Below are 144179 nucleotides of genomic sequence, written 5' to 3' on the forward strand. Positions count from 1 at the left end.
CCAGTGCAGCCAAAATAAATTTTAAAAAATACATAATAAAAATAAATATTTTTTTAAATAAAATTTTGAAAAATAAAAACATCATGTGGATCTTTGTTCTAACTGTTCCAAATTAGTGAGGTCTTATTACATATCAATTTAATCCATGTTACATTTAATAGCTAATGAGGCTGAAAATATTGATTATGGTTTAAATTTTTAATGTTCAACATTAAATATGATTTTAGAAATAAACTTCTATCCCAGGCACAATCATCTTATATCAATATATAAAAAGTTATCGAAATAAATTTCTATCCCATGCATAACAATCTTATATATAAATATCTAATCATCTTATATTATTAATATCTAATAATTTCAGTCTTAATGCTGCCAAACTTTTTCTTCCAAGTCAAAGAGGAATGGACAGAGTTTTACTTTGCAATTTTAATAGAATGAAAAATGTATTACAGAAAACAATTTTTCATTTGTTGTAGCAGTTTGACAGTCCATATGGGTGAGAACCCAAAAACATTCATACCACCAATGAACGTGCCAGCCCCACAAAATTAGCTAGTTTTCATGGATGCAAAAATACTTTTCAATATATGCCATTGTTCACAATTCAGTGGTATCTACGTTAAAAGTGTGGTCTCTAACTAGGTTTCATCAATGGCCCTAGTTAAGTTCACCTTGACTTCATAGGTGGTCTTGGTATGGCCCCCGCGGAAACCAGCTATGTAAATCTGGGGCCGGGGCACTCGGCTGCTGCTTTCCCTCATTGACTGTGTGCTAGCATCCTTTGAAGGGTACACCTGGGAACAATTTTCTCTTCTCATGTGACTAAGATCAGTCTGTACCGAGTGAGTAACTTTCCGACGCAAATTGGCCTAAGTAGAAAGAGAATACACAGGAATGAACATTTCTCTAAAGAACAAATAAAATACTCTCGGGTACCAGTTAGTATCGGCCTTTTTTTTTTTCCCCTCAATCCACAAAGAAATTAGTCCTGCAACATAGCATGTTTCTGCAAAACATTAAAGCATTGGAAAATTTAGAACATAATAGAAAAGAAATACCCTTTGCTGAGAAGTAGGAAAATAGATTAAATAATGAAAATGGACCCAAAGAGAGAACAAACAGATTCAAACTTACAGTGAGCTCAATTCTTTGTTGATATAATAATATAATAATTCATTCATTATTATACTTTGAGAGTCATACAACTTGGATTTTCCCACCATTCTTGGCTTATTTTTTTAAAAAACAAAAATTTAAGATTTCCATTGTCTTACCTAAATGGGCTTCACCCAAAACTTTTAATAGAAAAAGCTCTGATGTTTCCAGATAATACTTTACATTTTTCTACATTATGCTTACTCCTTTCATGGATCGCAACTAAACATGAGGTTAAACAGACTGCTCAGGCTGGGAAGCAAGGAGGAGTTTATAAAAAAGAGAATAAGAGTTTTATTGAAGTTGTGGTAAAGTCCAAGGAAAAAACTCAGAAGGGATTACAGCACGTGAGTTAAGAAGGAGAGACCTGGAATTAGAGGAAACATTTCAGCGTTTGAGACACTGCAGGTGATTGAGAACCAAAACTACTTCTCCCACACACAGCTTATCGTCTACATTAACAGGACTTTGCTATTCCTTTGTCTTCACTAGCATAATTTTACTATTCCAAGAGACTCTTGCCAAAGCAAATAACTTGACTGTTCATTACAGAACATCCTGAAAGATGCATGACTCTTCAGTGGTAAGCATTAACACACAGAAGAAGCCCTAAGACTCTGCATCCCTTGCCTGAAGATTCACCTTGCTATTCCCATCAATCCTGGACTGCTTTTTCATAATCTTTACAACCCAGTTCAGGCCCCCAACACATCCCCTGACTGAGCCCAGGCATCAAAAGACGTGCCTTCCACCAAACTTCAAAGTCTCAATAAATCCTGACTGTGCTGTTCCCCCTCTGAGACACCGCAAAGCTCTGCTGAAGGGGTGGTTTCCCTTACAGCTCTAAGCCATATACTCAGCTTTGTCTTATCGACAGGTCATGTTGGTAATACACGGGGAGCTGGCATTCAACATGCTGCAATTCTAGGGGATAATTCCATCTAAGGTGGGAAGAAGAATGAAGTCGAAGAGTGAGAAGAGAGGGTCCAGTCAGTATGAGGTTCAGCCCCACTGAACACCGCATTCTCTTAACATTTCCAGGCCAGACCTAATCTGCCACCTATACCTCTCATATCCTGTCCAACCATCACTCCACTCTTCTCCTTTGTCTATGTGTATCTCAAGACCAACTTAAAATGTCACCTAAGTCAATGGAGTAGAATTTTTATTTCACTTCTGTTATACCACATACCAAGAGATACCAAAATATATTTAGTGTATCAATGTCACTTGCTAGACTATTAGTTCCTGAAGAACAAGGTGGTAGGATATATATATGTTACCCAGTACATATTTGATGAGCTCAAATGAGTCTAGTATTGATAGATAACAGAAAAGAATGCAGGGAACGGGAGCTTCATGAACTACAGAAGAGTAACTGGTAAGAATGCTAATGGAACAATGATCCGGAACAGGGGTCCCCAACCCCCGGGCCGAGGACCAGTACCGGTCCGCAGCCTGTTAGGAACCGGGCCGCACAGCAGGAGGTGAGCGGCAGGCGAGCGAGAGAAACTTCATCTGCCGCTCCCCATATCCCCCATCGCCCCCATCGCTCCCATCACCGCCTGAGCCATCTCCCACCTCCCCTGCGGAAAAACTCTCTTCCACGAAACCGGTCCCTGGTGCCAAAAAAGTTGGGGACCGCTGATCTGGAAAATATTCCAGGAAGCTGAACCTTCCGCATCTTGAGAAATCAGGGGACTGAAAAGCTGCCACCAGAGAGGGCGGCAAGGGAAATGATGTGGTCAGTGAAAAGAGAGACTGAATATACAAACGGACCTAGGTTGGACCTTATATGATAACAGAACTCTAACCCACAACCTCTGCAGCAACCAGTCTTGGAAGCCAAACCACAACCTCGGTAGCTGTAGCAATCAGCTCAAAACAGCAGAACCGCCCTATTTTTTTTTTTCTCCTGCTGCCTCCCTTTCCATCTCTGGACCAACCAGAGAAAGCCAAGTATGCTCACTAAGCCAGTCACAAAAGATGCCCCCCCATCGCCCGCTGCTAGTTAGCCCGCCTCCAGTTTCCCCTGTCAACATTCTCCAATCAGAGGAATACCTGAAGCCTTCCCCTTTTTCACTATCAAACTTTCTCACTCCTCTCCCCAACTTTGAGTCTCTGCCAAACACAAGTGATGGTGACTGGCTCCCTTGATGTAGCAAGTTTCGAATAAATAGCCTCTGTTCTCATTTGAGCAGTCGTCCTTCATTTCCACACCTGATTTCCGTTACAGAGCTGCATAAAATATACTGAGAAAAGGCTACAGTTATAAAAAGACTTTGTTCCTTCACACTCTAAATATTTATTGTTTAAAATGACCAGATACTATCAAAAGGAAGAGTGGGGGGAATTCCACTGAGTCAGATAGGGATGAGAGCTTCAAAGAAGGCTTCAAGGGTAGGTACCTACTGTGATTAAGATGACTGCGAATCAGAAGGACAAGTGAGACGTCTGGAGAGAACAAGCTGACAGTAAGAGGGGACTGTATCTGTGCTATAACAGCAGTAGCATTCTGCTCCTCAAACAAAAGTCCAAAAAAGAGAAGGGTATGCTTTAAATGATCAGAGGAAGCTGCAGGGCTTTAAATACTAGCACCTCATAGGTTAGCACAATTAATTAAAACTATTATATACATCAGTAGAGAGACAGAGTAGAGATTGAGAAAAGGAGATAGAGAGAAAGATAGCAACTATCATTGTTCTAGTTACTGGCTGATATAATTTGAGAGCAGTTTCATGCTTCTGTATTTCTATATATGCTTAAAACTAGAAGATAGGGACTTCCCTGGTGGCGCAGTGGTTAAGAATCTGCGTGCTAATGCAGGGGACACAGGTTCGAGCCCTGGTCCGGGAGGATTCCCACATGCCTCGGAGCAACTAAGCCCGTGCGCCACAACTACTGAGTCCACGTGCCTAGAACCCGTGCTCCGCAACAGGAGAAGCCACCACAGTGAGAAGCCCTCGAACCATAACAAAGAGTAGCCCCCGCTCGCTGCAACTAGAGAAAAGCCCACGCGCAGCAACAAAGACCCAGCGCAGCCAAAAATAAATAAATAAATAAACTAATTTTTTTAAAAAACCTAGAAGATAATCTTGCAATGTAAAGCTGGAAAATTATAAATTATACTAATTATTTTTATTTTAGCAAAAAAAACTGTGTACAACTCACTATTTTATATAAATAATTTAGCTTACCAACTCTATGAGTAACAACATATTAAAATTCCCCAACCTATAAATAATTTTAGAAAATATTGTTACAAACCAATTTTATAGCTTTTCTTCTTAATTCCCATTCATTCCACTCATATGATCTCACAATTGTTGGTGGCAATAAATGTGTATCCGTCTGTGTGCTACTTTCACACTTTGCAATTGGTTTTATATAATGTTTGTCAACCTCTTTCATCTAAAGAAGTGGAGTTTTGTAATTAATATTTGTAAAAAATAAACACTATTTACAGATAACTAAAATATTTAGCTAAAACTGACAAAACATTAGGAAAACAAGAACATGAAACATACTTGTAAATACCAGCAAAATAAAAAAAGTTCATAATTAGCAAGCCAAATGTAATTATTTTCCCAGGCATTATGGATTTGTGCCTGATTTTTTGAACTTAATGTAGGAGGTGTAGTTTGGAAGGAGAAAACCTAACATCACTCATCCCAAGTCAAATGTCCCTCTCCAATTTTCACAGTGGGGACCGTAAGTGAATACCTTATTGGAAATGGATAGAAGTTTAGAATAGCTACTAAATATTAGGTATACATCACATTTGTTTAAAGTATCAGAACATCTTTAGAATATATCTTAAACTCAAGCTCTGCGTACATAGCAGATTATTATCTATTTTAGTGGAATATATTCATCTTTCTGCCAAAGCACCAAGAAGCTCACTATTAAAATATTAAGTATTCAGTGATTCCAGGCTAAACAAGTTATGATTATGCTGGAAATGAAGTTGCTGGAGCGGGTGGCAGAGGTTTAAGAAACTCAAGTCCTAGTAAAGAGGAGGGGGAAGAGATGAACTTCTTTCCCCAAATCAAGAAACAGATGATTACTGAATGCCTACCATTTAGCATAAGATATAATTTTTGCCTTCAAAATGATCTTATGATATACTTAGGTAGGTAAAAAGATGCTGAAAAGATAATTTACAATATTATGCAAGTAAATGGCAAGAAAAAATAATGAATACAGCATTGAAATATGAAGAAAGAATACTCACTTCCATAGGTATTAAAGGTCAGTGAAGGATTCAATACACAGGATTAAATACACAGAAAGGGAAGAACAAGACCAGATATGTAGAGGAAAACTGTTCTTTAATAGAAAAGTATCTACGTACAGCACACCTTCCTGGTGATCTGATTCTAGCCTTTCACTGTCTTTGTGCTTTCTTAAAAGGGCAGCTGGAGCATCACATCAACAGACTGGCAGCTGTTGTCAGAACAAGAGTGCCAACAGCTGCCCCCTTCTGACCACGTTGTCCTTGGCTGGTTGTCAGTCTTCCTGCCCAAGTGTTCAGACCATCCTCTGTTCCTCACTGTCACCAGCCCCATCGTCCTCTTACCAGTCACTGCTGGGATCCCTGCCAACCTGGTCAGTCGTACCCACACCCACCTGCTCCACTGTCAAAATGTTGATAAATATAACAAACACAAACCATTCATAAACCATGTATTGCAGGGTTTTAGTTTAGTGAGTTTAAAAGAGGTAAATTAAACAAGAGAGGATGACAGAAAGAGCAATTAAAATGTGAACAGTACAAATGAGAGACAAAGAGGAAGAAAACAAGGACACACAGCGGTAGAATGTGAGCCCCGTGCGGGCAGGGATTGCTACCTGCTTTGTTCACTGTGCCCAGAATCATGCCTGGTGCACAGCAAGCGGCTCAGTAAGTGTCTGCTGAATGAATTAAGGAATCGGCACACACACACACGGAAACACACCTTCAGATCCATTTTGTGGCCTTTCAGACTACTGCAATTTAAACCTGTTAAATTATTTTACAATTCTGAGCCTAAGTTACCACCTATGTTATCTGTGCTAAGCTCCTTCCATTTCAGATAAGGAAATACTGTAGTTCCAATGATTTATCTAAATGTAGTCTTGCTCTTTCAGATTTTTCCAGTCTAATTCATCAGTTTGACTCCTTATCCTGTTTTCATTTATTCTTTGTGGATTTCCGTAGTTTCCATCTTCGGATGTGAACCCCTTTCAGATAACCTGTAAAGGCCCTCATTCTGCCCCTGTCTCTTGCCTGGACTTGGGGGACCATTCTACAACAAAATGTAATTTTTTTAACTAACTACACTTTTAAATGTCATGAATTCTTAAAACGCCAACCCTGCTTACCTGAGAATATGGAATAAGGGTTTCAAACTGTTGATGAAGTTCCAGTAGCTGAATCAATTCTGCATTTTTTTTGGCTTTTTCTCTAATTTTATCAATGTAATTTTCAGGATTTTCTGCAAATGAATATGCAGCATCTCTGGTATTGAAAGTATAATACTTTTCTTTATATTTCAAAATTCCAATTGCTGGATTTCCTGAAAATTAAGAAAAGGAATTGAATTCGATATGAAATACTGAGACTTCCCTGGTGGCGCAGTGGATAAGACTCTGCGCTCCCAATGCAGGGGGCCTGGGTTTGGTCCCTGGTTGGGGAACTAGATCCCGCATGCATGCCACAACTAAGAGTTTGCATGCCACAACTAAGGAGCCCTGGAGCCGCAACTAAGGAGCCCGCCTGCCGCAAGTAAGACCTGGTGCAACCAAATAAATAAATAAATATATTTTTTTAAAAAGATATGAAATACTGATTCTTTGTTTATAATACATTCATAGAACCATTCCCTATACTCTATTTTTAACATATCACTTATGTCTTTATTAGCTAAAATGTTACAACTATCAATTTTAAGTTATACATTTCGTTAAATTATATTTTATGTAAAATTCAAATGAAATTTATTTTATACATTTTTTATTTTATTTTATTTTATTTTTTGGCCACACCATGCAGCATGCAGGATCTTAGTTCCCCGACCAGGGATCAAACCTGTGCCCCCTGCACTGGGAGCACGGAATCTTAACCACTGGACCACCAGGAAGTCCCATATTTTTAAATTTTAAATTATGATTTTATCTAAAAATATTTCACTATCCAGATATAAGTTGTTTAAAAATCTTTTATGAGAAGCCAGTTAATCATCTAGCAGGTTTTTCAAATCTCCTTAAACTAAACTAACTACTAGAAGCACTGTTTTTAAAATAATTCTGTAAGAACTACAAAAATGAAACATCTGTTCCAAAATGTACATTTGCATGTTAGAAAGTATCTCCCACTATGAAAAGATACTACGTAAAATATGGGTTATAAGTATCCACAGTTTGTGGGAATTATATAGGAAACATAACACTGTCTTATTTATTTATTCTTTCACTTATTCAACAAATATTTACTGACCCTGTTCTTGGCACTGAGGATACAGAGAAAAGAAATCAATCAATATACCATAGCCCAGAGAGTGATCAGTGCTACAGAAAACAAGCAAGCAAAGCAGGTTAAACACATAGTAAAAGGAAGAAGGGCGAGATTGATATTTTAAGTTGGGTGATCAGAGAAGGCTGAATAAGATGAGGGAGCAAGGTATGTAGCTGTGGGGGAATAGAGCTGTCCAAGCAGAGGGAATAGCAAGTGCAAAAGATTTGAGGTGAAAATGAGCTCGGAATGTTCGAGAATAGCAAGAAGGCCAGTGAGGCTAGAGCAGTGCACAAGGGAACGAGAGGTGGGCAGTAAAGTCAGTGATGTCATCTGAAAAGGACCCTGCCTGGTAAGCCCCAGGATTACCCGGGGACTCAAGCCCTGTGGTCTGCAGTCCCGAGGAAGGAGGGACTCCCAAGGGATTCCTCCGAGGCAGTGCAGGCGGCTGGTGCGCAGGAAATATTGTAGCACGTAGAAATAAAGTCTCCAGACTAGCTGATTCTGAGAGGATTCTAAACCCAAAGCCCCTCAAGCCCTTCTACTTTTTTTCTCTTTCTCCCCCTTTCTTAGAATCATAGTTGGTAGGAGCTGGAAGGGACCAAACAGACCTCCTAGTTGGTCCTTCTCCTTTTCCTGACGTGGAAGCTGAGGTCCACAAGAGACAAGAGATTTGCTGAAAGTTACTCTGTTTACTAATGGGACAACGGGGACTAGACCCAGGGTCTCCCGGGACTTCCCTGGTGGTCCAGCAGTTCAGACTCTGCGCTCCCAATGCAGGGCGCCCAGGTTCATCCCTGGCCAGGGAACTAGATCCTGCATGTGTGCTGCAACTAAGAGTTCGCATGCGCAACTAAGAAGCCCACATGCCACAACTAAAAAAAAAAAAAAAGATTCCACATGCCGCAACTAAGACCCAGCGCAGCCAAAAATAAACAATAAATAAATATTAAAAAAGAAAAAGAAACCAGGCTCTCCCAATCTTGGCCCATAGCTTTTCCAACCACATCATACTGCCTCTGTGTCACCCCACATCCATGTTTCTGTGTTTGTGTCTCTCATGACTCCCTTCCCTTCTTATTTGTGGAGGGAGGGAGAGAGAGATTTGGCGGGGGGGAGCGAAGGGAAGGAAAAAAGAGACAAGGGGAGAAAGAAATCATCTCCATTCTATTGCTTTTTACTTCTTCATGGTTTACTTCTTGATTGTTTTCTCCTCAATGTCAGTGATCCTCACAGGACCTCAGAATACTATTCTCTCAGTTCTCCCAAGGTAAACCTTTTATTACTTCCATAATGAAAAAATCTCTACCATAAAAAAAAATGAGTCAATGTGTATGTTCTCTAGCCTGTATATACACAATCCCAATAATTCTTTGTAATAATTCTATTGCCAATTCACATGGCACTTTTTGGATACTAACTTATTTCATCTCAATTTCTGATTTACTCTTTAGAGAAGTTCTAGTAATATATACATCATAGAGAAATTTTACTTGATAAAATACTGGCCACGTCCTTATACAGAAATCCTGATCTATGTTAATGGGATATAACCATAAAGTGACAAAGAATATTGTTTAATAAACGTATCAGTCAAACTAGTGTTGCGCTTTCAAGTAATCACTTTGGAAGATGATCTGTTTTAGGAATGCCACATGACACTTCTGAAATCCTTCATTGACATAAGAGTCATCCCCCTTTTATGATCGTGTAGCATCCATATTTCATTATATACCCATTCCATCACGTATCGCTTGTATTATAATTTCTTGCTTATGTCAGTCTATCAGGTTATGCTGCGAGCACTTCAAAGATAAATGCTGCATTTAGGTCATCTTTGTAGCTCCTTTCCTAGTTCACCACTAGAGTCCATAAAATTTTACAAAGTGAGTGAGTGAGTGACAATGAGGGCACAGCATTTAAAGAAAAAATTGGAGAAGGGAGAACAGTATTATTTCCAATGACGTACCTGGAAGAAGAAGACCATCTGTTGTAGCAAATGTGTAAGCACAAAATCCCCGATACTGAATCAACAATTTATCAAAATTGGTTGTTGTTTCTGGGAAAAGCCATTCTAGTTTTCTGAAATCCGCCAGATTTACTCTCTCTTCTAAAATGAAAGAGGAGCACAAGAAAAACCGTATTCAGTGGGAAGAGTAAGCCACCCAGGAAATGAGCAGAAGAGACTTGGCTGCTATCTGACTAAAACAGAGATAAATTAACTTCGTTCAAGACAGTGTAGCTGGGCTTCCCTGGTGGCGCAGTGGTTGAGAATCTGCCTGCCAATGCAGGGCACATGGGTTCAAGCCCTGGTTTGGGAAGATCCCACATGCCGTGGAGCAACTAGACCCGTGCGCCACAACTACTGAGCCTGCGCGTCTGGAGCCTGTGCTCCGCAACAAGAGAGGCCACGATAGTGAGAGGCCCGCGCACCGCGATGAAGAGTGGTCCCCACTTGCCACAACTAGAGAAAGCCCTCACACAGAAACAAAGACCCAACACAGCCATAAATAAATAAATAAATAAATAAAATTTAAAAAAAAAAAAAAAAAAAAAAAAAGACAGTGTAGCTCTTAATAATATGCGAGGTGGCAAAATACTTTGAATATGATGCTCATATACTAGGACTGTCAGTTCTTTAAACAACTGAGAATGTTCTGAGCAGAAAGAGGCAAGGAAACATCTCTTAGTAACTTAGTGATTTTGGTAACAGAGGATATACTTTTCTGTTATTCACACTTCTAAAAAGTCTTCCTAGTTTTGCCAATTTTCTTTACGCAAATAAAAACGCGAATTTATAAAACACTGATCCCCGAGGTTCTTACTTTTGCAGTGCTACCTACACTCCTGTTTCTGGCTCTGTATCCAAACAGCAGACGCTACTAGTGACCCCGTGGCTACAGCTGAAAGTAAGTGCGTACTTTGGAGGAAACAGACCTTCTTCACTCTGTTTTCCTGATATGCCTGAAAGCCTCAGACGGTGGTGAGATGTGGTGAGTGTAAATTAAATTCTTTCAAAAGAACACTGGGTCTCCCAATTCCCTGGAGCAGCAACTTGATAAACTGTGTTCTAGTGAATAAAAACGTCTGACTTGTACTGGGAAATGGCACGACTTGCCAATGTAGTTGAGTTCAATATCTACTGCTGAAGTGACTTTAATTGTTCAGTTTCATTGAGCATTTGCACACATATGCTGTTTTAACAGAATGAAAAGAGTAGGAGAAACTAACTGGAAGGATGTTTTTGAGTCTCCCTGATTTCATTTTCAGATTTTATGTATTCCAATAATTTAAGAATGCAAATTACCTCTACTTTTTGTTTTCCACATCTTTATTGGACTATAATTGCTTTACTATGTTGTGTTTGTTTCTGCTGTACAACAAATTGAATCAGCTATATGTATACATATATCCCCATATCCTCTCCCTCTTGAGGCTCCCTCGCACCCTCCCTATCCCACCCCTCTAGGTGGTCACAAAGCACCGAGCTGATCTCCCTGTGCTATGCGGCTGCTTCCCACTAGCTATCTATTTTACACTTGGTAGCGTATATATGTCAGTGCTACTCTCTCACTTCATCCCAGCTTCCCCCTCCCCCCCGCCCCCATGTCCTCAAGTCCGTTCTCTACGTCTGCGTCTTTATTCCTGCCCTGCCACTAGGTTTTTATTTTTCGCTTTTACAAAAACAGAATGTGAAAAGGAAATTTGGAGAGTCAATGATCTAATTTCACTTTCTGGAAAAACTTTCTTTTTAGGCAACAATTCAAATCCCAGACTCTATTTTGACATTTCTCATGAATTTTGAGTTGTCTTTAAGAAGACAGCAGGGACTAAACAACTAAAAGGAAGTTTATTGATAAAGACAGCCTTTCTATAAGAATCAATGCAGGGCTTCCCTGGTGGCACAGTGGTTGAGAATCTGCCTGCCAATGCAGGGGACACGGGTTCGAGCCCTGGTCTGGGAAGATCCCACATGCCGCGGAGCAACTAGACCCATGAGCCACAATTACTGAGCCTGTGTGTCTGGAGCCTGTGCTCCGCAACAAGAGAGGCCGCGATAGTGAGAGGCCCGCGCTCCACGATGAAGAGTGGCCCCCGCTTGTCGCAATTGGAGAAAGCCCTCGCACAGAAACGAAGACCCATCACAGCCATAAATAAATAAATAAATAAAATTAAAAAAAAAAAAAAAAAGAATCAATGCATCTCTTAAAGGGCCTAAAATAAGCTCAATTTTATAGGGATAACATTTATTGATTTATAAATTTCAACCTGAATCTGGGGTAGATATATGGCAAATAGCATTCCAAAGAAATGGAGCTTTATTTGCAACAAATATAACAAGGATTAATACCCTTTTCTACTACAAACCGATAATAAAATCACTAAGACTACAATAGAAACCTATAAGCACAGGAAATCACTGTTAACCAAAACACTAACAATAACACTAGGAATGGTTATTGCTGGATAGCAAACTCTTCAGTTTATATATTTTCTGTTTTCCATATTTTCTATAATGAACATTAGCAGTCTTACAATCAAGAAAGATATTCAAAACTTTATCAGAAAGATACGCCTGAAAATTTTAAAACAAAGAGTGACTTTATTCTAGAGGTAATTTTAGGAGGAAGAGGAAATAATGGATGATTTTTGTTACCAATGTGCTCTTTCATTCTACACACATCAGTTTTCACAGTCGCTCCATCAAGAAGAGCTTGCGTCACTTTCTCAGGAAAGAACAGTTCATGAGTCCCCAGAAATGGCTCAAGATGAGTAGTTAAATTACTGAGGATGCTAATCAGAACAGTTTCATCCTGAAAGCTAGTCCACAGATTGGAAAGGGCAATGAAGGTGGGCTGAGGAAGAGACAAAAATGTTCAAAATGTCACTGTTTAATAAAATTACAAATCACTCTACTCTTAAAAATAAGTACAAATTTTTGTTTGTAAAGAGATTAATTCTCCCGTAAGACAAGTAAAAGTCTCATGAAATTAGACAATAGAATCTCAGTAGAAATTGGACTCATAAATTATGAGTAAATAAACTTGTATATCAAAGCATTTTATTTTGGTATGATTGCCAGTAAGTTAGTTTCCTCAAAAAAGCCAAATACACATGATCACCTAAGAAACATTCATGGACGCTTCACCTCAAAAGGTCTAGAGGAAAATAGCTTCTTTTTTTAAAAAAAGCTAAATATGACTCATTATAATTAGATTTATCTGGCTCAATTACAATTCAAAAGAACTTGGAAAGTCTAGGGATACATCTTGGGCCATTTCTTGTGAGCTTATGAGTTAAAGATTTTGTGTCAGTGACATAAAGTATTTTTTAGTCCTATTAAAGGTCACTGACTTATACAACAAATAAAAAATTAATCAGGCCCTACTTATAAGTGAAACAACTTAGCCTTTTGCTTCCAGGTTTTTAAAGTCAAATGTTGGGAATGATTACAGAAAATGGTCAGAGACTCAAAATGCTCTATAAAATACTGCATGTACATCTTGTACTTCTTTGGGGCTCCCAGATTTGCCCAGAGGGTGGTATAGATAATCAGAAAGTCAGAATAAGTGCAGGCCTGGTAAACAAAGTGATTTTATCTGTCTTTTCAGAAAGGTCACAAGTTACATCACCTCTGTGCTGAAGGCAATTTCTTAACCAGCTACTGTAAAGACGTTTTCAACACTGTACTATGGATTATTTTTGCTGCCACAGACAATACTGATATTATGGTTATTATAATATATATCTGCACTTTGTTGAGTAGCAATGGCCTACCAAGTGAATCCTCTCATCCAACTTATAAGATCCTGGTTATATGATTATTACTACAAAATAACCAAACACAACAGGATCACCTCATATAAAGCTAATATTATATTTTTAGTAATTAAATAAAATTAAAATTACTTCTGATCCAACTTTATAGGACTTAAGAGTACATTCACCTTTAAACAAGGTCAAAGTGGATGACAAATGCTTACAAAGACTTGTGATGTTGGGACAGCCGTCTTTGATTTTACAGTAAATTTTAATTGTTCCAGTTGGGCTCCTAACTGCTTTATCATCATTTCCACTTCTTGAGCACAAGTAATTATATCCGACTGTGAAGACAACATAATTGGCATTAATATTTTTATAATTTTACTACAAACATTATGTATGTTTTAAGCCCTACCTGCTCCCCACATCTCCTGAAAGTAAGCTCAGTGAGAGCAAGGATTCTGCTCTCCATGGTATCCCCAACACCAAGAACAGAACTGGCATGTGGATGGTGCTCCAGGAACATTTGTTGAATGGATGAATCTTTTGAAATACAATGGCTATAATTTTTCTCAAATGTATACAGGTATTCTTTGATATTCAGTATAATTGCATTCCCGAGCAGTGGATCCTCTGACATAGTTTCCTAGAACTGTTCTTTTCCCATTCCTCAAAGGTAAAATTAATGAGGTATTCCTTTGAAAACGACTTTGATACCCAGATTTTTTTAAATTGCATTCAAGAATGCAGAAAATGTTAAAAATCACAGCATTGAAAGAAAAACAATATATTTCTCATACAACCATAGCAATCTGAAAATAAGGTGCTAAATGCTGACTCTGAAATAATTACTAACATTTATTCTTATTATGTGCTAAGCACCATATTAAATACTTATAAGTACAAAAAGAGGTAAGTACAAATAAGAAAACCAAGGTACAGAAAGGTAAGTAAATTGCCCAAGGATACACAACTAATGAGGGGTAGAATCATGGTTCTACACCAGATCGTCTGAGCCCAGGGCTCTTATCCTAAGATGTGACCAGAAATGGCAGTGGTATGGGGTTATTAGCACAGTGTTAAAGAGTAACAATTACGTGAAGAGAAAAAAACTGCATTTGAATTCTCAGATATCTGTAGCCTAACTATATGTTTTACTAGACTATTTTCAAATGACAAAAAATTATTACTTCATAAGACATATCAAATATCATCCCTGTATTTCAACTAATGAATTTTTTTATTCACAATGTAATGTGCATCCTGTTTCAATTTTACCCATACTACTCTTTAAGCATCTCCCCTCCTCTTGCCTCATTCCCCCACTATTTATTTATAATAAAATTTATAATAATAATTTACATATTGTTTATCCTATCTAATAAGTCGCTTCTCTAACCCTCAGAGTTTTTTCCCCTTGATTGCTAGTTTTCTTTTAGGAATCAAATAGGAAAATGCAGTCCTTAAAGTCTTTAGATTTGTACACAAACAACAAGAAACAGAAATAATTCACGTATGTTCTCCAAAGTAAAAGTTACATTCAATACATAACACTTCTTTAAAAACTATAAGTAAAGATACTCCAGACCTACTCCCCCAAGCTACGCTTGCAGGCTCCATTCACAGATTAGGCACACAGAACTTCTTGATTTTTCCTGATAGTGTCCTAGAACAATCACTCTGTTTACATTTTACCAAAAAGAACTTGTTCACAACCATGTAGAATTTTTAGTTGCAAAGTGAGTCCTCATAAATAAAGGGAAAGATATTCCCTGCTCAGGGATCAGAAAAATTAATATTGTTAACATGACCATACTACCCAAAGCAATCTACAGATTCAATGCAACCCGTATCAAAATTCCAGTGGCATTTTTCAAAGAAATATAACAAACAATCCTAAAATTTGTACAAAACCACAAAAGACCTCGAATAGCCAAAGCGTCTTGAGAAAGAAGAACAAAGCTGAAGGCATCATGCTTACTAATTTCAAATTATACTTCAAAATCACGGTAATCGAAACAATACGGTATTGGCATCAAAACAGACACACAGATCCATGAAACAGAATACAGAGCCCAGAAATAAACCCATACGTATATAGTCAATTAATTTACCACAAAGGAGCCAAGAATACACAATGGGGAAAGGATAGTCTCTTTAATAAATGGTGTTGAAAAAACTGGACAGCCACATGCAAAGAATGAAACTGCACCACTATTTTATGCCACACACAAAAATCAATGCAAAGTGGATTAAGGACTTGAACGTAAGACCTGAAACCATAAAACTCCTAGAAGAAAGCATAGACAGTAAGGTCTTGCCCTCAGTCTTGGTGACAGTTTTTTTTTTTTATTTGACAGCAGAAACAAAGGCTACAAAAGCAAAAATCAACAAATAGAACTATATCAAACTAGAAAGCTTCTGCACAGCAAAAGAAACCATAAACAAAATGAAAAGGCAACCAATGGAGTGGGAGAAAATATTCGCAAATCATGTATCTGATAAGGAATTAACATCCAAAATATATAAAGAACTAACACAACTCAACAGCAAAAACAAACAAACAAACAATTTAAAAACAGGCAGAGGATCTGAATGGACATTTTTCCAAAGAAGACATACAGAAGGCCAACAGGTACATAAAAAATTGCTCAACATCTCTAATCATCAGGAAAATGAAAATCAAAACCACAATGAGATATCACTCCGCATCTGATAGAATGGCTACTATCAAAATGACAAGAAATAACAGGCATTGGCAAAGATGTGGGGATAAAAAGGGAACACACGTGCACTGTTGGTGGGAATGTAACCTGGTGCAGCCGCTATGGAAAAAGTAGGGAGGTTCCTCAAAAAATTAAAAATAGAACCACCACATCACCCAACAATTCCATTTCTGGGAATTTGTCTGAAGGAAACAAAAACACTAACTCAAGAAGACATATGTGCCCCCATGTCCATTGCAGCATTATTTACAAGGAGTCCTGCCATTTGCAGCAACAAAAATGAAATTTGAGGGAATTTTACTAAGTGAAGTAAGTCAGACAAAGGCAAATATCATACGATCTCACTTATATGTGGAATCTTTTTTAAAATTTTCATTTATTCTTTTTTTAAAGATTTAGTTATTTATTTATTTTATTTATTTTTGGCTGCATCAGGTCTTAGTTGCGGCATGTGGGGTCTTCGCTGAGGCACACAGGATCTTTTGTTGTGGCGTGCAGGCTTCTCTCTTCTAATTGTGGCGTGCGGGTTTACTCTTCTCTAGTTGTGGCACGCAGGCTGGGCGGGTGGGCTCTGTAGTTGTGGTGTGCGGGCTCCAGGGTGCGTGGGCTCTGTCGTTTGTGGCACGTGGGCTCTCTAGTCGAGGCGTGCAGGCTCAGTAGTTGTGGCACGGGGGCTTCAGTTGCTCCGCGGCATGTGGGATCTTAGTTCCCTGACCAGGGATCGAACCTGTGTCCCCTGCATTGCAAGGCGGATTCTTTACCACTGGACCACCAGGGAAGTCCCTGGAATCTTTTTTTTTAATTGAAGTACAGTTGATTTACAATGTTGTGTTAGTTTCTGATGTATAGCAAAGTGATTCAGTCATACATATAAAAGTTTTTCAGGTTCTTTTCCATTATAGGTTATTACAAAGTATTGAATATAATTCCCCATGCTATACACAATAGGACCTCACTGCTATATGTGGAAACTTTAAAAAAAAAACAAAAAACTGAGCTCATAGATACAGAGGACAGATTGGTAGTTGCCATAGGTAGGGGAGGGGGAGGGGAGTGGGCAAAATGGGTGAAGGGGGTCAAAAGGTACAAACTTCCACTTATAAGATACATAAGTCGTGGGGATGTAATGTACAGCATGGTGACTATCACTAGTTAACAATACTGTATTGTACAATTGAAAGTTGGTAAGAGAGTAGATCTTAACAGTTCTCATCACAAGGGGAAAAAATGTAACGATATGTGGCGAAGAATTTAACTAGATTTATTGTGGTCATCATTTTGTAATATATACATATATGGAATCATTATATTATACATCTGAAACTAATATAATCTTACATGTCAATTGTATCTCAATAAAAAAGCTAGTTTCACTTAGCACTATCCTTAATGATGCAGTAAAATGTATTAATTTGACTGAATTTTGACCTTTAAGTGCACAGCTTTTTTCTTTTTTTTTTTTAATTTATTTTATTTTATTTATTTTTGGCTATGTTGGGTCTTCGTTGCTTTGCGCGGGCTTCCTCTAGTTGCAGCGAGCGGGGGCTACCTTCGTTGTGGTGTGCGGGCTTCCCATTGTGGTGGCTTCTCTTGTTGCAGAGCACGGGCTCTAGGCACGTGAGCTTCAGTAGTTGTGGCACACAGGCTCAGTAGTTGTGGCTCGCGGGCTCTAGAGCGCAGGCTCAGTAGTTGTGGTGCACAGGCTTAGTTGCTCCGTGGCATGTGGGATCTTCCCGGACCAGAGCTCAAACCCGTGTCCCCTGCATTGGCAGGCGGATTCTTAACCACTGCGCCCCAGGGAAGCCCAAGTGCACAGCTTTTTAATAATCAGTGTGATCAAACAGAAAGTATATATAAAACACTTCTATTGAATATTAAAACACATAGTTCTCTTACATGACTGGATTGCAAGCTGAACTAGCCTTTTTTCCCCTCCAGTAGAACAGCATTTTTACTTGAAAGAACAACTGGCAGACAAACTATGGTTTCTGAGCCTTAGCTATCAGAAGATATTTTCTTGAGAGTGAATGAAATGAGTCTGTCACTTCGGGAAAACGATAGTTTTTGTTACCAATGATAAAATTCACATTTTGGAAAACCTGTATCTGCTACCACGAATTTGACAGCATCCTAACACAAAGATATTTCTAATGAGATTGTTGGAGAAAAAAAATAAGAATAAAGTCGTTTCAACTTTCTTATCATAATGCAGTCCAAAAAATGCTTGGAGAAAGCATGTGAACCTAGCATTCTTCTTCCTCTCCCCCACTTTTTAATTTATAAGTTTTTCATACTTTCTTCCATGGACATTTTTCAACAAGTCTAAAACAAGCATAAATTCCACCTAACTGATATCTTACTTGCATTATCAGAAAAATCAAGAAGTCCTGTATAATCTATGCTACGAATGGGCCCTGCAGACATAGCTTGGGGGGAGGAAGTGTACAAAAGTCTTGACTTACATATTTTAAGAAATATTGTGTGTCATGCAACATTTACTTGCACGATAACAATAAGTGGCTTTCTCTCTATGGTGACTGCCTTGCTCTTCAAAAGCCCACAGAAGATGGAATTCTGTTCTCTCAGCTAAGACAGTCAACAAGACTGCAATCACCCCTTCCTTTTCTCTTCCAGAGTATTTGATTTGTTCACTGCAGCAGATAAAGTCCTGATCAAAAAACAATAACTATCTTTCCCAAGCTATAATTCGATTTTTCAAATGTCTACATAAACTGAATGTAGCATTGGCAAAAGAAAAATTTTGCATCAAAATCAATACTTCAAAAAAGCACATTAATATCTGTTCAAATAATGTGACTTTAAAAAAGAGTATTCATAGATTTCATACCCAGGAAAAGGTTTCAGCTAAACATAAACTGACGTATTTTATAACCTAGTGATCATACTGATTAAACTGAATCCATTCTGTAACAATTAACCTTAACTGTAACTAAGGTAGATTGATGAGGGAGGTTGGATAGCTAAAAACTATCATATCCATGTCAGCCATAAAAAAGAATGAAATTTTGCCATCTGCAACAGCATGGATGGACTTAGAAGGTATCATGCTTAGTGAAATAAGTCAGAGAAAGACAAATACTGTATGTTACCACTTATATGCGGAATCTACAAAATAAAACAAATTAGTGAATATTAAAAAAAGAAGCAGACTCACAGATATAGAGAACAAACTAGTGGTTACCATTGGAAAGAAGGGAGGGGGGAAGGGCATGATAGGGGTAGGGGATTAAGAGGTACAAACTACTATGTATAAAATAAATAAACTACAAGGATATATTGTACAGCACAGGGAACATAGACAATATTCTATAATAACTATAAATGAAGTATAATCTATAAAAATTTGAATGACTACATCATACACCTGAAACTAATACAACATTGTAAATCAAGTATATCTCAATAAAAATAAAAACAACAACAACAAAAAGAAACACTGATTAAGCAGCAAAAAAGTCAGAAAGCTAAGAAAACTCATCCTGACCCTGACTGAAAGGAGTATGAGACAGTCATAAAGAGTGTTAAGATCAGAACGTGAACTTTCTAATAACATGAGCAACAGAGGGCTTGGAAATGAGATACTGTCTAGAAAAGTAAGAGGTCTTCAGCTTGTGCCCTTACTGAGATGAAATTAGAGCTGTTCTGCTAATGCCCCGACGATGATGATGGTAATAAACACTGCCATCATCATCATCATCATCAACATCATCATCATCATCATCATCATCATCATCATCCGTTTACTGAGCTCTCACGTCTGCAAGCACTGTTCTACCTTATTTACCTAGTGGAGACTATCAATAACCCCTTTTTACAAATGTGGGAACCAAGGCACAGAGAAGTCAAGCAACTTCATCAAGGACACAGATTTCATAAGTGGTAAAGTCGGGATTAGAACCCATGCAGCCTGGCTGCAGGACCCACACTTATCACTTCTACACTCTATTAACCATCCCTCTAGCTCTGAGAGTAAAAACTCCAATGAGAATATAAGACTGTCAGTTAGTTGGCTGAATATGTTTCATGAGTGAAAGCTGTGAGAAGACACTATATAATGAACAATGTCCTCTACAACATCCTTACAGTATGTGTGACAGTTTCCCAAAGTTCTTTCTTATAATATCCCTTCTGGACATAAATGACAAAAGTAAATGTGAGACTCTGCTCCTGTGGACCTGTATGCACTCACGATAAACCGACCTTGAAATCCTCTTAGTATCTTACTAGTTACATAAGGCTGCTAGCCACAAGTCAGTGTTAGGGGAACATGTACCCTAAAGAATGATTTGGTTTCAAATAGTTGATTTAGAGTCCTCCCTTCTGAAGGCAATTAGATAGCAGGTCAGCTGTGAGGACCACTCCTAGTTTGTTGCAATGAAGTCATGTCTTCTGGATGTGATCTTTCTATTCTCTGTAGCGGAGGTAAGGAGAGAAAACAGATTGAGTGCAGCCGAAAGTGGCAGTGAGTCATTAAGATACAAGTGAAAATGAAGAGGGGGCAGAGTACAGCTTGTTCTATCCCTCAAGACATTAGTATTCACCTGTACAAAAGACAGTTCCACTGATCCTGCGGTCTTATGGTTTTTGGAAAATAGAGGCTGTGTGAAGGTAAATAGTGACCAGGGGGATGGATGTGCTAATTAACTCAGTGGGAGAATCCTTTCACAATATGTATGTATATCAGATCATCACACTGTACACTTTAAATATCCTACAACTTTGTCAATTATACCTCAATACAGCTAGGGGAAAAAAACAGAAACAAAACAGTAACTGGTGGAAACATAGCTTGCTGCCATGACATAGTTAACAAACTGTGTTTCCTGGAATCTTAGGGTGGCTTGGGGATGCTCCTTGGTGAAAAGGTCCTCCAATCCTTTCATCTGGATACTTGCTTTATATTTTTAGGATTCTGAGTAAGTTTCCATCTGAAAGGGCTCTGCTGCTTTAAAAAAAAGTTTAAAATCACTACTTCATATTTTCCAGCTCTCTGGGGATAGTGTGTGGCTTGTTCATTAGATCTAAAAACATCAGAAATAAAAATCTTTTCTACCAATTTTTACAATTAGAACAAATAATTACATAAAAGTTCTTTGAGTGCCAACAACCTGTCAAACTATATGTTAGACACTTGCTCTGAATGAAAGCAAACAATGCAGCATTGCTTATATATATATACAAATACCCGCTTAACTACGGCAATCATGCAACAATCATATTACCAAGGAACAAAGAGAATCAACTACCAAAAATCCATTCCTGCCAACACATCTTCATTAAAATCAACATCCAACTTTCCCACTTCTATTCTAGTTCTCGATCCTACAGATGCAATATATACTGAGCAGTTACTAAGGTCGCCTTCTTTATCAGCGACCTGGTTCTATCTTTTGTTTTCACCCCATAATATATAAAGAGGTCACAATAAACAACAAGGTCCTACTGTATAGCACAGGGAACTATATTCAATATCCTATGATAAACCATAATAGAAAAGAATACAAAAAAAGAATGTGTGTGTGTGTGTGTATATATATATCTCAATCACTTTGCTGTACAGCAGAAATTAACACAATATTGTAAATCAACTCTACTTTTAAAAAAATCTTTGTCTAACCAGTGGGTTTTTTAAAAATTAAACTTAATATTAAATTCAAAGCAAAGAATATATATATACAAAGAGGCTGCATTCTGTGGGAAAGACCAGCTCTTATGACATTAACTCACCAAAATGATCTGAAGGAAGATCTCATATTGTCGCACGTTATACAGTGCTTCTTTTAACATATAGGGCTGAAGTTCTTGACTCAAGAGTGGGTTCTTTGCTACTTTCTCGAGGATGGCTGTGTAGCGGTATGCCCGGTCCTGGACCACCTCAAGTTGGGAATCAACATGCTGAGTGGTGGCTGGGATTGCTTCCTGTAGAATAGCTGGCACTGGTTTGAGAGGTATAATAAGAGAGACATGAAGCAATCTAAAAAGATTCAGAAGAAAAAGCCTAGAAAGTGGTCATATTTAAACATTAGGTTGAGTTAGTTTTTTTCCTCAACCAAATTAACAATAAGGAGGCATATTCAAAAAAAAAAAGACATTGCCAGAATAATAACCAAAAGTTAAAGCAGATCAGCTTTTGCTACTAAAATATAGAAGATCCTAAAGAATAGACAGGCATTGGTGTTATGTGCTGTATTAACCACATGCCTCTAGAAAAGCCACTGTATCTCTCCTTCTGTGTATCTTCTTTACTACTAGTAAAAAAGAAAATAAAAGCGTACCACTTAAGAAACTCACTGGGATACTGAAAAATAACAGAATTGTCTAGCAAGACAGGAAACTTTATGAAGAATGGGAATTGAATTTTTAGAAGAGTTTTTAAATTGCAAAAAAAATTACCTTATTGTACTAGATCAGTGATCTGGTAAAAAGACACTAACACCTTCTCAGTGGGCCTACGTGTGTACCAAATGCATAAGGAAGTTACTTCTACTGGTAGGTCTTTGAGCAAATATTTCAATGAGTACTTTCAAACTTACAGATAATGAATGCATTAAGTATATAACAGCATAGCAGAGGCTCCTGAACTTACAGATTTGCAAATATCTCCTCTTGGACCATTTCTTTCCATTAACCACATCAACAGTGGTTTGCTTCTCAGGGTGATTTTTATTTTTTAAGTCACTGAATTTTATTCCCTTTTGGTTATTTGACTTGGAGTAAAGAACACAGAGCTCCACTGAACTGGGGAGGCTGGCCTCCAGAAGGCCCTCTCAGTCCTTTTACTGATTCATGCTCCCATACTAGCTTCATGGTACATAAAATTTAAGGTCTTGCCCCAATAAGATGAAAAATTACTATACATTATGAACAGTAGCTGTACCTAAGGTATGGTCAAAACTGCAAACCTTAAATCTAAGAATGCTGTGAATTATTTTCCTCTGTTCCCATTAAATTTTAAACTTACCTAACCTATAGAATTAACTTAATAATATACCTACAGTCATCAATGCCTTCTCCTCCCTTTCCACAGTCTCGGTTAAATAAACGAATTCCAGTAACAATCATGGTGAGTTCTTTCAGCTGGCGTTCTTTGTCCTTCTTAGAAAGAGTTAGAAATGTCCCAAGCTCAGCCTGAGGAAAAACACTCTGTAGGGCAGCTAAAACAGACCACAATAAGGACAACAAAATGGTAAGTAAAGATATCAGAACGTAAAAAACAAGTTCCTTTCAGCAGAAAGTTAAGGGGCTTGTCTTTATAGAGTTACTTAGATGATTCTTTAAATGTCTGATACCTGATTCCAGAATACATAGCAAAATTTAGCATTTATCAAGAAAGCTGAGCTGCTGAAAATAATGCCATTGCTTCACGTCTGTTTTCATAATTAAGCATCCATCAGTAATTTTTTGGCAATGGGCATTAAAACAAGCTTTCTAATTAGGGCTCTGAGTAGAAAAAAAATGATGCTTTAAAATAATTATGGAAGAAAGCCGTGGGAAGATTAGAGATATTGCCTATTCCTTATCTTAAAGTACGAAAGTGGGCAAGTATTTCCTGTTTCCTAAAACAGTGCCATTTCCCATCATCCATCCTAGATGACAGACTCAACTCCTCTCATCAGTATGAAATCTCCTCTCCCAGCAGTCCCCGTTCCCCAATCAGCCTGGTTAATCATACTGCCAATGTTTCTGTAGTGAGGAGTAATAGGCCCCTAGGTACATACAGCTCTAAGAAGATTAACAATATTCACTTCCCAAAAGTGCTACTTGAGTTTTAGTGTTGATACACTGTGTAAGAAAAATCTGGGTTAAGTTTTAACCTCTTATTTGTGCTAATTTTTTTTCAGATAAAAGAAAAAAACTTCAATCTTCAATACTTATAATTCAACATATTTTATGATACCATGTTCATGGATGGAATGGAAATGGTGTATATTTTTTACCTGTTGCCTCTCTGACAATCTTGATGTCTGTTGGGGACCCCAGCCCAGAGCGCAGTAACACGTAGCTGACGATCTTGCGGTAGAGGCTTTCCAGCTCTTCTCGAACACATGCTCGACTATCTGTAATTTCTCTGCTAACAGAGCTTAATCTAGACTCTACGACCCGGTGATGTTCTTCGAGAAATTCCTCTAAAATTGGCAAAGGACAATGTTCCGTATATTGATACTTAGAATTCTTCTCACTTAAGAAAATAGGACCAGTGACTTCCCTGGTGGCGCAGTGGTTAAGAATCTGCCTGCCAATGCAGGGGACACAGGTTCGAGCCCTGGTCCAGGAAGATCCCGCATACCACGGAGCAACTAAGCCCGTGCACCACAACTACTGAGCCTGCACTCTAGAGCCCACGAGTCACAACTATTGAGCCCACATGCCACAGCTACTGAAGCCCATGCTCCACAACAAGAGAAGCCACGGCAATGAGAAGCCCACGCACTGCAAGGAAGAGCAGCCCCCGCTCGCTGCAACTAGAGAAAGCCTGCATGCAGCAACGAAGACCCAACACAGACAAAAAAATAATAATAATAAATAAATAAATAAATAAGTAAATTTTTTAAAAAAAGAAAATAGGACCAGAGGAAAAAATGGCTTGCTATAGCAATTCTACTGCATGAAAACAAGTATTTTCATAAGATGTAGTAAGCAAAAGTAAACAATGGCCAGCAAGTAACCTCAAGACAAAAATCTAGTGGGAAAGACTTACTACCGCGATTTAAATGGCATGCTTTATCAAAACGCGTAAGCCTTTAAACAGACAATCCAAACGTAAGAGCAGGTAGGGCTAAAACCTCCTACTTAAGCAGAAAGTACACAAGACAATTTATAATATATATTATAAACACATACAGTATAAATATTGTACTATCTATATTCTCTAGGTAAGTAGGTGTAGTATACTGTATGTAAACACATCTAATATAAATATCCATATAGGTAGTATAAATATTCCTCTTCAATTATGTGTATTTCTGTTTTAGTTCTAGATAAATTTCCTTTGACTATCACTACTGTAATATGATGTTGTATCAAGAATGGTATCCCTGGATGTGAGGGCGATCTGGCTGCGACATCTGTCACCCCATTGATCGCCAGGGTTGATTCGGCTGATCTGGCTGGCTAGGCGGGTGTCCCCTTCCTCCCTCACCGCTCCATGTGCGTCCCTCCCGAAGCTGCGCGCTCGGTCGAAGAGGACGACCGTCCCCGATAGAGGAGGACCGTTCTTCGGTCAAGGGTATACGAGTAGCTGCGCTCCCCTGCTAGAACCTCCAAACAAGCTCTCAAGGTCCATTTGTAGGAGAACGTAGGGTAGTCAAGCTTCCAAGACTCCAGACACATCCAAATGAGGCGCTGCACGTGGCAGTCTGCCTTTCTTAAAAAAAAAAAAAAAAAAAAAAAGCATGGTATCCCTCTCCCTTCTTCCTGTAATGCAGTGAGGTTTAGGCTTAATCGTGGAAGAAGCCACAGTTCACCAGCACTGCAATTCTTGCAACTAAGTCAGTAAGACACCCTATAACAAGGGCAATAATTAACATATCAACCATGCCCAGTTCATAGCTATAATCTTACCACAAAAACAACTCAAGAAAAATTAAGAAATTAAGAAAATCTAAATTACGCCATCAATTCCACTATTATTTATTGTTCTAATATATTATTATTGATCAAAAAAGCAAGATGTATGATTTTACACATGTAGCACAACTGAAAGGTTAATACAGAGAGGGGAAAAAAAAGACAACAAAAATCACCAAATCGTTAATAATGATTGAATTACAGTGGGGCAGAGGCAGTGTAGTCTATAGAGAAATTTCATTTCCTTTTTTCTCTTGTTTCCAGTTTATTTTTGATGTATGTAAGAAACTATTTACATAAGGAAATATGTTCTAAGCTTAAATTTCCCATCAGTCACTTCATTTTTGGGTAAGTTACATAATTTAGGTAAGCATTATGCGATAATAATATAAACCAGGAAAAATAAAATCAGCAAATTAAAAAATTTTAACTTCAGTGAGCTGGTTGCTTTAAGTTATTATGTATTAGTGGTATAATAGTCAAAACACAATAGACTTGGAAACTTTTGACACTCACAAAGGCCATTGGTGTTCTTCTCATTGAGCATCTCCAACATTATTACATTCTTCAAAGTTGGAAAAAATTTCAAAAGATAAACAAAAAAGTTAAATTGTTCTTGGCCAACCAAATGAAGCCCTTGAGAAATGGAATATTGCCTGCCACATCAGTAAACAAAGGATGTCACAGTCATCGGCACTTGCAGCCCTCCAGTGTGAGCTGGTGAGCCCTGAGGGAACTCAGGAAGGAAAGAATACCTGCCATCTAGCAGCCATCAGACTGCAGCCACTCCCCACGGGGAGCCCTGAGGAAACTCAGGATGTAAAAACACAGGATACTGGCTCCAGATAGCTGAGGTCCATATTAGTGAGCCCAGACTCTTGCATCTTCTCATACAAAGAAAAGCCCTAATTTCCTTAATTTGGGATATCGGTTTCCTTTAATTAACAATACTCTTTTGACGTTCAGACTACCTGCCCTTCGTTGCAAAACTTCTGTATAAGCTGACTACCACCATCACCACCACCCCCCCCACCCCCCCACCACCCCCCCACCCCCGCTTTGCCTCCTCAGAGCAGTTCTCTCAGGGTTACTTGAGATGCTGTCTTCCGGGCTTGAAGTCCTAAAATTTCCCGCTGAATAAAACGTAACTCTCAAATTTTAGGTTGTGAACATTTTTTAAGTCAACACCCTTATTACCTGAAATACAATATGAATCTTCTTTAAAAGGGTATCAAAATCGGTAGATATATGTTACCTCGACTTGTATAATTCATATCAAAATAGACTTGCATCTTAATGGTGTCCAGGGAAGGATTTTTACTGTCCAATAGCCGAGTCACACAAAGCTAAAAAAGAAAATCACATACATGCTTCCAGTTATATTTTCTGAAACAATCAGAAGTATTTTCCAAAGTTATTCTCAAAATCAAAGAACAACATCAAAGCCATTATTTCTGATATTTATCTACCAATAACCATTTTTATTACTTTTTTTCTCATTGAGGACTTTATGCTTTATAGTTTACTTAACCAACATTTATTAGCAATAAGTTATTCCCCCTGAGTTAACCAATATTACCATACCCAAGTGACTAATAGTCTAGTTGGAGGCAAGGAACTTGACCTTTTGCTTAGTCTCTGCAGCCTGAATGTGGGTGAACGTGCCATGAAGCTTATGCTCCTGTCTACAGCTCTTCCTGAGTTCCTTATTACTGTTTTTTTTTGTTTTTGTTTTTTTTTATTTGTTTGTTTTATTTATTTTTGGCTGCGTTGGGTCTTCGTTGCTGCGCACGAGCTTTCTCTAGTTGCGGTGAGCGGGGGCTACTCTTCATTGCGGTGCGTGGGCTCCTCATTGCGGTGGCTTCTCTTGTTGTGGAGCACAGGCTCTAGGCGTGTAGGCTTCAGTAGTTGTGGCACGTGGGCTCAGTAGTTGTGGCTCACGGTCTCTAGAGAGCAGGCTCAGTAGTTGTGGCTCACGGGCCCAGTTGCTCCGCGGCATATGGGATCTTCCCGGACCAGGGCTAGAACCCGTGTCCACTGCATTGGCAAGAGGATTCTTAACCACTGAGCCACCAGGGAAGCCCCGTCATTACTGTTTATCTGAGCCTTAACACTCCTTTTTTGCTGATGATGGAGGTCATGTGCATTTTATAAAAAGCTGCCGCGGCTACGTCCCCTGCTCACAGACTTTCTCTGGCTCTACCTTCTGTTTCAAAATTTCTTCCTCTGGTCCATTTTCTCCTGTTTTTCCCCAAACATGATGGCTCATCCCCCTTCTCTGCTTTGCCCCTTTAGAATAGAGGATCAACCTGAATTTTTCTTTTCTTCTCTCTTCTGCACCCCCCAAGCCTAGTCTTCCCCCATCTCACCTGTTAGACTTTATTATGTCTGCACCTAGCGGACACATCAACAGCTTCACTCTCAACCCAACTCCCAGGCCACCAACCCTCCTTTCCTGGGAGGAGGAAGAGGGGAAAGCAGGAGTGGGGACGGAACACTATCTTTAGGGGACCCATGCACCTGGATCCCTCCAGGTGGAGAAGTGCCGTTCCAAGCACAGACTTTACAAATGCACAGACTAGCTCATCAACATGATTTTTAATTGAGAAAAAAGAAAACAATCTTTATCACTTGAATTATTATATAAATTGACAGTTAATGTACCTGTCATATTAAAAGTATATTGAGCACAGGGAACTATATTCAATATCCTGGCATAAACCATAATGGAAAAGAATATAAAAAAGAATGTATATAAGTGTATAACTGAGTCACTTTGCTGTACAGCAGAAATTAACACAACACTGTAAATCAACTATACTTCAATAAAAAAATAAATTTAAAGAAAAAGTATATTGAGCTTGATTCTTTCCAACTTAGTTGAGTTGGAGGGGAAAAAAAAAAAACTCTTCTTGAGCCATGTAAAGGAGAAAAACATTTTCTGCCCTTCCTTGATTCTCCTCCACGGCTGTCCAATCAAATTTCTGAATAACCATCAGTCATTTCCCCTATCGCTAAAAACAGGCTTTACACTACATTCTCAAATTCAGCACAGAAAGACCCAGCTCTCAGCTGCCTTAGAGAATCATGGAGTCTCTTCTGCACAGTTATCGTAACGACATATTCCCCAGCTCCAAGCTTCCAAAGCTCTTCCTGACCCTCTAGCATCTGCAGACAGACCTGCACTCCACTATGTGAATTGCTGGCTGTGAGAGAAGACGGAGATGATGAAAATTTTCTCTGCCATTTGTTTGAGCTCAGAAAATATCACGTACAAGTCTGGGAAAGCTTGTTTCAAGTCTTTTGTGTGAAGGAGGGAATTAAAATCATTAAGCCCAGGAAAAAAACAATAATGTTGAAATTTTAGGAAATACATTGAGGAATATCTAGAAAATAAATATTTAAGCATCTAAACCCAGTGAGTCAAACTTAAAACATATGAAAAAATTAACAATGTCTAAAGTTCCTGCCCTCTTTAGTTCTTAAAATTGCTTTTCAGGCACACCTACTTGATTCTAACGATGAATTCTTTGCTCTGGGTTCAATTTTTCCCTTAGAATTGAAAAACACAAATTACACTGAATCAATAATTATATGAATCTTAATTTAATTTCACAGTATATGACAAGTCATTTAATAATGTTCTCAATGTAACATTAGATTAATAACAAGATGTCTCTAAAATACTGTGGCAGACACTGCTACCTGCCAGCATCCATACCCCTCCTTCCTTACTAACAAAGCCCCAGTTTGGATTAAGGCAAAGACTTGGTCAGCTAAAAAAGGAAAGAAAAAACAAATCAATATCCCAGGCTCACTTGCAGTATCATTCTAGTCAATAAATGCAAACAGACCAGAGGGAGTCTGGGAAAGCCTATTATTTTCCAAAAAGAAAGTGACAGACCCAATTGCATACACATTTTTACCTTTGTCCTCTTACCTTATGCCTGCCTAGAGGTGGGAGAGCTATCTTGTGACCCTGGGGTGAAAACACATGCATGCTGGTAACCTAGGAAGTCAGGAAAAATAGCCTATGTACCTCTAGACTTCGTTTTATGTGAAAAAATAAACCTCTCATTTGTTTGCACCACTATTTGGTAGGGTTTTCTTTCAAGGAGCTGAAGGCAATATTGACCAACACAAATACTATATTTAGAATTGCAAGTAAGTAATTCAGAATTTGAGAACTGTTGGATAATCACCTTTACAAGTTTCTGCACATCACCTTTCACGAGAGTTCTATCCGTGTTAAAGCCATTACTTGGGTCCAGGACAACAGCTTTCACCTGAGAGTAGGAAAGAGTCCATTAAATTTATTTCATGTTACTACAAAATTAGTTTAACAATTTTCCATTTTTTAAATAACTGCCTCTTGACTACCCAACCATTGATTATTCAGCTGATTTTCTTATAACCCAATTCATCCACACCTTCATTAGAGGCTGAAAAAAGGGAGCAATAAACATCAAATCTGAACATGGTGTTAGAAAAAAGACATGGAGAAACAGGTTGAAAGCAATGGCTAGACTTTACATTGGGAAACTGAATATTTTTATCGTATTTTTTATTGTGTATTGTTAAAACAAAAGCAAGAGTAGAGAGACTGAGGCAGGAGACAGATGGGCTCCAGGCTAGGCATTTACCTCTAGCCTCCTGTTTACATTTCATAGGGCAGGAAAAAGTGGGCTTCAGGCCAGACACTTACAGCTAGTCTCCTGTTTGCATTTCCTGAGACAGGAGTTAGATGGGCTCCAGGTTAGACGTTTAAAATCAGTCTCCTATTTACTCTCCGAAATGGAAGCTACCACAGGGACAGGGTAAATAGCCAAGTTTTGTCTCTTGGGGATGCCTTAAGATAACAGTCATGGGGAGAACAAAGAGGGGCACAAACTTGTTTGAGTAAAGGATCAAGGGATCTCCGCTTCCCTCCTCCCCCACCTTGGGGCAAGGGAGACACTAGGCGTGCGCAGAAAGTCTCCTTGGGGGTCAAAAGCCAGGGGACAATGCCAGGCCACAATGAATCTTGCTTCTCCCAGATGCCTTTGCATCGAGATCCATCTTGGCTGAGAGGTGCATGCGCACCTAGGGAGAGGGTCCTGAAACAAATTAGCCAGGGGTGAAAAAACAAGACGATTGCCAGAAGGAAGGCAAAGACCTGGAAGAACTGACCTACATAAATGATTTAACTGCATGTTTACTGCACTCCTCCTCATTAGGGAGGACGCCCACACCCTTTCTCTCCAGATGTGCATCTTTGCCTAGCTTCTTTTTTTCTTTTTTAATAAATTTATTTATTTATTTGTTTATTTTTGGCTGCATTGGGTCTTTGTTGCTGCACACGGGCTTTCTCTAGTGTCAGAGAGTGGGGGCTACTCTTCGTTGTGGTGCGTAGGCTTCTCATTGCGGTGGCTTCTCCTTTTGCAGGGCACAGGCTCTAGGCACACGGGCTCCACTAGCTGCGGTACATGGGCTCAGTAGTTGTGGCTTGTGGGCTCTACAGCACAGGCTCAGTAGTTGTGGCGCACGGGCTTAGCTGCTCCACGGCAATGTGGGATCTTCCCGGACCAGGGATCAAACCCGTGTCCCCTGCATTGGCAGGCGGATTCTTAACCACTGCGCCACCAGGGAAGTCCCTGCCTAGCTTCTGTCTTAACTAAAGAAACTGTTTCTCTGTGTGCTCTCCCACTTCTTGTCTCTAAGAATAAACCTTCTACCTGTTTTTACAGTTTTTGCCTCCATGAGAAATGCATTTTTCACTGGGGACAAGAGCCAGGGAAAAATAGCTTCTAGCCTCTAGCCCTTGCTGGTCTGGTGGCTAGGATTCCTGGTTTTCATCCAGGCTACCCAGGTTCAACTCCTGGGCAGGGAATTAAGATCTCGTTTCACGCCATCGTTCACTGCTGCCTCTCCAAGATCAAGGCAATCAGTAATTTTTACAACAGTGAACAAAAATACAATCTTAAAAAAACTCCCACATAGGAAAACATTATTGATGTTTCTAAAACTTATCAAGATCTTCTAAATCAGTCTCCTAAATCGAGAACTAACATGCTTTATAGACTTAAAAAAAATATTTTTGGCTAACTTGTCCAATGGTCTCAGTATGTTTTCAACGGAATAACAGTTAGGAAAACACCACAGAATTTTAAGAGGAAAATGGGCACCGCTTAAACACATTTTTAAATAAAGCAGTAATTCACAAAAATATTCATTCTTACCATAAAAGCAACCAGAGTTTCAGAAACAATCTCTCCATGGGCCGCACATTCTTGTCCTATTTCTCGAATGATATTCTTTATAACACTTTCAGCCTGAGTGGGAGGCATTCTGGCTAAATAAAAAGATTTTTTTAAATTGCATTTATATACTATTTTTTCCTCTTTAGATTTCACCACTAACATATTTGTAAAGTCATATTATTTATTAACTTATTAGTATTTACGAGTAACTAGGCCCCTCCTGTTTTCACTACTTTGTATCATATTTATAAAAATGACAGTGAGAGCAATTGGAATGTTTCAAATGATTGAAACATTCCCTCTTTATTTATATGATGGTGGTCACCAAAAGTACATTTATAGCATGATATTTTTAAATTTAAAAAAAGGTTAAACACTATTGGGGGCAGGGAGTAGTAGAATTAATGAGAAACCCCACTCGCATTTGTGTAGGCGGCCGAGTACAGCTTGAAAGAGGAAATGCTTATTCCACCACATTCTCTAAATGACCTTTCATAATTATAATGACTCTTGGAAAACAATTCTTGCTTGGATCGTCTAAATTCTCTTTCTAGCACATCCAAGTTGGCATTTAGACTCTTGATGAAAAACATAAAAGCAAAAAGTATTACAGGAGTTACGCATCATGGAAATAAATGAACTCCTGGTTATTAATTCCATTTACTATAAACCAGGAAAAGGTGGCGGGTTTTAATGGCTATCAGGTTTTCTGATTCGTACCAGTAACTGAGCACAGGGGAAATAAGCATGTAGAGAATAACAAAGGCAATCCCAGGTAGATAAAGCTAACTTTCAGCATTATTAGGGTTCAGGTAAGGTTAACAACACTTGTCATCTTGTCCAATAGAACCGGAGTGCCCGGTTTCCATCGTGACCCGACCATTTTCTAGCTGAGACCTCGGGCATCTGCTTCACCTCTCTTTGAAGCGGTTTTCTCATCTGAAAAATATAGATTCGACTACTACCCTCTCCCCGGAGTTGTCGCGGGGACTGAATTCTATACATTTAGTGGTTAAAACAGTGCGTGGCAGAAGGTAAGCGCTTAAAACAGCAGCTCCTAACTAGCCCGTGCTCAAAGGTTAGCCTTGCGTGTGCGCGTGCGCGATCGCCCTCGGGCGGCGGACCCGGGCCGCTCACGACTCCCCTCAGTACCCGCCCCTGCCTGACTCTGGGAAGCCTAAACCCCCAAGTTCAGGCCGTCGGGGGCGTGCAAGCGGCCCCGAGCAGCGGCGAGCGGGCTCAGGCGCCGGCGCATTACGGGTTAGAAACCTGACCTGCGGACCTGGGCGCCTCCGGCCGGAGGTGACCGCTGTTTCCGTTCAGCGGCGGCGCCCCGAAAGGAGTCCTTACCGACAGTTCAGCCTCAACCAGGCTAGACGGGATGCTCCAGCGGCCCAGGCTCTGTCCACGGCCCCACGCTCGCTTCCTCGCGGGGTACACCCCGGGCTCAAGGGCGCGGAGCCTCGAATGGACTGACCTTGGCCGGAATGGAGAGCTGGAGCCGCGTTTACCCGATTCTTCCCCGAGGTCTTTGCGGGGACCTTCTGGGCAGCTGGGCTCTCTCGGAGGCAGCGGTGTAACCATGGAAACCGAACGCTAGGGCCCGAAGGGGGCGGGACCAGGATGTGGGTAGGGCCACGGTGGGGAGGCGTGGCTGGGTCCAAGCTTGAGAGTCTTTCCCGGGAGGATGGACGAGAATAACTGTATAAAACAAAGAGAAGCAAAATAGAGAGAGACCCAGGAACTTCCCTGGTGGTGCGGTGGTTAAGAATCCGCCTGCCAATGCAGGGAACACGAGTTCTATCCCCCGTCGGGGAAGATCCCGCATGCCGTGGAGCAACTAAGCCCGTGCACAACTACTGAGCCTGCGCTCTAGAGCCCGCGAACCACAACTGCTGAGCCCACGTGCCACAATTACTGAGCCCACGCGCAGCAATGAAAACCCAAAGCAGCCAAAAATAAAAAATAAAAATACAGAGAGACCCAAATCCCAGGCAGAAGAAGGCAGGTTCACTACACCTCAGTGGGTTAAGGGTGTCAAACACAAGATTTCTTAAGCAAGAGTATTAATTTGGTAGCATGGAAACCTATGCAGCCTTTTTTTTTTTTTAAAAAAGGGGATACAGGCCTTTTCTCACCTTCTGAGATGGCCCACACTCTGGCTGTGGAGTGTGTTTCTCTCTAAATAAATCCACTTCTTACCAATCACTCTGTCACTCACTGAATTCTTCCTGTGATGAGACATCAAGAACCTGATGCTTCATTAAGTCCCGAAACAAGTAAACTTAAAAAAAAGAAAAAATACGGGCTTCCCTGGTGGCGCAGTGGTTGAGAGTCTGCCTGCCAATGCAGGGGACATGGGTTCGAGCCCTGGTCTGGGAAGATCCCACATGCCGCGGAGCAACTAGGCCCGCGTGCCACAACTACTGAGCCTGCGCGTCTGGAGCCTGTGCTCCGCAACAAGAGAGGCTGCGATAATGAGAGACCTACGCACTGCGATGAAGAGTGGCCCCCGCTCGCCGCAACTGGAGAAAGCCCTCGCACAGAAACGAAGACCCAACACAGCCATAAATAAATAAATTTATTTTTTTAAAAAGGGGATACAGCGGGGGAGGCGAGCAGAGGCCAGTTCCTAGAGATGGGAAAACGGAAGGGTTGTATTCTTGAGAATTGCAGTGCATATAAAAGTATTGTTGCTGGAAATAATCAAACAATCCACAACAGGAACAGAAAAGAGTTTTAACTGAGGCCTACAGCCCTAGACACAGCCTCTCAGATAACTCTGAGGAATTGCTTCTGAAAAGCATGGTTTTCAACAGTTTTATATTTTGTCAGAACAAAGAATATCAAACAAGTCAGGGATGCATTCCTTCAAGGTTTCAAAAAAACAGATTAGCATGTACACAGCCAGTCAGTATGGCCTTGGCACCAGGAAGGAAGTCTTATCGTTGAAGGAGTACCAGCATTGGCTGCCAAGGAAAGAGCTCTAATTTTAACACGGACAGGGTCAATGCACTTTTCTTTAATGATTAAAGCAGATGTACAGTGTATGTTTGATAGGCCACAAACCGGCTGTTTTAGTTAGCATAAAATTCAAGTTAAATTACGTATAAGCCAGGATGACTTTCCCCATACCTCAATATGTGAACATTTCTTCCATTAGTATCTAGTTTTAAAAAAAACAAAAGAAGGATCACAGTTTAATTTCATGTCCTCTTGTTCAAAGGAAGTCAGTAATAGGATAGCCCAAGATGCCAGAAGAGAAACTGCACGTTCTAGAAGCACATACAACGCATCCGAGTCTGGAGATGGAATAATGAGGTTTTGTCCTTTAACAGTAATGTTCGTTAGGTCTACCTACTGACATGAAAGTACGAAACAGCATTAAAATGATACTAGAAGCAGAGCATCAAACAACAAAGTTTTATTTTTAAAAAGGCTACTGCCAGTAATTTTTCTCAAATTGCAAGCAAATATACCAAATAAACTTTACTTAAGGACATTCACAAATTATTAGAAAATGAATCAACACAAAAAATATGCAAGTCATAGTATAAAAGGATTATTTATCTTCCCCTTCTAGAAAATTTTTGTGGAATGTGGATGAAGCTTGTGCAAAAATAGATTTTTAGAGTAGCAAGATACATAAGAGCAAAACACTGGAAATACAAACACCTGAGACTTAAGGAATGTTGATAAAGTAAAACATTAGGCAGGCATTTAAAATGTGAGTAAAAACCTGGTGTTTGCCTTATATTTTTAAAAAGCCAAATGCAAAATATATATACAGTATGACCTCAACTATATTCATATACATATATACATAATATATAAAAAGTATATAAGTCAATTTACCAATATCCTTAGCAGTGTGTGGATCTGAGTAAGTTATTTATTTTATTTATTACTTTATTACTTACCTGAGTATGGGTTAGTTATTATTTTTATTCCTTTATACTTTTCTGGATTTCTAGATTTTCTATAATGAGTATATAGTCTTATGATCTATAAAACAAAATAGAGAAAAAAATGAGAGGACTAGCGATTCGTAGAGACTGAGCCCAATTTGGAAACTGTAAATACACAAGGTGACACAACAAAAAAGAAAGTGATATAGAAAAATTTTAACAGTGGTTATATCTAGGCAATGAGAGCATGGCTGTTTTCGTCTTTATACTGTAAGATATCTACCAAAATGTGTTTCATGAGCATATATTACTTATGTTAGAATATTAAGTATTTTTGGGGACTCCCCTGGAGGTCCAGTGGTTAAGACTCTACGCTTCCACTGCAGGGGGCACGGGTTCAACCCCTGGTTGGGGAACTAAGATCCTGCAGGCTGCGTGGCATGGCCAAAAAAAACAAACAAGAAACAAGAATATTAAATATTTTTTAAGATGGTAAGAATAATTCCATCATGTTAGGTATAATTTTAAACTAATGGGCAAATCCTGGCACAAATACTTCCTGAGTGTGTCTGATACTGCTAATTGCCTACCTAATATACAAGTTCTTCTCCCTTACCAACCCTGATTGTGTTGTAAATGACAATGTTCTATTCTGAAAGAAAAAAAAAAGATATCTCAACACCCCCCGCTTTCAGCTAGGGGTGACGTGTGACATGGTCCTGGCCAATAAGATGTAAGTGGAGTCAGTGGATGGAGAGGCAGAGAAAGCCCTTTCATTTTTATGTCTATCTCCTTCCCTTTTCTTTGTACTTGAAATGAGAAGGTACTGGCCGAAGTTCCAGCAGCCTTATTGTGAACATGAAGATGAGAACCACAGCTTAAGGGTGAGGAAACAAAACTCTTAAAAAGAGCCTGAGCTCCTGGTGATATCTCAGAGCAGCCATATCAGTCTTCTTGACTGGCTACCTCCAGACTTCCCATAACATCAGAGAAAATAAACCTCTATCTCATTATTTAGGTTTTCTGCTACATTCAGCCAAATTCAATCCCTAACTGCTACCTACAATAGGTGTGACTTTGGAAGTATTATTTAGTCTTTTGTGCTACATTGAATAATTGGCCCTAATTCTTCACTGCTCCTTGCACGCACACCCTCGTTATGGACTTATGTGGAGTATCCTTCCTTGCCCTTTGATTTTCAGTTTAGCTATATGACCTGCTTTGGCCAATGGGATGTATGGAAGTGACAGTGTATCAAGTTCAGAGTCAAGGCCTTAAGAGACCCCACGTGTCTTCTTTCCCTCTTGAGCTTGTGTCACTGTCATGAGAAGAACATACCCTGGCTAGCTCTTGGGTCCCAGGAGAAGAATGAGTGGCATATGGAGCAGAATTGCCTGAACCAGTCTTTCGGTGAGATGCAGAGCTGTCCAGATGGGCCCAACCTAGATCAGCCCAACTCCAGCCAACCTATAGATGTGTGATAACAAATAAGCATTGTTTTAAACCACTGAGTTTGGGGGTAGCTTATTATACAATATTACTGATAATAGTTCATCTATAAACCTCTCAATGGTCCAAATTTCTCATTTATGAAACAAAGATAATAATAGCATCTACCTCATAGATTTGTTAGAATAAAATGAGGGAATCCTTATGAAGCACTTAGCATAGTGTCTGGCATAGCTTAAGGGATCAATACATTTTAGATATGATTATTACCTTTAACACTATTGTAGACAAGATCAATATGAAAATGTATTTCACACTCCCATGACTTACTGGACTTCCAGTCTTTGTAGAACAAGTTTTTTCTAGTTTTAACATGGCAGCAATTTAAAAAGAAACATGGAGGAACTAGAGAGCCTCCAAAAAATGATAAGAAGAATCTTGTCAGAAAGAAATGGAAGGAGTTGGATATATTTACCTTAAGGAAAACATGGCCTGAGAACTAGTCTCAGTTTTGTTAGAAGAGAAAGAGGACTTCATGTTGTTTCAGAACACCAGATTACAAATCTACAGACAGTAGTGGATCTAACTTAACATAAAACAGAGTTGAGCAGTTGTGATGGAAGTCATAGGAGAGAAAGTGAGCTCCATTTTACTGAGTGTTTTTAACTCAAAGATAAATAGGATTACCTTCACGAAATGGCATAGACTTAATTCCTATGATTAAGTGACTTTAAGATGTCAGGGATCAGGGACTATCACACTTTTAAACAGGGGAATATATATATGTGAGTGAGTGTGTGTGTGTGTGTGTGTGTGTGTGTGTGTGTTTGTATTTCCCTAAAGTCTTAAGGGAAAATGAGTTGAGCATTTTAGCATGTTTACTAACTTTTGTTGAATGGTGGACAGTGTAAATGTTATCCTTGTTGAGTGTCTGAATTTTGTTGTCTCCCTTCAAGGAGTGTTGAGCTTTGGTGTTTTTTTAGGCAGTTAAGTTATTTGTGTATCATTTTGATTCCTTTGAAAACTGTGTTTCAGCTGTACTAGGATGAGGCTAGAGTAGTCTTCACTCCAGGGATAATTTTGCCCCACTACTAAGTAATGACTGCTCAGAGGTTTTCACTGAGGACTTCCCACTATGACTGGTCAGAGCTCAAATGTCTGCCCATCCTCTGATTTCTGGGAATCATTTAGCTTGCAACTCCCTGGTTATTCTTTGATGGGCTGTGTGGATTTTCAGTCGATGTATGCACAGCCAAACATTTAGCAAAGACTCAGATTTATGGAGCTGTGGGTTTTTTGTTGTTTTTTGTTGTTTTTTTAAAAAAACTCTGCCCTTCAAATTCCAGCTCCCTCAGCCTCTGGGAATGCTGGTCTCTGTCTCCTCAACTCAGCTAGATCTCTAGTCTCTGTTTGGGTTTATTTTCTGAGCATTCTGGAAATTGCCTCCATGCAGAAAGTTAGGGCAGGCATTCAACCTTATATGCTCCCTTTTTCTCAGGCATCATAGTCCTGTGCTGTCTTCCAATGTCTGAAAACAGTTGCTTTATATATTTTGTCCAGTTTTCTTGTTGTTTGTGGCAGGAAGTTCACTTCAGTCCTTGTTATTCCATCATGGTCAGAAATGGAACTGTGGATAATCTTGGAGAGAGGATAATAGGAAACAGTCATCTAGGAGAGTAGAAAACTATGCTTAATAGAAAATTTCAGTTCATTGCTGAGAAGAATGGATATTCATCTGAAGGTTACGATCATGAATATAAAGTGAAAGCAATCTGCCAAGTGACGTGACTTTCTTCAGACATTGCTGAGTAGCTCAGGGGCCGCCTGGGAAAAATAGATAGTTTTCCTAGTCCAGAATTGGAGTGTTGCCAGAATAGCTGTTATAATGATAGATCAGGATTTTTAAACCAGCCTTGATCAACAAAAGCAATTTAGCAGTTCTTTAGATATTGCAAAGACCTTACTAAGAAAGTTTCCATTTACTAACAGAGATATATAATGAACATTTGCAAGAGTTTACCAAGTTATTTCACAGATAATAACAAATGAGTGGTTCCTTACAACAGCGTCACAAGAGCGTGAACTATTATTGTTCATTGCATTCTACAAATTCAAGATTCAGAGAGCAAAAAAGACCAGCCTAAGATTACACAGCTACTAAGTCACAGGGCCATCTTAGTTCTATTGCTCAAATCAGTATTTAAAATTTGAAGGGAACTCTTTTAAGATTCTAAGAAAAGTTCTAGACTCTTTCCCCCAGAAAAATGCATAAGGTCCCTAATTTTACATGTAATTTCAGAGAATTCAGATTCTCTGAAACTCATGCAAGTGTCAGTAGATTAAGATTCTCGAATGCACCTGGACAGTGGTTATGTGGATGTTCACTTTATAATTATGTTTTCTGTATATGCTCTATTTCATAATAAAAAGTAAAGAAAAGGCACAATAATGTAGAACTCCTCTACTTTGGGTTATGCTTTTTGGCTACAGATCATTAAAATAGAGCTGCATCCTGGTTTCCAAAAAATCCTCAAAAGTTAAAAAAATCCAGATCTTGTGCTTTTCACCATACCTCATTCTTCTTCTCCATTATTATCCATATGCTATGCAATGGTTGGCTACTTTTAAAAGAAAAAAAAACACAGCCATTGTGTTAGTCTATATAATATACGTGGTATACCAATTTTGAAATGGAGCAAGTCATAGTCTTAGAATTAGCTGACAATTTCCTTTCCCAGTTTAACTTTCCTTCTCCACAAAAATGCTTGCTAATGGAAAGGGAAGCTGAATTTTCAGGGTAATGACGAAAAAGAAACTGTGGCACAAGCAAGACAATGCAAGTCGCTCCTTACTGCAGATTCCCTTAGAAAAAGCATGAACTATTTTCAGTCTACTTCCCACGTCCTTTCAGTCAAGAAGATCACAAGATAATTTTTAAAAAAATATTTATTTATTTATTCGGTTGCATTGGGTCTTAGTTGCAGCAGGCAGGCCCCTTAGTTGTGGCAGGTGGGCTCCTTAGTTGCGGCTCACTGGCTCCTTAGTTGTGGCATGCCTGTGGGCTCTAGTTACCAGACCAGGGATCGAACCTGGGCCCCCTGCACTGGGGGCACAGAGTCTTATCCACTGCGGCGCCAGGGAAGTCCCACAAGATCATTTCTTAATCATCTTCCTTAGAAAGATTCCTCTTTAGAGGTTAGTTACATGGGCACAGATATGAAGAGGCAGAAAAAAAGCAAATTTTGAGTTTCCTGACACAAAAATAGCAAGCTTCTTAAGTTCATTAGGCTGACCCTTAAAAATCTACTTTTCTTTATGATTGTCAATTACCTTTAAAGATAAGATGAATGATGAGCAAAAGCATAAATTATTTTTGTTTCCCACCTTTTTCTCCATCACATGAATCAGCCAGTGGGGAAACAACAAACCTTAAGATCAGATTTTCACAACCTAGATGGGGTTGGGGGGAACCTGAAACACTTACTGCAGATCCCCAAGCATGGGGTCCTGCTCTTTCATGTGCTGCAAGAGAATTGAAATTACAAGAACACAAAATGAAAAAATTAAATCAGTGAATTCTATTAGAATCAAAATCGAGCCTCTAAAAGAAAAGTGAAGGCAAAAGGTTCTTTCTTAAAGGTATTTACCCCCCAAACCAGGTAAATATCGTACACATAAAAAAAAAATTTTCGTACACATAGTCCTAATGAGGAAAGCAGGATCTAAAGCATAAAAACCTTTGCATTACAGCCTCTGTGGAAGTGATTCTCAACGCTGGAGAATGAGGGATAGCATATCAGAAATACTGTGGGAGCCCCCATGGTAAACTCTGGTATCTTATCTACTTACCTACTCTGTATATGCAGATAATGTTACTAGGTAGCTTTCACCCACCCACTCCCACACCCATCTCCCCAATCCTTACATTAAGAACCAAGTCTTCATTATTGTCTCTTGAATTACTTCAATTCTCTCCATTCCCACTTCTCCTGAATTTATTAAAGCAACTACTTTTTGGGGGGCTGGGCCTGGATTACTACAGCAGCCAACTAAATGAGCTCCCTGCCTCCAGTCTCGTATCCCTCCAAATCCTTGCCTACACTAAAACGATAATTCAAAAATGGAAATCTGATCAAGTCATTCCTCTGCCTAAAATCTTATGAAGGCTTCTCAGTGGCCTTGGGGTAAAGTCCAAACTCCTTGGCATGGCATACAAGGTGATCATGATCTGATCTCAGCTCAGCCATCCAACCTCAGCTCTCACAACTACCTCCACTCCCCCAAGACCACACTCTTTCTACTCTCTGGCCATGTTGCATTACTTGCTGGCCTCTAGATCTTTGCACAGAGGTTACTTCCTCTATCTGAATGTCCCTTTTCCCTCTTCACCTGGTTAATTCCTCCATGTTTTCAGAAGCCATGTCTCCTATGAAACTTTCTCTGACCTGTCAATATTGGGTTTAGAGTCCTAAATCTTCACCTCCATCTGATTCCAAAACATTTTCACCATCCCAAGAGGAATGTCCATAGCCCATCCCCACAGTACATACACCTGACAGAGCTCTCAGTACTCTTGGGGAGTCTATTTTCTTGTCTGTCTCCCCCACTAGACCACAAGCTCCTTGAAGGCAGGGAACATATTTTGTGGAATCCCCAGCTTCCCTAAGAACAGAGCCTGGGATGTAATAGTCACACCAGACGATCTGGGTTAGGGAGGTGAGTTTAGGAGTGGGTGAGTGAAAAAAAAGAGAAATTTTAGATGGCTTTAATGTCTTTACTGAGAAGTTAGCGTGATTTTGGAAGGAATTACAATTTTGGAGGGAAAAGAGGGGGCATTTAAATGAGAGGTCTTCAGAAGATCTTCCTCTGACATAACTTTTGACTCTCATGCTTTAGGATGTCTTACCTACCTCCAAGTACCCCTTTAAACATCCCTAGGAAGAGAGGATGCTTAGTCTTCTCTCCTTCCATCCATGCCTCAAACTAGAGTTGGCAGTTTCCAATGATGCCTGGGCTTCAGAAGGTGGGCGCTGACTGAGTTACAGATCCCTAGACTTACAGGAAGAGCAGGTGTTGGAGGTGGGCATGAGGCCTGGGGATTGGGCTCCAGACTGAATTTCATCTTTGTGCTTCCCTCTCCCTCTGAAGGGCACTACAGCATGGCTCCCAAGGACAAACTTTAATTTTGTACTGTCTAAACCCTTACTAAAGAAATAATATTTTCAGGCTCACAGACATAGAAAACAAACTTATGGTTACCAAAGGGGAAAGGGGGGGAGGGATAAATTAGGAGTTTGGGATTAACAGATACACACTACTATATATAAAATAGATAAACAATAAAGACCTACCGTACAGCATAGGGAACTATATTCAATATCTTGTAATAACCTATAATGGAAAAGAATCTGAAAAAGAATATATATACATTTGATTCACTTTGCTGTATAACTGAAACTAATACGACATTGTAAATCAACTATACTACAATTTTAAAAAAAGAAATAATTTTTTTTTCTCAATTATCAAGGAACTCACCTTGCTCTGTAGTCCACAAGTCCTTATTTTTTTGAGGAGGAATTTTTTTGACCCTCTTCCAGCTTTGCTGAAATTGTAAAAGAGCTGAATTCCACTTTTAGCAGCTATTTTCTTGTGGCCAGATAATGGCCCAAAATTCCATCAGATTATTTTAAGACAGTTGTCCCTCCAATGGGTAGGGTGGGACTGCCATTTCCTCCTGGCACACTGCAAGTATATTCCACAACATCTTATGGAAAAACCCAAAATAACTTTTTGGCCAACCCAGTAGAAAGCTAGTAATAGGTCACCTGAATTTCTCACCTGCACTCCAAGCTCATTATCTCTAACACTAATCTTCTCTCCAAGCCCATCCCGCTCTTGGCATTCTTTGTTGGGATGAGTTGTCACCGATTTAATAACAGGCCCAGTGACTGAAGCAGCCCGGAACCTGCTTCAGGTAATCTTCCTTCTCTCCCTCTGTCACCCTTCACACGCAGTCTTGTCAATAAGCCAGCCCCTTCTACCTTCTTAGCCTGTCTGATGCCCATTCCCTTCCCTAATTACTTCCCTAGTTACTATGTTTGGAGGTCTCTTAAATGTTTCATCTGCTTCTAGTCTGCCCCCCTCCCAAATGCAAGGCTGATCAAGTAATTCCCTATGTACAGCTCTTTGAAGATTTCCCACTACCTACAAGAGAAAATTCAGTCCCCCTAGAATGGGATGGAAGTTCCTCCTTGATCTGGCCTCATCTCTAGACCTGCACTGTCCAATCTGGTAGCCACCAACCACATGCATCTGTTTTTAAAGTAGTTAAAATTACATGAAATTTAAAATTTAATTCTTCAGTTGCGCTAGCAACATGTGGTTAGTGGCTACCATATTTGACAGTGAAGATATAGAACTTTTCCATCATTGCAGAAAGTTCTATTGGCACTCATGCCTGCTGTACCTCAACTCGAACTTCCAAATGACTCTCACCCTTGAGCATTCTGTGCTTTGGCTAAAGCAACTTCCTTTAATTAGAATACTTGCCCTACCCAACTGTGACTTTCAAGACACAGTTCAAATGTCACCCTATTCAGTGAAGTCATTCCTAACCAAATCTCCCACCTACACATTGTTGGTCACTTCCCTCTTTGGGCCTCCACTGCACTTTATGCAGACCTCTACCCTAGAGCCCCAACACTCCTTGTCACTTATTGGTGTTCATGTCTGTTTCCCTTGAATACAGTGTGAGCTTGAGGGGTGAGGCAGGGGCCTACCAATCTTACTCATCTTTGTGTTCCAGGCTCCTAGACCAATGCCTGACATATAATACACACTCAGTAACAATTATTGTGAATGAATACATATTACAAATAAATATTCTTAAGGTCAAGAGTCTATCAGTCTTCATAAACAGCTAATACTCCAATTTAAATCCTTCACTGACAGGTAAAAACCTTGAAGAAGAAATATATTGTCATTCAGGCCATCAAAATACATCAAAAGGATATCCTCTCCTAAATCACAGTCTCATGCTAGAGCTGCGTTCCATTTAAAATTAAGCCATGAGCAGTATGACAGTTTGAGTGGGTAACTGAAGTGGTTTGACAGGTGTACCAAGATGAGCCCGACTGCACAAGGAAGCAATTCTGGCTTCAACAATTATTAGATACACACCTACAATATTAAAAGCATGAAAGTTTGGCTGGCATTTAAATATTTATTAAGTGCCTAGTATAAAAACAGTTTATCGGGACAAAAAAACACACAACCCAATAGAAAAATGGGCAGAAGACCTAAAGAGACATTTCTCCAAAGAAGACATACAGATGGCCATTAGGCACATGAAAAGATGCTCAGCATCGCTGATTATTAGAGAAATGCAAAATCAAAAATACAATGAGGGGACTTCCCTGGTGGCACAGTGGTTAAGAATCTGCCTGCCAATGCAGGGGACACGGGTTCAAGCCCTGGTCCACTAAGATCCCACATGCCGCGGAGCAACTAAGCCTGTGCACCACAACTACTGAGCCTGTGCTCTAGAGCCCGCAAGCCACAACTATTGAGCCCGTGTGCCACGGCTACTGAGGCCCGTGTGCCTAGAGCCCATGCTCCGCAACAAGAGAAGCTACCGCAATGAGAAAGCCACACAACACAATGAAGAGTAGCCTCCACTCGCCGCAACTAGAGAAAGCCCACACGCAGCAATGAAGACCCAATGCAGCTGAAAATAAATAAATAAATGAATAAATTTATATTAAAAAAAAAGTCTACGAATAATAAACGCTGGAGAGGGTGTGGAGAAAAGGGAACCCTCCTACACTGTTCATGGGAATGTAAATTGGTGCAGCCACTATGGAGAACAGTATGGAGGCTCCTCAAAAAACTAAAAATAGAGTTGCCATATGATCCTGCAATCCCACTCCTGGGCATATATTCAGACAAAACTATAATTTGAAAAGAACCCATGTTCATAGCAGCACTATTTACAATAGCCAAGACATGGAAACAATCTAAATGTCTACTGACAGATGAATAGATAAAGAAGATGTGGTATACACACACACACCCACACACACACATATATATATATATATATATATATACACAATGGAATATTACTCAGCCATAAAAAAGAATGAAATAATGCCATTTGCAGTAACATGGATGGACCTAGAGATTATCATACTAAGCGAAGTAAGAAAAAGACAAATACCATATAATACCTCCTATATGTGGAATCTAAAATATGACACAAATGAACATATCTACGAAACAGAAACAGACTCACAGACATAGAAAACAGACTTGTGGTTGCGAAGGGGTAGGGTAGGGAAGGAGTGGGAGTTAGGGATTAGTAGATGCAAACTATTATACATAGGATGGATAAACAACAAGGTCCTACTGTATAACACAGGGAACTATATTCAACATCCTGTGACAAACCATAATGGAAAAGAATATGAAAAAGAATATATATATGTATAACCAAATCACTTCACTGTACAGCAGAAATTAACACAACATTGTAAATCAACTATACTTCAATAAAATTATTTTTAAAAATAGTTTATTGGGACACTTCCCATTATAAAAGTAACATATTATCTTTATGGAAATCTGGGGGTGATAAAACTCCATCACTTACAGTTTCATTAACAAAGGCTGATATTGTTAACATATTTGTATAATTATTTATTCTGTATTTATCCATGTATGTTTTACATTCTCATCATACCTTACATTATTTTTTTAACATCTTTATTGGAGTATAATTGCTTTACAATTATTGTTAGTTTCTGCTGCATAACAAAGTGAATCAGCTATACATATACATATATCCCCATATCTCCTCCCTCTTTCATATCCCTCCCACCCTCCCTGACCCACCCCTCTAGGTGGTCACAAAGCACCGAGCTGATCTCCCTGTGCTATGCAGCTGCTTCTCACTAGCTATCTATTTTACATTTGGTAGTGAATACATCTCCGTGCCACTCTCTCACTTCATCCCAGCCTACTCTTCCTCCTCCCCGTGTCCTCAAGTCCATTCTCTACATCTGCGTCTTTATTCTTGTCCTGCCCCTAGGCTCTTCAGAACCATTTTTAAAATCAAATCTTCTTAAATAAATGGGCCAATGTTTAGGTTGTCTATTCTATTCCATTGGTCTATTGGGTGATCCCTAAACCAATACCACACTGTTTTAATTGAAATATTTGTATGATAAGGCTATGTGTCTGATACGCATCATCCCCCTGCCTGATTCTTCCTCAGGAGTATCTTAGGTTATATAATGAGTTAACGATAGCCCCTGTTTACTGGCCCCTATGTTGTTTACTTCTTCACAATATGCTTGGACTATTAGCTCAAAGCCTGCCAGTGCCAAACTCAAATTCTTACACATCCAATTGCATTAAATAGAGCCCAAACAAGCATATTTTTTAGCCATTTAGAGCCTGCCTGCCTCTCACTAAACTGCAACTAATATCTGCTAGCCATAGATAAGACAAACATTGTAGCTGTAAAAGACCCCAAACCATTGCTGCCTGTCTTAGCTCAGACAGCTACAGCAAAATACAGGCTGGGTGGCTTAAACAAAAGGTGTTTATTTCTCATAGTTCTAGAGGCTGAGAAGTCCAAGATCAAGGTGCCAGCCTGGTCAGGTTCTGGCGAGAGCTCTCTTTCTGGTTTGCAGACATTCCTGGTGTCCACATATCAAGGGTGGAGAGGCAGCAAGCCCTTTGATGTCTCTTCTTATAAGGGCACTAATGCCATCATAGGAGCTCCACCCTCATGACCTTATCTGAACCTAATACCTCCCAAAGGCACTGCTTCCCAGTACTATCATATTAGGTGTTAGGGCTTCAACATAAGAATTTGAGGAGGACAAAACATTCAGTCCATAACACTGCCCTTCAGAACTCTCTGACCAGAGACATCTCTCATTGCTGAAGAACATCATCTAGATCTGTAAGTCCCTCTCCGATTCCCCTCAGCCCTTGACTTCCTTTGCCCTCATCCTCCTTCTATTCTTGGACTTTGCTCTTCCTTATGAATTTTAGGATCATCTTTTCATGTCCCAGAAAAAAACTTATTGGGATAGTTATTGGAATTGTTTTGAATCTATAGACCTATTTGGGCAGCATGTTTAAATCTTTTTATCCTTTAAATTTTCTATTACTGAACATAAAATGTCTCATACATTTTGGCCTTAACTCTCTTTCAATAAAGTTTTAAGTTTTTATTCATAGAAGACCTGAACATCTTTTGTTATATTCTGATTGTTTGTGGCCAGTATGCAAAATTACATTGGTTTTTGTGCGTTGATTTTTGCTAAACTCTCATTAATTCTACTAATAATTTATTTGTGGATTCTCGGCTTTTCTAAGTATGCGGTGATATCATATGCCAAGAATGACTTTCATTTCTTCCTTTCTTATACATTTACTTATTTTTTTAAAATTTATTTTATTTATTTATTTTTGGCTGCGTTGGGTCTTCGTTGTTGTGCGTGGGCTTTCTCTAGTTGTGGCGAGCAGGGGCTACTCTTCCTTGCGGCCCACGGGCTTCTCATTTTGGGTCTTCTCTTGTTGTGGAGCACGGTCTCTAGGCACGCGGGCTCAGTAGCTGTGGCTCGCGGGCTCTAGAGTGCAGGCTCAGTACTTGTGGCACACAGGCTTAGTTGCTCCGTGGCATGTGGGATCTTCCCAGACCAGGGCTCGAACCCGCATCCCCTGCATTGGCAGGCTGATTCTTAACCACTACGCCACCAGGGATGCCCCCTACATTTACTTATTTTTTAATTAATATACTTTTATTTTATTTTTAAAAAGGCTTTTTAAGAGCAGTTTTAGGTTGATAGCAAAATTGAAAGGAAGATACAGAGATTTCCCAATTAGACTTTCTTTTTTAGAGAGGCATTAGGTTTACAGAAAAATGGAGCAGAAAGTTTAGAGAGTTCTCATATACTCCTCACTCGATCCCCCAGTTTCCCCTACATCTTGCATTAGTGTGGTGTATTTGTTACAATAGATGAGCCCATACTGATACAATATTACTAACTAAAGTCCATGTTTGCATTAGGGTTCACTGTGTTGTGTATTCTACAGCTTTTGACAAATGGATAATAACATGTATCCACCATTACACTATCACACAGAATAGTTTCACTGCCCTAAAACTCCCATGTACTCCACCTACTCTGCCTCCCTCTCCCCTCTTCCAGCTCCTTCCTCTTATCCCCTCCCCCAGCCCCTGACAACCACTGATCTTTTTTTTCTGTCTCTCTAGGTTTACCTTTTCCAGAGTGTCATATAGTTGGAATCATATAGCATGTAGGCTTTTCTGACTGGCTTCTTTCACTTAACGATATGCATAGAAGTTTCCTCCATCTCTTTTCCTGGCTTGATAGCTTGATTTCTTTTTAGCATTGAATAATGATGAAAGAAATTTTCACATATTGAGGTACAGGGAAAGTCATCCTGGCTTATACATAATTTAACTTGAACTTTATGCTAACGAAAACAGCCTGTTTGAGGCCTATCAAACAGACACCGTACATCTGCTTTAAAGAGAAGGGCACCTTGACCAGAAGTAAAGAATGTCCCTGTTAAAAATAAAGTTAAATGTCTCCCTTCCTTGGATGCCAATGATGGTACTCCTTTGATGATAAGACTTCTTTCCCAGGTGCCAAGGCCATACTGACCAGTTGTGTACATGCTGATCTGTTCTTCTGAAAACTTGAAGGACTCCATCTCTGACTTGTTTGATGTTCTTTATTCTGACAAGATATAAAACTATGGTGAAAACCATGCTTCTCCAGAGCAGTTCCTCAGAGATATCTGAGAGGCTGTCTTCCGGGCTACAGTCCTCAGTTTGGCTCAAATAAAACTCTTTTCTATTCCTATTATAGATTGTTTATTGATTATTTCCATCAACAACAGTAATATTCCATTATCTGGATGTACCACAGTTTGCTTACCCATTCATCCATTGAAGGATATCTTGTTTGCTTCTGAGTTTTTGCAATTATGAATAAACCTGCTATAAACATTTGTGTGCAGATTTTGTGTAGATAGATAAAAGTTTTCAACTCTTGCCCTTTTCTCATTGAAACAAACTTCACAGTGATAGTTTTGGACAGGAGGGCCAAGGGCACTGCACAGTACTGGAACCAGAGGTGGCATGGGGACAAGTTCTTTAGGGGCATCCTCCTTCCCCAATAAATACATCTAAGTAGAAAGAGCAGCGAGCTATGCGAATGCAGCTTCTAGAGAAGTCCTCAGCTCCTTCCAATATGTTGCTGCTCTAGCCAGTCCAATACAGAACATTCTGAGTATGGCCAGTGTAATAAGTCAGAGAGTCCATAGGGCGTGCTGGGAAGGGAGAGTTAGGACTGGTCTACAACAGAGAAAGACAAATATCATATGACATCACTTATGTGTGGAATCTAAAAAAATGATACAAATGAACTTATTTACAAAACAGAAATAGACCCACAGACATAGAAAACAAATTTATGGTTACCAAAGGGGAAGGGAGGGAGGGATAAATTAGGAGTCTGGGATTAGCAGATACATACTACTATATATACAATAGGTTAAACAACAAGGACCTACTGTATAGCACAGGGAACTACTCTCAGTATCTTGTAAAAACCTATAATGGAAAAGAATCTGAAAAAGAACTGAATCACTTTGCTGTACACTTGAAACTAACACAACATTGTAAATTAACTATACTTCAATAAAAAAACTTTTTTAAACATTAAAAAAAATAAAAAAGACTGGTCTACAGAGGCAAAAGTGGAATTGACAGACTAAGTAACCTCTCTGGTTTCCTCATTTTAGAAAACCATAAGAGGAGGTGTATGAACCAGAGGAGCCCTAAGTAAACCCTCAGCCCTGTAATTCTGTTATTTTAAATCTACAGTGGCCTAGATTTGCTCCATTTGTGGACTTTCTCCAGCAGCACCCTGGAACAGAAAACTGTAGCAAAGCTCAAGCTGAGGTGGAGAAATGATAGGGGACAGTGGGTTGAGCTGACCAGGGTATATATAACTGAACTTATACCTGTGGGTGTCAGGAGGCCAACCTGGCAGAAAGACTGTTACTTCTGATATCTAGTGACAGGAAGCTGAGGTCCGTGGAGCCGAAATATCAAGAAGTGATGGGGGAGGGGAGGGATAAATTGGGAGATCGGGACTGACATATACACACTACTTTACATAAAATAGGTAACTAACAAGGACCTACTGTATAGCACAAGGAACTCTACTCAGTACTCGGTAATGACCTATATGGGAAAAGAATCTAAAAAAGAGTGGATATATGTATATGTGTAACTGACTCAGTCTGCTGTACAGCAGAAACGAACACAACATTGTAAATCAACTACACTCCAATAAAAGTTAATTTAAAAAAGAAAAGAAGTGATGAAAGGTGAGTGGTGGGTCATCGGTGCTGTTACAGAAATTGTAGTCTAATGTTGGAAGGGTGGGAAGTCCAAATTTGTGATGCTCCCAGCATATATAAGTGAGACGCTACTAAAGTCCTTCAATGATGGAATTGAGGGAATGTATACTGCCAAGTATCTGACTTTCATTCCCAGAAAGAACAATAATCAGATTGTGATCCTCAGAGGTAAGCATAGCTCCCAAGAAGGAAGAAATTCCCCCCTGCTGCATGAATGTCATCTTTCATACAAAAATCAATGCAAAAAAATCAATGCAAAGAACTGCTTCCAAATTCAGCCTCAATGATACACAATATGTGACAACTACTCAAATGACTTGAATGATCCCTATGTAGACCACAGGGCCACTTTTCTTACCTATATGCTAGGGAGCCACCTGCCGTCGAAATAGGATCCTACGGCTACAATTTCTTCCACTTTTTTCCAACTACGTAACTGCATATGCTTAGCTCGAATAATCTAGACTAAGAATTTTATAGAATTTAAGAAGCCGACATAACTTTTAGTGAGAAGTAACCCACAGTACGCTCCCTGTCTCTTTTGCAAGTCAGAAAATATCTGTTAAGCATTTATATCCATTTGTTACACATTGCAATTCTCAAAGAAGTTTCTGTTACACAGGAATTAAGGAAGCGGTCTGCAATAACAAATGTCCCTGCCAGTTTCCTCCTTAGTGTTTTTGGGAATACTATTCCTTCCCTGAAATTGTCTTTGCCTGTCCCAATGCTACCCAACCTGCAACCTCAGCTCAACTCTTACCTCCTCCATGAAGGTCCGTGAAGCTGTGTGGACCTCTGCTCTATCCCCGAGGCACCCCTCTTCTTGGTACTTCATCACACATGCACTGCTTCATGGTGATATAGACTAGGAAACTAACATTTACCATATGCCAGCACTTTGTTGTAAGCACTTTATCTTTATGAACTTATTTAGTTCTCATATTAACCCCTATGAGGTAGTCACTATCATAATCTGCATTTTGCAAAAGAGGAAACTGAGGCCTAGAGAGCTTAAAAAAAGACTTTGTCCAATATCATCAAGGTTATTAAGTAGTGGAGCCATAATTAAACCCATGCATCTGCCTTCCCAACTTGTTTATAAGCACTCAGAGGACAAGAACTAAGTTGCAAAATTCTTTTGAGTTCTTATAGTGTTTAGCCTGGCGCTAGAATCTTAGGAGCGCATGTTTATAGTTTTACTACAGTTTACTGATCTTCCAGGAAATCAGAAGACCCAAGGAAGAGGATTGTTTGGTCCCATTAATCAGCCTGATATAAAACAAGTCTGGCAAGAGACTATAGTAATAACAGAGAACTTATACTGAGGCTGTACTATGAGCCTGGCACTGCGCTAAGTATTTTTATATATTAACACATTGAATCCTTTTAATACGTCATTTCAGAGAGGTACTATTATACATATTTTATGGATGAGGAAACTGAAGCACAGAGAGATGAAGTAACTTACTTGAGGTCACACAGACTCCAGCCTAAGCCTAACCTATATGCTATCGTCTCACACTTACTGTAAAAGGATGTTTATCTGCAAAGGGATTTAGAAATTGTGGAGAACACACAGTGATGAAGATAGCCTTCCTTAGAGAACACGGACTCCTAACCTTGTAATCTCCCAGTAGGACTGCACAGGCCCTCGGGGATCCCACTGGTTACTGCTGCCAGCACTGAGCTGGCCTCAGTGGGGCACTGCTCCCCTTTTAACACCTCAGCTTTTACACGCTTGCTTTTAAAACTGCGGCAATCTTGAAGCAAGGCTGGAACATTTAAACCAGAATTTACCAAAGTCCAGGGTATTAACACAAATAAAGAAATCATAACAAAAAGTACCATAATCTGGTTACAAGGTGTGGCCCGCTCTCCAAGTTTTGAACAAAATGGAGACTTGACTTTCCTTCCTGCTGTCCATCCTTGTGTCTACCACTCAAAAGCACTCAGCTGGCATCTTTTCTCTTCAAAGTCAGGCCCTTAGAGGGCTGGGTCCAGGAGGATGTGGGACTTTCCCGTGGGGTGAGCCAGAATTCAGAATTCCTGTTTCCTTTATGAGGGCCTGCCTTTTCCACAGATGATGGACATGGGAGATGAAGGGGAGATGCCTTCCCTTCAGCCACTCCTCCAGGAATGAGACCTGTTCTTAAGCTTCCACGGGACAACATCCCAAATTGAATGTCTGTATAAGATATTTACTGACACGGTAGTAGATGGTCACACACTAACTCCTTTGGCCAGGGTATCAAGAGATTAAAGGAATCCTCACACCGGGATGCCTGAGAGATTAGAGAAGCCAGCAAAATGAACGGAGTCTGGAAGGAACACAGCCGGACGAGCCAGTGTGCATGTGCAAATGGGCCCCCGAGCACGGACTAGGGGGCAGGGATGCACATTTTGTTTCCAGATACTGTAATTTGGGGTGCTAATAACCACCAGGAAGACCGCGTGTGGAGACAAAACCGAGGACAGTACACTCGTGATCACTCCTGCTAATGCTGCCTCCAAACCTGCCAGGAGCCTGGCTACCTTGAGGAGAACCAGACCCATAACTGTAGATGCTCAAAAAGCTATTCGTTAATTTCACCAACTGCCTATGTAATGCTTTTATTTTTTATTTTTTTAATAAATTTATTTTACTGATTTATTTTGGGCTACATTGGGTCTTCGTTGCTGCACGCGGGCTTTCTCTAGTTGTGGTGAGCAGGGGCTACTCTTCATTGCAGTGAGCGGGTTTCTCATTGTGGTGGCTTCTCTTGTTGCAGAGCATGGGCTCTAGGCACGCAGGTTTCAGTAGTTGTGGCATGCGGGCTTCAGTAGTTGTGGCTCGCGGGCTCTAGGGCACAGGCTCAGTAGTTGCGGCACACGGGCTTAGTTGCTCCGCGGCATGTGGGATCTTCCTGGACCAGGGCTCGAACCCGTGTCCCCTGCATTGGCAGATGGATTCTTAACCACTGTGCCACCAGGGAAGCCCTTATTTTTTTTAAAACCAACTATTTCTGAATCTGGCAACAATGCTTTACCTAGAAGATTTTTCTCTGGAGCTCACCTCTGGAATAAATTTGGTTATTTGCCTCTACAATCCACCCCATCTAGGTCAGGATAGATAGATAGATAGAAAGATTAGATAGATAGATAGATTAGATAGATAGATAGATAGATAGATAGATAGATAGATAGATGCTCACCGTGGTCCAGCAATTCCTTCTAATATGGTGCACACCAAAAGTACAAGGCTCTGCAGAGTCAGTGGTTACTGACGAGAATAGATGGAACAGTTTCTTCTACTTGAAAAGCATTTCCTTCCTGATCATGTAGAAATAATGTTATCAGTCATGTCTATTTTTTAGATGCAACTGTTTTCTAAGAAGAGCTTCTGTAGACACAGATATCTATGAGATCTTCACATAAAGTAAAGGTCCGCAAATGACAGCTCGCAGGCCAACTCCGTCCCCCTACCTGTTTATGTATTGCTTGCAAGCTAAGAAGGATTTTTATACTTTCTTAAACCGTTGAAAAAACAAAGAACAATAACATTTTGTGATGTGAAATTCTGTGAAATTCAAGTGTCAGTGTCCGTAGTAAAGTTTGATTGGGACACAGCCATGCTCATCCTAAGCACTGTCTAAGGCTGCTTTCGCTCCACAACAACGGAGTTGAGTAGTTGCACCAGAGATGGTAGGACCTGCAAAGCCTAAATATTTCATATTTGATCCTTAACAGAAAAAGTTTAGCAGTTCCTGACGTAGTGTAACAGGCACTCTTACTTTGATGCATAAACTACATCTTCATTCTTTTTCAGATCATCTCAGTGGCCTTATTTTACAGATGAAGAAATGAGAGGCCCAGAAAGGTTATTAACAGAATGATGCAGAGCCTGAACTAAAACATTTGGCCAGATTGTTTAAGCTCTCTAAACCTTAGTTGCATCACTTATCAAAAAACAGCATTGACCTCATACAGCGGTGGTGGAGGTAGAAGGGAATAATGCATATATGGGGTTTAGCACAGCGTCTGCCATAAGTGCTTACTAAACACTAAACAGCTATTTTTATTAGCTCATAATATCATTATTACTATTAAAACTCAGATCTTCTGATTCAGCCGAGTACCTTTTTCACTACCATAAACTGTACTCCCCTCAAAAAAAAAAAAAAAAAAAAGAAAAACAAGAATAGGTTATATAATCACTGGTTTTAAAATGTTTCTGGTGTTTTATCGAGACTTGAGATAGTTTCCACTCACTCCCCAGACATCTGATCCACTCATATCCTCAAGTTTCTACCAAGGTGACATCATAGCAGCCACAGATGGTCTTTGGGGAGATGAATAGCCCTTACTGAGGAAGATCTACAACCATTTTACCTCTTCTGATCTGTAAAAGGAGGAGAATGCTTGTTCTACATAACTGAAAGCTCAAAGCAGATAAGAGACATGAAGGCGCTTTGAAAAGTGAAATGTCTTTGCAGTAAAATTATACACCTATGAAGTCTTTTGCAAAAGTAGACAATTCCTAAGATCATTATCCATTCATTGGCCATCATTGGCCATCAGGAGGCTTGTCATCTTGTGATCTATGACCTAAATATAATGCTTAGGTTCTCTTTATTCCTTGATTCGGAGAGGAGCAAGCAGTACCCAGCTCAGAACTTTGGAGAGGGTGTCAGTGATGGAAGAAGAGAGAGAAAATGGTCAGCAGAGGGAAGTGAACAGATCAGGGATCTCCTGAAGCTTCCTGCCATCTACGTACCTAAGCATTACTCACCCACTCACCATGTGTCTCTCTCCTAAGGACCCTCTTTACCTCCATCAATCTGCCTTCCTTCTTCCTCATCTTTCTTTCTCCTCCTGTCTTCCCTGTTTGTTTCTTCTATCTCTTTTCCCCCACTCCATCCTGCCTCTCCTTCTTTCTCACTTTGTCTGGAGAATGTTGTTTATCATTAGTTCTTATAGGATAAAACGCTTATATTCCATGTTCTTAATGTTATATTATTCTCCCACTCATGTAAATTGTTGTTCTTATTACTTGAGAAGAAAAAATTAAATAAATAGGACTTTACTGTTTGCAAATGTGTCATTTTGTTAATCCTTGGGTCTTCTCAAAACCCCATTAGAAAGCAGTGTTCCGAGTTACAAAAGTGAAAAATGATAGCAAAAGCTTTCACTCTTTTTTTTTCTGAATAGGAAAGTGTCTCTTGACAACAAAAGAGTTTCCTGCATTGTGAACTTGGAGGATCACTTGGTTGCTTTAGCTCTTTATTTTTACTGGGGACATCTTTCTCTGATCCATTTTGAAGATGTTAATAATCATGCTATCGCCTAGCAAATAAATTCCAGTTCTCTAGCATGGTGTTCGAGAGCCTCCGTGGTTAACCCTGACCTCTCTCCAGCCTTATTTCTCACAACCCACACTTTATGGACCATATTAGATGATTTCCCTGACTCTGCCTTTCCTCCTAAACTCCTCTCTGTTTGGATTACCCAACTTCTCACCAAATCTGCCAACTGAGACTGGGCTGGTCCTTCAAGGCCCAGATCAAAACCAGCCATTTCGTTTCTCTGAACTCCTGCACCCCTTTGTTAATGCCTCCATTGGGGCACTCCCCAGATTTGGAATTGTGTTGTTCTTATCATTGTTTATGAACCCATCCTCTCCCACTACTGTCCGATATATCTCTGTAGTCCCTATGAACTTACACAACAGGTTTTCCATGAGTGCTTAATGAATGACCAAACCTACCACCTCCAGCCTAGATTTCCTATCTAAGATCTGAAAAAATTTTGATTAAAAATTTTTTTCCTTTATATTTCCATTCCATTTAGGAGTCAAATCCTTATTTAATACCAGATTGTATCTTAGCATTTCTGACATGATGTTTGATATGCCACTGCCAGGTGTTTCTCTACCTAAAATCCTAGCTCTGAGAAAAATAAAAATACCTGCCATAGGCACTTATTCAAGTGCCTGTAATCACAGAAGGACTGGGCAAACATGACTATGACTCTGATGCTGACCTTTAGGATGGCTTTAGGTTTGGTAAAACTATTACATGACCTCAAAGCTGGCTTTACTTTTAGATTCCAGTAATCCAGAAAACACTCTGAATTATTTATTTCTCGGTAATGGGTCTTAAAATGTGATGTTAACATCCTGGAAAAAATTACATTTGAATCTGTTTATAATTGAAAGAGAATATGGTTGATGATATTTCTTGGAAGTGCCCCTCTCTACAAAGAAAGTAAGAATAGGTTATACAATCATTTATTTTTAAATGTTATCGGTGCTTTATTAAGACTCAAGACACCTGATCCACTAATGTCCTCAGGTTTCTGAGAAGGTGACATCATAATGACCACAGATGGTCCTTTGGGAGACAGATATCATTTACTCAGGAAGAAAAGGCAGTATATTTTTAGCTCAGATGTCTTAGCAACATAAGAAATTAATTTTGTTAAAATCAAAAGTCATTCTCTCAAAAATCTACTGCTTTTTTTTTCTCTTTTCAAATTCAGCTATTTCCTTTCAAACCCAGCCTTTTTCATGTTTCCTTTTGAAGACTGTTATACCGTATCCTTATGACCTTTTATAAACAATCCTTTTTTTCTCTTACAGGCTCTTTATATTTAAATAGAAATAAATGTACATGATGGCAGAAATACTACATTGAGCTTATAGAAAATAGAGAGACGTGAAGCAAGGTAGGTGGCCTTGGTTCTAGGATTACGGAGGATGTGATGTGTCCATGGTGGAGGACAAGGACATTGTCACCTTTCCTGTCTTCTCAATCACCTTCTCCCTCTGCAGAAAACCTGAGTGCCCCTGACAGCGCCCCTAGTGGTACTAAGTAGGAATGCAAGCATTCTTAAATCAGCGTCCTTAATTGCCGCCCTTTGAGATGAACTGGGGGTTAAGTAGTATTCAATAATATTCCTCAAGCTGAGTTCCTGGTCTCTCAGAAGGAATGACTCATAGGTTAAATCTTCAGAAATAGGCTTATGAGTAAAAGCTGGCTGATTTGTTATTCTCTAAAAACCATGCCCAAAGTCTTCTCCTCTTCAACACCCGTACCCCTCCCTGACCCTCCTCAGTGCCTGCCCCACTCCTAGCACAAGAAAACAGCTAAATGCACATTTAAGGTTTATCATAGTCTGAGGGGCATTTTTGGTGAAAACCATATATTTGAAGTAATTTAGATACTCATCTTAGGCAGTTTGCCAACGATTTAAAACACTAAACTATTCCTCCTAGGTGCTCCATACAATCACTTACTGTTTTTATTAATGAAGTAGACTGAGGTTTGCAAGGCTGGGCTGGTCAGTTTCTCAGAGGCACTCTGCCTGTAATTGTTGTAGTTTTACACCAGGTAGTGGGGCCAGATACAGAACACAGGTTCATGGGTTTCTTATTCTTAATGTACAGATTCTAGAACTTTCTCAGTTCCTAATGAACTTAGTGTCTCAATAATTCTTCATGGCATTCCCTAGGCCAAAAGAAGTGCCTAACTATCTGGACCTAGGCTAAATCAAGTACCTAATAGGTCTAAACAACTAATAGTAGTAGTTTGTGTGGTATCTGACAAATGTCACTGTGTTTTCCTTGAAATTTAAAAATATCCTGCTTCACCCCCGTGAGTTTGCTACGGCACCTGGGGCAAGTTGGCATACAGTTTGGGAATACAGTCTTAATGTTCTAGGGCATTTAGCAATTAACCCAGTTCCAGTTCATGTATGGTTTCCTTATGAAAAATAACCAAATTTAACCAAAAATTGCCATGATTTCACTTCTCTCTAGATAATAAGACAGTGACATGTATCAACATGGATAGATCTCAAAAACATAATGTTAGGTGAAAATAGGCAAGTTGCAGAATAATGTATACAAAATAGTAGTATCTATTTAAAGTTTACATCTTATTTATGAACACAAATGTGTAGTAAAATGAGGACCGGAAGGACGCACACTCATTTAAGAGAGTGGTTATTTCTAAGGAAGAAGGCGAATGGGATTGAAAGAAGAACAAAGAAGACCCAGATTTTATTTGTAATATTTTATATGTGCTATTAAATATATAAGGCAAACATGACTGTGGCATGAATGTGGCATATAAAGCAAACTATGGATTGAATGTGCTCCCTCAAATTCACATGTTGAAATCCTAATCCCCAAGGTGATGGTGTTAGGAGGTGGGGCCTTTGACAGGTAATTAGGTCAAAAGGATGGAGCCCTCATGAATAAAATTAGTGCCTTTATAATAGAGAGACATAAGAGTTTGCTTCCTCTCTCTGCTCTCCGCCATGTGAGGATACAATGAGAAGATAGCCGTCTACAAGCTAGGAAGTAGGCTTTCATCAGACACCAGATCTGCTGGTACCTTGATCTTGGACTTCCCAGCCTCCAGAACTATGAGAAATAAATGTTTGTTGTTTAAGCCACCCAGACTATGAAAATTTGTTATAGCACCTTGAGCTGATTAAAACAATGACCAAATGTTGATATTTGTTAATTCTGGATAGTGGACCATATAGGTGTTTCTTATATGATTCTCTGTACTTTTCTGTATCAAAACAAAACAAACCAAACACACACACAAATCAGAAAGTACTGAGCAAGAATTAAAAGAGGTAGATCAAGTATTATTTTTCTAGAAAATCTATGATCAACTCGTATCTTTAGCTATTTAATTTAGTTTTGGATCATAAAATAATTCTGAATCCTTTCTGAGGGTCAGAATAACCATGTGATACCTACTTACTCTATTGTATTCAAAAAAACCCCCAGCAGCTGTGCTTTATAAATCAGCTGTTTGCTAATCCTAATAAATTGTAGCTTTTGCTACTAATTAGTTCCAACAGACAGGCAGATTTACATTCAAATTTAACACATTATTGTGTTTAAAAAGAGACCATATCTTGTTAATTTTTTTAAAATTTCAGTATCTTAGGACTTCCCTGGTGGTGCAGTGGTTAAGAATACGCCTGCCAATGCAGGAGACACGGGTTTGAGCCCTGGTCTGGGAAGATCCCACATGCCACAGAGCAACTAAGCCCGTGCGCCACAACTACTGAGCCCAAGTGCCACAACTACTGAAGCCCGAGCGCCTAGAGCCCATGCTCCACAACAAGAGAAGCCACCACAATGAGAAGCTTGTGCACCGCAAGGAAGAGTAGCCCCTGCTAGCCGCAACTAGAGAAAGCCCACGTGCAGCAACGAAGACCCAACACAGCCAAAAATAAATAAATAAAATTTAAAAATAAAAAAAATTTCAGTATCATATATAATAGATGTTCAATAAATGTCTTTGGAATCAGTAAAACTAACTATCCTTTTCTCAGCATTTAAAAAAATTTTTTTTAACAACGAGAAAAAAACGTTTAGGCAACATTATGTAGGAGTTTTATAATATGACTTGTAATTTTTATTATTTTTAAACATTATATTAATTGTTACTATAATATATTCATATAGTTCAAAATTAAAAGGTTTAAACTGATGTACAATGAAAGCTATGGCTCCATTCAACACTTGATCCCCAGCCACTCAATTCTCTCCTAAACAGGCAACCAGAATGACCAGATTTTTGTATATGTCTAGAAAAGAGGTATTTTATACATACACAAGCAAACACATAATAACATATCCGTACTCATGGCTCTATGTACCATCTAGAGATGATATCGATTAAATCATTTGGATGTTTAATAGATGTTTCAGATTCAACATGTTCAAACTGAATTCCTGCTCTTTTCCCCCCAGAAAGCTTCCCCTGCAGCGTTCCCATCCAGTCCATCACGACCCCAGCCTTCGGGCTGCTCAGTCGTCCCTGATCCCTCTCTTTCTTTCACACGCCACATCCAGTCTGTCAGGAAAGCCTACTCACTACTTTGAAAATGTTTCCAGAATCTGATCTCTTCCCACCAGCTCCTCTGCTGTCTCCCAGGCGGCAGCCAACGGCCCCTCTCAGCAGGATCACTGCCCTCCACGGCTCTCAATGCTTTTGCTGCTTCCATCCGGCTCTCCCATGGCCTAGTCTCCACAGAGCGCAAGAGGAATCCTTTTACACTGTAAGCCCTAAAATGCCACACTGTACCTCCAAACCCTGCATGGTTCCCTGTTCATGCAGAATAAAAGTCAGCCTCCTTACAAGGCCCTGCCTGGACCAGCCTCCCATCATCTTCCGAACCTTCTCCTACTCTACTTTCCAGCTCGCTCTGCCCAGCCTCTCTGCGGCTCCCAGTGCACAGCAGACACAGTCCTGCCTTAGGGCCTTTTCCTCACTCTTCTCACAGGTCCTCTCCTCAAACCCCCTCACCTCCTTCAAGTCTCTTCAAATTTTGCCTTCTAAGGCCCAACTTGACCACGCTGTTTGTAACAATGCACGTTATCTTCTTCCCCTCCCCCAGCCCCCCGATCTCCCACGCTCTGCTCTATTTTTACCCATAGAACTTACCAGTTTCGGATATACTATATTAGGTTCACATTTGTTGTTTACTGATGGTCCCCTTTAACAGAATGTAAGCTCCACTACGGTTGAGATCTTTGACTGTTTTGCTATGGACACATCCCAAGTGTGGAGTGTGATGCCTGACACAGAGCAGATGCTCAAAGATATCTGTTGAATAGGTAAATGTATACATAGATTTATACTATGCATATCATTAGAACCTTGACTTTTCACTTAATGACATATTCATTCATTCGACAAATATATCTTGGAAGTCTAGGAAGTTTTTTTATCAGCACATACATTTTTTTCTCCTTTTTTATGGAAGCTTATTATTTCATTGGAATTGCAGCATTAGAAAGATGTACCATAATTTACATAACCAGTTCTATTGTTTCTAGTCTTTTGTTTTTACAGATAATACTGTAATGACAATCTGGTCCATATATTATTTTACATGTATAAGAATATCTGTAGGATAAATTCCTGGAAGTGGAATTGCTGGGTCAAAGGGTATATGCTTTTTAGTTATAGTAGGTATTGCCAAATTGAATTCCACAGAACTTGTACTAATTTATGTTCCCTCCAGCCATGTATGACAGTGTTTGTTTTCTCACACTTTTACCAGCACAGTTTTATAATTTCTTATCTTTGCTAGTCTGATAGGTAGAAAATGAATTTTTAATGAAGTTTTAATTTGCATTCCTTATTTTGAGTGATTGGAACATTTCTTCATAAGTTTAAATGATGTTTGATTCTTTTTCTATTTTCTAGTTATATTTTTCATCTATTTTTCTGTTGGATTGCTGATCCATTCCTTATTGATTCCTAGAAGTTATCTATATAGTAGAGAAATTAGCCCTTTGCCTACATAGGAAATGGAAATATTTTTCTCTTGTTTGTGGTTTGTCTTTTGACCTTGCTTATGATTTCTGGCCTAGCAGATTTTTTTTTTTTTTTTTTCCTAGCAGATTTTTAAAAAGCTTTTAACGAAGTTGAATTTATCATTTTTATTAATAGTTTTTTCTTCTGGGCTTTATGACAAACATAAAAGGCTATCCTCAATCTGATTTATTTAAACATTCTCAAGTGACTTCTAATATTTTTGCAGTTTTGCTTTTACTTTTAAACCTTTGGTCCACCTAGAATATATTTTAATGAATTATAAGATAGGATTCAATCATCTCTGCCCTCAATGACTATCTAGTTACCTCCAAACCATTATTTAAATAAGGCATCTTTTCTTTACTATTTCAAGATGCCATTTTTGTCTTATGTTAAATTAATAAGTGACATTAAAGAGATTTGAAATGGAATGTTCCATATTTTGGAACAACACCCCTAAGTTTTCCCTATACCTTTACATTTTATTCTTAAATTCTATTCTGTACCATTGATTCTTGTGTCTGTTCATGCCCCAGGACTACTTTTTCAGTTTCTAATGGCAAAGAGTGAAAAGGCTAGTGCCCCATCATTGCATTTATTGTCAGAATATCCCTAAAAATTCTTGCTGCTTATTTTTCCACCTGAAATTTATTTTTTTAAATATCTTTATTGGAGTATAATTGCTTTACAATGTTGTGTTAGTTTCTGCTGTACAACAAAGTGAATCAGCTATAGGTATACATATATCCCTCCACCTAAAATTTAGAATCAGCTTGTCTATTACCTCTCAAACAATGCCAAGACCAAGATCAAAAACAACAGTAACAACAGCAACCCTGAAGTATTTCGGTGGGTTCCGATTACATTCACACTCTCCAGTTCCAATCCTAGCTATTACCGTTACTGTACTGAAATCATTGAAAAACAAAGTCTTTTCCTATTTTGTCTCTGAGCTAATTCTTGCTGGACTTCTGGTTGCAGGAGCAAGCATAGTTTCATCTTTATGACTGCCCTGGGCTGTTGTTCTGGGCTCTGAGCCCCACGATCCTCATATCCCTTCATTTGTTTTTTTCATGCTATAGCATAATTTAAAGCAGTTTGTTCAAAATCATAATTATAAGGGACTTACCTTAATATGCCTTTTATTAACTTCTTTTACATAGAAGTCTTATAATCCTGAAACTATCTTGCAGTCATTCCAATTCAAGTCTGTGTGTTGTGATTCTGACCTTTAAACTTGTAAGCATACCTTCCACTTGAGTTCTTAAAGATTCAGACACACAGCCGGTTTCTATGCACCCACTCCGGTGAAGTACATATTCTGTCTTGCAGCTTTCTGTTCCTTAGCAAAGTGCTTAACATCTGTAGTCAATAAACATACTCTACAGGGTGCAAGAGAAAAAAGGAACTGAATAAAACAATTTTAAAATAAATGTCAGCAGGCATCTCATAAGATTAAATTTTTAAAGCTAAAATAAAGTTCTACTCACCATTGACTAAATATACTTTAAAATCTGCAAGCAGTAGATAGACTGTAATTCACATCCATGTATATATATATATATCCATAAAATACTGAAGAAATAAAAATTAATAAAATCGGTACATTCTAAAAATTAGAATCAGTGGCTATAGGATCTGCATGAAAAATGCAGAGCCATATATGACTTGTGATCTCATTTCTGTAGGGATGAAAAATAATAATAACTAACAGTTACCAAATACTACTTGTTTGTCAAGGAGTCTTTTCAGGCAATCAGTCTCATGTTGATGACTGAAAGAGGCAAAGAAAAGGCCTGGAGATGAGACCCAAGGAGTGACTTGGTCACACCCTTCTAGAGTGTCGTTCTCCCTGAGCAGCTTGCCTCAATTCCTCAGCAATAGAACAGTGGGGTTTATTCCCACAATGCTCCCATTACTTGGGGGATGCTCCCTGGCCAAAGTCCACTGAATGTATCTCTGAGACCAGAGAGTATGAAGCCAGACCATGACTCTGGACTCCCTGGAATGGGTGACAGCAGTTGTAGCATTGTCTTTTGTGTCTTCCTGAGGCCTCTGACAAAGAGGCTGGAATTTCCTTGTATTTCAGAAAACCCAGAGATGGTATTTTGTCAAGTAGGAAGCTGTTGGCCTGAACCGACAGGGGAAACAACCATCTACTAGTGGCCACCTAACAACCTCAAGAAGAACAAAACCATATGAGAACTAGGAAAATTTATCTTTGAGATTGTAGAATCCACTTTGCTGAAAACAAAATTTAAATCAAGCCATTCCTTCACAAATGTGGACAGGACTAAGCACAAAGCAAGAGTACCAGTTTGGCTAGCAGGCTACTGACGGTAGATATTACCGCCTTGGCAGTACAACATGACATGAGTTAGAAAATGAGCTGTGAGCCCATTATTGCTACTTCTCCAGCCCTCGACAGTGTTATAATGCATGTACTCACTATCCTTCTACCCACTTAGCTGACTTCTCTAAGAGTAAGGACCACCACCTATTTCGTGTACCAAGAACCCGAGCATCTAACACGGCACCTGGTATACAGTAGGTTGCTTCCTACTGCATGTTGAATAAACAAAATCAATAATTAATATCCCATACATCTCTATGATTTCTAGAGATGTAGATTCTTTAGAACAGATTGTAGAGCTTCTAGAGACATGTAGATTTCTAGCTGAAATGCATAACTCTATGGATACATTCTATTATGTAATTAAATGATAATCCCTCAAATGGACCAGTAATAGAAATAGCTTTCCTTGGGAATACTGAGTCAGGGGAGAGGGGATGGGAAATACTTATGCACAGAGTGATGTGTCAAGGATACTACCTGGTCCTGGAGTTTGTTGTGGGTCCTCAGCAGAGAGAGTCCAGTGGATCTTAAAGTCCAGTAGTAGGAAATAGACACCCAAAGCAGGTCAGATGGAAAGAGTGCTATGAGAAATAGGAAATATCACATATGGTTAAAAGTAAGGAAAGGCAGATCGATAAACTTGGATCCTTGCTAATTTTAAGACCTAACATGCAGTTGCTATGTAGAAAAGGATAATTTGAACTTCATTCAATTCAATATTAAAGTGTTTCTATTTAGAACTAACTAGAGTAAAACCATTGGTTTTATATCCTGCTAGTTGGAATCAGATGGTATTGCGTTGAATGCATCTGCACTTTTCAAATGGAGTGACTTGATGCGGAATACCCAACCTTGATGTGCTTGAATTTCTTTAGCTGGTTGCCGTGAGGCAGGAGCTGAATAACGCAGGTGAAGCACTCACGCATGCCCTGGCTTCCAATAACTGGACAGCAAAAGGCAACGGTTTCTTCTTTCCTCTTCTGAGTGATCTCAGCCAAGCAGAAAGGAGAGCTTATTAGAGGCAGCAGAATGTCAAAACTCTCTGTTCTGTAAACAAACCTATTTTGTCAAATAGTGTCTATATGATGTCAGTGCAAAAAAGGCCCCCAAAGCTAGAATATGCAGGCTATAAATAGGTCAAATGGAATCAAAGTTAGAGAAAGACAATACCAGAATGACTTCTTTGTCACATAAAGGTCCAGTGATTACTAAATAGCCCGACTCCTGTGCTTTGTGACTGCTATGGGGGTGAGGTAGCTTCTCCATCTCTCCTAGGGATGCTAGGCACCTGTTTCCCAGCCTACAGGTCTACTGTCTCTGAAAACAAGGTTCTTTTCTTGGTGGAATGACTTCTATAAAATCTAACTACAGTAGTTTCTTAGGGTCGTCAAATTAAGTTCCCAGATGGCCTCCAGGAATTAACATAGCTTCCTAAATATCAGAAACCATGGGAGCTGCAAAGACTCCTACTGTACAGCGAGCCTCTAAGACAACAAAGAAAAATGCACTTTAAGCTCTTTTGTCTGTTTGTTTTTGGCTGCGCCTCTCAGCTTAAGGGATCTTAGATCCCTGACCAGGGATGGAACCCAGGCCCCAGCAGTGAAAGTGCCAAGTTCTAACCACTGGACCACCAGGGAATTCCCTAAGCTCTTTTTAAAGTAACTTCCCAAAATGGTTACAATTTTAATAACTTGCATGGGGCTTAGTATCTAAGATCTAGAGTGGCTTTTCTAGGTATTGTACTCAAAGTAATTGGTACCAGGAGAGTTACTAAGTGTTCTCAAGACAAGTTATACTAAAAATTGGTTCACTCAGGGAATCTTTCTTGCTGAAAATAGCCTTAGTCTCAATCAGATTTTGTTAGAAAATTTGAGTAAGTGTTCCACTGAGATTTCAAAGACATAACCTCACTTTCAATTTTTCACTTGACATTGTAATTCTCACCTTTGAGCTTCAGGCAATTGATCTGTCTCCAGAACCCGCCAGGGACTCTGCCCTTCTCGACACCTGCGTGGTGAGGGGGAGCTCTGGGTTATGCCCCTCCATAAATTCTTCCCCGGGCTCCGCATCAGGAGGGTTCCTCAAGCACATTCAGGGAAGGCTGATCAATTCTTGGCTCCCAGCCCATGCCCACTGGAAGAGCAAGGGTTCTGCACAGTAATTCAGACTCGCCCGCTACAATTCCAATGTGTTTTGAAAGCAGTGCGTCCCTGATGCCTACTCAGTGTTTACACAGGCACTAAATTAGGCTCTGTGCTGTAGCTGTGGAAAACACATGGCTCTGCAGTCAAACAATTTGTCATTTTTCAACAAGCAACTTTCCTTCTCTGAGTCTCAGTTTCCTAATTTTCAAAATGGGGGCAATAGGAGGCATCTTACGGGGTTGCTGTGAGATTTCAGTAAGACAAGGTTTAGTAAGGAATTTAGTGCAATAGATGATACATAGCAGATGCTCAGTCAGTGGTCGTTGCTGTATTTTCCATTGTTTCCTTTTTTTATCCACAAGGATCATCCTTATCAGTGTCATGGAAACAAGAGACTGCTGAGGGCTTCCCTGGTGGCGCAGTGGTTAAGAATCCGCCTGCCAGTGCAGGGGACACGGGTTTGAGCCCTGGTCTGGGAAGATCCCACATGCCGCGGAGCAACTAAGCCCATGCACCACAACTACTGAGCCTGAGCTCTAGAGCCCACGAGCCACAACTACTGAAGCCCATGTGCCACAACTACTGAAGCCCACGAGCCACAACTACTGAAGCCCACGAGCCACAACTACTGAAGCCCACGCACCTAGAGCCCATGCTCCGCAACAAGTGAAACGACTGCAATGAGAAGCCTGTGCACTGCAACGTAGAGTAGCACCCGCTCACCGCAACTAGAGAAAGCCTGCGCACAGTAACGAAGACCCAATGCAGCCAAAAATAAATAAATAAATAAATGTATTAAAAAAATAAAAAATAAAAGAGACTGCTGAGAAGTTCCGTAGATGGGATTATGGAAATACGAGGGAGGTCTCATTTTTAGTTTACTATCAGCTTTTTCTGCCCTTTAAAGCAGATTATCCATCCACTTTGAACTTTAATTCTCAGGGGTATATCTTGGAGACATTCAAGCTAGAAAGAACTGTGGTTTGAAGTGATCAAAGTGAAGGATTTGGGTAAGAGTAAAGATACTGTTTCTTCAATTTGGCCTTGGGACAGGCAGAGCAGAATGAGAACAGAGGACTGAAGAGGTCCCCTCCCCTCCGTGGTTCGTGCTGACTCCAGGCTCTAAGGCGAAAAGCAAGTGGGGCTCTGGGATCAGGTCAGTCTGTCCTGACAGAACCCCCTGTGATCACCCCTACAACAGGGGGGCTGATTAGCACTGTGGGGAAGCGGGAGGAGGAGTCCTCTGGTGGGCAGGTCAAGCTGGGATCAGGACAGTAACAAGATCTCTAACTCTGCCCTTATTGGAAGCATCCACATTACTTTAAAAACCCTAAGGGAGCTAACGGTTGGGATTGGGGTGAGAGCTGAGGGTGAAGTATCAATATAAACAAGGAAAATACTAAAAACACAGATAATTTATTCCAATCTGGTTGAAGCCTGAGAAGCTAGATTCCTTTTTCCAAACCAAAAATAAGTCGCCTGCTTTCTTTTTATGTTACGCACTGTATCACTGATACCAAAAGATACACCTTCACTGTGGCCATGAAGTGAACGTCTTCAGAAGATGCTTTCCTTCTGCTTTCCTTCCTTGTGCTCAGCTGCGAATCTGGTGGATGACTCCAATAACTCAGACACACAATCCTAGGTACAACTTCCTTTCACTTCTAGAAGGGACAAAAACGATGCATGCCGTAGAGGACAGACCACGTCCTTCTGGTCCTCATCAGAGAAGCCACGAAGACACGCACCTGCAGAGTCAACCAACCAGGCACCAAAGCCTTTACATCTGAACAAAAATAATGATGGAAGGCGTGGGCTGAAGACTGACTCTGTGGATTTGAAACCGGCTCTGACCCTTCCTCGCTGTATGACATTGAGAAAGTGACTTGACCTGTCTGTGCCTGTGTTAATGGTTCCTACCTTTCACAGCCTGCTGTGAACATGAATGAGTCCACTTGTGTACGCACAGTTGGCGCATGCTAGCACTCCCCAGTGTCAGCTGCTGTTCTTATCTATTCAAGTCTGCAAAACCCAGGTCTCTCTCATGTAACCATCTGCCTGTGCCTTGTGATATTTTGAATTCCCTCTCTGTCACTAGCTGTGTGCCCTGGAGAAAGTTACTGAATCTCCCTGAGCCTCGGTTTCCCTCTCTATAAATTGGGGGCAGTTATAATTACTTTCAAAAGTCATTGTGAGGATTAAATATTAAGGTTTTTAAAGTGCTTCACATGTAGAGAAAAGGGAACCCTCCTACACTGTTGGGAATGTAAATTGATGCAGCCACTATGGAAACACTATGGAAGTTCCTTAAAAAACCAAAAATAGAATCACCATATGATCCAGCAATTCCACTCCTGGGCTTATAACCGGAAAAGATGAAAAGCCTAATTTGAAAAGATACATGTATCCCAATGTTCACTGCAGCACTATTTACACTAGCCAAGACATGGAAACAACCCAAGTGCCCATCAACAGACAACTGGTTTAAGAAGATGTGGTATATACACAATGGAATATTACTCAGCCATAAAAAGAATGAAATATTGCCATTTGCAGCAACATGGATGGACCTAGAGAATATCATACTGAGTGAAGTAAGTCAGACAGAGAAAGACAAATATTATATGATATCACTTATATGTGGAATCTAAAAAATAATACAGATGAAGCTATATACAAAACAGAAACAGACTCACATAGAAAACAAACTTATGGTTACCAAAGGGAAAGAGGTGGGGGAGGGATAAATTAGGAGTATGGGATTAACATACACACACTACTATATATAAAATAAACAATAAGGATTTACCATATAGCTCAGGGAACTATATTCAATATCTTGTAATAACCTATAATGGAAAATAATCTGAAAATATATATATATATAACTGAATCACTTTGCCGTATACCTGAAACTAACACAATATTGTAAATCAACTATACTTCAACTTAAAAAAAAGTGCTTCACACATGCAAATACATACATAGTAGTTTTCATGTTATCATTTGTCAAAATGGGATAACAACCACCCCTGTCCTGCCTATCCCATTGACTGCTATGAGAAGAACGTGCTGGAAAAAGCAGTGTAAAGTACTGTATAAATGTTCTGACTTCCAGCCCCTAGGCAATCGATTAGTATGGACCACAGCAGTCCTGCAGAATCAGGAAGCTAAACACTAGGAGAGTGTAGTCCATTATGCAGTTGTAAACAAATCACTACTTTTATCATTAGGAAATCCCAGACCGGTCAATATAAACAAATCCACCTAAGGCCTGCTTGACAATAGCACTTTTTAATTTACTGAAAATGGCTTTCCAGGTATTTAATTTTAAAGCCACCAATATAAGTTGGTGATTAATAATTTAAGGATGCTACATTAAAGTGGATAGATTTTTTTGGAGCAGTCTTTATGGCTTGGGTTTTCTTCCATTTTAATTCAGTAGATGTTGACATTTGTTGGTCCTGAGCATTGCGGTACAGAATGATTTTCTGCATTTTGACCTACAGGAGATGAGCTCCAAGCACCCCTGGGCTTGGGTATAAACATAAGGGGACTCCCCATCCCTGAGGCAAGGAATCTGACCTCTAAAGACATATTTTTCTTTCACAAATGGCAAATATAAGAGAGTCCTTTCTGAATTATTTTATATAGGCTTCCCAGAATTTAAGTTTTATCCTATTGAATCTGAGAAATTTTGCTTTTTTTCCTACAAAGCTATTGCAGTTCACCAAATAATAATCTTTAGACTAGATTACTAGACATACTGGATTACTAGACACACCTCTCCACAATGGAAACCATCTAAGAACATGTCCCTTTACTGTTTTTTAACTGCAACAAATACTAAAATAGTTAAATGTCTGATGTAAACGTGAGTAAAGCCAGATACAGAAGTATGTTTAGACTTCTTCCAAGAAATCTTTTTCCCTCCTAGTCAGTTTTGACCCCCCTCACTGTTACCTCTCCTCCATTAGACTTGGAACCTCATTGTAGCCTGGAATGTGCTTTTGAATATTTTGGTTTTCCATCAAAATGCTCACAGCTCACTAGTCCCCTGCACATAACCGGGGATCAATAAATGGTTTTTGAGGGAATTTATTTAGTCTTTAGAACAATGTCTTTTGTAGTGCCATTTCAGATGAAGACTTCTAATCAAGAGTTGCTTGGTTCTCCTGAGTAAGAAGATTGGAAGGTGTTTTCCTTCTTTCTGGCAGAATAAAATCTGCATGTCCCGGTGAGAGCTTCGGAAACGTATAATTGATGTAGTTTTGAAACGCTACCCTGGTTTCCTGTAACTCCTCCTCCAGGAAATCTTTCCAATTTGTCATGATTCCCAGTTGCTTCGCCATGGACAGCAGCTCCCCCTGCGTGTTAAGCAGTTTGTCCATCACATTTCCAAGCGTGGCCTGATGTGTTTTCTCTGCTTCTTGAAGCACTTCCTGAACCTCTTCTTGCTTCTGTCTCTGAGCCACGCAATAGTAGACGTTCATCGCATGTTCTTTTTCCTTTATCAGATGGCTCACACTCTTCTTTTGATCCTTCATAACTGTGACACCAGCTCTCAAAAGTTCCTCCATGGCCTTTCTACAGAAAGGAATAAGGGTTGAATATTAATAGTTAGATGGATTAGCCACCAAAAAAAAAAAAGATTTTGTCTTTCACCGCAGATGTAGGAGAAATGATTTCATGGTTTACATGAGTCACCAGTCTGAGACAGGCTCGTAGAGATGAGCTTTGATTAGATGTTAACAATAAAAAAATATTTTTTAGAGCAGGGAAGGAGCACATTGATTTCCCCACTGTGGGCTAGGGCGAGGCCACTAGTCTAGTGTCTAACGCTAACTTTAGGGACTCGAGTCCACTGTGGTCAGAAAAATATGAATGCAGAGTTCTAAAAAAAATGAAGAAATAGGCTCAGATTTCCAAACCCCCAAAGAAAGTATTTCTATATTTCAACCCAGCTACTCACCTTTAGCCAGAGGGGAGTAAACTGTCTCACAGGGTGAGTTTAGCCCTACTCTTGATTCTATCTGAGCAATACTCTAAGACAGCAGTCTCAAACTTTTTGGTCTCAAGATCACTTTTCGCTCTTAAAATGACCAAGAAACCCAAAGGACTTTTGTTCATATGGGTTATATCTAGTGACCCTAACAGTTTTAAAAGTTAAAAGTCAGACATTTAACAAACATTTATAAATTCATGTGAAGTATCGATAAATCCATTAAACATTAACATAAAACACCTCGTAGGAAAAATATTTTTTCTAAATCAAAAAACTTTTGGTGAGAAAAGTGGCATTATTTTACATTTGTGGCAAAACTCTTTACTGTCTGGCTTAATAGAAAAAAGCGCTAGATTTTTGTTTTGTTTCAATCTGTTGAGATATCACACATCATAAAACCCTGGAAAACACCACTACATACTCATGAGATGGAGTGAAAAGGCAAATCACATCTTAGTATTATTAAGAAAATAGCTTTGACCTTGGGGACCTGCTGAAAGGGTCTGGGACCGTACTTTGAGAACCATTGCTGAATGAATTCATAGGCCTCTGGTTATAATGTATATAATTATATAGAATTTATAGCAGCCAACTATAAACTCAATAGTAACTCAATGATTAATATATTAACTCAATGATTACTCAAAAAAGTCTATGAGGCAGTTCTGTCTATGAGGCCTATTTTATAGATGAGGAACTGTGGCTCAGAGAGGTCAAGCAACTTGCTCAATTTCACTTATTTAGAAAAAGTGGCAAAACAAGTGCTACAACCCAGGCAGTCTGGGTTCAGGGCAAATCTCTTAGCCACTAAGATACACTTCTGGTGGATATCTCCTGATACCTAGTTGGAATAGAACCTCTAAAGATTTGAGGATTAAAAAACCTACAAATGTTGAATTTGAGTATTTATGGTTGTTAATAAAAACCCTCCCCTCTCTGCCTCCTAGTCTAATACAGTCCTTCCAAGACTTACCCCAGCTTCTACCCTCCAAGATGCAGTTCTCTCAGTCTCTGATTCTTTCAACTTGACTTTCAAACCTGACAGATTTTCCCAGTCTGGAGGTAAACATCATTTGTCCTGAGCCTCTCCAGCTGCTATGCTATTTTTCTCATTCCCTCTCCCACCAACTAGGCTATATCCGTTATTAATAACAAGGGTCACCATTTATTGAGTACTTACTGTGTCCCAGGGACTGTGCTAAGCAATTTACATGCACTATATCTCATTTAATTTTCACCCACTGAAGCTGGTTCTATTTGTATTTATTACCTCTTATTATTCCCGCATAACAGGTGAGGAAAGTGAGGCTTGGGGAGACAGTTATTGTTCAATTTCACACAATGGAGCAAATCGGAGAGTTCCTGCCCTTCCGTAGAAAACATTGCCTGCTTCAATAGCATAAGAGATCACTATACATTTCTTATCAGGAGGGCAACACACTGAAAATAACATTTTAGAATTGTTATTCTGGGGCTTCCCTGGTGGCGCAGTGGTTGAGAATCTGCCTGCCAACGCAGGGGACACGGGTTCGAGCCCTGGTCTGGGAAGATCCCACATGCCACGGAGCAACTAGGCCCGTGAGCCACAACTACTGAGCCTGAGCGTCTGGAGCCTGTGCTCCGCAACAAGAGAGGCCGTGATAGTGAGGGGCCCGCGCACCACGATGAAGAGTGGCCCCCGCTTGCTGCAACTGGAGAAAGCCCTCACACAGAAACGAAGACCCAACACAGCCAAAAATAAATAAATAAATAATTAATTATAGAATTGTTATTCTGATAATATCAGGTAAACTGAATCCGAGTTGGGTGAAGTAAGAGACCAATTCGTATTATTTTGTAACATTCTGAGTGTACAATGATCTAAATTAATGATGAAAGAGACAGGGATAGGAAGAGGGAGAGAAAGGGGGAAATCCAAGAAATATTACAAAGTCACAAGTGCCAGAATTCGTTATTGCTAGGATTTAGGGGCTACAGAAAGAAGAGGAATCAAAACCAACTTCCTGATTCTCAGCCCAGGTCACAGGACAGTAGAGGCATAGATAGTGTTCAGAAGGTGCATCTACACACAACCTTAGGATTCAGGCTGATGATTTATAAAATCTTTAGGATGTTGGTGAGATTGTGGAGATGATGATTAGAGCCTATGGTGCTTAGATCAGAAGGAACTGGAAGGCATTTCCTTGAGCCAGCCCCAAATCCCCAAGAAGGAAGTTACACCCCTTCTCCAGAACCACGGCTCCATCACAAGCAGGTGTGAGCTTCCTACTAGATTGGCCTGGCTTTCTCTGGACCCACACAGAGGAGGTGTCCATCTAAGGGGCTGACTAAAAAGCTCCACCAGAGCTGATCTCAGGTACATCTGCTCAAAGTGTACCTTAGATGACACCAGCTCCCACCCTCCATGACAGCCCCCTAAGGAGTAAACTCCTTACTACCAAAATCTGTTCTCGCTTAAAAGGATCTGATATTTTTTTTAAATGTCCTTTCCAACTTTCGCCAGTTATTTTCCCAGTGTTGGTACAGTAAAAACCAACACTTCATTTCTCCATAGGCAATTCCTAAGTTATGCAGGGATCTGTTTCCAAAACTCATTTGTGCATCCAATGTTTGGAGAAACACTGAACATAGCAGATCATTTGCCAGGTGAGCCCACAATGAGCTCATAAGGAAAATATATTCTGATGTTCTACCTGAGACGCTGGGAACCTATTGCACCTGGTCTGCAGGACGATTAGTGATACCCAAGCTGGGGCGGTAGACATCAGACGGGGCAGGGAGGAGAGGAGGCATCTCCAGAGTCCAACCTTCAGCAGCGCGTTTATATCTCTGGGGTATTAATGCTCCCAACTCCCCTTGGCTCTGCCTCATTAAACTCCCAACTCCATGTGTTTGCTCATGCTGTCTCCACTCTTTTCAGTCCTTCACAAATGGGACCTCCTCCCTTCTCTCTAAGGCCCAAACCAAGACTAACTTCCTCCAAGAAACCCACCTCACCACACAGCCCACACACTCTTTGCTTGATCTTTCCAGGACCGAGAACTCCTCCAGCACCCATGTGTTCTTTGCACAAGTCCCTCTAGCCTTGCTCAAAGGGGACAGCTATGCTTTAGTTACATCACATAATGTTAAGGCAAGAGCCTTACCCCTCAGTGCCCGAGCTCAGAACCACATCCCCAGAAGGCACTTGATGACCCCTGGTGAAGTGAGCAGGGCAGCGTAAGGGAAGGTCACAAGCTTCGGTATCATACACACCAGGGTTTGTATCTTCTCCAGGTGACCTTGGGCAGTTGCTTAGTCTCTCTCTAAGACTCAGCATGTTCATCTGAAGATATGAAAGACGACTCAATCCCCCAGGAAGGGATATGAGGATTCAATGAGAAGCATACAAAGGGCCTTGCATGGTCTAGTGTGGAATAAAGGGCAGCTGTCACCAGGAATTACAGCCATGACCACACACACATCCCTGAGCAGTCACTTCAGTCATGCCTTTGCCTTGGGCGAGAAAATACTTAGAACCTTTCCGAGCAAGATGTTTCTTTCTTTTTTCTTTTTTTTACCTTTAAGAGAAAGAGTACAGTGTCTCCTAGATAATCTGTTTAGAACTCAATCACCTCAACCCACAAAGAAAGTTTTCTGAGCATTTAACAAATTTGTCACAATATGTAAGTATTCTGAATCCTGAAGTCTTGAGTGAAAGTTTAGAGCCAAGTAAGAGACCCACAGTGGAATTCTCAACAGCGGCCCTTCTCCATATATTAATTTCTGCGAATGCTCTAAAGAACGCCAGAATCTAGCACTGTCTCGAAATAAGACCTGGTGTGCTGCAGAGTGGGTTCAGCTGATTGGAACAAACTTGAACCTTTGATAACTATTTAAAGGACACCCACCATGCGTGAGGTTCTCCGCCAGGCACTTGGGACACATCAATAACAAAACAGACATTCTAGATGGATATACTTAAATAACAGGCATGGCAGTTCCCTAATCTTAGTCAACTGGCTTAATGAAAGGTGGCTGTTGAACCTCACAGAGGAAAGGGCCAAAGGGCGACAAAAGCGAAAGAGTGAAGGAGGGAGCAGGAGGCTGCCGGTGTGTGTGAAGAGAGGACCCAGCAGCTCCTTCAGGATGGACAGAGCTCCTGCAGATGGAGGGTGGGAAGCAGAGGGAGAGGAGAACCACCTTCCACTGCTTTGGATCACAGCTCACTCAGGAGTTACCGCCTTCTCTAACTTTCTCCTGAAATCCTCTTGCCTCTTCCTCCTCTGCCTCACAGTGACTTACAGCCTGTGCAAGAAGGGGGGACCACCGAAATAGCCGCGGCTGCAGCCTTCATTCCTATTTATCTGCATCCCCTACAGAATTTTACCTTTGGCCCTATTCTAAACAGTTCTAACAAGGACGATTTTACTCATTAATTATATACAAATAGATTTGTTAACTCAAGCAGCAAAGCAAGAGACAAGTCCTAGTCCGGGAGGTGGAATACAAAGGTTTCAGTTTTGGTCCTGCTGCTTCAGCTACATGAGCTTGGTCAGGTCGCTGAACACCCGGAAACCGAGGTTCTCTCTTGGCCACTAGGGCTCCTGACTGCTGTCCTGTTAAAACTGGCCAATTCCATCAAATGTTCATTACATATATAAAATGGTTCCTTTGGTATTTTTCACACATATATATATGATCCAATTTATGTAAAAATTATTTCAGATTATGCACATATATAAGGCTGTAAATACATCAAAGGGCACAGAAGGATACAGACCCCGTTCTTTAAAATGATTGTCTCTGGGAGACAGGGACGGGGTAGGAAGCAGTGACTTAGCAATTTTTGCTCTCTATGTTTCCATAAGGTCAACTTCGTTTACAGCATTATGACTTGTGTAATAAGAAAAAGACCAAAAGTAACCCATCCACAGTAGTGTATGGTATGGGCTAGAGAATGTGAAGACTGACTTATATGTGTCTGTGAAAAAGTATTTCTTGATTCCTCTTCTCCCCTAAAACTGGAGATATAGAATGAAAAACACAATTTTTAGAACAGTAGTTATCTCGCAAGAGGGGGGAAAGGAAGGAAATGTGGTTGAAGAAGAACATGGAACTTTTCAATCCCTTCAGATGGCTGGTAGGCCCTTGAGTATTCGTGTTATTTTTCTTTAAACCACACACACACACACACACACACACACACACACACACACACACACACACATTCTACAATACACTATATATTGTTCTCTATGTTTGATATATTCCATAATAAAAATGTAAAAACAGGGCTTCCCTGGTGGTGCAGTGGTTAAGAATCCTCCTGCCAATGCAGGGGACATGGGTTTGATCCCTGGCCCGGGAAGATCCCACATGCCACGGAGCAACTAAGCCTGTGTGCCACAACTACTGAGCCTGTGAGCCACAACTACTAAAGCCCATGCACCTAGAGCCTGTGCTCCACAACAAGAGAAGCCACTGCAATGAGAAGCCCGCGCACCACAACGAAGAGTAGCCCCCGCTCGTCGCAACTAGAGAAAGCCCGCGCACAGCAACAAAGACCCAATGCGGCCAAAAATAAAAATAAAAAATAAGTAAATTTTTTAAAAATGTAAAAACACAAAAGCTGGGAAATATCCACCTATGTGCCTCAACCTTATCCCTTTCTCCAAGTTGATTCTGACAGAGTAAGACACTGATTTGCAGGGGTGCCCCCTGGAGTACCTTCTCTGGGCCTGGATCTCCTCCTGGGCTATGTGCCTCTCCTGGGCCCGGGCTTCCTCCACGGCCTGGACCTTCTCCCGGTGGCACTCCATCATGATCCTCTGGATCCTGTGGACCATGCGTTGCTCGGCAGCCAGGTGTTCTCGCTGCAGTTCTTCCTCCATGTTTTGATGCAACTCGATCTTGGTCTTAGATGCCATTTCCTTAAGCAACAGAAAAACTAGGTTTAGGTGTTACAGCTTTGATGCTTAAAAACGTTATTCAAATCATAATTCATCTGCCCGATGGAATGTACACCAGTTAAACCTAATGATTTAAAAGAAGAGTGTATTTTAAAAAGAAGCAGACTCACAGATATAGAGATCTAACTAATGTTTACCAGTGGGGAGAGGGAAGGGGGCGGGGCAATACAGGGGGTGGGGAAAAAAAGGGGATTATGGGGTTGTATGAAATCATGTGTGTGAAACTTCTGAAAATTGTAAAGCACCATAGAATTTAAAGAATCTTTCATTCAATAAAAAAATATATTTTTTTACAGAAAAAAATGGAAAAAGAAAAAAACTGGAATGGTATATCCTTACCACGGAATATTACATGGCTATTAAAAGGAAAAAATAAAGAAGAGTGTATACTATATGGAAAAGTTTCATTTATAATGATGTTAAGTAAAATCAGAAATGCACAAACTATTTAGCATAAAATACGTATATAGATAATATTGGAAAGGAATTGCAAAAAGAAAAGTAATTGGGTCACGGGTATTTTTTCTTGATTGTCCAAATATTCTCTAGTGTCCTATTATCTTTATTCATGATTAGAAATACAGAGTACGATACTGCTTTAGGAAGTCAGTCCTGGAAAATGGCAGAAATAATGACTATGAGAGTCTCCCGGGTAGGAGGAGACCTGAGGCCCGGGCAGCAAGCACCGCACACGACCGCAGTCACAGGAAGCTGCCTGCCAGTCCCCACTGTCGTTCTGGAGCATTCCAGCTCATTCGCGTTGAGGGGCTCTTCCTTGTTCACAAAGGGGACGGGAGCAAGGGCTCCACTGTGCCAGGGTAGAAGGACCTGTGGAGCCTTCAGCCTAGTAAAAAGAGGAGGCACTTGCCAAACCAGGACCTGAGGGAAACAGGCTCCCAAGGAAAACCCTGTATCCCTGGAAATGTCCACTGACAGCACAGTGTGACAGGCACAGTGCTAGGCCCGATGTTACAGACAGAAGGAGGCTGGAATCCTCCTCGGGACTCGCTGCCTAGCAGAGGAGACCCAGACCCCATCCTGCAACCAGTGGTTTAACAGAAATACACGCCAGAAAGGAGGGGCAATTAATTCCATCCAGGAGTTTCAAAACTTTCATTTAAAGGTCAGTTTGTATCTGCTTCAGGGATAAGAGAGAACATAAAGAAACAAAGGTGCTCAATATTCTGTGATAACCTAAATGGGAAAAGGATTTGATAAAGTATAGAAACATGTATATGTATAACTGAATCACTTTGTTGTACACCTGAAACTAATACAACATTGTAAATCAACTCTGCTCCAATATTAAACAAAATTTTTTTTAAAAAAGAATAAAAACAAAGCAAAAGAAACTAAGTTATTTCACAGAGTGAGTCAGTGGAAGAACTAGAAACAAAAGCAGGATTCTCGCCCACCAGCTTCCCGCTTCATTGCTGGCTGTGATGCTGGGGTCTTTCCAGAGATTCATCAGTTTGTTTTCCTTCCAGAAACGCCGTCCAGGCTTAGAAGACAGTGAGGTTCCTCCCTCCCTCCTCCTCCCTGTCTCTCAGAGACAATCACTGAGCAGGGAATGGAAGGTTCTGCTACAGGTAATAAGCCTGAGTCTCTATCTTGTAGTCAGAGGCCGTTATTTAACGTCTTAGGGGATATTTTAACTTCTTAGGGATCATTTCTGGGTTTTCAAGTACATTTCCAGTAACTGAGATTGCTGAATGGTTGAGCCTTAGATAGATGAAGTATTATCATAATACATTTCTATTTGAATCATAGAATTTAAAAATGACACACCAGCCCTTTATTTTGACTGGGTTCTGAACTAGGATTCAGAGAATTAAACTCTGTCCCTCTTTTATGTAATGGTTTAGTAAAACCAAAATCATTTTACTGCCTCATACAGCATGTCCAATACCTATTTAAAGCTACGAAAAAATAATTCAATGACCTACTGTTTGGCAGTGTTCTTACTCAATGGAAAGCCTTCCAGTTAAATTACTTTTACTGAAATGCATTTTGAGTGAATCAGCCTCTATCTGGAGATAAGAGACAGCCTCATGAAATCCATCCTCTTTACTGTGCAGGTGTTTGACAGACCTTCCTTTATTACACAATGCCTCCCTCATGAGAAGTTTCTCTCAGGTATCACATGGAGGAAGATCTGGGCCATCTGAGTCCCAGATTTGTTTTTACCTCATGGACATGGTGATTCATAGCACTTTCCTCTGTGCATTGACTGTCAGAAAGCTCAAGGGCCAGCTATGATAACTGCACAGGACCTCGTGGCATACAGACATTTCTAAGTTCTGGATTCACCCTGACTTCATTATATTTCCTATTCTCATTTTCCCTTAGCTTCCATTTTATTATTTACTTTTTAATATTATTGTATTTGAATAAGATAATATTAGCACCTTTTCAAAATCCTATCTGTCCATTGGACAAGACCTGGAAATTTTATTTAACAGCAAGCATCTGACACCCAAATTCTTAACATCACAAAAGAGCAACACCTGGTGATTTCTACGTCTCAGAATGTAATGCTGTTTGGTTCTAGAAGAACTTGGTTTTCTGCTCTCTGTACGGGTAATCTCAAACTTTAACATGAGAGAATATGGGTGACTTTATATGTGTTTATATTAAACTTTAATATATGTGAGAATCACATGGGCTGCTGGTTAAATACGCTGCCAATGACTCTGTAGGTCAGGTGGGGCCCAGGAATCTGCACGTAAGTAGACTCTAAGGAGGTGGTTCAAAGACACACCCTGAGGAGCAATAGTGGTGTTTATGTCTGGGGACCCTACAGCTGAAACAACCCTCCACACCCCTCTTAGACAAATCACTCATTCATCATAATAATAAAAAAAAAAGTCCCTGAGACTTTTTTAGAATAATTTGGAAAGGTCAACCTCCCTCTTTAAAATTTCTTAGGACTTCTTCTATTTTAACACTAAGTGCATCAACTCAACCCAAAGACTATATATATGGGGTACCATCAAATTACCTAGAGCAAGACTAGGATGCAAGCTCCTTGAAACAGGCATCACATCTAAGTTACCCTTGCATCATCACAACCTAGTGCCAGGAGTGATATTTAAAATGTGTATCCTCTGGCTGCAGCACAGGGCAGGGTCCTAGAGGCCCACACCCATAGAAACGGTTGCCCCTTCAAATTGCTGGGCTGCGGGAGGTCCAGGGTGGTGAAGGTGTTAGTGGCCCGGGGAGTGGTGATTTATCAACTGATAGAGAAGTATTTCACTATTCAAGGACCAGTGTGGCCGTTCTGGTCCCAGCTAGCTGAGCAGCAGGCCTATCTGGACATGCTATAAATGCTCCTCACATTTTGAAGTGAGATCAGGGATGGGCAGTGGACCACCTCAGCCTGCCCCTCAGGTGCCATGGCCACTGGAGCCAAGCAGGGAGGGTCAACCATCCCTTAGGAGCCCTGGGGTGGAGCTCCCTTTCCTGCCAGAAAGTTTTCTGAGGACAGTCTATTCAATCTCACCTGGTACAGAGCTGATACATGGCAGGTGCTCACGGCCGAAACAAGAGACAAAAGGGCCCATGGTCCCTGAACTGTTTATTCGTTATGTTCTTATTGAATTAGGCTAAACTTGGGTCCACACTTCTGCCACTTTCCCTCCAGCCTCTGCCTAGGAATCATCACATCTGCATCGTGCCCTGTCCTATCCCTCCCGTGACCCACGTGTGAAAATAGTTCTGTATGTTTTTTCCTTTGAGCAGAGTTTGGGACTGAACTGTATAAGGAACCCCTGGGTCTCTGCCTGGACAGTTTACTAACTACCCAGAGTCGTGTACTGGAACAAGTTACAGGCTGGAAAGAGTTTCCCTCATTGTGTGATCTCTGGTCCTGCAGGAAATACCTGAGAAACAGAGGACCCTCTTGGCACCGCAGTAAATGCAAACTTAGGACAAAGGATGCAATCAGAGAGCTCAGGAGAAGGGACAGAAGGGCCTGCTTCCTCTGTTCAGCCCGTTTTCACACTTACAAAGTCAAGGCACCGTGCTGGCACCGGGACGAGGGTGGTAGCGAGACAGACACACCCTTATGGAGGCTGCAGGCAGGTGGCGATCAGGTATTCAACAAGTAATCAATCCTCCAATCTCTTTACTTACACCAGCGCTAGGTGGTGATGCTGTTAAAGAGGGCGGGGTGACAAGGACAGTGTATGGGTAGCAGGGCAGAGCTGATCAGGTAAGGCCTCCCTTGACCAGTGATGTCTGATGTCTGATGAAGTGCAGGAAGAACATTCTGGCAAAGTCCCCAAGGTGGGAAAGAGTGTGGGGCATACAGGTTTGAGGGTCCAGAAGAAGGGCACTGAGAGGAGAAAAGAGAGCCAGTGGCAAGGGATGTGGGGTCCGGCAGGCAGGGATGCCTCCTTCATACCTTAACCCCATAAAGGTTTGGGTTCATTATATCAAAGGCCCTTCATTATGCTTCATTATGTCAAAGGGATTCTCTTGCACCCATGCATCACTGTTGCCATGGAGTCCAGCGTATCTTCTGTGAAAATCCTGGGCCTCCCAACCAACCTCCATGGAACACGCCAGAGCTTTTTACTAAAGTACCACTAAAAAGACAACAAACAAGCCACTATAAAAACCTGTAAATCTTTTTGATGTTCCTCTTTCAGAATCTGGATTTTCATTTTGTGCATGTCATTCGCTTCTTCAAGGGCTTTCTTCACTGCTTCTCTTTGGCGTTCATCAGCCTTTGAAAGAGTTCATTTATTTATTAATATATATCAGGTTTTCATGTTTAATGAAAACTAGCAACCACCCTGGGGCCCCTGACTACTGGCTCTGTTCCCGTCTCAAACCTCCCATAGCAAACTAGGCCTCAGCCAGAGATGCCCTAACACGGCCCAAACCGTGGCTAAAATCACTGTTTCAGGAATTGCTAAGGAGAGCTTTACTGCAGGCTGCTGGGTTGTCTTTTTTCTTTGGCACTTTATTTCTTGCTTGATTGACTATCAAAGTAATGTATGCTCATCGCAGAAAATCTGGAGAATACAGAGAAGTGGAAAAATGCACAAAGCCTGAAACTGCTGAGAAGGGAGGCTGAGTACCATCCCAGATCCCCTGCATCAGGGTCTTCAGGAAGAGGTTTCATTATTTTATTTCAAGAGAATGCCCAGAACATTTGTTATATTTAAATTGTATATTGTTATACTTATATTTAAATTGTACATTATTCACAAAAGCATTCTCTTGTGTTAGGGTATATAATTAATGGCTCACAATCAATTTAAATTTTATTATTATTGATAAGGATACATGTCTAGTAAGATTTTTATATCTATTACACTTTGCACTGGAGCATTTTGTACTTTCGAAGTACTTTAATACCAAGCTTTTGCTGGGACTAACACTGGGCAATTCCAACACTCTTTGCTATGATGTTTACTTTATAGAGAAACCGAGAAATAATGTTCTAGCACTGTGGGTTGTCCTGCTCTCACGGAGCGCTCATTTTCTTTAGGAAGTCACATATGGCATTTTCCCTCTAACTGAAAGAAGTGGGAGCTGGAGGATTGAGATTCTGCTTCGCTGAAGCGTCTGGGATCTGACCGTGAGCCCCAAGACCCTCAAATGGCCCCCACGGCCCTCGGCAGTCGCATGGACAAGGTGTCAAGGACTTTGGAGCGAAGGGGAGCTGGGAGAGGGGGTGAAAAGGAGAGTCAGCTATGACGCAGCATTTGGAAAAAACAGGCACTTAGGGGCATCACACACTGCACAAACGAATGGTCTACTATATACTAAATATTAAGCAATAATAAACAACTACAACAAGAATGTCTTTTTAAAAAGGTTTTAATCCCATGAGAATAAAGGGAGCAGGAGTCATCCACACATAGGGGCAATTTAGACAGAAGGAAGCTCCTGATGGTTTCTACTTCTTACTTAGCACCTACTGTGTGCCCGGCACGTTATTTCATTGAACTCTCTCAACAGTCCTACAGAGTGAGTATTACTGCTCCTCTTTTACATTTGAAGACGCCAATACTACGGAGTTGAAGAACTTGCTACCCTGGTCCCACAGATGCCAGCATTCAAAGTCAGTTCTGCCTGATTCCACTCTTTCATACAAATCCAAAACGTGAAAGAACCGCAAAGATGCATTCAGGTTGATTTCCAACTTCTTTTACCTTAGCCCATACGTCAGCTTCTGCTTTTGCAATACGTTCTTTGAGTACAGCTTCTTGCAACTGCTCTTCCTTATTCAGAATATCTGCCCCAATATCTGTGTGTTTGAAGAGAAAAAAAAAAATCACAAATATCCATAGACTGTTTCTTGGCTTTCCTTTTCACTGTTATCGAGTTATTTATTAGAGTTATCTAAGAAATATATCCTTTCAGGAAATGTCAGTCTTTAAAGATACCCATGAAAGGGGTAAGCTCTTCCCTAACTGATTAAGAGGGAACTCACAGCACCTGCATCAGACCCAGTCCACAGGGAGGCAACTGCGGAAGTAAAACAGCAGGAGGAACGCATTCTGCACCCCAGAGTTGAACGGTGAGTGAATATCCAAGAGACGTTAGCACACTGTCCTGTTCCTCTCTGGGTGCTGGTGCTAGTTACCTCCACCGGGAAAGTGGGAGCAGAATGCTTTCTTTAATACACTATATGCCCTTCTAATGTGTAGGTCTTCATGGGTTTAGCTGCTTTAGTTGTGGGTAGGAGTTTAGCACTTCTCTGTCAATGATCTTATTTCCAAATAACAATATTCCCATAATACTTCCCTCTCCACCCAGACAAGAAAATAAAAACCTAAAGAGGTTCGAGGACCACACAATATCAGAGAGCTGGGGACAGAGCTCTGAGTGCACTGAGCTGGGCCCAGGGATTTCTCTATCTTCTCCTGCCAGAGTGGGTTGTCAGAGGTGGCTCACAGCCTGCATGAGGATGCTGAAACCACACACACACACACACACACACACACACACACACACACACACACACACACACACACACACACACACACACACACACACACACACAGTGATCTTTCTCTCCAATTCAAACTATTACAGTACTTATTTATTGCATTTATTGCTCACATCTTAGATGTGTCTAATTATTAACCATTCTGGTGATTAGGTCTTGATGATCAGCTCCCTAAAATTACAAAGCACATCTCACACTGCAGTGTATCTCTCGTGGTGCCTCGCTGGCCATAAACACAGATAAGACATTGGGGACATATGTTTTGTCTGACCAACGTCTCTTTTCTCCCTCTGGTAACAGGACCCATTTTGCTCAAGAACTTCCCCCTCTCACCTGTTCTGGGACTGCCAGTCACAGCAGCCAACCTGCTTGGCCCATCACATGATCCCCATTAACTGGCCCCACTAATGGGCCCGGGATTGGGCACATGCTCAAGTCTGGCCAACCACATTCTTCTCCAGGATTTTATATAAAGCTGTAAGGAGAACAGAGCTCTTTTTCCTCTAAGGTTTTTAAACTGGAGGTGTTTGGTGATTAGGAGGCATTAAGAGGTAACATGAGGGGGACTTCCCTGGTGGCGCAGTGGTTTAGACTCTGTGCTCCCAATGCAGGGGGCCCGGATTCGATCCCTGGTCAGGGAACTAGATCCCACGCGCATGCAGCAACTAAGAGTTCGCATTCCGCAACTAAGGAGCCGGTGAGCCGCAACTAAGGAGCCCGACTGCCACAACTAAGACCTGGCGCAACCAAATAAATAAATATTTTTTAAAAAAAGAAGCCAATTTCAACAAGTAAATTTTTTTAAAAAAGAGGTAACATGAGGGAGTTTCTTTGTGGTGAAGAAACATTTCTATGTTCTAATTGTGGTGATGGTTACATGATAACCGTCGTGTGATAAATTCAATAAAACTACACACCAAAGAAAAAAAGTGCATGTAAGGTCTGCACCTGAAATAACAGTATTGATCCAACACCAATTTCCTGGTTTTGACAGTGTAGCAGCATTATGTAAGGCATCAATGAGAGAAGCTGGATGGGAACTCTCTGTTCTATTTTTAAAACTTGCCAGTCTTCAACTATTTCCAAATAAAAAACTATTAAAATACGTAAAAAATATTTTAAAACTTTAAAAAAACCCCACAAGCTGAGGGCCGATTCTGAAGGTTCTAATTTACTGGGTCTGTGTTGGATTAGTATTGTAATAGGAAAGAACAAATCTGACTCCATATTAGATCTGTTTCTTTTACTTTAACCTTTGTATTCTATTGCTTTTGCTTAGAGTTAAGAATGTTGCCTATAGCCTGAAATTTACAGGATAGCCCATTCTCAAGGTTCTAACCTTTAAAGGTGTTAACACTTCCCCATCCTATATAGAGATAAAAAGTTGCAGAACAGAGAATAACATTTGTCTTGTTGGAGGTTACAGTAACATCATGACCTGACCTACCCAGACAGCTGCAAGAACAAAGGATTCCTGCACCAAGAAGTCTGCAACAACCAGCCACCACCCCCCGCCCCTTTTAATATAAAAGAAGCCTGATTTCTGAATGGGGTACCATGGTTCTCTAGGACATTAGTCTGCCATCTTCTGGGTCTGCTGGCTTTCCAAATAAAGTCACTGTTCCTTGCCCTGACAACATGTCTCCTATTTTACTGGCCTGTTGTATGGTGAGCAGAACAGGTTTGGACTCAGTAACAGTACTTTTTTTTTTTTTAATGGGTAAATTTGCTTTATCAGATAATTTTACTTAGCTAAATTCACAGTTAATGCAGAATTTCATTTTCTTAATTTACATCTTTATTATACATTCTAAGATTTCAATTATTTGAAAACCCACTAATTCATTTAATATTGCAATTTGCATGGCAATAAACAATGGGTTCTAATTTTCTTAAAGGTGTCTATAGCAATTTAAAATACCATGAGTCTTCTTTTCAGTTTGTAGCACCTGACTTAAGACCTTTATAAAAACAGATTTTAAATTCATTTAATGTACTCATTAAGATTCATTGTCACTGTTTCTCTTGTAAGGAAAACAAATTTCAATTGCTATTTCCCAGACTATATTGAGTAATGGTGTATATTACTTTCAAATGGTTAGCAGAATTTTACTCACATAAATTTATAGCCAGAAAAAGAACTCAGCCTCTCTGAATGCCTAGCCACTCAAAACAATGATGAAAATAATGTATAAAATGGATTTGAGGGTCTGACCTCCTACTTAACATTATCAAACACCTTTCCAAGTATTCCTAGAAAATATTTAAAATATATGCAAATATTCTACCATATGACTAACCATCATTTCTTTAACCATTTCCCAATTGTTCATCTTTATCATTTGTAATTTTTTTATATCATGAGCAGCACTTTGAAGAACACCCTCAACCACAGTTTTAAGCCAGACATTATATCTTTAGGATAATGTCAAGAAGTGGGTCAAACAGTGCAGATGGTTTTAAGGCTTTTAATATACTTTACCAAATAATCTCCAGAACAGCTTGAACAACTATTACCAACAATATGTTAATAGGCCCACAAAGTGAACTTGGCTGGTGACAGTGAAGCAAATTCAACTACAGATCCATGAGATGCTCAAGCATCTCAAAACTATCATACCAAAGAAGCAAGGAGACAGTTATTACTGGTGATGAAGCCAAATTCAAATTCTTCAAAATATCACTCAGCTTAACAACAACAAAAAAAAATCATGATTTGATTAAATCATGATTATTTAAAAATAATCAACAGAAAAGCTTTCCACAAAAAGTCTAGTTTTTCCAAAAATAAAAAGTTAAAAAGTCAGTACCAAATGACCAAAATTTTTTATTTGACTAAATTCTATTTCATGCATAAGCATGACACCCTCTCCTGTTTATTTGACTTTGGCAATAAAAAAACAAACAAACAAGCAGCCTTGTACAGAACAGTGAAAATGCCAGGGGTGAGGGTAGGCTACAGTTTTACTGTGGGATAAATATATGTATATATTTTAAAAGGCCTCTCTCCCTTTGGCCATATCAACAATCAGTTCAGATCATTAAATACAGACAAATTTTCAAAATTGCTTCTTCACTTCTCCAAGATCTTCAATGCTATCATCATCCACTTCTGGCCATTTTTCCTGAATGACATCACTTATGTCATCTGTAAATTCTCCCTGAATGATGATTTCATCCTCCCCTATTACTGAGGCACGCAGGAGAATTTCTGAGCAAAAAACCTTTGTGCTTCTTCAAGATCAATTTCAAAAGTTGCAAGGCCACACACTCTTGTTACATATTTCTTCTTTGCTCTGGGAATTTTGGCTATCGTAACCTTTTGTGGTACAGTCTTCTTTTTTTGTTTTGTTTGACCCCTTCCACCGCTCTTTTGTTTTTTCTTCTCTTCCTCTTCCCCGGCTGTTCCTTGACCCTCACTAATTCCAGCTTCTTGTTCCGGTGAATTTTCTACAGTAAGTTTTGCAAACTCATTTGGAAAATTCTTCTCTAACCATTGTCGACATTTAGCAACATCAGGCATATATTCACAGTACTCTGTTGGTAACGAATAAGACTCCGCAGTAAAGGACTCAAAGTGGGTAATCTGCATCTAACTTGGTATTGCTCCTCGGGTCTCCTTTGCAATCATGCCCACCGGATTCAGAAATGTCAGCAGCCATTTCAAAACCCAGGTGGTCGCACAGTCTCCGCCATCTCCGCGCCCGCCACTACCGCCAGATGAAGTGACACATGAGACCTCTCCCCCGGCCAGAGCCGCCCAAGAGCTCGGTTAACAGTATTAAATCCAATGAGTCTGTGTTTGGATTTAAAAGTTCTGTAGGACACTGCCAGGGTTGAGAACTACCCTATGCAATACCCATTAGCGTTTATACAGACATTTCAACATGCTTTAATTTATTCACTTAATGTTTGGATTCAGATATCCAAGGAGGCATAAGGAATCAACCAATAAAAGCATATTAAGAATAGATATCCACTGTTCTGGGTGTAAAAGGTCAAATCATTATAGAGATAATAATTAATAAGTCATACTAAACAGTTACTAAAAGTTAAAATCAGTTATCAGTTTTGGTATTGATATTTTTAGAGGATGATCCCAATTTGATCTCCCGCTACATTTTAGCTTTTTCAAAACACCCTCCATTCTCTAGCTTCTTACATTTTCAAAGATCAGGAGTGAAATTTAATCACCACTAATTTAACATATTAAGGAAGAGAGGATATGAGAAGTATTTTGAGAGTTCTTAGGAAAACACTTTTTTTTTTTTTTTTTTTTTTTTTTTTTTTTTTTAAAGGGGAGCATGCCCAGCAGGGAGGAAAGACTTGTGGTTCTTTTTTTTTTTTTTTTTTTTTTTTTTAAAGTTTTACTTGATTTTATTTATTTATTTATTTATTTTTGGCTGTGTTGGGTCTTCGGTTCGTGCGAGGGCTTTCTCCAGTTGCGGCAAGCGGGGGCCACTCTTCATCGCGGTGCGGGGACCGCTCTTCATCGCGGTGCGCGGGCCTTTCTCTATGGCGGCCCCTCCCGTCGCGGGGCACAGGCTCCAGACGCGCAGGCTCAGCAATTGTGGCTCACGGGCCCAGCTGCTCCGTGGCATGTGGGATCTTCCCAGACCAGGGCTCGAACCCGTGTCCCCTGCATTAGCAGGCAGATTCTCAACCACTGCGCCACCAGGGAAGCCCAGGAAAACACTTTTAAGGCTTAAAGTCAGACTGAAAAATCTGACAGAGATGAGGAGAGAAGGAAACCTGTAATTACAACTTGATTTGCTTACTAGAAGTGTATATATGGGGGGGAGGGATAAATTGGGAATTTGGGATTGACAGATACACACTACTATATATAAAATAGATAAACAACAAGGACCTACTGTACAGCACAAGGAATTATACTCAATATCTTGTAATAATCTATGATGGAAAACAATCTGAAAAAGAACATATTTTATATAAAAGAATATATATTTTATATAAATATATTATATATATATTTATATAAAATATATTTATATAAAATTTTAAAATATTTATATAAAGTTTTATATTTATATATATATAAAATGAATCACTTTGCTATATACCTGAAACATGGTAAATCAACTATATTTCAATAAAAATTTTTTAAAAAAACAAAAGGATTTAAAAGAGGAAAAATAAGAAGTGTATATATAGTACATATACTCATGTTACCCAGATCTACCTACTTTTATGTCACCAGCTACTAATAAAGAATATAGTTTTACCACATGCTAACGCATATATATGGAATCTAAAAAAAAATGGTACTGATGAACCTAGTGGCAGGACAGGAATAAAGACACAGACATAGAGAATGGACTTGAGGGCGGGGGCGGGGAGGCAGAAGGGTAAGCTGGGACGAGGTGAGAGAGTGGCATGGACATGTATACGCTACCAAATGTAAACTAGATAGCTAGTGGGAAGCAGCTGCATAGCACAGGGAGATCAGCTCGGTGCTTTGCGACGACCTAGAGGGGTGGGATAGGGAGGGTGGGAGGGAGACGCAAGAGGGAGGGGATATGGGGATATAAGTATACGTATAGCTGATTCACTTTGTTATACAGCAGAAACTAACACACCATTGTGAAGCATTATATTCCAATAAAGATGTATTAAAAAAAAGAATATAGTTTCTTTCACCCATGTATTAAGGTATTACTTAGAGATATTTCCTCTCCTATGTGTATGGAAGGTGCCCAAGTATGAGGAAGGGCAAAAAGAACTCTCAGTTACTATTATGTGCCAGGCTTTAGAATAGGTACAAATATTTCATTAAAGCCTCCAGACAAATCTGCAAGATAAGTATTAACATACCTATTTACATATAAGGAGACAGAATGACAGGCTAAGCATACTGTCAAGGCACACAGCTGGGAAGTGGAGAACTGGATTTCAACCCACATTCTTCTCATGCCAAACAGACACCCCTGCAGGACAAGCAACTTTGATCAGGAGAGCTGATCAAAGTCTACACATCAGGAAGAATGTCATATAATGCTATGAAACATTCGAACAAAGGAAAACAGCAAAGTCACTTACCCAGTATATCTTTGTGAGTGTAAAAGCGTGTCTTAAATGGCTGGTACTCATGGATCCATTTGAAGGTTTCCCCAAAGGGGGCTGGTGGAATTATTTTATTACATACGGCACAGCAAACAAAGTTTGTGTAATTTGGATTTCTGATCATAATTAAATTTAAGATGTCTTTTACTATGTACAAGCACTCTTAGGATCAGAAAAAGTAATTTTAAGAAAAGCTAGACGTTTGAGAAAGCTGGAAGAGGTTCAAGGTTTGAAGACAATGCTAGAGGCTTGCAAGGATTAAATGATTTGCCATGATTAGGTAGTGGTTATGTGCCTAATGGTAAAGAACGGTACTGAAAGCCTCTGCCATATAAGGTCTGGGCACTGGATTTGGGAAGATTTAAGCAGTTGCTCCCTCCTAGACTCTAGATTAAATTGTTAACTTACTTAGCAACTGTTGCTAGGTAAGACAAGCTTTGCTCATAAAAGCAACTAGAAATAATGACTAAAGGGAGCATAGTACAGCTGTTCCTTTCCCAGATACTTTCTGTATTAGTTTCCTTCTGGGGATGTAACAAATTACCACATATTTAGTAGCTTAAAACAACACAAATTCATTCTCTTGCACTTCCGGAGGTCAGAAGTCCAAAATGAGTCTTATGGGGCTAAAATTAAGATGTTAGCAGCACTGGCCCTTCTGGAGGCTTTAGGGGAGAATCTGTTTCCTTGCCTTTTCCAGCTTCCAGAGGCCACCCACATACCTTGGCCCATGGGCTCACATCAATATAGCCTTTTCTCTTCCTGTTTGCAGGGTGACATTGTTTCTTCCTCTGATCATCTGCCTCCCTCCTATAAGGACTTCTGTGATTATATCAAGCCCACCCAGATAATAAAGGATAATTTCCCCATCTCAAAATCCTGAACTTAATCACATCTGTCAAGACCCTTCTGCCATATAATGGAACATATTCACAGGTTCTAGGGATTAGGATCCAAACATCTCTGGGGTGGTTGGGGGAAAAGGAGTATTATTCAGCCTGCTATACTTTCTGTTAAATGGTTTGTTTTAAAGAATTGATTTTTTAGGACAGAAAAGGAGGGAGTTTAATTTTTTTCAGGTTATCTATAAATATGTTTTTGTGCCATGACAATAAAACTGGGAAATATCACAAGTATCTTAAAGGAAAATTTACTTTCATTAAGTAAGCACTCAAAATTACTAAGCTTGGTTTTAAAAATCAGAGTTAACTAATTTGTTGTCCTTGTTTTAAAATGGAAAGTCCTACATCTCAAGAACCCCCTCGGTGCCTGGCAAACTGGGACAGATTGGTCACCCTATAAGGGTATAAAATAATAAGTAACTTCACTGTTTACGTCAGGAAATTCTTATCAACTTGTCAATTGAACTGCTTGCTCCTCTGGGCAAATAGCTCTTCTATCAGAAGAGATTGCTTCCCTGGGCAAAGAGGTCGCTTACACCTTATCAATGGTTCACTTACCAACACTTGCTTCAAGACTGAATCTCTTATGTTACTGAGTTTGCCCAATCTCAACCAGATTCCTGCATTGGAAAACATTCCTCCTACCACTTGAACCCAGACTACAAAAGTCTGTAATTATCTTGCCCTGAGCATCCCCCCCTTAGACAACTGACTCTGTCAAAGTGGCACTTTCCTTTAGAGAAGGAATAAAAACATCAACACACAGCCAGGCAGCCTTTGACACTGCACACAGAAAGACTGTGCTACAGAACTTGTAACCACCCTGTAAATAGTAGCACAGTTAGGTTACTTGCTCCTAGAATTCAATGGGATTCTTCCCTTGCACTATTTTTCACAGCTGTGTGCCTTGCGGAATCTCCTGCTACCCTGGTTCATTCACACACGTCACATGGCTTAAGGCTGCCCTCTGTCCAGTTCCTGCTGCCCTTCTTTGCTGCAATAATCTCCTGATAGCTCACCTAACTAATACCTCCCCCACCAAATAGCAACTTATTTTGTTGACTACTAGAAGAACTCTAAAGACAATGATGTGACAGTAAATGCGTAAGTTGAAAACAGAAGAACTCTAGTTCTTTAATAACCAACAGCAAAAGATAACACTTTAGATTAAAAGGCATTTTATACCACCTAAGTGCATTTTAAACTATTTGAAGTGTACTATACAGAGACACCTAGCAAAGAAATATTTAGGGCTCAGTAGTAAAGATTTAATTTAGTTGCATGTAGATAATTAGCTAAGCTCTTTAATATTTACAAATGAGACATAATTACATTTTCATGTATCTTGCAAAACCACAATAAAGCACTGGAAATTAAATATTACATTATGATGATCTGCCTGTGCAATTATTTTACTTGTTAATAATAAATGAAACAAAGTTTCAGAGATGAGATTTATTACTGAGCTCCAATTCCAATGATTTGGAGAATGCGGTAAATATCTAGAAATGAAACAGGTCTAGAACACTCATCAGAAAGGTATATATATATATAAGGTAAACCCATGTTCTTATGGTTATTTTAAAACCAGACCTTCTTTTCTTATCTATTGAGTAGTTCTAGTTTTTAAATAACTGTAAGAACATTTGGTCTACATTTATAATATCACTGTAACATTAATTTACAAAAACCAAAACAGATAACGACTGTAGTCAAATAAAAACATCATATTCAGTATAACATACTTTCTTTTTAAAAAAAGAAAAACTCCAATTACTTTGGGTTATTCTCTCATTTAATCTTTATTTTAGTAGTTGAATGGGAGTATCTTTTCAATTAAAATAAAATTCTGGACCAAAATTAGCTGAAATGGAAAATCGAAATATAAGACCCATCTGTGACTCTGTAAAAACTATTTGTTTTTAACTGCAGGCTTTACGATAATTTACAATTATTTTTTTCTTCATAAATATAGGTTCTATGCCAGGTAGAAAATGAACACTGTCCTTGCAAACAGCAAAACAAACTAAACACTCACAACAGTTGTAAATGCACAATTCCCCTTAAAATGTTAAAAATACCATGTAAATTTAAGAGCATCGGTACTTTTTATTATATAGAACTTAATTCACAAAAGTGACTTCCATTCTCATGGCACTTTTACAAGAGGATTTAGTCAAGGAAAAACACTGAGCAGCTCTTTCTGTGGATAAAGAATGCGATAATGGCTACGGTTTTGAAAGGACAACGTTCACTATAGTGGCCTGGCTGCAGCCGCCATCCTTCCTCCTCAGTAGTGTCTTCTAGAACAAGAAACAAGATACTGTGTGGCGCTAATCTTCACCTGAAGGTTTCAGAGTCCCCAGTAAAGCTCCATCTGCAGTAACCAGCACTGTTAATCCCACTTAGATGTTTTCCTCCTCATATAACTGTGTCCCTCACTATCAATAGCTTCATAGAGGTCCTTCTTATTCTCCTGTGTCGCATGTAGATAACCAATATAAGCCACACAAAGTGAAAGGGTTATCAATCCGAAAGCCATTACAGGTTTGTTCTGTCAAAGAAAAAAAATTATAAGACCTCATTAAGACTCATCATTTGAGGAGACTCAAGTATCTCTTGCACTTTCCTCTTGACATGCCAAGGCTTTAGTACCACACCAGCATTCCTATGGTATTAATTTCATTTATAAAAATTTACCCAGTTCTTTATTCAATTAACTCAACTCCTGATAATTTAGAGACTATAGAAGACTCTTGCTTCTTCTCTCCACAGCTGGGACATCTCCGACCTTCACCTTTAGGAAGGTGAGGCTGGAAGAGGTGCGGGGGAAACGAGAGGCATGAAAACTGGTCCAGTGCTCAGAGTTTTCAGTGTTATCTGTGTGATGTGGAAAAGTTGCTTAACTTCTCTGGGCCCAAGCTTCCCACTTGCAAACCTTAAATTAGTTAATTTTATTAGGAAGTGAGGAATGAAGTATACATGCTATTCTTCTCACCTGAGTTCATGGATAACTGGCAGAAACCCTTTCATGTCATATATCAGGTACAGCAAAATATACACGCTCTTCTCTGGGAACTTATTCTATTACCTCAAGAAATTTAGTGATTGGAAGAGAAATGTTACTATAATAACCTTGATTTGCTGCTGTAAAATCCAAGACCCTAAGAGGCAAAGTGATGCAGCTCTGAATATTTTTTTTTAAAAGCTTTTTAAATTTTATTTTCTGCTTGTCACCATACCTGTTGTATTACTATTATTTCAAATCTTAATCATCAAAAAACTAAAGGTCAAACCTCAGAGCGGTTTAAATTTACAATTCTTTTTTAAAATATTTCTTATTTTATTTATTTATTCATTCATTCATTCATTTATTTATGGCTGCGTTGGGTCTTTGTTGCTGCGCATGGGCTTTCTCTAGTTGCAGCGAGGGCTACTCTTCGTTGCGGTGTGTGGGCTTCTCATTGCGGTGGCTTCTCTTGTTGTGGAGCACGGGCTCCAGGCGCATGGGCTTCAGTAGTTGTGGCACATGGGCTCAGCAGTTGTGGCTTGCGGGCTCTAGAGCACAGGCTCAGTAGTTGTGGTGCACGGGCTCAGTTGCTCCGTGGCATGTGGGATCTTCCCGGACCAGGGCTCGAACCCGTGTTCCCTGCCCTGGCAGGCAGATTCTTAACCACTGCACCACCAGGGAAGCCCTAAATTTACAATTCTTGAAATGTATTTGGCAATTAAAAGAATACATTAGGGACTTCCCAGGTGGCACAGTGGTTAAGAATCCACCTGCCAATACAGGGGACATGGGTTTGAGCCCTGGTCCGGGAAGATCCCACATGCTGCGGAACAACTGAGCCCGTGCGCCACAACTACTGAGCCTGTGCTCTAGAGCCCGTGAGCCACAACTACTGAGCCTGAGCTCTAGAGCGCGCGAGCCACAACTACTGAGTCTGCGTGCCACAACTACTGAAGCCCGTGCACCTAGAGCCCGTGCTCCAGAACAAGAGAAGCCACCGCAATGAGAAGCCCAGGCACGGCAACAAAAAGTAGTCCACGAACCCCAACGAAGAGTAGCCCCCGCTCGCTGCAACTAAAGAAAGCCCACGTGCAGCAACGAAGACCTAACGCAGCCAATAAATAAGTAAATAAATAAATTTATATATACAAAAAAAAAGAATACATTAGTTCAACGTTTTTAAAACATTCTACCTTGATTTAATTATCTGATTGTTAAATTGACCTATTTAACTTTAGCTTATACTATTTAGCTTATACTGGCAACTATGTTATTAAAATTCTAATCACACTCAATACATTTAAGTACATTGTATGATTTGAGTTTTTAAAAAAGTAAAATTTATCATATCAAATATATTCAATAACTTGCTACAAAAATACGAATGATTAGCTAACTCCCTAACAGTGTACAAATGCACGTTTTGAAATTTTTCAAGATATGTTTGCAGTATCCCCCTAGGTTAAAATATTAATAAAGCCTGGAATTGTAGACTATAAGAATGATCAGATTTTCAGTCTGTTTTCTTTGTTTCAATGGAAGATCTTATTTACTTAATAATACTTGATCACACAATAAAAATTTCCTTAAAATTAACGCAGATAGTAATAAAATTTTAAACGGGAATTTGAAAAGTCAATCCATTAAAATCCAACCATTTTCCATTAAAATTCTCCAAATGTCCTCAAAATAATTAGTTTTATATGTGTATTAAGTGAAACAGCATTTAAGATTTTCCTTCCACCTGCTTTTTATTCACAGAGAGGTCTTCCATGATAAAATCAAATAATAAGAACTTTCTATTTCTGACAGCCTAGTTAAATTGAACATAAAGTCTTATCCTGGGAACTTCCCTGGTGGTCTAGTGGCTGGGACTCCGTGCTCCCAGTGCAGGGGGCCTGGTTCGATCCCTGGTCGGGGGGCTGAATCCCACATGCAGCAACTAAAGGTCCCACATGCTGCAACTGGGACCCAGCGCAGCCAAATAAATAAATAAATATTAAAAAAAAAAAAAAAAAGTCTTATCCTGGATGCATTTCTTACAGGTTTAATGAAGAGCTCTGGATTCACAGCTCGAAATAAGGTTGTGGTGCGGAGCCCTCTGAGCCCTGGGTTTCCCAGGTCTTTTTCCTTGGGTGTCTCCTTTTTAACTGCTGGAGGCTCAGGTGCTGAAGACATCTTGACTAATGATGATTCAGTACCTACAAATAAAATGAGAGACCTTTTTTCCCTTCCAGACTGTGTTCTTTTCATAATGCTCTTTAAGAAACTGATTCTGTTTTCATTCTTTTTTGAATTCCAGTCCACTTTTCCACCAAAAGTGATGGTAAATTATTTTCTTCCTTTGTATAACACATACCTTGTAAATGGAACTTCAGGTTTTGCTTGGTAAAATGGCTATTTTATTTTTCATCTCTTAGACCAAACTAGTGAGGTATGCAAAAATTGTCTTCCTACTTTTCCAGTTGGCTAGATAATTTGTTGGTCTGAGTCACACTGTATCTTGTTATATGAAGGGGGTGCTAAGGGTGGAAGTGGCCGGTGGGTTATCCACACCTTCTTAATTTCCTTCCATTTTCACTCTTCCTCACCTTCCAATAGCCCTTTCAGGACAGGAGCGTTCCATTGCTCCACTTCTCCCACCCCCTCTGCCTTCGTCCACCGGCCACCCCAGCACCAGCCCCAGCCCCAGCACCAGACAGGAAGGGTGAGCAGCTGTCAGTCCCCACTCCCTCTCTGCCTATCAGCCACTCTCTGGAAACAACCACTATGCTACCTCTTCAATCTGAATACCCTTTTTTCTCTTAATTACTCAGAATTTATCCTATTAGAGCCGAGTATGTCTTTTGGCTTCTGGTTCTCCCAGCTGGAATGTCATCATTTTGTGAATATTTTTCTCTTCTAGATACTATTAGGCAAAAGCTTATTCCTACCATTCCTGCCACCGAATGCTTGGCGTGGTGGGGGGCAGAGTTGCAAGGGAGAAGGCAGGGAAAGACACCTTCCAAAGAAAGGCTGACCTTGATGACAATATAATAAAATTCTTCGGGGGAAATGTTGAACGCTATCATATAGTAAATGTTATGAAATGAGAGTCAAACACTCACATTTAAACACTCATTGGGGCTTTGTTTATTCAAGTATTCTTTAAGTCTTCCATTTTATAGTCTTTATAAAAGCAATATTTTTGCAACTTTATTACTTATGGAGAAAGTTAGGAATTTGGTTTTTTCAAAACATACTGATTATTCAATGGGAAAGCTCAACACATGTGTGATCCAAACACAGGAGTGTGCTATGGGCACAGCAGGTGTCCATCAGCAAGAGGATCTTGCATTTCACTCCTTCCATCCCCTTGCTAACCATTCTCAGCCATTCATTAAATAAACCTCCCATACTTTGGGCATGTGTATTGGTTTCATAATCACTGGGGAGCAAATAAACATTTCTGAAGCCCTGGGGGTTAGCTGACTTGCCAATGACAAGTGGTCTCATCTCTTCCGACCACGATGCATTACAGCAGAATACAGCAATCATCAACCTCTGTTTACCTCTTCTGCGAAGTCTACCTTGGACACGAAGTATATGAGGTAACAACTCGTAAAACACTTATTTCATCAGCATTTAAAACATCATTCAAGCTGTAACAAGCAATTTTTTAAAAATTTCAACTGCATTCAAGTTACTAGTTTTCTCTACTGAACAGTGTTTTTTTCACTACAGACAACTTCTGAATCATTCCATAACATGCCTGAAATTTGTTCAGCCAGCACACACTTGCTTGAAACTCATCATGCCCAAAGTTGGCAAAAAAATCCAACGTTTTCTGCAGAACCAGGGGTCCACTCACATGCCCGTCTCTTACATGAACTTCTTGAAACTGTCGACTGAAGAAAAATGCGCAAACTAAAAGTTGCGAGTTAAGTTTCATTTGGGGACCTTACTGAGGACTATAGCCTGGAAGACAGCCTCTAAAGCCTCTCAGATATATTAATATTTATATATATACACATGCAAGATTCTTTGGTCTCCTCTTTCCTTAGCCGAACCTACATTTGCTTTGTGACGAATCAAGCAAATAAGCAATCAAGGTAGTATTTATTATACTGCAACCTCTAGACATCCACATTCTGTTTATGTTAAACTGTTAATGTTAAACTCTTTGCCAGAAATGACAATTAAAGAACACCTGGGCTAGAAACCACTGCAAATGTTTATTGAAAGGGCCTTTTACAATTTAAAGAGTTACCTACTACACTATATTTAAAAAGATTTAATATGCCACAATTTCCATTGTTTGTGATACTTTGGGGAATGTATGAAAATAATATTTTCCATTATATGTCATTCTTTTACTAGGCCCGGAATAAGACAGCTCAGTTCTATTGCTGCTTCTCCTTTAATGAGCCACAGTCACTGAAGGTGTTACAACAGTTCTCCCCAAACTGCATGAACTTGTTTATGCCACTGATCAAACAAGTAAAGAATTTTAACAACCTTCTGTACTTAAAGTAAAAAAAAACAGATTACTGAGGCCAAAAAGGGCCTTAGTAGGTAAGAATTTGTGATATATAAGAACAGAACAGAGCAGAACATTTTTTTCATGTAAGAGAAGGTTCTTCTGCATCTCCTCACATGCCCGGCACACAGAGCTGTAGGAATATGACTGGGGCAGAAATTCAAGATGTGGTGGTTGAATAAATAAAGTCTGTAAGATGCAAAACCTTAGCTGTTTCTTCACAGATGTGTCAACTGTCAGTGCTTTTTGGGAAAGCAAGTCTCTATTTCAAAAGCAAACTTTTAATCTAGCAGCAAAAGCTGACCAGCTACTTTCAAGTGCAGAGCTAATATAATTCCATTTTAAAAAGCTGCAGCACTGGGCTTCCCTGGTGGCGCAGTGGTTGGGAGTCTGCCTGCCAATGCAGGGGACATGGGTTCGAGCCCTGGTCTGGGAGGATCCCACATGCCACGGAGCAACTAGGCCCGTGAGCCACAACTACTGAGCCTGCGCATCTGGAGCCTGTGCTCCGCAGCGGGAGAGGCCGTGATAGTGAGAGGCCCACGCACCGCAATGAAGAGTGGCCCCCGCTTGCCACAACTAGAGAAAGCCCTCGCACAGATACGAAGACCCAACACACCCAAAAATAAATAAATAAATTTATTAAAAAAAAAAAAAAAGCTGCAGCACCGTAAGTTCAAAGCACAGCAACAACCTATTCCAACATTACCAGTCGAACCAGCAGTACCTAAGACAACAGTTAACATCTAGCACACATCCATCAGAACTTCCTAAGTCTCCCCATCACTTTCTCCCACTTCTTCCCTTACTCTTTTTTTCCCACTGCAGGTAACTAGCACTTTCTTATTTGTATATGATACTGACCAATCTCTAGATATACTTGCTTTCAAGATATGTTTATTTGTAAGCGAGGACCCTCATTTATTGCATTAAAAGGGGAATCTCCGGACTTCCCTGGTGGTCCAGCAGTTAAGACTCCGCGCTTCCAATGCAGGGGGCCTGGGTTCGATCCCTGGTCAGGGAACTAGATTCCGCATGCCACAAGTAAGACCCAGTGCAGCCAAATAAATAAATATTAAACACACACACACACACACACACACGCGCGCGCGCAAGGATGATGGGAACCTGGCACTGAACTGCTCCTGGCAAAGTAATGTGGTGATTAGTTTCTGTGTGGGCCCACCTGTAAAACACTCAATAAATCAGGTATCCCAGGCCACCACCTGGCTGTGCAATCTGTCCAGGTGCCCCCATTCTTATTTCTTCTTCATTTTTCCATCACCCATTTGTTGTTCCCTTATCAACTCATGAAAAGAAACTGTATATAATTTTTTTTAATAATTTTTTTTAAATAGAAGAGAGTAGAATTTTTCATACTTGCCTGTAAAAAAGATCTAAACTAAACTGTATTTACTTCATATGTCCCTCCTGGAGAAAAGACAGTCTCTTCAATAAGTAGTGCTGGGAAAACTGGACAGCTACATGTAAAAGAATGAAATCAGAACATTCTCTAACAACATACACAAAAATAAACTCAAAATGGATTAGAGACCTAAATGTAAGGCTGGATACTATAAAACTCTGAGAGGACAACACAGGCAAAACACTCTTTGACATAAATCACAGCAATATCTTTTTGAATCCAAAAGGATCAACCTCCTAGAGTAATGAAAATAAAAACAAAAATAAACAAATGGGACCTAATTAAACTTAGCTTTTGCACAGCAAAGGAAACCATAAACAAAACGAAAAGACAACCTACAGAATGGGAGAAAATATTTGCAAACGATGCGACTGACAAGGGATTAATCTCCAAAATATACAAACAGCTTACGCAGCTCAATATAAAAAAAACAAACAACCCAATCAAAAAATGGGTGGAAGACCTAAACAGACATTTCTCCAAAAAAGACATACACATGGCCCATAGGCACATGAAAAGATGTTCAACATAGCTAATCATGAGAGAAATGCAAATCAAAGCTACAATGAGGTATCACCTCACGCTGGTCAGAATGGCCATCATCAAAAAGTCTACAAACAATAAATACTGGAGAGGGTGTGGAGAAAAGGAAACCTTCCTACATTGCTGGTGGGAATGTAAATTGGTACAGCCACTATGGAGAATGGTATGGAGTTTCCTTAAAAAACTAAAAATAGAGCTACCATATGATCCAGCAATCCCACTCCTGGGCATATATCTGGAGGAAAACAATAATTTGAAAAGATACATGCACCTCAATGTTCAATGCAGCACTATTTACAATAGCCAAGACACGGAAGCAACCTAAATGTCCATCAACAGGTGAATGGATAAAGATGATGTGGTAATATATACACAATGGAATATTACTCAGCCATAAAAAAGAAAGAAATAATGTCAATTGCAGTAACATGGATGGACCTAGAGCTTATCATACTAAGCGAAGTAAGTCAGAAAGAGAAAGACAAATACCATATGTGGAATCTAAAAAAATGATACAAATCAACTTATTTACAAAACAGAAACAGACTCACAGACATAGAAAACAAACTTAGGGTTACCAAAGGGGAAAGGTGGGAGTGTGGATAAATTAGGAGTTTCGGATTAAGATACACACAATACTATATATAAAATAGATAATCAACCAGGACCTACTGTATAGCACAGGGAACTCTACTCAATATTCTGTAATAACCTATAAGGGAAAAGAATCTGAAAAAGAATGGATATATGTATTTGTATAACCAAATGACTTTGCTGTACACCTGAAACTAACACAACATTGTAAATCAACTATACGCCAATATAAAATAAAAATTTAAAAAAAAGATCTAAACTAAACTGCATTTACTTCATATGTCCCTCCTGGTAAAAAGTTCTTTACCTTTTTCTTCTGCCCACCCTCTGGTGAAGGCAATATGCAATAGGAAAAGGAAGCAACAAAGGTAAAGGACTGACTCTTTGCACCAATGCAACAAGGGTCATTCACATCCTAAAGTGTGAGTGAGAATGGTGCTCCCCTGGAATGAATAATGCACACTGTGCGAGGCTATACAAAGATGTTCCTAAGCCGAGTCAGGAACAGTCATTTTTGAATGATTTTCTCTCCTTTAGTAAAACTCTTACTCTGCAGGATGATCCAGAATATATTTGGCAACTGACATTAAACAATTCAGTGAAATAAAATTGGCATTGACATAAAAATTAGACCAAGATATAAAGAATCTGAGTTACTTTGGGGGAAAACCTTAATCTTCAGATATTCATTTTTGAAATAAGCATCTCAGTAGAAGATAAATTTAGAAAATTATCAGAATCATAGAACATTAGAGAGAAGGCATGTCAGCAATAATCAAAGCCTTGTTTTTAAGACTTAGGGAATTATAAAATGGACAAAATACTTTAATGAGATATAAATGTACTTGTTATTTTAGTTCCACATACCACACTATTTTAATATTTAAGAAAATCACTTGAAGTCTGGGGCAGGACACCTTAAAAATAATTTGAATTAGAATAAGCAAGTTTGGGACAGAATCAGAGGACTTGTCTTGAGGGAGTGTAGCATAGCCTCAAATGCCAACTTTGCTACGGATTAGGTGTATGTTTTTGAGTGACAACCTCTCTAAGCCTCAGTCCGCACCTTTATAAAAGGGATAATATTATCTAATGCATAGAATTACTATGTGGATTAAATGAAGTAACATTTTTTAAAGGACAAAACAGATGTTCAATAACTGGTAGCTACTGTCACCTTCACCATCGAATCCAATCCCCTTTTTTTAAACAAAGAAATCTAAACCCACAGAGATTGCCTTTGCCCAAGGGAGAGTGAGATAATCCAGGTCTCCCAATTTCCAGCCCACCCCTAGACCACTCCTTCACCCCACCTTACTCCTAAATTGATAAGACTCTGCATTTGTAAGTTATTACAAGATTTAAGAAACATAAAATTATAATCACTTAAATTTTAAAGATAAATTCTGTATTTGCTGTTTTTAAGGTAAAAAACGCTATTAAAAAATCTCTTTCCATCTCTTGAAATTTACTGTACCTAGAAAAAGGAGAAAGATTTTTTTTTTTTTAATATACTGAGCTCCTCTATGTTCTAGGCCCCGAGTCTCCACACAGATATTTTCTATCAAGGGTTCTTTTTTTGTTTTCTTTTCTAATTTATTTATTTATTTTTGGCTGTGTTGGGTCTTCGTTTCTGTGCGAGGGCTTTCTCTAGTTGTGGCAAGCGGGGGCCACTCTTCATCGCGGTGCGCAGGCCTCTCACTATCGTGGCCTCTCTTATTGCGGAGCACAGGCTCCAGACGCGCAGGCTCAGTAGTTGTGGCTCACGGGCCCAGTTGCTCCGCGGCATGTGGGATCTTCCCAGACCAGGGCTCGAACCCGTGTCCCCTGAATTGGCAGGCCGATTCTCAACCACTGCGCCACCCGGGAAGCCCCCAAGGAGAAAGATTTTGACAACGGTTGTTGCCTACAATCTGAGAGGTGTAAAGTACTATCTGGGTCCGCTGCCCTCCCCATAGTGTGGTACCCACACTACATCTGGCTATTACTCAAAGACAGATACCTTTGAAGGCTCCAGAAAAAAACAAAACAAAACAACTGCATTCAGTTAAGTTCCAGACATTGTGTTGCAGGGGGAACACATGACTAAACACAGTTAAAAAGGAAAGAGGCACCTCACGTGAAAACAGTTACAAAACCACTTGCCCCTAATTAGGAAGTTTGGTGACCTAGTATACCAAGAAACTGTCCAGGAAATGGGAGGGTTCTGGCGGTGGAAGTGTCCACGGATGGGGCGGGACACGCGCCCGGTGGGGTCAGAGATCTCCCAGACCCGGCTCAGGGCGCCCACCGAGAGGCGAGGATTCGGGGGGCCTGAGAGAACGCCGCCGAGTCCACGCACCTGGGAGCGAGGTCCGCAGGGTGGCCGGGCCCTCCAAGGCCAGGGTCGAGTGCGCTGTAGGGCGGCCGCCCTGTCCCCACCCGCCGGCCCGCCTCCCAGCCACCCCGGCCCCGCCGCCGCTCACCTGCCGCGAGGTCACCTCCTCTCCGCGCCCGCTGCGCTCCACCTCTCCTCCTGCGCCTCGTCTCCCCCTGCAGGAGAGAACGGCCCAGCGCGCTCGGCGAGCTCGGCGCCGCAGCGGCCCCTACAGCCCGGAGGCTGCAGCGCAGGGGCGCGGGAGCGGAGGAGTACCAGTCTAGCGCCTCTCCTCCACCTCCCAAGCCCTGCAGCCCGCCCGCGGGATGGAGTTTGCAAAGGGCGTTTTTGGTTTCTTCCTTTTTTACCTTAAGTTTTCAGCCTACTGGGTTCAAATAACTTTCCAGTTTAGCGTGTGTGTTTTGTATAAATAAAAGGAGACATCACCTAGAATTACATAAATTTATTAACGGAAGGGGAAAGCTTTCTGATTTGGGAAAGAAGGCTCGGATCTGGTCTCCTCCTAGCCCCATTTCAGGGACACAGTCATTTAAATGTACGGTTAATCCTCTGACATTCTGTTAGTGCCTTGAGAGTCTAAGATGCAAGATACGTGTGGCTATGGTTGTGATAAGAATAGATATGGATACCGGTTTGCACGTACTTTGCTGATGTTGAAGTTTGTTGGAATAAAAGTTGTGTTAAAACAAACAAAATAGAACATCAGGTGCCCAGATTTTGGCATGGATTTATGTAAAGTTTTGGCAAATGGATTTTGAATTTAAAACTTGTTCTCTCAAGCCAAATTGACTTTAATTTGAGGTTTAATTTTTTAAAGTTCATTGACATCTGGTATTAGTAGGCAATCTTCTGACAAATAAGTTAAATTTTAATTAAAAAGCTGTTTGTAACATGAAAAGGTGCTCAACATCACTAATCATTAGGGAAATGCAAAACCACAGTGAGATATCGCCTCACACCTGTTAGAAGGGCTGTCATCAAAAAGACAGGAGGGACTTCCCCAGTGGTACAGTGGTTAAGACTCCACCTGCCAATGCAGGGGACACGGGTTTGAGCCCTGGTCCGGGAAGATCCCACATGCCGTGGAGCAACTGAGCCTGTGCGCCACAACTACTGAGCTTGCGCTCTAGAGCCCGCAAGCCACAGCTACTGAAACCCGCATGCCTAAAGCCTGTGCTCCACAACAAGAGAAGCCACCGCAATGAGAAGCCCACGCACTGCCTTAAAGAGTAGCCCCTGCTCACCACAACTAGAGAAAGCCCACGTGCAGCAACGAAGACCAACACAGCCAAAGATTAAAAATAATTAATTAATTAATTTTTTAAAATAATAAGATAGCACCATCAATATTTAATAATATTTAACAGGACATCTGGTATTTGCTAGGATTAGGAGCTTTTCTATTTGATGGGATTGGCTGCATAAAAAAAAGTTTCATCTGTGTGAAAATGCATTCAGATTTATGAAAGACAACTATTTTAATCAGAAGTTCCCAAAGTCTGCTCTAGGGACAATACTGGTGGTCTGTGAGCCTTCTCAAGGGAAGGGTACTTTTTTTTCAGGCAAGAATTAATAGAATTAATCTTTGCACGGGCTCTAGGCATGCAGGCTTCAGTGGTCGTGGCACACGAGCTTAGTTGCTCCGCGGCATGTGGGATCTTCCTAGACCAGGGCTCGACCTGTGTCCCCTGCATTGGCAGGCGGATTCTTCACCACGTCGTTGCAGTAATTTTTGTAAAATGAATGCTGGATTCTTTTCCCTAGCATCACGCCAAGTCAAAGTAGGTGATATAATTAATGTGGGCTCAGCATACAACTGTTATTTCAGCTGCAAATAACTGAAAGTAACTTGAGTGCAAAAGGATCTGTATTACCTCATGTAATTAAGTACAGGGAGGGGACTGGTTTGGGGAACAGTGAGATATGGGACATCCATAGATGCCAACAGGGCTCCCTTGTCTCATTTCTCTGTGCGCTTCTCAGGTACACTTACTGCGTGTCTTGGGTACCTCCCTGCTGGCAGTTCCAGCCTCCTACCACGTTAAGGTACATCCAAGTGGAAAGGGAACTTTTCTAATCATCCATATATCAAATCTCATAAAAGAATTGTGATTGGCTTTCATGACCTTTGGGTCATGTACCCTTTTTCAGGACAAATTGTTGTGGACAGGAGGAAGGGATAGCAGGACTGGCCCAGCCTGGGTCAAGGTCATGTTATCCCAGTTGGGGAGGAGACATTCTCTGGGGGTTGGGATGGGGTAGAGGTGCTAGGAAGACAAAACAAGCAGACATCTACCCCACAGGCAGACCTGCTTCCTGAGAAGTTACACAGAACTCCTGAAAAGCAGCAGCCGGCAGGGACCACAGAATAGAGCTTTTCCACCGAGGGGTGCTGCTGCCTCATGCTCACATGGTGGTGAAGGGATGCCTTCTACTCACGGTGGGTGACTAAATGAGGTGGCCAGAGTGGAGGAAATGGGTGGGCCTGGCGGTGAATGCACAGGAGAGACTCCTGAGGGACTTGAAAAAATAGTGTCGTTACCTGCCATCATATTATTTATTTATTTATTGTCTTTCTTCTCCATTAGCATGTAAGTTCCATGAAGGCATGACTATGCCATGAAAGCTCCATGGAGCTTCATGTAAGCTGCATGAAGGCTCTATGTTTTGCTCGTAGCTGTATTTCCAGACACATGAAGAGCTCCAGAAATATTCATAGAAGGGATGTGAAGTGGACTAGTGAGATTCTAAGGAGGCGGTACCATGATGAAGAGCAGCCAACCAACGCATGGGCCTCTGGACCATGAGAGACACTTTCCCAGAACGGGGTGAAAGTGAGATATTGTGAAAGGGGTCCTAGTGGAGGAGGGTAGAGCTGCCACGATGGGCCTGCAGGCCCCGGTTGTGAAAGGAAAATCAAAATGAAGTTGGTATTGCTAAGAGAGCTCTCTCACATGGAGCCTGGAGGCCATCGAGAAAGTGTGGCTTACGCATGTCTCAGCCTGGATGGAACCTGACCTTTGATCACTTACCGTCTAAAGCAGGCATCCAGAACATCTGCCCAATGCTCCAGAAACTCAAGATATTTGTTGGATGCTTACCCTAAAATAACCGGTGACAGCCTATCCCTTAAGGACAAATATTTCCTTTCCTGCATCAGAGTCAGTCATAATTCTTGAACAATCCTGTGGCTTTTGCTTTTATAAGCCCCTGACTCTTTCTCTTCCCCGGAACAGGCTTTTAGTTTTACCTGATTCTGTGTCTCCCAAATTGCAATTTTTTAAGACCCCCCCCAAAAAGCTCTTTGTTCTTTGCAGCCTTGATACTGATTATTGTTGGACATCAATTCTGTAACTGCCTCTGACAGCATCCAGGGCTGCAGAAACAACTACTCTCAACTGAGGCACAGATCTTTTATTCCTTTATCAACTTGCTCCCCTCATTGGATAAAAACACAAACAAACCCCCAAGCCCACCCTTCTTCTTACTCTTCCACCTTTGCCCAAACCCAATTTCCAGAGAGGAGGGGAGCCCTCTGAGGTAGAGGGGGCCCAAGCAAGGCTTTGTGGCCAGCCCGTTGTCAATAGCCACCCCCTTGGGTGTGGAGGGCATAGGCCCTGAGATTTGCCTGTAGGCAAATAAGTCAGTGAAATGTCAGTATCAATGTTCGAGTGACCTTATTTTTATCCAGTTGCTAGAGAAAGTTGGGGATATTGGGGTTGTACAATTGAATAGAAACTGCTGTTCACTGTACATACCTTTGAAATGAAACAATTTTAATGTAGAGGTAAAATGCAGTGTATTACAAAATGTACAGACGTTTAGAGAGAAGTCCCAGAGACTAACAGATGAACTCACAAGATGGCTTAGTGTTTCTGAAGTCTTGCCAGTTGGTCTGACATTCACATACCCTCAGCATTATCCTACATCGAGGGTTGGCAAACTTGAGCATGCGTCAGACTCACCCAGGTTAAAACACCAGTTACAGGACCCCATCTCCAGCGTATTTCAGAAAGTAGGTCTGGGGTGGGGCCTGAGAAATTCCATTGCAAGTTCCCAGGTGCTGCCACTGCTGTTTCTTGGACCTCACCTTGAGAACCACTGACATTCATGATGGGTCACTTCCCTTCTTCATTTGCCAGATAAGACATAACTGCTTTTTATTATATAGTTTCTACCCTGGGGAGAGAGATGTGTCACATTTTAACTCATCTTAAGATATTCCTCTGAAAATTTAAATGTCTGACCCAATGAAGCCTCCAGCAAATCAGATGAAACAATCATTTCAGACGGTGGAGACTTAAATACAGTTAGTGTTGATCATAGGTCTGCATGGATTGGGATCAGGGCAAATCTAATCAAGTGAGTGGGACAATTTTATTTGGAGGCAATGACATTTATCCTGAGAAGGTGTTTCCTAAGTTTCAAAAAATGCGAAGATTTGGACCTACTGCATAGTACAGGGAACTATACTCAATATTTTGTAATAACCTATAAGGGAAATGAATCTGGAAAAAAATATATATGTATGCATAACTAAATCACTTTGCTGTACACCTGAAACTAACACAACGTTGTAAATCAACTATAATCCAATATAAATAAATAAATAAATAGAGATTTTCAGGAAGATTAGAAACTCTATTCTAATTATTTTTAATGCCTTCCTTTTAAGACATAAAACAAATAACTGAGTTACTTAGATGCATAAAATGTAATAAAGTCCTTTATTGTAATGGTCCTAAAAGGATGTTGTGTCATGGCTTAAACAAAAATGAAAAGTCTCTTTAAGTTCAAATAAGAAAGATTCCCTTGTCTTCTATTTTCTTTAATTTCTTTCTTTTTTCTTCTCCTGTTCTTTCTTTAGTTTGAAAAAACTTGGAGCTTTTTCTCAGGTCATGTGGAAATTGTTATACAGCAGATGACACGCAGGGCGGTTATTTGTGGATTACAGTAAGTGTTTTTATTCTCAGGAAAGCTGTGAATGTGCTAAATTAAGGTTACCTGGTGACAAGTTAAGTGCTTTTCCAAATTAATGAGAACAGTTGTAAAAATCCACAGTGAAAAGGCAAATCTCCAGAAGAGGACAGCCTCCATGTGAACAGGCGTCAGGGTTTTCTAATCTGAGCCAGAGGCTCACTCTATTTCTCTTTTAGATCAGTCAGCCTCCACCTCTCACTCCAAGCAACCAAGAGTGTCTCTCTCTCTTCTAGCCATGCAGATGTAAAATGCAGCCTATTATACAACTTACAAACATTTAGGGAGAGACCCCAGAGTCTAACAGAGCATCATGAACATCATATTGTACAATGTTTGTTTGTTTGTTTGTTTGCAGAAAGGGTGTAGAGCTTTGATCAATACAATTGGATGGGCAGGCAGGGAAAGCATGCTCTGCCATTAGCCCCTGGAGGCCTGATGGAGTAAAGCAAAGTGACACAGGCACAGAATAACGGAAAGCAGGTGAATCAAGGCAAACAGGGTCACAGGATTGTGTAATTATGAGGAATTATTTTCTTTTGTTCAGATTTTCTTTAACATTGTTGTTGTACTTATTTTCAATACCAATTATATAATATAAACTGGTGCTAGAATTTAAGCCTTTCCTTTACTCACCTCTATTTTTTAAGTAATCTTTTTGTTCAGTTGAAGCATTTGTTTAATTGAAGGAAAGTATACAAATTCTAAGTGAACAGCTTGATGGATACTCACAAAGTGTGCACACTCAAGTGACCACCACCCAGAATAGGAGCGAGAATATCTCAGAAGAACATCCCAGAACCACATCACACCTCCTTTCAGGCACTATCCAACCCCTTTCCTGGTAACCGCCATTTCAACTTCTATCACCATATATTAATTTTTTTAACTGTTATGTTTTAAAATTCATTCATACTGATGCATTTATCAGTCTATGGTTCATTTCCATTGCTATATAGTATTGCATTGTCCTGAGAAGTGAGATTTTCTGCCTCAGCATGAACTTAACTGATGGGACTGATAGCTGAGATTAGCCAGTGTCAATATAACTAGGAAGATACAATAGCAGATCAATAAAGAAATTTACTGTTTGCATCAGGAAATTTTTGCCAACCAATTTCTATAAGCAAACAGTTTTCCAATCTGGGTAAACAACTCACTTATCAGGACAATTGTTTTCTCTTCATAAAACTCATCTGCAGAATGTTGCTTTGCTACGACCACCAATCCTAAAATATAGTGTCATGAACTTGACCTAGTCCCAACCAGTTCCTACCTTGAAAGACCTGGCATAAACCTTGTGAGCCCAGAATCCCAAACCCTACAAATACTCTTCCCTAATTTCCCCATTTAGAGACACTACCAGGACTGTAAGCTGTGCTTGATCAACAGTTTTTCCTGGCAGTCTTTGTGAGGAGGTTGACAATATGAATACATCACAATTTATGTACCCATTCTTATGTTGGTGGGCATTTGGGTGTTTCCAGTTTGAGACTATTATGAATAATGCTGTTATGAATATTAGTGTATTTTGATGCACATATGTATACACTTGGGATTGGAATTGCTGAGTCATCAGTGGGTGTATGTTCAATTTTATTACATTTAACAGTTTCCAAAGTGATTGCACCAATTTATACTCTCACCAGCAGTATATGCACATTCCTACCAAAACTTAATATTGTCTGTCTTTTTAATTTTAGTCATTCTGGCAGGTGTGTAGTGGTACTCCCCCAACAATCTTTCTTCTTGCTCTCAAATGCCTGACAGAGGTCATTACACATGCTGGGTTTCCTTTTCAGATTTTCCGATAGGCTAGAGATGCTGAACAGTCCCTGGGGTTCAGGCTGTGGCTGTGAAGCATTGGCTCTGGGTGCCATTGCCTTAATTCTATGTACAACCATATGCAGGCTGTGTGTAAAATTAACTGTGTTTATTATACTGCAAGGAGCATAAGGTAAGCATACGTAGGCATCAAAACTTAGAACGGTTGTCTGTCTTATGTCCCTGTTTACTTTACAGAACACCATCTGCTGAGATGTTATGGCAACATACAGAGTGGTCAATCCACAGACCTTAAGCCCTGAATGGAATTTAAAGTGTGTACTTCTCTGAACCACAAAAAAATATGTCCAAGGTACTTTTTTATCTGCGTTGGGTTTTGTTGTGATTTTTTTTTTAAGTTTAGTCAAGCACTGGAGGAAGTATTTGACCTAATTATTTCATCTTCTATAGTTATGTATGTATGTCTTAATATTTTAACCCATCTATTCAATTGAAATAACCAACAGCTCCTACTTTTAACCTACTGAGATCCCCTTTCATGCGGGAATCTCAAATTGTTTCATCAACTATTATTCATTACTTGCCTTTTCAACCCTAAATTTAACTAACATTTATCAAATGCCTATTACATGTCAGACACTGTTACCCAGTACTTGCACACTGCTGCCAGATAATCGAGCTAACAATTCCAAGCACATAATGAAGTTATATTGCAATGAGTATTCCAGCCACCGTGGAGTGGGAGATCCTTACTCATGTATGTATTTATTTCTACTTCATATTATTAATCTCTAGGGTACATTTACAGATTTCTATAGATTTTCTATACACAATGGGATTTTGTTACCTATATTTGTGTCTCCCATCTAGAATTTAACTATTAAAATAATATTATTTTTCAGAAGGGTGGGGAGGCATGCAAGTGATTAAATTAGGAACTGTTTGTTTGGCAAAAATTGGTGGAGAAGATACACATTTGTTGTTTATTCTCCAACATCTGCATTAATGTTTACATGCACACAAAGCCATTCATATTATTGTTTTTCTTAAAGAAAATTCAAATAATAAGGGAAGAGAGATGAAAACCTAGGCTTATCTGGCATACAAGTGTAATATTTGTTTGGAGGACATGCCTTGATTAACTTAGAGCCCCCTCAAACCCTGAAAGCTTTGAAAACCTGGTGGCTAGACTGATGCCAGAGAATATGGGACTTTCTTTTCCTTAGGAAAAACAAGATCTCAAACATTTCCTGGACATGGAAAATGCTTAGAAAATATTTGATGCTTTCAGTGCAAATATTGAAAATGCGAGTGCTTTCAGTGACCTGAGGGGAGATGCGGTGCCTAGATGGGGCCGGGAGCTGTGTCTCTGCTGATGGCCGCCTGATGTGGGACAAGCCCATCGTGCCACTGGGTCCAGAAAGGGCTGATTTAGGAGTGGTTACAATCAGGAAATGATGCTCACATTTTCCTTTGAAAAATGTTGGAAACTCATTGTAGGTATAGAAATGTGACCCTTCTGACGCCTCAGCTATTCTGTACCCACGAAGCATTTTTCCTCGATCCTCCCCTACATCGGTCAGAAGTTAGATGAATCACCGATGGTACCAGGGCAAGAGGCAGCAACTGAAGACACAGAGCCCTTCAGCTCATTCTCACCAGAATGTGAAACCTCAGAAGCCCTTGATATTGTTCCCATCAACCATTACTGAGAAATATTTAGGGAGGGGACAGATAAATTAGGAGTATGGGATTAACATATACACACTACTATATGTAAAACAGATAAGCAACAAGGACCTACTGTAGAGCACAGGGAGCTATACTCAATATTTTGTAATAACCTATAAGGGAAAGGAATCTGAAAAAAATATGTATGTATAACTGAATCAGTGTGCTGCACACCTGAAACCAACACAATATTGTAAATCAACTATACTCCAATAAATAAATACATAAGAAATATTTATTGTGTTCCTGGAGTTGTTCTAGATGCTAAAAACTCCCATGAGCTCCTGGTATAACTGAGAATTGCCATGTTAGAGAGATGAGTAGTGACTTCCCTGGTGGTCCAGTGGTTAAGACTCTGTGCTTCCACTGCAGGGGGCGCAGGTTCAATCCCTGGTCAGGGAACTAACATCCCACATTATAAGAATGAAATTAGAGGTGACTCTCTCCCTGAGTGGGCCCGTGTGTCTCTCTACATGTATCCATTTTCCTCCTAATAAGCACTTGATTTAAAAAAAGAAAGAAAAAAAAAAAGAACGAAATTAGAACACTCCCTAACACCATACACAAAAATAAACTCAAAGTGGATTAAAGACCTAAATGTAAGGCCAGATACTATAAAACTCTTAGAGGAAAACATAGGCAGAACACTCTCTGACATAAATCGCAGCAATATCTTTTTTGACCCACCTCCTAAAGTAATGAAAATAGAAACAAAAATAAACAAATGGGACCTAATTAAACTCAAATGCTTTTACCCAGCAAAGGAAACCATAAACAAAATGAAAAGACAACCGACAGAATGGGAGAAAATGTTTGCAAACAAAATGACTGACAAGGGATTAATTTCTAAACTATAAACAGCTCATGCAGCTCAATAACAAAAAAACAAACAACCCAATCAAAAAATGGGCAGAAGATCTAAATAAACATTTCTCCAAAGAAGAAATACAAATGGCCAAAAAGCATATGAAAAGATGCTCAATATTACTAATTATTAGAGAGATGCAAATCAAAACTACAATGAGGTATCACCTCACACCAGTCAGAACGGCCATCATCAAAAAATCTACAAACAATAAATGCTGGAGAGGGTGTGCAGAAAAGGGAACCCTCTTGCATTGTTGGTGGGAATGTAAATTGATACAGCCACTATGGAGAACAGTATGGAGGTTCCTTAAAAAACTAAAAATAGAACTACCATATGACCCAGCAATCCCACTACTGGGCATATACCCTGAGAAAACCATAATTCAAAAAGACACATGTACCACAGTGTTCATTGCAGCACTATTTACAATAGCCAGGACATGGAAGCAACCCAAATGTCCATCAACAGAGGAATGGATAAAGAAGATATGGTACCTATATACAATGGGATATTAGCCATGAAAAAGAACAAAATAATGCCATTTGCAGCAACATGGATGGACCTAGATATTGTCATACTGAGTGAAGTAAGTCAGAGAAGGACAAATATTGTATGGTACTGCTTATATGTGGAATCTAAAAAAAATGGTACAAATGAACTTATTTACAAAACAGAAATAGAGTTACAGATGTAGAAAACAATCTTATGGTTAACAGTGGGGGAAGAGGAGAGGCATAAATTGGGAATTGTGATTGACATATACACACTATTATATATAAAATAGATAACTAATAAAGACCTACTGTATAGCACAGGGAACTCTACTCATTACTTTGTAATGACCTATATGGGAAAAGAATCTAAAAAAGAGTGGATATATGTATATGTATAACTGATTCACTTTGCTGTACAGCAGAAACTAATGCAACATTTTAAGTCAACAACACTCCAATAAAAATTTTAAAAAAGAAAAAAAAGGGATGGGTACTACTTCTTCATGTAAGTATCTTGTGTTCACAAATTGTACTGGAAAGCAATTGTTCTGAGATGCAGAGGCAAGTTCTCCCCATATGTGCTTTGCTGCCCAGTGCAAAAGGTAATTTTTTTTGTTTTTTGAGTCTATGCATACTTCTCTCATGTCTGGTTCCATTTTGTTTTTACAGAAAATCTCACAACCCAAAGTCAGCGTTGCTCTCAGTGGACAAAGATAACAACTGCTACTATTTATTGAGCAGTTATTATTTCATTTAAGCATTATAAGAAAACCAAAGAAGGGAATGCCTTTCCCATTTTGCAGATAAGGAAATTGAGGCTCAGAAAACTCAAGCATCTTGAGCAAGTTCATGAAGTTAAGTAAAAAACAGGTCCGGAGGCTTCCCTGGTGGTGCAGTGGTTGAGAATCTGCCTGCCAATGCAGGGGACACGGGTTCGAGCCCTGGTCTGGGAAGATCCCACATGCCACAGAGCAACTAGGCCCGTGAGCCACAACTACTGAGCCTGTGCGTCTGGAGCCTGTGCTCCGCAACAAGAGAGGCCGTGATAGTGAGAGGCCCGCGCACCACGATGAAGAGTGGCCCCCGCTTGCCACAACTAGAGAAAGCCCTCGCACAGAAACGAAGACCCAACACAGCCAAAATTTAATTAATTAATTAATTAATTAAAAAAAAAAAACAAAACAGGTCCGGGATTCCAACCCTGGTTTGTCTGAACTCCGGTCTATGGGATCTGTACTGTTGCAAAAAAACATTTTAATAGAGAATTGACACAAATTCTGATAAGTAACTCCCTTGAACCTTGCCTCTCCAGGCTAAATACCTCCAATCCATATTTTCAAGACTCGTTTAGAGACACCCTCTCCACCCTGGTCACTGTCTTGTAGACCTACTTGAGCTTGTCAAAGGTCTTACGGAGGCCAGAAAAAAACGCAGTGCTCCAGCTCTGTCTAAAGTGAGGAGAAAAGACTCCTGACCTCCCTTGGAAGAGACATTATGCTAACAATAAAGGTCAAGTTCAGAGCACAGTACTCTGTGCGTGAGTGTTCCTAATGCACAGGAGTGCTTATATGTCCATCACTGTCGCCAGCTGTGATGTTAACGCTTAGACCTTGGTTGTGTTCTTCTCATATGGCTCTGCATTCGACACACCTCTGTTGTCTTTGTTAACACAGCGATCCTCAAGCAGGTTTTCCTGCAGTCTCCACCCCTGTGTGGTTCATCCAGGGGGCCACGCTGGACATTTGAAGGCTCTGACTTATACTGCCTCCGTGTTCTGGGCTCTGCTCATGCTGACGTCCTGCAGGGACACATTCTCACAGTGAAGAGAAAGCAGAGGAGAACAAGGTGAACAAGCAGCATTCATTCCATTCTCTTTCCAGCTCTGGTTTCTATTACCTCTCCCCACCCTTAGCTTTCTGACTTCAAGATGGTGTTATTTCTACTACAACACATCACTCCTTTTGCAGTCCTTATTATGTTTGCTTCTTCCAAACAAAAAATGGAGGGGGGAGAATGAAATCTCTTTGTCAAAAACACTGAAAGCATCGTGAGCATAACTGAGAAGGTGTCAGGTTCATCAGAGGCACTGTGTCCAGGACACACCCGTGTTCTTGCCTCTTGCTCCACAAAGATACAACCCACGTCCTCTTCTTCTATAGAACCTCTCCTGATAGCCCCCTAGGCCCAGCAATTTCTCCCTCCCCTAGCTTGTGTGCAAGATGCTACATGATCCTTGAGGACAGGGACCTTCGTCTAGAAAACTACACCTCTGCCATACTGGGTCATCGAATGCTACCTTTGTTTGGGTTAGTGCTAACCTTATTGGAAGGCTGGGATCTTCTGAATCATTAGTGCTTGGGGATTCAGTAAGGCCACTCTGAAGGTTGCGCTAACAACAAACCACCTCAGTCCAACTATTCCTGGCAGAAGTTGTCTCAGTACAATCAGGTAACGTTTTAAGGTCACGGATGAAGTTTGATAAGTGCTAAACAAAGGAATGGAAACTAAAAGGGATGATCAATTCCAGAGATAAGGCTTTGGGATCTTATCGTGATATCAACTCTTTGGAAACTGGGTCAGTATTCTAGGATCCTGGGATCTCTCTGTTAAAACAAAACCAAATCAAACAAGATTTGCTTTATTGGGTATGGAAGAGGTTTATCCAGTAATTATCCAGTAGGATAATTAATAATGTAGATCAATGTTTTTTCAAAATAAACTGCAGTCCTCTTTGAATTTTGGATTAAATATATGAATATATGGAATAATTTTAAAGGTCATGAATGTTAAGAGCAGTAAGGGAGATCTGAAATCCACCTGGTCTGTGGAGGTGGCTATGACAGTGCAAAAGTCTGGGGCTTGGGTTTCCTGCCCAGCTCTTTTCTACACTTCATATACTGGCTCTGAGACCTGCAACAGGTTGCTCTCAGTGGTTCTGTTTTCTCATTTCTAAAATGAAGGCATTCGATTTCATGACATCTAATATCATTTCCAACTGTAAAATTCTAAGTTATTCTTATTCCAAGAGAAAAAGGGTTTCATTTTCATTTCTGCACGTCTTTAATTTTAGCTAAACTCATGCCTAGAAATGGCTCCATAAAAAGATAAAGTACTTTTTCTTTCTGTTTGTGATATACATAGAAAATGTCTGTTATCAATGCTTCCTGGGTTTAGAAAAGTGATTTTTACTATGCTTTTTACTTTCTGGATTTCTAAGATTATGACCCATGAAGTGAAGTTAAAATAAGCTCATCAAAGCTAGATTGACTTAAATTGTTCTTTTGCCTAGTTTTCCCCCGTAGATGGCTTTTGATAAATAACCTTGGGAAATCATTTAAAGAGATGAAACACCCTCCCTCATTGTCCCAGCTTCTTTGCTTAGATAATGACAATGTTTTATAAAAAGGCATGTTCAATGAACTGTGTGTACGTCAGTGGCTTTGAATTGGTTTTTCAGTTTCAGTTCTCTTTTAACATATATTTTAAACAGCAGAGACATAAGAATTCGCATCGAAGTTATGAGCCAAAACAAATGATCAGGTTACACCTGTTCCGCTTACGCTACCTTGGAAACCACTGGACTCCATTTTCCTCAGCTTAAAACACCAGTTCCCTCTCAGGGAAATGATATAATCAACTCATGGTTTTTTAAATGGAATGAGCAGCGGACTGGATTTCTTTTTAATCTTCACATCTGTGTCAAGAGGTAAGTTAAGCTTATTTCTCTTATGGTAGGATTTGTTTATTTACTGGGAAATGCCATTTCTTGTAATTGGGTGGTCGTTACCTCTTTCCCAAAAGTTTCCCTCAGGGAAGGGATCCTAATTATGACAAACCTAGACATACTGCTCTTCAGTTTTTTTGCCGCATCACAGATGCCCTTTCTGGATGTGCTGCCGCTAAGTAAAGTTGCCCGTTTGGAACGTGTGGGTGACAAGGGCTTCGGGAGCCTGTGACCAGGGCAGAAGCCTGGCCTGAGCACAGGGTGTGGACTGATGTAAGTGAGGTGACGGGAGCACAGAGGCACAGCCCAGGACCTTTCAGTGGCCTTTTCTGTGTGGCCTGAGGACAACCTTTGCACTGTTCCTGAGAGGGGGGTCCTCTGAAAATGGCAACGCCTTTATTCACACGGGAAAATGAAAGCCCAGGCACGTGGTGCATATGGACACGTGTCAGCCTGGGTGGGTACTGTTCTACTCAGCACTGCTTGTGGACCCACAGTATTGACAATTCAAGTTTTACTATACTGTTATTGATATGTATAAAACATAAAATTAGGCGTAAAATAATTTTACATCTACAGGCTAATCTTTAGACCTACGGCTTTTATGGGGCTATATTTACAAAAGAGAAACCAAACGTTGCGAAACCAATAAATTAAATTTAAACTAATTAAAGTTTAGCAGACAAAAGATGTCGTTTTGCTGAAATGAAATCGCTACTCATGGCGAGAATGAGATTCTGACGGCAGAGCCCTTGTGATGGGCCTGCTTGACGCGCTGGGCTGGTCCTGGCTGCTTCTTCCACCAACGGTCCCCGTTCCAGCCACCAGAACCTTGGTTCCCGCGGCTCTCCCTGTGGCTTCATGTGGCTTTTTCCTGAGCACAACCCATCCTGTGCTGCTGCTCACAGGCCTAGGTGATTAAAGTTCTGCAACTTGGTTCCAAGATGCTTTTAAACATGATTTATCTCTCAGAGGTCAATAAACATTTTCTACAGAAGGCCTGATAGTTAATATTTTAGGCTTTGAGAGCAGTTTTATCTCTATTGCAACTACTCAACTCTGCTGTTTTGGCATAAAAGCCGCCCAAAGACAATAGTAAATGAATGGGCATGGCTGTGTCCCAAAAAACTTTATTTACAAAACAGGTGGTGGGCTGGATTTGGCCTGAAGGCTGTGTAGTTTGCCAAACACGTAAATATGAGCGCTGAAATCCTGGGGCAGCCCTTGTTATGAGCTGGTCATTCAGCGGTGCTTTTGTTTGCCTGTTTGAAGATCCTAGACCGAAAGCACACACACAAACTCTTCTCATAGACCCTTGAGACTCTAACAACAGCACTTCAGGGGCCACAGGTCCTGGGTTGAGAAACTTTCTGCTTTTGGCATTTCCCAAATAGGCCATCTCTAAAAATGAAAATGCCTTAAAATCGAACAAGGGGTTAAAGTGTTCACACGTGTCAGCACGTTCTATGGGCCTCAGAGATGGAAAGAGGTCCTTGAGAGGAAACTGTTTTCTTTGGGGGTTAAATGATTTGTGTGCAAGGCTGGACAGAAATCAGCTCCAGGGGGAGCTGGAGACCCATCCTGCAGGACCTGGCTTCTGCTGCTGGATTTTCTACTGATTATTGCGCGTTGTGGACAAGCCACTTCCCTGAGTTTTGGTTTCTTCATCACTGCATTAAGGGTCCTACCACACACTGCCTACTACAGAAGATGGGGTGGGGGTCAGATGAGAGGCTGTGAGATGTTTTGGAAACGGTCAAGCACTATCCAGGGATAATAATATCCAAGGTATTATTATTACTGAGAAGCGAAAGAAGCTGGGTATGGAGGCTGATGGCTTTTTCAGGGCTTGTCACCAGTGGTGTGTGTGGCATCCGATATCTGGTGCCCCTCTAATGCAAGTTTCAAAACCGCACTCCTTGGTAACGACAGAGCAGGTCCCCAACTCCTGGCAGTGCCAGGGTTTCTTGGACAGTGTTTGTGCCCATTCAGAGCCCAGAGAGGGCACTTGCTTCCTGATGCCTGAACCACACAAGAAGTGAAACCTCCTGTGTGGCGAGAACTTGCTGGCATGGCAAAGGCTCATCCTGCAATAAGAGAAGAATGGGCGGGCTGGTGCTCAGGCCCAAAGGCTCAGAAGCTCAGGTGTATAGTTAGTTCACCCCGAGTGGAGTCATCCCTAAGGGACTCATCCATGTTAACCAAGCCCCAGGAAGCCTGATTTATAAAGCACCTCTTGAGCCTTTGCCATGCCAGCAACTTCTCGCTCATTAGCTATCCTTGTCCTACCAGCTGGTTGCTGGGACTCATTTTTTTAAACCTAAGACTTGCACATGTTCTCACTAGTTCTGACAATAGCTCAGCATGTTTGCAATAGGGGTTGTCCCAGAAAACCCAGGATCCTCAGTTGCAGAAGAGAGAGTGGTGTCTGCACATTACTGTGTTCTCCCTACCCAGAGAACTGTGTAGACTCTTAGCAGGTCCATGTCATTTTAGGTCATTTCTGTTCACCTACCTTTCACGCAGACCTCTACTTTTTGGGAACCTTTGCTGCCATTTCTTGATGCCACTCACAGGACCACATGGTTGGTTGTCTTCTCTCTGTTTCTTCATTTACTACCCACTTTACTCAGGTACCTTCTGGTTGCTATGATTGGAAAAAGTTTCCAATTCTCTTCCTTTTTTTAAAAAATTTATTTATTTTTGTCTGCATTAGGTCTTCGATGCTGCGCACGGGCTTTCTCTAGTTGCAGCAAGCGGGAACTACTCTTCATTGCAGCGTGCGGGCTTCTCGTTGCAGTGGCTTCTCTTGTTGTGGAGCATGGGCTCTAGGCATGTGGGCTTCAGTAGTTGTGGTGCGTGGGCTCAGTAGTTGCGGCTCACGGGCTCTAGAGCACAGGCTCAGTAGTTGTGGCGCACGGGCTTAGTTGCTCCGCGGCATGTGGGATCTTCCCGGACCAGGCCTCGAACCTGTGTCCCTTGCATTGTCAGGTGGATTCTTAACCACTGCGCCACCAGGGAAGCCCTCCAATTCTCTTCTTGATGTTCGAAGTCTTGCATAATCTTACACCCTTAAATCTACATATCTACCAACTTTCTAGTATTTTTCCAGGTTATCCCAGGAATACAGAACAGATGATCTCTCTGGGGTGGGTTTCTTCTATAAATAACATCCCATGATGTCTTTTACTCATTTCACACTCAAAGGAGGATTTGTCTCCAAATTCTGAGTTACTTAATTTAGCCTGACAGTGCTCTCACTCCAGGACGTCATGTTTTATGGAGGCCTGTGATACTATTCTTAATTTCTCTTAATCAGTTAGTAGAACCTTAGAATAGCTGGTGGAGGATTTTGAGTTTTATGGGTTTTGCTCTTATATTTTTGTCATTGATCCATTTTGAGTTAACTTTTTTTAATGGCGTGAGGAAGGGATCCAACTTCATTCTTTTGCATGTGGAAATCTGATTGTCCCAGCACCTTCTTCTCACTTCCATTTTTTTTTTCACAGAACAAAGAATAAACTTCTTTAAAATGTGTTCAACATCACTAATCATTAGAGAAATGCAAATCAGGGCTACAATGAGGTATAACCTCACACCAGTCAGAATGGCCATCATCAAAAAATCTACAAACAATAAAGGCTGGAGAGGGTGTGGAGAAAAGGGAACCCTCTTGCACTGTTGGTGGGAATGTAAATTGATACAGCCACTATGGAGAACAGTATGGAGATTCCTTAAAAAACTAAAAATAGAACTACCATACGACCCAGCAATCCCGCTACTGGGCATATACCCTGAGAAAACTATAATTCAAAAAGAGTCATGTACCAAAACGTTCATTGCAGCTCTATTTACAATGGCCAGGACATGGAATCAACCTAAGTGTCCATTGACAGATGAATGGATAAAGAAGATGAGGCAAATATATATACAATGTAATATTACTCAGCCATAAAAAGAAACGAAACTGAGTTATTTGTAGTGAGGTGGATGGACCTAGAGTCTGCCATACAGAGTGAAGTAAGTCAGAAAGAGAAAAACAAATACCGTATGCTAACACATATATATGGAATCTAAAAAAAAAGTGGTTCTGAAGAACCTAGGGGCAGGATAGGAATAAAGATGCAGATGTAGAGAATGGACTTGAGGACACAGGGAGGGAGAAGGGTAAGCTGGGATGAAGTGAGAGAGTGGCATGGACATATATACACTACCAAATGTAAAATAGATAGCTAGTGGGAAGCAGCTGCATAGCACAGGGAGATCAGCTCGGTGCTTTGCGACCACCTAGAGGGGTGGGATAGGGAGGGTGGGAGGGAGACGCAAGAGGGAGGAGATATGGGAACATATGTATATGTATAACTGATTCACTTTGTTATAAAGCAGAAACTAACACCCCATTGTAAAGCAATTATACTCCAATAAAGATGTTAAAAAAAAAAATGTGTTCAAAGCCCTCCAGAATATAAGTTCCAACCTTTCTCCCCAGCCTCTTTAAATCCACTCCCCCTAGAGAAACGTACACATGCACATTATTTCCCAATACACACTTCACTTATATTCCACAGAACTCTGTTCAACTTATTTTGTCTGTAATACATAACAGACAAAATTAATTTAGATCAAATGTTTGGGGGAAATTTCCAATTTCCAAAATTATTCCTGATATTGGAATATTGAATATTTTACTTTCTGAAAATATTTATGTTTTCCAAACTAAATTCCTATGCAGTTAACTGTTGCTTCTTAAGAGAAAGGAGAGAGTCATAGGATAATTTGTACATTAGACATGGTAAATGGAAACTCTTTAAAAATTGGGAGTAATCCTTAGTAATTTAATAAAAGGGATAAATTAAAGACCCTTTTTAAAAATAAGGAGACAATCTACATTATTAAGAGATAAAAATGTTGAGCTGATGACTTCACTGCTTTCAAATGCTTAAAGGGCTATTACTGGGAGATTCCTAACTATTATCCTTCATAGGAACAGAGCTGGAGAAAAAATATATATACATATATACATATGTATATATATATATATATACATATGTATATATGTATATATACTTACCTTGCAATTGGAAAGACTTCACTTTGACACCAAGAAAAGGTTTTTAATGGAAAAACTAAAAATTATAATGATAATGCTTACTGAGCACCTACCGTGTGTCAGTCTCTGTTTTGAGCCCCATGAGGTAGGTACTATTATTATCACAGATGAACTTGGACTTGAACCCAAGGAGTCCAACACTGCGTTCAGGCTCTTATCCGCTATGGTAAACCACCCCTGTTAAAAGTGAACTCATGTTAGAACACCCCTCCCTCCTGAGAAAAGCCATTGCCTTTCCATCAGCAGAGAACTTCAAAATAGGATGGACATTAGTCAGATGAAATTCATAGTCCTGACACATTTGATGGTGTCAGTCTTCTGATCCTATTCAAACACCAGTCACTTTCTTTTTTTTTTTTTTTTTTTTTTTTTTTTTTTTTTTTGGGATTTTTTTTTTTTAATTCAGACAGAAAGTCACAAAAATTATACTCATCCTCATCAGTTCACTCAGTCCCATGTAATTAATTTCTTTTTTTTTTTCATCTTGATCTTTTGTTAGCACTTTTATGAGTTCATCAGTTTTTCATTAGAGTTCTGAAAATGCTTATTCATTCAGTTCAGCAGTACAGTCAGTTACCAGAAACCTGTACTTGTCAGAGTCTTTTCCATGAATTTCTTGAAGATGAAACTCTTTTATAGGAACATATTTGCAAAATCATCAGAGTACACCCAGAACTGTCTGTAAATGACAAAAGACTTAAAAATGACCATGGTTAAAGATTTGATGAAAGTTCATAATAATGCAGTTGACAAGAAAATTAGTTATTTCTGAGATATACATTTTAAAGTAATAACTAGGATTATTACTTATAACATTATACCAGAACATATAAGATTTTTAGACGTTTCCTGTAATGTCTGAAACATTTATATTAACATATTTCCATACATATTTCCATACAAATACAAATATAAGATTTTTAGAAATTTCATGTAATGTCTGAAACATTTATATTAACATATTTCCATACATATTTCCATACAAATACAAATATAAGATTTTTAGAAATTTCATGTAATGTCTGAAACATTTATATTAACATATTTCCATACATATTTCCATACAAATACAAATATAAGATTTTTAGAAATTTCATGTAATGTCTGAAACATTTATATTAACATATTTCCATACATATTTCCATACAAATACAAATATAAGATTTTTAGAAATTTCATGTAATGTCTGAAACATTTATATTAACATATTTCCATACATATTTCCATACAAATACAAATATAACATTTTTAGAAATTTCATGTAATGTCTGAAACATTTATATTAACATATTTCCATACAAATAACCCAATGAAAGTTTAGTATTAGTTGTTTTGTTTGTTTTTTTATACTGCAGGTTCTTATTAGGCATCAGTTTTATACACATCAGTGTATACATGTCAATCCCAATCGCCCAATTCAGCACACCACCATCCCCACCTCACCGCAGTTTTCCCCCCTTGGTGTCCATATGTCCATTCTCTACATCTGTGTCTCAACTTCTGCCCTGCAATCTGGCTCATCTGTACCATTTTTCTAGGTTCCACATACATGCATTAATATACGATATTTGTTTTTCTCTTTCTGACTTACTTCACTCTGTATGACAGTCTCTAGATCCATCCACGTCTCAACAAATGACTCAATTTCGTTCCTTTTTATGGCTGAGTAATATTCCATTGTATATATGTACCACAACTTCTTTATCCATTCGTCTGTTGATGGGCATTTAGGTTGCTTCCATGACCTGGCTATTGTAAATAGTGCTGCAATGAACATTAGGGTGCATGTGTCCTTTTGAATTACGGTTTTCTCTGGGTATATGCCCAGTAGTGGGATTGCTGGGTCATATGGTAATTCTATTTTTAGTTTTTTAAGGAACCTCCATATTGTTCTCCATAGTGGCTGTATCAATTTACATTCCCACCAACAGTGCAAGAGGGTTCCCTTTTCTCCACACCCTCTCCAGCATTTGTTGTTTGTAGATTTTCTGATGATGCCCATTCTAACAGGAGTGAGGTGATACCTCATTGTAGTTTTGATTTGCATTTCTCTAATAATTAGTGATGTTGAGCATCTTTTCATGTGCTTCGTGGCCGTCTGTATGTCTTCTTTGGAGAAATGTCTATTTAGGTCTTCTGCCCATTTTTGGATTGGGGTGTTTGTTTCTTTGATATTGAGCTGAATGAGCTGTTTATATATTTTGGAGATTAATCCTTTGTCCGTTGATTCATTTGCAAATATTTTCTCCCATTCTGAGGGTTGTCTTTTTGTCTTGTTTATGGTTTCCTTTGCTGTGCAAAAGCTTTGCAGTTTCATTAGGTCCCACTTGTTTATTTTTGTTTTTATTTCCATTACTCTAGGAGGTGGATCAAAAAAGATCTTGCTGTGATTTATGTCAAAGAGTGTTCTTCCTATGTTTTCCTCTAAGAGTTTTATAGTGTCCAGTCTTATATTTAGGTCTCTAATCCATTTTGAGTTTATTTTTGTGTATGGTGTTAGGGAGTATTCTAATTTCATTCTTTTACATGTAGCTGTCCAGTTTTCCCAGCACCACTTATTGAAGAGACTGTCTTTTCTCCATTGTATATCTTTGCCTCCTTTTTCATAGATTAGTTGACCATAGGTGCGTGGGTTAATCTCTGGGCTTTCTATCTTGTTCCATTGATCTATGTTTCTGTTTTTGTGCCAGTACCATATTGTCTTGATTACTGTAGCTTTGTAGTATAGTCTGAAGTCAGGGAGTCTGATTCCTCCAGCTCCATTTTTTTGCCTCAAGACTGCTTTGGCTATTCGGGGTCTTTTGTGTCTCCATACAAATTTTAAGATGATTTGTTCTAGCTCCATAAAAAATGCCATTGGTAATTTGATAGGGATTGCATTGAATCTGTAGATTGCTTTGGGTAGTATACTCATTTTCACAATGTTGATTCTTCCAATCCAAGAACATGGTATATCTCTCCATCTATTTGTATCATCTTTAATTTCTTTCATCAGTGTCTTATAGTTTTCTGCATACAGGTCTTTTGTCTCCCTAGGTAGGTTTATTCCTAGGTATTTTATTTTTTTTGTTGCAATGGTAAATGGGAGTGTTTCCATAATTTCTCTTTCAGATTTTTCATCATTAGTGTATAGGAATGCAAGAGATTTCTGTGCATTAATTTTGTAACCTGCAACTTTACCATATTCATTAATTAGCTCTAGCAGTTTTCTGGTGGCAGTTTTAGGATTCTCTATGTATAGTATCATGTCATCCGCAAACAGTGACAGTTTTACTTCTTCTTTTCCAATTTGTATTCCTTTTATTTCTTTTTCTTCTCTGATTGCCGTGGCTAGGACTTCCAGAACTATGTTGAATAATAGTGGTGAGAGTGGACATCCTTGTCTCGTTCCTGATCTTAGAGGAAATGCTTTCAGTTTTTCACCATTGAGAATGATGTTTGCTGTGGGTTTGTCATATATGGCCTTTATTATGTTGAGGTAGGTTCCCTCTATGCCCACTTTCTGGAGAGTTTTTATCAGAAATGGGTGTTGAATTTTGTCAAAAGCTTTTTCTGCATCTATTGAGATGATCATATGGTTTTTCTTCTTCAATTTGTTAATATGGTGTATCACATTGATTGATTTGCGTATATTGAAGAATCCTTGCATCCCTGGGATAAATCCCACTTGATCGTGGTGTATGATCCTTTTAATGTGTTGTTGGATTCTGTTTGCTAGTATTTTGTTGAGGATTTTTGCATCTATATTCATCAGTGATATTGGTCTGTAATTTTCTTTTTTTGTAGTGTCTTTGTCTGGTTTTGGTATCAGGATGATGGTGGCCTCATAGAATGAGTTTGGGAGAGTTCCTTCCTCTGCAATTTTTTGGAAGAGTTTGAGAAGGATGGGTGTTAGCTCTTCTCTAAATGTTTGATAGAATTCCCCTGTGAAGCCATCTGGTCCTGGACTTTTGTTTGTTGGAAGATTTTTAATCACAGTTTCAATTTCATTACTTGTGATTGGTCTGTTGATATTTTCTGTTTCTTCCTGATTCAGTCTTGGAAGGTTATACCTTTCTAAGAATTTGTCCATTTCTTCCAGGTTGTCCATTTTATTGGCATAAAGTTGCTTGTAGTAGTCTCTTAGGATGTTTTGTATTTCTGCGGTGTCTGTTGTAACTTCTCCTTTTTCGTTTCTGATTTTATTGATTTGAGTCCTCTCCCTCTTTTTCTTGATGAGTCTGGCTAATGGCTTATCAATTTTGTTTATCTTCTCAAAGAACCAACTTTTAGTTTTATTGATCTTTGCTATTGTTTTCTTTGTTTCTATTTCATTTATTTCTGCTCTGATCTTTATGATTTCTTTCCTTCTGCTAACTTTGGGTTTTGTTTGTTCTTCTTTCTCTAGTTTCTTTAGGTGTAAGGTTAGATTGTTTACTTGAGATTTTTCTTGTTTCTTTAGGTAGGCTTGTATAGCTATAAACTTCCCTCTTAGAACCGCTTTTGCTGCATCCCATAGGTTTTGGGTCGTCGTGTTTTCATTGTCATTTGTCTCTAGGTATTTTTTTATTTCCTGTTTGATTTCTTCAGTGATCTCTTGGTTATTTAGTAACGTATTGTTTAGCCTCCATGTGTTTGTCTTTTTTACGTTTTTTTCCCTGTAATTCATTTCTAATCTCATAGCGTTGTGGTCAGAAAAGATGCTTGATATGATTTCAATTTTCTTAAATTTACTGAGGCTTGATTTGTGACCCAAGATGTGATCTATCCTGGAGAATGTTCCATGCGCACTTGAGAAGAACGTGTAATCTGCCGTTTTTGGATGGAATGTCCTATATATATCAATTAAATCTATCTGGTCTATTGTGTCATTTAAAGCTTGTGTTTCCTTATTTATTTTCATTTTGGATGATCTGTCCATTGGTGTAAGTGAAGTGTTAAAGTCCCCCACTATTATTGTGTTACTGTCGATTTCCTCTTTTATAGCTGTTAGCAGTTGCCTTATGTATTGAGGTGCTCCTATGTTGGGTGCATATATATTTATAATTGTTATATCTTCTTCTTGGATTGATCCCTGGATCATTATGTAGTGTCCTTCCTTGTCTCTTGTAACATTCTTTATTTTAAAGTCTATTTTATCTGATATGAGTATAGCTACTCCAGCTTTCTTTTGATTTCCATTTGCATGGAATATCTTTTTCCATCCCCTCACTTTCAGTCTGTATGTGTCCCTAGGTCTGAAGTGGGTCTCTTGTAGACAGCATATATATGGGTCTTGTTTTTGTATCCATTCAGCCAGTCTATGTCTTTTGGTTGGGGCATTTAATCCATTCACATTTAAGGTAATTATCGATATGTATGTTCCTATGACCATTTTCTTAATTGTTTTGGGTTTGTTTTTGTAGGTCCTTTTCTTCTCTTGTGTTTCCCACTTAGAGAAGTTCCTTTAGCATTTGTTGTAGAGCTGGTTTGGTGGTGCTGAATTCTCTTAGCTTTTGCTTGTCTGTAAAGCTTTTGATTTCTCCATCGAATCTGAATGAGATCCTTGCCGGGTAGAGTAATCTTGGTTGTAGGTTCTTCCCTTTCATCACTTTAAGTATATCATGCCACTCCCTTCTGGCTTGCAGAGTTTCTGCTGAGAAATCAGCTGTTAACCTTATGGGAGTTCCCTTGTATGTTATTTGTCGTTTTTCCCTTGCTGCTTTCAGTAATTTTTCTTTGTCTTTAATTTTTGCCACTTTGATTACTATGTGTCTCGGCGTGTTTCTCCTTGGGTTTATTCTGTATGGGACTCTCTGCGCTTCCTGGACTTGGGTGGCTATTTCCTTTCCCATGTTAGGGAAGTTTTCGACTATAATCTCTTCAAATATTTTCTCTGGTCCTTTCTCTCTCTCTTCTCCTTCTGGGACCCCTATAATGCGAATGTTGTTGCGTTTAATGTTGTCCCAGAGGTCTCTTAGGCTGTCTTCATTTCTTTTCATTCTTTTTTCTTTAGTCTGTTCTGCAGCAGTGAATTCCACCATTCTGTCTTCCAGGTCACTTATCCGTTCTTCTGCCTCAGTTATTCTGCTATTGATTCCTTCTAGTGTAGTTTTCATTTCAGTTATTGTATTGGTCATCTCTGTTTGTTTGTTCTTTAATTCTTCTAGGTCTTTGTTAATCATTTCTTGCATCTTCTCAATCTTTGCCTCCACTCTTATTCCGAGGTCCTGGATCATCTTCACTATCATTATTCTGAATTCTTTTTCTGGAAGGTTGCCTATCTCCACTTCATTTAGTTGTTTTTCTGGGGTTTTTTCTTGTTCCTTCATCTGGTACATAGCCCTCTGCCTTTTCATCTTCTCTGTCTTTCTGTAACTGTGGTTTTTGGACCACAGGCTGCAGGATTGTAGTTTTTCTTGCTTCTGTTGTCTGCCCTCTGGTGGTTGAGGCTATCTAAGAGGCTTGATGGGAGGCTCTGGTGGTGGGTAGAGCTGACTGACCAGTCACTTTCTTACTACTTTTCTTTTTGAAAGAAAAGAAAATCTCTTACCTTTATCCGTTCTCTGAAATGTCCAACAGGGTACTTTTAAATATTTTGCAACATTACATAAACATCCTCCTGAGTAATACAGACAAATGCCCAATGACACACGTCATAGAGAAACATAAGACCCTTTTGTCCCCTTTTTAATCTTTGGGGCTTTGTTTTAATAATTCATGGAGACGTTTACCTTTCAGGTGGATTTGAGAATCCTTTTTATTTAATACAATTTTGTTTGTGTTCTGAAAACCAAGGACATTGAAGTATTTATTCCCTGCTGAATAGGGCATTGTGTACATGTGTCTTTGTTGTCTCTGAAAATACCTCTTAACCTTCATGCACCTCCTCAGGGTTCTAGCATGTGGGCTTGTTACATAATGTTCCCTCTGGACGAGATCATGTGATGTGCTCTGGCAGGAATGCTACTATCACAATATCCCCATTTTCTTTACCCCCTGGTTCCCCTCACATCATCATTTCCATGATGCTCCTTTGGCAGAGTCTATAGAGAAGGCAAGAAGTAATCCATCTTTGTAATAGCAGATACGGCCTGAAATGGCAAGGTTTTCACCTGAGAAATCATGAAGTATCTTAGCGGCAGACCTGGGGCTCCAGTCCACATCTTCTGATTGCACTAGAGAGTTAAGAGCAATGGTTTCAACTGGAGAGATTTTGCTACATCTCCCCAGTGTACATTTGGAATTGTCCGGAGACATTTCCGGTTGTCACAAATAGGGCGGGAGGTGGTGCTACTGACATCTAGCTGGGAGAAGCCAGGGATGCTGCTAAACTGCCTACAATGCACAGGACAGCTGCTGGAACAAAGAATTATCCAGCCCAAAATGTCAATGGTGCCGCTGTTGAGAAACTCTGTTTTAGAGTAACGAAAATTGGATTTGAACCCTGCTTTGCCTCTTATTTTTGTGACCTTGGGAAGTGGCTTTATTTTTCAGAGTCTGCTTTCTCATCTGAAAGAACAACACAACCGCCACCATAAACAAACCAACAAAACCCCCACTTTCCAGGCTGGTTGTGAGAGACCAACTCAAAAGAACACTAAACAAAAAAAAAAAAAACAAAAAACAAAAAAAAAAAAAAAAAAAAAGAACACTAAACAGAGAAGGCTGAACACACTGTAGGCTCAACGAACAAAAATCACTGCCCAGCCCATGGAGTTCAGTTATATGACAAAATGGGAGCCGAGAGTGCGAGAAAGACAATGTCGCTGAGATGAAAAAGAAGGCTCCCTAGCTTCCTATCCGCTTTTGTAGGGTAAAGAGCAAAAGAGACGGAGAGGGGCGCAAGAGAATTGAGCAGCATTGAGGGTGTACTAGGAGGGGAATGGAGGAGATGCTGAGACCGGATGTAGAAAGCAGTGGGAGGGCTGTATGGGTGAGAGAGAGCTCAGCAGTGACTTGGAAGTGAATTTGAGAGATATTTAGGAGGAATCAGAAGAACTTGATGAGCAATTTTAAAATGGTCGTGAGAGAGGCATCTAGGATGAATATAAGATTTCTGACCTGGGTGCTTGGGTGTTAGTGATGCTGTTTAACCACATAAGGAAATCAAAGGACAGAGCAGATAATACACTGAACTACAGACATATCAAGTTTGAGATGCCTGTAGGATATTCAGATAATAGCCAGGAGGCAGTGAGATCTGGAAGTCTGGGGAGGAGCCTAAGATTTGGGAAACAAGAACCTGAAAGCAGTAGTCGAATCTGTAGGAATGCATGAGGTTTTGCAGGGAGAGCATATGCAGGGAGAAAGGAGCAGAGGACAGAGCTGTTCAGGGCTGGGCAAAGACAACTAAGATGGTACAATCAAGAGGATCAGAATAACAGAAAGAGTGGGGAGAATGGTATGGAAATCAAGGCTGAAAGAGTTTCAAAAACACAAGTACAGGCAACGGTAACAAACGCCACAGGAAAATTAAAGGAGATTCGAAGTGTCCAGAACACTTGGTAATTGAGAGGTAGTTGAAGTTAAGTGCAATGCTGAGAAGAAAAACTAGACTCAGTGAGTTGATGAGTAAATAATAGTTGAGGAAGTAGAAATAAGGGATAAAGATAGAGGTTGCCAGAAAGAGAAGCTATGAAGAATCCCCCACGAAAAATGGACAACACTTCAGCACGTTTATACACTGAGAGGAAGGGGGCAGTAGAGGGTGAAGATACAGAATTCAGAGCAGGGGAAATGGGTAGATCAAGAATGGGATTAGAGCTGGAATGATCATTTTGAGGTGAGAAGAGACCAACCCTCTCCCTCCAAACTGGGTAAAGAAGGTAAGTTGGGCACCGATGTAAGTAGATCTGGAGGGATGAGGGAGCATGAGTTTGAGGGAGTTCATAGTGGAGAGGCTCACTTCTCACTATCAAATTGTAGGCAAGCAGCTGGGATGAGACATGGGACACAGGAGGCGGTAGGGACAGGGAATAACCTTTAAGGATTAGGGATGGGCACTGACAAATTAGAGAAAGTGAGTAGAGACTACAACTTCAATGTGTGGAATCCAAAAATTAATACACAGAAATAGACTCACAGGCATAGAAAACAAACTTATGGTTACCAAAAAGGAAAAGGGTGGGAAGGGATAAATTAGGGGTTTGAGATTAACAAACACACACAACCATATATAAAATAGATTAGCAACAAGGATTTACTGTAGAACACAGGGAACTATAGTCAGTATCTTGTAATAACCTATAATGGAAAATAACCTGAAATAAATATATATCGGAATCATTTTGCTGTACACCTGAAACTAACACAATATTGTAAATCTACTATACTTCAATAAGAAAAGAACATTAAAAAAAAAAGAGAAGCTGGCATGTGAGGGATATCTCAAGGTACCAAGGTCACCTTGGGATTCATATCTAATTCTTTCTAGATCAGCCACAGAGCCCAACCATCCTTAGAGAGAAGCAATAAAGTAGAAGGATTTGTTTCGGAATGGGCTAGTGTGTGTGGGATGACAAACCAAATTCCAAATTAAACTGGGCATGGGCTCATTTACGTCCTGTGGACCAGCCGTGTCATCTCCTTGTATGAAAGCGAGCATATCCTATGGGATTCTTAGAGAGCCCTGAACATCCAGGGTTGTAATGATGCAAAAAGTCAAGTTTATCTTCCATAATTCCATAATCTACAAGTAAGACAGTAGAAGTGATCAATGGAATAGAAGTAAATGAATCATGATGAAACTGTTTTCTTTTGCAGAATATTGCCTTCTTTTGAACCTAAGTCATGAGTTGGATGTTCCTCAGAGACCTCCTGAGTGGAGTAAATAAATACTCTACTGGGATCGGGTGGATCTGGCTGGCTGTCATGTTCATCTTCCGTTTGCTGGTCTACATGGTGGCGGCAGAGCATGTGTGGAAAGATGAGCAGAAAGAGTTTGAGTGCAACGTTAGACAGCCTGGTTGTGAAAATGTGTGTTTTGACTACTTCTTCCCCATCTCCCAGGTCAGACTTTGGGCCTTACAACTGATCATGGTCTCCACGCCTTCACTTCTGGTGGTTCTACATGTAGCCTATCGCGAGGGTAGAGAGAAAAGGCACAGGAAGAAACTCTATGTCAGCCCAGGCACCATGGATGGGGGCCTGTGGTACACTTACCTTATCAGCCTCATTGTTAAAACTGGTTTTGAAATTGGCTTCCTGGTTTTATTTTACAAGCTCTATGGTGGCTTTAGTGTTCCCTACTTTATGCAGTGTGATTTGAAGCCTTGTCCCAACACTGTGGACTGCTTCGTCTCCAAACCCACAGAGAAAACGATTTTCATCCTCTTCTTGGTCATTACCTCATGCCTGTGCATTGTGTTGAATTTCACTGAACTGAGTTTTTTGCTCCTCAAGTGTTTTATTAAGTGCTGTCTCCAAAAATACTCTAAAAAACTCAAGTCCTCAGTGTGTGAGTGCCACAACCTCAGATATGTTAAATATGGTGAGATGGGGGCCCCTCCCTTGCTCCAGAAGCACCATTTAGACTCAGCCATGAGCACAGCCCAGGGAGGGGAAACAAAGGTACTCTGTAGCACACAAGAGGCTTAAAGCAAACCCGCATCCCTCTGAAGTAGACATAGGCTCCCTTGGAAAACAAAGGGTGTCAGCCTTAATGTCACTTGGGAGGAATTTTTTAAATTTTCAATATGTGCTCAGTTGTATAAACTAGACAGAGGTCTCATTGTTTGGTGGTAGGGTTCATCCACAAGAACCCTACATAAGTTGTGTTTGAATAGTTAATTGCAACTTAGTCTGAAGAAAGCCAACTAACAGCATTCTTCTAAGTGCTTAGATCTATCAACTGGAAAATATAAAAAGTGACACTTCTTTCAAATGTGATGGCCTCCAAGCAACTATTGAGGCACTGGCAATCGTTCCAAGTGGCAGCCAACGCTCCACTCAGCCCTACTCAAACTTTGTAGAGAAAGACTATGATGAGGGTGGGGTAGCAGCTAACCAGGGGCACACAGAAGCACATTCAGTGAGAGGGTTCAGCCTGGGGAAAACTCCACAGAGCCCAGGATGCTTTGCAGTTTAGGTGTCCCTGGATATAAGTGGACTAGGGGAAAGGGAAGAAAGCCATCATTTACTGGTCTCCAACTTAAATACAAATGTTACTGGGAGATAATTCCACTTAAGCCTGAACTAGTAGACGTTTGCAAGGGTCATTCTAGAGTCACGAGGGAAGGCAGGTCCCACAGAGAGAAGCACATTGGTAGGGAGCAAGGGGAGGACCCAGAAAAAGAATATGCCTACCTGATAGTTACCGAACACTTATCTTTAACCACAGAACAATGAAATACTTTGTAAATTTCCATATGTTGGACCTTTTTACAATCAGGAATTCACAATGTACTATACAATATGTCATAGTTTGCCTACGATTTGCTAGTACATCTCCTTCTAGAATAGATAGTAAAATGTGTACTATGCTGTTACATTGGTTCAAAAAATGTAAAAAAAAAAAAAAGAAAAAGATGTTTATTATCACTTGATTTGAAAACTATGGCTTTCTTTTACTTTCCTATTTAAAAAAAAAATCACAGATATATTCTCCTTGGATTGAATACTCTAACATATGTGCATTTCTCCAGAATAAAAATGAAATGGTTTTGCGGTGTTACTTGACTGTCATTGATATCGTTACTTGGCTGCACTGGGCATGATTATTCTGTGAAATAAAACTTGTTCTGACAATTTTAGAATAGGATTTGCAACCCTGCCTGGTAAAGATAGCTCAGAAATCATTCTTCTCCTCTGGGATTTTTTAAACAAAAAGTAAGTGCATAAAAATGTAATTTTAACTAAAACAAATTATGTCATGTCTTCCACAGCCTGCCCTCTTTAACATAAAATGTCTCAGTACAGTTCATGCGTAACGAAGGTTATTTGTGTCATTATGTAGCCTCCAGACCATGCTGCCAACAGCGGTCATAATCTGTTTTAAAGACTGTCTGCACAGCAGAGAGGATGTGAACTCTGTGGTCCCCCTCCTCCAGTTTACACCACATGTCACTGCTGGACTCAGGTACTTGCATCCATTGTACTTCACCTTGTGACATGAAAACATGTTTGTGTTTTCACAAAAGCTAGCCTTCACAAATTCAGGTAACCAGGAAGGACTTCAAGGAACATATATTTTTTTCTACAGTAATAGGTGGTTAAAGAGGTTTAAGGTTTTGGAGGCCCTGATCATGGCATGGAATCTAGAACACAGGGTTTTAGTGCACAGAACTGGAATGGACATCAGGGAATTTTTCAGTTTGAGGATGAATTTGCTGCCGAAACGCCTTTGGGGACCTCAGCCTCTTCACCTCAGTTATGACAACAAGCTCTGCTCAAGCTAAAAGGATTGGATGCATATGTACATTCTTGCCTTTCCACTTTGCGTACAGAGGAGACTTAAAGGTAATGGAGGTAAAGGCCATGCATAAAGTTGTTTAGATAGGAAGGGGAATAATTTTTTTCTTCTTAAAGCTTAATTAATTTACAAACTGAGTTTCCTATATGAACATTCTGGAGGCTGTCCTGGTGTCAGTGAAGACCCAAAGCATTTGATTGAGAGAAATTGGCAGTTAAATTTTGCCATCTTTATTCTTTCTCTTATCAATAAATATTTATTGAGCAATGATTAATAGAAGCAAGACACTGTGTTGTGCATCTTTAGATATAATTCCCACCTCCAGAAAATTACCACTTCCATTAAGGAGCATGGAGGTGAAGACGGGGTGGAGTATCTCACACCTGTATCCTGTATTTACATCACCTCACTTGACCCCCCTAAAGTGAGACCCACAAAGGCAGTTAGTCTTTTCAGGGACACACAGCTAGTAAAAGCAGAGTTAACAATCACCATAGGTCTGCCTTAAACCACCTGCTCACCACATCAGGCTTCCCAGATCACTAAACAGATGTCTTTCTAATTTCACTCAAGCCATTCCTGACTTGCAATTATTTTGTTTCCCTTGCACTCTTCCCCAGAATCTTTCTGGTTACAGACTTTGCCCCTGGCCACAGGGTTTCCTCTAATTGGAGCTGGAGGGAATTTTTTTTTTCAAGTACTTGGATAGAAGAATGCCTAGGCATGCAAGTGGCTATGGTTCCAGTCTTCCCAAGGAAACTAAGCCAACTTTCTTCAGACAGACAAACTGCAAAGACTAGACGGGAGGGGAAAAAAGGCAAATACCTGAGGATGTTTGAATTCTTTGATCCTGCTATCCCTGACACTGGCTCCACCCCTACCCTTTCTGCAGTTTAGTTACATCGAAGATAAATTCCCCATTTTTGTTTAAACTGGTTTAAATTGGGTTTCTGGGTCTTGCAACTAAAAGAGTCCTAATAAAATCATGTTCTTCATTAATTTCTTTCCTGTATAATAGAAAAAAGAGGTATGACTCTTCTCCTGTATTAGCCTTCCCTTCTTAGGCTTCAAGCATCCTAACTTTTACACGCGTGTACGTATAGAATGTTTGTGTCAATAGGAGGAACGACGGGAAAGGATGTCAACACTGGTTACAATAAGAGAAGGAGAGATGAACCTTTTCTTTATAAATCTTTTCATTGTTTCACATGTACTTTTGTTTTTATTTTTATTTTTAAATATCTCTACCTTTATTTCCCAAAGATGCCTTAAGCATTTTTTATTTTTTGGCTGCACGGCATGCGGGTTCTTCCCCGGCCAGGGATCGAACCCGCACCCCCTGCAGTGGAAGCGCGGAGTCTTAACCACTGGACTGCCAGGGAAGTGCTTAAATTTTTAATAAATAAAGTAAAGCAACTGAAAACCCCAAAGTGCTCCATCTCTTTCTAGCTCACATCTCATCACGTGCATGTAACACTTGCCTTAAACACTGATGCCAGTGTATTCCTAGTTTACATTTTATGTTGTTTGTATATTTAGTATGACACAGCACAAATGAGAGGGCATTTCGCAGCTCTGTGAAAAACTGCTGAGGAAGGAAAGCAGTGGTGGGGCACGTGGAGGTAAAAAATGTCAGCGTTCAATTGAATTTTAATGACAAAAGCCCAAGGGAGGTGTTCTGGGAGAGACCTGCCAGCAGCTCTTTCTTTAATATAAAATTGGGTCTTTTCTCACAAAGCAAATCTTCTTTCAGCTGTAAAAGACATTGGTGATTGTGGCGAGTTCTGAGAATTTTCCAGAGACCTATCTTGTTTTCACTGTGCCAGAGAGTTTAACAAACAGCCTTCCTATTCTGAGAAGATGAAGATGATCTTTTAAAATTCTATAACTGTACCCATAAATTCTGTCTGAAAGCAACGGGAAATGAGTTCTGGATGTTACCCAAATAAGCCACCATTCCCGTCTACTTACAGGTGAAGTATCGGATCCTTCGCCAGCTATGGAGATTTAATTTTCTATTAAAAGAAAAAAGAAAAAATGTTGTCCAGACAAAAGTGATATATATAGTTTTTTAAATCTTGTTTTAGCTTTTTTATCTTGAACTTATTTTTATCTTAAAATTTCTCTCAGACATTAATGTCTCCTGTCAGAGTGGAGATGGGCAGAATGGCTGTGGTAGAGAACTGCGGCAGGCTCTGCTTGTCTGTGCAGAGCAACAGGAAGTTGAAGAAGTGGACTCCAGAGTCCTAGCCCTCAGGGAAAGGTCACTGTTAAAACTCTGCAGAAGACTGGGGCAGAGGAGACGAATATTAAGCAGTACAATTTCCACATTCTTGTTATAAAAATGTCATTAATTAAATTGATGATCATCAATCCCCTGTTACTAAAAGTATGACTCCATAGGTTAGCCAAGTGCCTTCAATTAAAAAGCATTGATCTCAAAGGAGAGTAAGTACAGTAACTTGAGACCTTTCTGTAGAAGATTAGCAAACCTGATAAGCCAATCTTCTTAGAGAAGATTGCTCCTAATCACATTAATTTAATGATGATATTAAAACTACTGACTGTGACCAAGGTCGAGAATCTTGTCTTATTCATCTCTTCACATCCTTGTGTTGCCACAGCTTAGGTCCCTGATACTAAGCAGCACAGTGTTTCTGGGGGAAAAATCTTTGTGTTCCTCTTGACACTTCCATCTTTCATCTACCCAATATTTATTCCTCTCCACCTAAAAGAATTCTGATTTTGTTGGGGGTGGCAATGTGCTCAGCTTTAAAAAAAAAAAAAAAAAAAAGCACATTTCCAAGTCTCCTTTGCATGTAGTTAGCAGTGTGTGACAACCTTCTTGTCAAAACAAGATTTTGTGACTGATGCTTTGGGGAGAGTTAAAAAGTGGGGCCGATCTACCTTGCATGCTTTTTGCTCCCCCCGTCTCTTCCTGACTGAGACATCATAGCTGGAGCTGCAGTGAACATCTTCTACCATGAGGTGACTTTGAGGATGGAAGCAAGACGTTATGGAAGAAGGAGCAGAAAGAAAGCTACTGGGACATTGACACCATTATGGAATTGCTATTAGCTCTGCACCGCCTGTCTCCATGCTTTTGTTTTTGTTGTTATGTGAAAGAGAACTTAACTCCCACCTGATGTAAGTCATTGATTTGTTAGTCTCTTTTACTTATAGACAAAAACAGTTCCTGACTACATTCATATTACTGATTAGGATGAAGACACAGAAGGCACGCTTCTATCTACTGAAGACAAAAGAAATGACCAGTATATTGAATGGCAGAAATGAGACATGTTTATAGATCTCAATAGAATTTTGTTCAGAACAAGTCAGGTGAGGAACTTCCCTGGTGGTCCAGTGGGTAAGACTCCACACTGCCAATGCAGGTGTCCCAGGTTTGATCCCTGGTCAGGGATCTAGATCCCACATACATGCCGAAACTAAGAAGTCCACATGCTGCAACGAAGAGCCCGCTGCCACAACTAAGACGCGGTGCAGCCAAAATAAATAAATAAATAAAGTAATTAATTAATTAATTAAAAATATATTTAAAAAAGAACAAGTCAGGTGAAGTGCAACAAGTAATCATTCTGCATCAAGATTAAAATTTTAATATGAGACCAGGATTGATATCGGTTCATGAGGTAAAGTCCTTGGAGTTTTAGCTGTCCATCACCTTAACATGAACACAGTGTAATATGACGCTAATGAAAGAAAGTTCACTTAATTCTGTTGTACTAGAAGTTCGTGTTCAGACTATAGGGAATGACTTTCCCAATGCTTGGAAAACAAATAACTTATTTCATGTTCCAAGATTTGAGAACCAGGACCAATGGGTGAACATCAAAGAGATAAAGATTTTTACCTAATATAGAAATGTTCTATTAATTTGAACTGCATCACAATTAAATGATTGCCTGATAAAGCAGTGAGACTTTATATTGGATATATCACTATATAAACCTGATACCACAGAAAGATCTCTGATTAATAGAGAATTGCCTTAAAAAAACAAACTTCATGTATTATACAATAACAAGACTCCTCATTACAACAAACAAGTTAGGCAGTTCCATAGAAATGGTTATAAGATTTACCTTCTTTAAAATCATGGCATTATAGTGACATGTAAGATAATCAATGTTTTGTATGTTTTCATTCTTCTTTTCTTCAGCTTGAGAAATTCTGATTTCATTTCAAAGTTTGGATCAAATATTTCTATCAGAGAGCAAGTTTTTGATATAAAATGGGGATAAATAATACCTATCTTATAGGGTTGCTGAACGAATTAAATGAGATGATCCACGCAAAGCACTGGCACATAGAGGTTATTTTTTTAAATGTTAGATATTAATACATGGCTGTATTATATCACTTCTCCCTATATTATTTGCTTGGTTTTTTTTAATCCCCCTCTAAATATGAGCATATTGAATGCAGGCAAGAGCCAAGGCCTTCATCATCATACCTTAAGGGCTTAATCCACACTAGTTGCTGGCAGCAATTAATGTATTCATGAAATTTACAGCATAACTATGTTGTATAAACTAAAAAATCATAGTATTCTGGAATTGGAAGAAACCTTAAAAATACTTACAAATGAGAAGACTACAACTCAGAATGATAAAGTGACTTGCCTAACGTTAGAGGAAATGACAGCAAGAATTCGGTTTTTTAAAACTCCAAATCTAGCCTTCCAGAAGCTTCCTGTACAAATAGCTTCAAAGATCTCTGGAATATTCGTATTCCATGTAATGACCAACAGTGTTGCACCCAGTTTTTGTTTGTTTGTTTGTTTTACTTTATTAGGCAACTAATTCTGATTTTGCTGATTCTGATTTTGTTGGGAGTGGCAACGTGCCCAGCTTAAAAGGCACATTTCCAAGTCTCCTTTGCATGTAGAGGTGGCACTGACTACCTTCTTATCAAAACAAGATTTTTTTGACTGGTGCTTTGGGAAAAGTTAAAAATGTGTATAATCCATGCAAGGTGACTCTAGTCTGTTTCCGTTGTAAACGGTGGCCTATTTATCCTAAAATGAATCAACAGCTAATATATCATAGTCATCTCCCAATTTTTAAAACTGTTCCAATATCTATTCAAACTATCATAAGTAGTCAAAAATATAAATGACCACCACATATTAGCCCATGCCCTTTATAAAGATAATTTAAAAAACAATGAAAACGTAATTCCTGGTTCAGTTTCTGGACCTTAGCTACACACACACTTTCCAGTCTTAGCTTGCCACCTCGTGGCCACTTACTCCTGTGCAACTCAGCGTTTGACCAGCACATACAGCAAAGCCTCTGGAACGGAGGAGTTTACACACACATACCCACTTTAAACTTATTTTATATGCAGGTAAATGAGCTGCACCTCAAATTTCACTTCCAGACCAACTTCATTCCAGCAAAGGCTTACAAACCTTAAGTCAGAGAGACAGATGCTGGCAGCTGCAAGTGAAGTGAATTAAAAAACATGCACTCAGAGACAAGTGCACAAAAACCATCTAAATATTTATGGAATAGGACACGCATACACGATGGCTGAAAAGGAGTGTATGTAACTTTTCCTGTGAAGCCAATATGAACATCACCTCTAATAGAGATGGGAAAGCAAGGTAATAACAGGATTTAAATATAGATTTTACCAAATCCAAATGGTGGCAGGGTCTCTCTTCCCACTCTGACAGGGTTATAAAATCTACTACAATGTCTGCTTTCTCTGCTGTAGGTATACGTACATATGTGTGTGTACATGTACATATATACTATTATAACTACTATATAAATTTCCCTGCAAGCAGTATTCTAGGATTGGTAACCTCAGTAAGAACACATGGGTCTCCTGGAATAGATGAGTCAGGTGGTGACAGCCAGCTACCTCCTATGGTTGTGATTAAATGAGTGGACATATCAGGAGCAGTGTCTGACACGATTATTAAATATTACCCATTGTCCTACTAGATAGAGCCAGACTTCAGTCTTGGGTTCCCAAGCCTCCCTTCCAGGATCTTTGAGCTCAGCGCTCAAACTGCTGGTCCACTGAGCGCCTGATTCAATGTATCAGACTTGAAAGCTCTGCTGGAGCATGTCTGCCCTTTGCTTCCCTGTTGTACTTCTGAAAAAAGCTGCCTACACGTTATAGTTTGGTTAGTGAAAAGAAAACAAAACATAGCCAGGCTGTAGGAATGCTGGCTTCCAGCCTATAGTTTTAAAATCGAAATGTAGATTTTCTCTCATTGTCAGGGTTGTAAGCTTAGAGACAGAGAGAGAGACAGAGAGAGAGAGAGAGAGAGAGAGAGAAAGAGAGAGAGAGGGTGCGGGTGAGCACAGGAGCACAATAATACAAGTTAAAAGCTCAATGATTACACACAAGCAATCACTATTTTGTGTTGGAAAGTGCACACCATTATCACACAGAACATTCTGGACGTTTCTGGTTGCTTCACTTCCAGCAGAGGTGCTGTTGCCTTTCATAGTTCTGGCTCATCTACTTCGGCTGGGGAACTGGTGTGGGATCAAAGTTTTGTTGGAAGAAACTAGAGTTGCTTCAGTTTCTCGTTTTATATTGGTAACATGTAGACTACATTTTTTTAAGAAAAACTATTTTTAAAGTGTAAGACACCAACATATGCCATGACATGTGACAACTTATAATTTTGCCTTATTACTAAAATAAGTATATGGCACTGCTTCCCATATTTCCAATGAGAACTTTCCCTGTATAACCCTGCCACTCTCCACCTTCATCCTCCTGCTTTGAAATGGAAACACCTTCAACCAGCAGGACAGAGAGAAAGCGTTCTGAACCAGGGGTCAAGAGACCTGTTTTGTAGGTTTACTGTCACAAGTCATTTAATTTCCCTATATGTCACTGTCTTAATAAAACAGGTTTGCTAATTTTCCTATTCTTCTCATGGAGCAGGGGTTGAGAATTACACTTTAAACTGTATAAATCAGGTTAGAACACCACCCAACTGCCATCATGGATTAGAAAATTTCCTTGGAGGACAGATATACTTGAGAAAAAAACTTTGTAATGCTCCAGTTTTAAGTAGCTGTAAGTAGGTTTAGCAAATACATTAAGGATGCTTTTGAAATTTTCAAATAAGTAAATGTAATGAGTTTACCAGCTAAGAAAGTGGTTTTGTAGGGTTGGAGGTAACAAGCAAGAATTACCAAAAGGTTTCAGTTGTTTGAACATCTGGGTTGTATAGATTGCAGAAGTGTTGTAGAAATATGTAAGAGATTGATGCTCTGTATAATCCCATTCCCCTTCCCATCCCTAAGTGTCTAGGTGTTGCTTAACACTGTGGAGCCTCCGTATAAAAGGGAGGACTTTGACTTGGCAAGGGTGGGGGGCAGTCCCCTGGTGAGGATGACTCCTAGGTACCTGATTTCTAAGAATTTCCTGGTGTGATCTTCTCCTGAAGAGTTTGAAACCCACTGTGTCCTCAAAAGCCCTGTGACTTCAACACCTCACTGCTTCGCAGGGACCTTGGCACATGAGGGCTACTATTACCACCCTGATGCCCCGTTCCTTTTCTCTAACCTCCCCTGTGGGATAGGGGCACTTAGGGGGTCCAGGACTGGTAGCACTAAAGTCTGTGCAAGTGCAGCTTGCAGAATGAACATTCTTTTGCCACACCCACAGCTATTCTGGGGAGCACGAGAACCTGGTAGCTAAGGGGGCAGCAAACAAAACCCCTGACTACAGTCTCAATTATAGGGCTCCCCGTACACACTGACTAGAGTAGAGAGCTGGGCAGAATCCACTCTAGCCCTCCACAGTTGCTTCTCATTTCCTTCTCTCTCTCAGCTCCTTTGGTTTCTGAGTGAACATCGCCAGTAGGGGCCCTTTGCTCCTCTACGTTCCCTACCTTCACGGCTCTAGATTGGCTTCCAGAAGTGGTTTTCCCTCCTTTGGAATCAATATTAAACTACAGATGAAAAAATTTCATAAATGTGGGTCTTAAAAAAGGAGTATCATTTACAAATCATCTCCTAATACTGTTTCCTAATCACTTGGGGAAAATTCCCTCCAGCTACCAGGACAATTTTCACAACATCATTCCAGCTAAAGACACTGAGCAACCTGTTAGCTCCTGTAGCTGCCCGTGTTCTCCCTATCAAGGGATGTACAAACTCTGGAGTCAGTCTGCTTGGTTTCAGCTCTCAGCTCTGCCACATACTAGCTGTGCAATCTTCAGGCAAGACACCTAGACTGTCCTCATCTTAAAATGAGGATAAGAGCACCGAACTCTTAGAGTTGGTGAAAGAATAAATGGAAGTACAAGGAAAGTTCCTAGCATGGTGCCTGGCACATAGTAAAAGTCAAATAATATTAACTGTTTTACTATTACTAGCAGATCTGACACACGGGACTCAGGCCTGGGAAAGCTAGATAGAGCAGGTTCCTGCTAGTCTGTACTCTTGGTCTTGAAGAAAGAATTCAAAGCTCATCTTTATATTCTGCAACTTTATCTTAACTTAACCTGGATCTCCCAAGACTTTTGGGCCAAGAGGATACCATGAAGAAGCTACTTTCCAAAACTCCTTACGTGTACCATGTAGTCTGGAAGCACGCTCTCCACTGAATCTCTTAATTTAGGACTTCAGCACTGGACTCAGTCTTCTTCACCACTTCCTACTAACAGCATCTTCTGTGTACAGTCCATCCAATAAATTAGACCAAAAGCTGTTTCAATTTCTCAACTCTGTCAGCCTTCATCTACATTCTAATTCAGAAATATACTTCTCTGGCCATTTCCAGACACTGTGTTACATTACTCCTAAAATCTTAAATTGCAATGCTCTAGTCTTTCATACCTAATTCTTGGCCTTATGCCCACTATACCCTCTCTTTGGCACCATTAAGACCTCCTGCGGAATCTAAAAAAAAAATGATACAAATGAACTTATTTACAAAACAAAAACAGACTCACAGACTTAGAGAATTTATGGTTACCAGGGGCAAGGGATAGATTGGGAGTTTGGGATTGACATGTACACTCTGCTATATTTAAAATAGATAACAAGGACCTACTGTACAGCACAGGGAACTCTGCTCAATAATCTGTAATAACCTAAATGGGAAA

General features: G+C 40.0%; 4 protein-coding genes and 1 pseudogene across 5 annotated transcripts; 1 reads left to right on the forward strand and 4 right to left on the reverse strand.

Annotated features, from left to right (window-relative positions):
* Positions 1–409: 409 nt before the first annotated feature.
* Positions 410–67185, reverse strand: CFAP206 (cilia and flagella associated protein 206). 2 transcript variants are annotated; one of them, XM_057527545.1, is made up of 26 exons: positions 66431–67185; positions 65338–65466; positions 64964–65067; positions 63260–63512; positions 49309–49727; positions 48624–49107; positions 42863–43069; positions 42676–42732; positions 38800–38962; positions 37214–37342; positions 35888–35972; positions 35103–35133; positions 34106–34198; positions 33318–33668; positions 31947–32055; positions 29931–30014; positions 26984–27074; positions 24099–24287; positions 23157–23315; positions 21889–22097; positions 13636–13755; positions 12309–12507; positions 9621–9761; positions 6523–6716; positions 4426–4569; positions 410–872 (listed from the first exon to the last, which is right to left on the reverse strand). In XM_057527545.1, the coding sequence occupies exons 9-26, from the start codon at positions 38827–38829 to the stop codon at positions 642–644; spliced, it is 2589 nt and encodes an 862-aa protein (XP_057383528.1). In that variant the 5' UTR covers positions 38830–38962; positions 42676–42732; positions 42863–43069; positions 48624–49107; positions 49309–49727; positions 63260–63512; positions 64964–65067; positions 65338–65466; positions 66431–67185; the 3' UTR covers positions 410–641. The 2 variants fall into 2 exon arrangements, with proteins under 2 accessions (XP_057383528.1, XP_057383529.1); XM_057527546.1 differs by lacking the exons at positions 34106–34198; positions 35103–35133; positions 35888–35972; ... (8 more) ...; positions 65338–65466; positions 66431–67185 and having other exon boundaries at positions 31947–32059; positions 33318–33458.
* A 2723-nt stretch (positions 67186–69908) lies between these two features.
* On the reverse strand, positions 69909–107960 carry C14H6orf163 (chromosome 14 C6orf163 homolog). The gene is made up of 6 exons (XM_057527641.1): positions 107919–107960; positions 104097–104355; positions 83754–83848; positions 82209–82316; positions 77345–77547; positions 69909–71217 (listed from the first exon to the last, which is right to left on the reverse strand). Exons 1-6 carry the CDS (start codon positions 107958–107960, stop codon positions 70782–70784), a joined length of 1143 nt encoding a protein of 380 aa, XP_057383624.1. The 3' UTR covers positions 69909–70781.
* On the reverse strand, positions 87476–88248 carry LOC103007954 (density-regulated protein-like; annotated as a pseudogene).
* Positions 92649–104019, reverse strand: SMIM8 (small integral membrane protein 8). The gene is made up of 3 exons (XM_057527549.1): positions 103973–104019; positions 96593–96750; positions 92649–94093 (listed from the first exon to the last, which is right to left on the reverse strand). The coding sequence occupies exons 2-3, from the start codon at positions 96725–96727 to the stop codon at positions 93935–93937; spliced, it is 294 nt and encodes a 97-aa protein (XP_057383532.1). The 5' UTR covers positions 96728–96750; positions 103973–104019; the 3' UTR covers positions 92649–93934.
* A 23461-nt stretch (positions 107961–131421) lies between the features above and the next one.
* On the forward strand, positions 131422–133844 carry GJB7 (gap junction protein beta 7). The gene is made up of 2 exons (XM_007195923.1): positions 131422–131483; positions 132421–133844. Exon 2 carries the CDS (start codon positions 132448–132450, stop codon positions 133252–133254), a length of 807 nt encoding a protein of 268 aa, XP_007195985.1. The 5' UTR covers positions 131422–131483; positions 132421–132447; the 3' UTR covers positions 133255–133844.
* Positions 133845–144179: the final 10335 nt, after the last annotated feature.

Source organism: Balaenoptera acutorostrata, chromosome 14 (genome assembly GCF_949987535.1).
Source record: "Balaenoptera acutorostrata chromosome 14, mBalAcu1.1, whole genome shotgun sequence".
NCBI classification, from domain to species: domain Eukaryota; kingdom Metazoa; phylum Chordata; class Mammalia; order Artiodactyla; family Balaenopteridae; genus Balaenoptera; species Balaenoptera acutorostrata.

What these genes read in the sequence shown, in the direction of transcription:
- GJB7 (XM_007195923.1), top strand. Translation starts at nt 132,448, where the DNA reads ATGAGTTGGATGTTCCTCAGAGACCTCCTGAGTGGAGTAAATAAATAC.
- SMIM8 (XM_057527549.1), bottom strand. Translation starts at nt 96,727, where the DNA reads ATGTCTTCAGCACCTGAGCCTCCAGCAGTTAAAAAGGAGACACCCAAG. An exon ending in CAGAGCTCTTCATTAAACCT is followed by an intron (nt 94,094 to 96,592) that starts GTAAGAAATGCA and finishes TTTCTTTGACAG; the next exon opens with AACAAACCTGTAATGGCTTT.
- CFAP206 (XM_057527545.1), bottom strand. Translation starts at nt 38,829, where the DNA reads ATGATGCCTGAGAAAAAGGGAGCATATAAG. An exon ending in GGACCCAAGAGCTAGCCAGG is followed by an intron (nt 35,973 to 37,213) that starts GTATGTTCTTCT and finishes TTTGTTTTATAG; the next exon opens with ATCATAAGACTATATACTCA. An exon ending in AGAAATGTTCACATATTGAG is followed by an intron (nt 34,199 to 35,102) that starts GTATGGGGAAAG and finishes GTCTCATCACAG; the next exon opens with GAAGAATTCAGTGAGTGACA.
- C14H6orf163 (XM_057527641.1), bottom strand. Translation starts at nt 107,960, where the DNA reads ATGCTCAAGTTTGCCAACCCTCGATGTAGGATAATGCTGAGG. An exon ending in AGGAGGTGACCTCGCGGCAG is followed by an intron (nt 83,849 to 104,096) that starts GTGAGCGGCGGC and finishes TCAAACACACAG; the next exon opens with ATATTGGGGCAGATATTCTG. An exon ending in AACATCAAAAAGATTTACAG is followed by an intron (nt 77,548 to 82,208) that starts GTTTTTATAGTG and finishes CTGTTGCTTAAG; the next exon opens with GAAATGGCATCTAAGACCAA.